General features: G+C 55.3%; 4 protein-coding genes across 11 annotated transcripts; 3 read left to right on the forward strand and 1 right to left on the reverse strand.

Annotated features, from left to right (window-relative positions):
• Nucleotides 1-19,764: 19,764 nt before the first annotated feature.
• On the reverse strand, nt 19,765-36,078 carry INSRR (insulin receptor related receptor). The gene is made up of 22 exons (XM_082615237.1): nt 35,600-36,078; nt 31,461-32,012; nt 29,584-29,887; nt 29,347-29,489; nt 29,007-29,151; nt 27,955-28,169; nt 27,543-27,669; nt 25,931-26,169; nt 25,551-25,718; nt 25,263-25,458; nt 25,033-25,074; nt 24,735-24,955; nt 24,357-24,493; nt 24,112-24,274; nt 23,760-23,865; nt 23,029-23,081; nt 22,616-22,845; nt 22,026-22,136; nt 21,735-21,894; nt 21,305-21,434; nt 21,038-21,172; nt 19,765-20,777 (listed from the first exon to the last, which is right to left on the reverse strand). The coding sequence occupies exons 1-22, from the start codon at nt 35,682-35,684 to the stop codon at nt 20,534-20,536; spliced, it is 3,906 nt and encodes a 1,301-aa protein (XP_082471363.1). The 5' UTR covers nt 35,685-36,078; the 3' UTR covers nt 19,765-20,533.
• Nucleotides 36,079-37,971: 1,893 nt separating this feature from the next.
• NTRK1 (neurotrophic receptor tyrosine kinase 1) lies at nt 37,972-56,953 on the forward strand (the record flags this gene model as incomplete). 2 transcript variants are annotated; one of them, XM_082615235.1, is made up of 17 exons in its annotated part: nt 37,972-38,198; nt 41,355-41,429; nt 41,705-41,776; nt 43,638-43,706; nt 44,430-44,575; nt 44,825-44,967; nt 47,291-47,423; nt 49,609-49,935; nt 50,373-50,390; nt 50,560-50,612; nt 50,892-50,994; nt 51,484-51,630; nt 51,958-52,088; nt 52,288-52,460; nt 54,741-54,981; nt 55,340-55,498; nt 56,768-56,953. In XM_082615235.1, the coding sequence occupies 17 exons, from the start codon at nt 37,987-37,989 to the stop codon at nt 56,951-56,953; spliced, it is 2,388 nt and encodes a 795-aa protein (XP_082471361.1). The 2 variants fall into 2 exon arrangements, with proteins under 2 accessions (XP_082471361.1, XP_082471362.1); XM_082615236.1 differs by lacking the exon at nt 50,373-50,390 and having other exon boundaries at nt 37,987-38,198.
• A 12,409-nt stretch (nt 56,954-69,362) lies between these two features.
• On the forward strand, nt 69,363-90,314 carry PEAR1 (platelet endothelial aggregation receptor 1). Of its 6 annotated transcripts, none has more exons than XM_082614193.1 (25): nt 69,363-69,499; nt 76,622-76,673; nt 77,276-77,406; nt 79,027-79,202; nt 79,881-79,985; nt 80,340-80,440; nt 81,217-81,309; nt 81,594-81,837; nt 82,622-82,742; nt 82,941-83,077; nt 83,171-83,383; nt 83,667-83,841; nt 83,928-84,048; nt 84,796-84,959; nt 85,052-85,154; nt 85,284-85,430; nt 85,644-85,769; nt 86,693-86,821; nt 86,938-87,066; nt 87,272-87,484; nt 87,721-87,809; nt 87,921-88,059; nt 88,233-88,307; nt 88,411-88,659; nt 89,142-90,314. In XM_082614193.1, exons 4-25 carry the CDS (start codon nt 79,102-79,104, stop codon nt 89,291-89,293), a joined length of 3,126 nt encoding a protein of 1,041 aa, XP_082470319.1. In that variant the 5' UTR covers nt 69,363-69,499; nt 76,622-76,673; nt 77,276-77,406; nt 79,027-79,101; the 3' UTR covers nt 89,294-90,314. The 6 variants fall into 6 exon arrangements, with proteins under 6 accessions (XP_082470319.1, XP_082470321.1, XP_082470322.1 ...); XM_082614195.1 differs by having other exon boundaries at nt 88,233-88,301; XM_082614196.1 differs by having other exon boundaries at nt 82,971-83,077.
• Nucleotides 90,315-91,323: 1,009 nt separating this feature from the next.
• Nucleotides 91,324-103,433, forward strand: LRRC71 (leucine rich repeat containing 71). Of its 2 annotated transcripts, none has more exons than XM_082615238.1 (15): nt 91,324-91,601; nt 95,130-95,279; nt 95,610-95,735; nt 95,837-95,912; nt 96,134-96,211; nt 98,327-98,395; nt 98,623-98,782; nt 98,868-98,951; nt 99,042-99,131; nt 99,809-99,955; nt 100,137-100,230; nt 100,582-100,670; nt 102,380-102,494; nt 102,857-102,978; nt 103,233-103,433. In XM_082615238.1, the coding sequence occupies exons 1-15, from the start codon at nt 91,439-91,441 to the stop codon at nt 103,350-103,352; spliced, it is 1,683 nt and encodes a 560-aa protein (XP_082471364.1). In that variant the 5' UTR covers nt 91,324-91,438; the 3' UTR covers nt 103,353-103,433. The 2 variants fall into 2 exon arrangements, with proteins under 2 accessions (XP_082471364.1, XP_082471365.1); XM_082615239.1 differs by having other exon boundaries at nt 102,383-102,494.
• The last annotated feature ends 369 nt before the right edge of the window (nt 103,434-103,802 follow it).

The following is a 103,802-nucleotide window of genomic DNA, read 5'->3' on the forward strand; positions in this document are numbered from 1 at the left end:
ACTTGCCAACAGGTACTTACAGAAGGTTGTGGTGAGTTAGTGGTGTGGGCTGGTGCTACGGGAGCCCCCACCTCAGAGGCTCCTAATCTAGCTGTGTGTGCAGTGCGTGCCTGCGTGTACAGGGGGTTGGGATGTCAGAAGAGGGGATTGAGCTGAGCTGTGGAGGATGAGCAGGGTTGAGGAAGGTAGGGGAAAGGTGTTTCTAGAAGAGGAATGAGCATGTGCAACTGCATGGAAAAAGGAAATAGGGTGGAGCAGGGGATATGTGACTGGAGCGGAAGCTGGCTTGGGGGCTGCCAGCAGTGGATTATGCAGCTGGTGGGGCCAGGGCCAGAGTACACACTGCCTTGCACCCAGGAAGGACTTTGGAGTCCCGACAGCCTGGAGAGCTCCTTCCCCAGCAGCTCTGAGAGGGAAAGACTTCCCCCAGGAGTCACGGCTGGCCCAGCCACACCCATACCCCAAAGACTTGCCTCCCCCTGAGCTGCCTGAGCCCTCTTCCCTTCCTTAAAAACGGTTGCCTTAGCCTTGACCCCAGCCCCCAGAGATGGGATCGAGACTAAGGCATGATGAATGATCTCCCTCACTATGCTCTGCACTGAAAGCAGAGTGGGCTCAGCAGACGTCAACTAGGGAGCAAGATGCCCCTGTCCTCTTCTTGAAGCCCTCCTCCCATGTTGGTGTGTGATTCTCTTGAACACCTCTCCTTCATATGGTTCAGAAGTGGAACATCAGTTAGTATAGGCTAGGTTATGCTGAGGTGACAAAGAACACCAAAATCTCAGCAGCTTAACACAACAAAAGTTTGTTTCTTACCTATGCAAGTTACACTGAAGAGCTGGGCATCTCTTCAGGGCAGCTGTTGCCCAGGTGGTGGCTCAGCCTCCCAGGTTGCCTAAACATTATGGTGCTGCCATATCTACACACCCTCCCACAGTCACTGTGGCAGGGGAAGAGGAGTATAGAGAGTTATCCACTCTTTCCTAAATGCTCTCCCCATCTCTGGGAGTGAAACATGCTCCTTCCGCTAACACATTATTAGCCAAAGCAGGTGGCTTGCAGGATCTCAGTTCCCTGACCAGGGATTGAACCCAAGCCACAGCAGTGAAAGCCTGGAATCCTAATCACTAGGCCACCAGGGAACTCCCAGGGATGTGTATTCTTCCACATGCCCAGATGGGGAGGAGCAACGGCTACACTGATGAACCCAATCATGTCTCCTGTAGTGAGGAAGCATCCCAGCTCAGGATTTAGTCTTGAGGACAAGCTTAGCAAGTGTCTTAGTAGAGCTCAATGCAAGACTCAAAATTTGACACTTTATTTGGGAGGTACAAGCTCAGGGTGGTGAGGATGAGGAGAAGAGAAGTGAAGCAAAAAAAAAAGTAAAATAATATTACTGCATTGGTTATCACTTCAAAATGAGCTGAAAAGAGAAAATCCTTTCTTTTTTTTTTTTTTTTTTTTTTTGCAGTACGCGGGCCTCTCACTGTTGTGGCCTCTCCCGTTGCGGAGCACAGGCTCTGGATGAGCAGGCTCAGCGGCCATGGCTCACGGGCCCAGCCGCTCCGTGGCATGTGGGATCTTTCCGGACCGGGGCACGAACCCGTGTCCCCTGCATCGGCAGGCGGACTCTCAACCACTGCGCCATCAGGAAAGCCTGAAACATCCAGTTTCTTGACAGGCATTTTCACTTGAGGACTTTCTCCAGACAGGGTGCAAGCTGAAACCACAGCTTGGAGTAACCCACAGAGGGGAGAAAGGAGGAAGAACTTATCTTCCCAGCTCCCTCATACTTCCCACTTCCCATTGATCAAGATGGTCCCACAGGAACCACCTTAGAGATTGCATCCCCTGTACCTTGGTATCCACTCACGAAGCCAGATCTCATGGTCCTTGGTGTGGTGTCTGATATTAATCAGAAATGGAGAGGTGACTCAGAGAGATAGGTTTAACAGATGATGTGTGAAGACTGTGCATTCCTAGGATTCATCTTGGACTCTAGCCAGCTCAGGTCCCAAAAAAGGGCTCTGAAAAAAGTGGAAGTGGTTTGGGAGGCAGCCAGCCAAGGAGTCAATGAAAAGAATCTAAGGAGGTGTACAAGTTTTGTGCCCAAAACAGTCCACCCCTTGTGCCTTCTCATCATATACAGATCTTATACTACAAGACAGGGCTGACATTTGTTCTGTACAAACAGAAACATCCTTACTCTCCAAGAAGGGAGCTACACTCAGTCACACAACCCCCTTCAAGGTGGAGGTCAAGGGTGTCTTTCTAAAAGACTGTGGCAAGAGGATAAGTGAGAAAAGCTGCAATCCTTGTAGTTGTAACTGATCCAGAGGCTCTGATTGATAGTCATCATCTCCCTCCTCTGTCACTCATGCTAGATGCCCCCACCTTTAGTTAGCATTTCATCTGGTCTGGGTTGTTTTTCTGGTGGGGTGATCCAGAACTTCATTCCCCCAAGGTATAGACCCCTAGTTGCCCTGCCCTTATTGGTTGTTGTAGCTGCCCATTAACAGTCATCGCCAGGCATGGAAGTACTAAGAGATGTCCCAGACATTCTCTGACCAATTGGCCAAGCTATTTGCCACTCCCTAGTAGTCCATGCCCATCCTTACTCTGGACCATCTTTCCGTAGGTGCAAAGAGGGTGACTGATGTATGCTGCAGCTCTGGGAGGATTTCCCTTTAGCACTGTCTTTCAGGGACACCCTGAGTGAGACCATACTGCTAGTGCCAACATGTCATCCTGGCACATCTATCAGTTGGTTATAGGGAATCCCTGTGAGGTCACAGATATGGTTGAAGAAGAAGCAGTAGCAATAGAGGCAGGAGATTGGCAGTCTGGGCCACCTGCTCATGCAATTTACTTTTGAATTCTGGATCAGTTCAAGACTGGTACAGATGTATCATGCCCACCACAGAATGAGTTACTTGCTTTGCCTGTCCAACTTCAGGACTTGTGGATCAGATAGCCTTCAGTTTTTTTTTTTGTTTGTTTGTTTTTTGCGGTACGCGGGCCTCTCACTGTTGTGGCCTCTCCCGTTGCGGAGCACAGGCTCCGGACGCGCAGGCTCAGCGGCCATGGCTCACGGGCCCAGCCGCCCTGCGGCACGTGGGATCCTCCCGGACCGGGGCACGAACCCGTGTCCCCTGCATCAGCAGGCGGACTCTCAACCACTGCGCCACCAGGGAAGCCCAACATTCAGTTTTATGATGGGCAGCTCATGTTGAATGGTCACTTGGTGCCCATTGGTCAGGCACTCAGTCTCTATTAGGGCCCAATATCGAACTAGGAGCTGTTTTTCAGATGTAATTCTTTGTCAGAGAGGGCATAACCTTGTTCCAGAATCCCAGGGTATGTGCTGCAGTTCCCCATCAGAGCTTGCCAGACTCCACACAGCATCCTTATCCATCACAACAGGGATTTCTAGCACCGCTGAACGTGCTGGATCCAAGGCCCAAGAGGCGGGGCAGCTTGTTTACAGCCTGGACCTGCTGCAGGGGGCTGTCTTGCTCTGGGACTCACTTAAAACTGCCAGCCTTCTGGATCACCTCACAACTAGTTTGAGGTGATATTCTCAAGTGCAGCACACCTAGCCTCCAAATCTAAAGAGTCCAAATAAATGATGTGTCTCTTTCTTAGTGCTGGAAAGTTTAAGGAGCAACATCTTGTCCTTTATAGCAAGTTCCAGACCAGGGCTTTTGGAAAGGAGGTGACAATGGAGGGAATCTGAGGAATCTGTCCAGCATAGCAAATATACAAATACACAAATATCTTTCTTTACTTTTTCATTCCTACCATTTGCATTCAGGGAACAAAAGTGTGTGTGTGTGTGTGTGTGTGTGTGTGTACCATCCTACCCTGTGTTCATACTTTACCAACGGCCCACCATTACCTTGTATAATCAGTTATCACTTGATAAATAACTGCCAAGGGCAGGCTTTGCCTTATTTGAGGGTTACCTGGCATCATTTTACAGGTGAGAAAACTGAGGTCAAGGTCAAGAGTCTTAGCTTCAGTCACACAATGAGAACATTAGTCTTAACCTGGGGCTTCTAACTTGGGACCTCTAGGTATGGGGGTGGGGAGGGAGATTAGAGCCACCAAGTCTTGAGTGTTTGCCATTAGCAAGCACCGTGCTAAGTGCGTTACAGGCATGGACTCTTATACCCTTATACAGACCCATGAAGGAGATGCTCTGATTATCATCCCCACTTCTGAGACTTAAGAAGGTCGAGGGACTTGCCCAAGGTCACACAGTCAGGAAGTGGGCATTAGAACCAGGTGGTCTGGCTTCAGATATTGGGATCAGATCTGATTAACTACTAGCCAATACAGGTGGCAAGAAGTTAGGGACAAAACCCCATATGGATGGGTGGGCCCTGCTTCACTGCTTTCCCACTGAATGATTTCATGTTAAAGATACCTGAGAAGACAGGGCTTCCCTGGTGGCGCAGTGGTTGAGAGTCTGCCTGCCGATGCAGGGGACACGGGTTCGTGCCCCGGTCTGGGAAGATCCCACATGCCGTGGAGCGGCTGGGCCCGTGAGCCATGGCTGCTGAGCTGGCACGTCCAGAGCCTGTGCTCCACAACGGGAGAGGCCACAACAGTGAGAGGCCCGCGTACCGCAAAAAAAAAAAAAAAAAGATACCTGAGAAGAGTAGAAAAGGTGCAGACTTTTCAAGACTTTAACTATCACCAGAACAAAAAGCCCTCTAAGGAATATGCCTGTGAAGACCAAAATGTTCAATCTGTAAAAAATCAGAATCCAGGAAACTTTTCTAACCACAGGTCATAACTGTACCCTTTTAGTAAACTATGCTTTGCTGCAATTTCAACTCACAACATGGACTCATTTGCAAAACCATAGTATCTTTGAATGTAGTTTTTCATCCAGCAGAATGTGCTTTGCTGACATCACAAGCGATCATGACACACTTCCACAATGCTATGGAAAGGAGCAGTGATATTTCAGATTTCACATAATGCCTTTTCTCTGAACAGCTCTAGGCATTTACAGGACCAAAGGCATTACTTTATAGTTACTCTTGCTCTATCTATTTAGTCAACAAGTATTCTCTGCCTACAGAATACCAAACATGCTAGGGGCTAGGCATGCAAAAGTAAATAAAAACTCAACAACCTGTTCTTTTGGAGTTCACATCTGGGTGAAGAGAAGTGCCCACGGCATATTAACCTTTTAGTGCCTCTTACTTCTTATTGAAAACCATTAGGTAACAAAAGAAGCACACTATAAGTGAGGGACTGTGAACTGAAATGTTTACCCTTAGCCCTCCCCTCAACAGCCCCTTTTCCCCGTGGATCTGCATGTGTCTGGCTGCGTTTCTAAATCATAGCTTTATTTTAGAATTAGTACATGAATTTGTAATGAGCCAGGCCTAGTAAAGTTGTTCCTTGTTCTTATGAAGGTATGAAAAAAACTTCCTCTATAAAGTAATATACATAATAACTATATTTACAATTTTTTGGAAAATTATAAGGCCTTTTGCAAATGTAATATTAGTATTGACACTGATAAATTAGATCAATTTCTTACTTTTTAATAGTAAAAGAGCTCAAAGAGCATCCGATTTCCTCGAGTCAACAATGAATCAGATAGAGAAGATCAAGACGGCCAAGTAGAAGGACATGGAGCTCACCTCCCCCTACAAACACATCAAAACTACATCTTTATGTGGAACAGAATACTAGCTGAAAACTGGCAGAAGATCTCTTATAGAACTAGAGCCACAAGAAAGATCCCCATGTAACTGAGTAGGAGAAGAGGAAAAAAAAAAAAAAGGAAACAATGAATCAATGGCAGAAGAGATAGGTTTCCGAGTTTCTTTTCGTTCTTTTCCACTCCAAGGTGAAAATCTTCTCTTATTTACGTTGAATTCCCAGTACCTGGAAAAATGCTAGCATGTCAGAGATAGTCAACATATATTACCATGTTGAGAACATTTTTAAAAGGAGAAAAGAAAGCTTTTAGAGAATTAAAGACAGCCCTTCTGCACATGAAAAGATGCTCAACATCACTAATTATTAGAAAAATACAAATCAAAACTACAGTGAGGTACCGCCTCACACCGCTCAGAATGGCCATCATTAAAAAGTCTACAAATGGGCTTCCCTGGTGGCGCAGTGGTTGAGAATCCGCCTGCCAATGCAGGGGACACGCGTTCGAGCCCTGGTCTGGGAAGATCCCACATGCCACGGAGCAACTAAGCCCATGCGCCACAACTACTGAGCCTGTGCTCTAGAGCCCATAAGCCACAACTACTGAGCCCATGTGCCACAACTACGGAAGCCCAGGTGCCTACAGCCCGTGCTCCACAATGAGAGAAGCCACTGCAATGAGAAGCCCACGCACTGCAACAAAGAGTAGCCCCCACTCTCCACAACTAGAGAAAGCCTGCGCGCAGCAACGAACACCCAACACAGCCAAAAATAAATAAATAAAATAAATAAATTTTAAAAATGTCTACAAATAACAAATGCTGGAAGAGGTGTGGAGGAAAGAGAGCGTCCTATACTGTTGGTGGGAATGTATATTGGTGCAGCCACTATGGAAAACAGTATGGAGGTTCCTTAAAAAACTAAAAATTGAGTTACCATATGATCCAGCAATTCCACTCCTGGGTATAAACCTGAAGAATGTGAAAAGATACATGCACTCCAATGTTCATGGTAGCATTATTTACAATAGCCAAGACATGGAAGCAACCTAAATGTCCATTGATGGATGAATGGATAAAGAAGATGTGGTACATATATACAATGGAATATTACTCAGCCATAAAAAGAATGAAAGAATGCCATTTGCAGCAACATGGATGGACCTAGAGATACTAATTGAAGTAAGTCAGAAAGACAAAGACAAATACCATATGATATCACTTATATGTGGAATCTAAAATATGATACAGGGGCTTCCCTGGTGGCGCAGTGGTTAAGAATCCGCCTGCCAATGCAGGGGGCACAGGTTCAAGCCCTGGTCCAGGAAGATCCCACATGCCACATAGCAACTAAGCCTGTGTGCCACAACTACTGAGCCCACATGCCACAATTACCGAAGCCCAGGCACCTAGAGCCCATGTGCCGCAATAAGAGAAGCCACAGCAGTGAGAAGCCGGTGCACCGCAATGAAGGGTAGCCCCTGCTCGCTGCAACTAGAGAAAGCCCGCGCACTGCAACGAAGGCCCAACGCAGCCAAAAATAAATAAATAAATAAATAAATATATAAAAAATAAAATAAAATATTATACAAATGAATATATTGACAATACAGAAACAGACTCATAGACATAGAAAACAAACTTATGGTTACCAAAGGGGAAAGGGTGGGGGAGGGATAAATTAGGGCTTTAGGATTAACAGATACACACGACTATATATAAAATAGATAAATAACAAGGTCCTACAGTAGCACAGAGAACTGTATTCAATATACTGTAATAAACTATAATGGAAAATAATATGAAAAAGAATATATATGTGTATATATTTTTTGTGTATATATATTCTTAAGAATATATATGTATAATGAATATATATGTGTATATATATGTATAATGAATATATATGTGTGTATATGTGTATATATATATAATGAATATATATTTGTATATATATATATATATGTATAATGAATCACTTTGCTGTACACCAGAAACTAACACAACATTGTAAATCAACTCTACTTCAATTTAAAAAACAAGCCCCTACAAGCAGAGGTGGCTCCATGTTGGCACCTCCCCATCTCCTCATGCTGTGCAATGGTCCCCTCCACAGACCACTCTTCTGCAGTTCCATATGTGTCTCCTTGCACACAGTTGCAGGACAGCCTCTGTCACGGTGAAGACTTCTTCCCCATGCACACTTGTGCCTGCCGTGGGCACCTGCGTGGATGAGAATGTCAGAGGCAGAGAAGACTCTAGGGCTGTGGAAAGAGAATAGAAGTTGGGTCTGTTTGAACTCCTGCTCCACCGCCTACCGGCCCTGTGACCTCGGGCAAATCCTGCAGGCCCCCTGAGCCTCAGTTGCCTCACATATAAAATGGGGATAACCCAGACTAAGCTGTTGTATGTAGAAAATATGCTGTGACTCATGCAATGCTTCGTCAATTGGAAAAGTCTGCTGTGTTTCTGTATCATTATTTTATTTATTATATCAATAGAGTAATAAGAAATGGAGATCCATCCAGTTGGCCAGTTCAACAGAGATGAACCTCCCAGGATGTGTCAGGCAGCCTAGGCATTGGGAATGCAGCAGCAAAGATGTGCATGGCCCTTGCCCTCTGGGAGCCTGCGTTCTGGGGAAGGGAGAGGAAAAGAAATGGGTAACAAATCAGAAAGATAATTTCAGATCGTGATACGAGTAATAAGATGATACTGCAGGATGTTAGATGTAGAGTAGACGCTGCTTTGGGAGGCCACTCCTGAGGAGGTGACAGACACTGTAACCCACTGACCAGGTGAGAAGGAGCCAGCCCTTCAAGGTCTGGGGAAAGTGTCCCAAACAGGGGGGACAAGAGTACAAAGACCCAGAGCACTGTGACAGTCACAGGGCCAGGCACCCAAAGCAGCTGCCTGCCTGTGGGATGCTGACCTTTCCTGAGAGCCGCCCGCAGTTGGGGCCAGTGTGGCTCCCTCGCAGGCCTTTCCCACGCCAGCCACGCCAGCCACAGCAGCACTGGCTCAGTTACAACCTCCCGTAATAGCGTTTCCTTGGGAAGTAGGGAGGGCTGGCCCAGGCCTGGGGCAGGGCAGAGCAGGCCTGAAAGGTGTTGGGGAAGATGGAAACAAAGACAAAAGGCAGAAAGGAGGGGGGTGGAGGTGCTGCAGTGGTCTCTCCAGCCCAGATCTGGTCTGTCTGGTCTGTCTACCCAGCCCAGATTCTGCAGAGATTCTGCAGAGAATTCCAGAATCCTGGTCACCCCCGTCTTGGGATTCTGTCTTTTGGACAGGGAGGACCCTGGGATGGACTCTCTCTCTCCACCCCCTGAGTAGGAGGACACCATGAGGATGAGCACTGCTTGGTATTAAGTATCTACTCGCCACCCTCCCCTCCTATCAGTTGTCTCCTTTCCAAGAGAGAGAAGACTCGAACAGCAGAGCCTCAAGTCTGACTATCAGTACTCAAACACCTGATTGCCATCTTCTCCAAACGTGCCGTTTAATTGATCACCAAGTTGGGGGTGTGGGCGGGGAGGTGGCAGGCTTGGTGAAGCTCCACCAAACGCCACGACTCTGCTCTGGCTGCTCTGTGTGCACAGCAACCACCACACCCCACCTCCCCCCACCGCACCCGCCTGCTTCTGGAAACCATACCCACTGCTTTGATACACTGTGTGATAACTGCAGTGGAAGTACTTTTCACCTTTAAAATGGAATAACTCACTCTCTTTGTCTGGAGGCCTGGGCCCAGGCCAGCAGCCTTGGCAAGGAATTAATTCTCTTAGACCCAGGTACAGCGGATCCCTACCATAAATGCAGACCGGGTTCCTGTCCTGTCGCCAAAATCTTGCGTGTGCCTCAGCATTTTGTCAGGTAGGTGCGCTTGGAAGAGCTCTAGCACCTTGAAGCTGTGACTGTCTCTCACCCTTATTTGTATTTTCATCCCCCTCCACCCTTGTGCCAAGGTCAACCTGGGCAAGTTGCTTGATCTCTCCAAGCTTTGGTTGCCTGGTCTGGAATGTGGGAGAACACCTCTCTGGAAGGGCAGTTGTGGGATTCCGTCAGCAAATGGGTGCTGAGCCCAGCAGAGGGTCTGTCTGATCTGCAGGAGGAGCTCAGGAATTGTTTTCTCTTCTTTCCTATAAGTTCCTAGAAATGTGATGGGGACGTTTAACCACTGTCTCCTCAGGGCCAGGGCAGAGGGTCAGACCTCAGGTCTTCCCTCTGGCTGGGCTTGTAGCAGCTGGGTCTGGTCCCTCCCCTCTGTCCTGTGAGCTGCCGGGCTGCTAACGGGAAGGACTCAAGAGCACATGTGAGATGGCTTGTCTGCTGGTGTTCCCTTCCCAGAACGCTTTCCCTGAGTTTCTGAATGTATTAGTATGCTCGAGCTGCCATAACAAAACCCACAGATTGGGTGGCATAAACAACAGAAATTTATTATCTCATAGTTCTGGAGGCTGGAAGTCCAAGATCAAGATGCCAGCAGGGTTGGTTTCTGGTGGGGTCTCTCTTCCTGGCTCACTCTGTCCTGACATGGCCTCTCCTCTGTACTCACGTGGGGAAGAGGGGTATATCTCTGGTGTGTCTTCCTCTTCTTTTTTCTTTTTTTTCTTGCGGTACGCGGGCCTCTCAGTGTCATGGTCTCTCCCGTTGCGGAGCACAGGCTCCGGATGCACAGGCTCAGCGGCCATGGCTCACGGGCCCAGCCGCTCTGCGGCATGTGGGATCCTCCCAGACCGGGGCACGAACCCATGTCTCCTGCATCGGCAGGCAGACTCTCAACCACTGCACCACCAGGGAAGCCCGTCTTCCTCTTCTTATAAGGACACTAGTTCTATCAGATTAGGGCCTCACCCTAATGACCTCTTTTGACCTTAATGACTTCTTTCATGGCCCCATCTTCAAATATAGTCACATTGGGAACAGGGCCTCAACATATGAATTTTGAGGGGGCAAAATTCAGTCCATACACCAAATGTCAAACCTGTCCTCTTACCTCAAGGAGCTCAAGTTCTAAGGTAGCTAGGACCACAGAGGAGAAGCGGTCATGCCCAGAGCCATGTGCATCCTCCAGGACTTGAGAGGAGAGAGCTCTCTTCTGGCTGGGGTGATGGAGGAAGGAGTCTCAGAGGAGAGTGCAATGTGGGGGCATCTGGGCTGGGCCTTGATAAGAAGTTTTGGGCAGAGCGGTAGTCCCAGGCCCAGGGGAAGTCTGGGCAAAGACTTGGGGCCATGTGAAGAGCATGCCGGGTCAGATCAGTTTGCCGTCCCCACTTCTCTTCTGCTTCTCTCCCCTGCTGTGGGTACTTTGGGAATGTGTGTGCTGCCAGAAGTTTCCTCAGGCTGAATTTGCTGTTAGAGTGAATTGCAACATGGCAAAGGAAAGGGCTGGCTGGGCGGCAGTGACAGGAGTGCAGCGGAAGGAATCCTGCAGCAGCTTGAGCCCCTGTGCCAGCTGGCTGGCCTCTCATCCAGATGGTGCAGGGTTAGAGCTGTCAGTGCCTGGAGGGGGCGGAGAGGGATTGCAAGGACCGCGGGACCCTGGGAGTCTGGAGAGACTGCGGAGAGGGTTCTTGGTGATTGAGAGTCAGGTTCCAGGACTGCTTGGAGGTACTGGGGAAGGGAGAGTGGTGGAGAAGTGTAGAGGATCCTGGCAATCTCTAGGGACTCCAGACCACCACAGGAAGCTCCAGATGTGCTGAGGTGCCTGTGAAGCTGGGGGCACCAAAGGCACCAAGGGCATTGTGGGTCAGCACAGGAAGATGTTCAAGGGAGTTTGGGATCTCGTAGACTCTGGGGGGTGGAACTTGAGGTCTAGGGCAGCTGGGGAGATTTAGGGTTCCCACTCTCTCTCCTCTAGCATGTCCAGCGTGTAGACTTTGTGACTGGGAAAGAGTCATGGCAGTCAGGCCTGCAGACTTCCTGGTGCAGCCCTTGGGGCTGAGGCCCTCATAGGTGGCCTGGACCTCACCCACGACCACCTGAAGGAGAACACAGGTAGCCCTGCAGATGTCTGGGTTCAGGCATTGTGCTGTGAGGGGTGCAGTGGACTTTCCATTTGACAGAGGCCAGGAGCAGTAAATTACCAATAACTTGCTCAAGCAAACTAGTAAGTATGTTTAACTAAGATTCAGTTCAGGTCTGGCTCCAAAGGCAGTATTTTTTTCTTCTCTGCACTCCCTGCCCTTGGCTGGTTTGTTATCATGAATTCATGGAACATCTATTAAAAACCTATTATGTACTGGAGTGTGTGATAGTTTCAAGGGCTACAAAGATAAATAAGACTCGAGGGCAGGGGAGATACATAGGTAAACAAACCCAGATAATTCAGAGTGACAGGAGCTAAACTAGAAGCCTGTGGTTCAGGGGGCGTGTAGGAAGGAGTGGTCCATGCTGCCCAGGATAATGCTGTGAAGGGGGAGCGAAGTCAAGAAGGCTTCAGTGGGACTTCCCTGGTGGTGCAGTGGTTGAGAGTCCGCCTGCCGATGCAGGGGACATGGGTTCGTGCCCCAGTCCGGGAGGATCCCACATGCCGCGGAGCGGCTGGGCCTGTGAGCCATGGCCGCTGAGCCTGCGCGTCCGGAGCCTGTGCTCTGCAACGGGAGAGGCCACAACAGTGAGAGGCCCGCGTACCACAAAAAAAAAAAAAAAAAAAAGAAGGCTTCAGAGAGGAGGTGGTAGTTGAGAGAGCTGGTTTAAAGGGTGAGCAGATGATCCTCAGGATGTACGGGAAGGGGAGGGTGGAGAGAGTGGAGGAAGTTCTGGGTTGAAGGAGCAAAGTGAGTGAAGGTGTGGAGACTTAGAGCTACGGTGCCATCTGGGGGTGGCATGGGTGTGAGGGGCAGACAGCTTGAGAGGTCAGCCTGCTTGGGAGCTTTGCCTTTGCTGGTTGGCACCGGGGAGCTATTGAGGAGCTTTCAGCAGGGAAGTGATGAGATCTGAGTTTCAGTTACAGTGCTCTCAGAGCCCTGGGTCTTGCATGGCTCCATGGGACTGTCGTGGTGCACTGCAGTGATCTGTCTGCATGCCTTCTTGCCCAGGAGACAGTGCGCTCTGCAATGGTAGGGCCTGGCTTTTGTCCATCTTTGTGGCTCCTTCACCCATGGCAGGAATTACTGTAAGCAGGGGTTTAGCACATACAACATGCTCAAGGAGGTTTGGCGCTGCAGCCAGACCATTGTACAGTCTGCCATCCCTGCCCATAAGGACTTATGCCCATCCCTCTCTGGAGCCCTCTTAGCCCAGTGTGGGACACCTTGTAGAAAACAGGATAGAGTGGAAAAATTGTGGACTTTCAATCCCAGCTTTGCCATTTATTAGTTGCAGAACTTTGGGCAAGTTATTTCACTTCCTGAAGGCACGGTTCCCTCATCTGTACAATGTCAGTGATAGAATGAAGCTCACAAGATTCTTCTTTTTTTTTTTTGCGGTACGCGGGCCTCTCACTGTTGTGGCCTCTCCCGTTGCAGAGCACAGGCTCCGGACGCGCAGGCTCAGCGGCCATGGCTCACGGGCCCAGCCGCTCCGCGGCACGTGGGACCCTCCTGGACCGGGGCACGAACCCGTGTCCCCTGCATCGGCAGGCAGACTCTCAAGCACTGCGCCACCAAGGAATCCCCAGATTATTCTTAAAAAAAATTTTTTTTATTTAGGCCGTGCCAGGTCTTAGTTGTGGCATTCGGACATCTTCGTTGTGACATGAAGACTCTTAGTTGTGTCATGCATACGGGATCTAGCTCCCCGACCATGGATTGAACCCAGCCCCCTGCACTGGGAGTGAGGAGTCTTATACATTGGACCACCAGGGAAGTCCCCACTTTATTCTTTATGTTCGAATGTATGTCAAGTGTAGATATGTAGAAGGTGCTCAGTACATTTGAGGTCCAATAATCATAATAAACAATGACCCTCATGGGTGCTGGTCACTTTCCTATTGTCTCTCAGCTCTAACCCTCCCCTCTATACTCTGCTCTGTGAGGCTGGGGCTGACTCTGCAAACCATATTTTGCAGAGCGTATTTTGCCAGTGGGCTCTTATTAAGTTCTGCCAACAGGGAGGTTGCCTACAGGGAGAGAGGGGAGGACTTGCTTCTTCTGGTTGCTTCCTTTCAACGTTGCTCCAGCACCAGCTGGGCAGCACTACCTCCTCCAAGATCTGGATCCCACCTCTAGGGTATCCCTTCCCTGAGGTTCTAGACTCTGACAACCTCAAACTTACCTGCTTGTTTTCCCAACCTAGGGGTGGGAGCTTCCTCTTGCTGGTTTTCTCTGTGTTACTTAGTGTTCCCTCTTTGCTTTTCAGCCCTCCCACACCAGTAAAGCCAACCCCTTATATTCAATACTCTCTGTGGAAATACCTAGCGTGGTTTCTATTTTCCTAAGGGGCGTCCTGACACTAACATCATGGCTATATAAGGCAGCAGGTACTCAGTGCCCTGTGGATGGTGCAGAGTTCAGAAACGGCCTCAGAGGGAGCCCCAGAGACCAAAGATGAGGCAGGGGGTGGGGCAGATGTGGAGGCAATTCCCAGTAGAGCACAGGTCAGGTGATGGGCAGCATGGTGCAAGCTGGTGGATAGGGAAGAGTCTAGACTGATTAGAACATGAGGTTTGTTTTGGGGTGGGGCAGATCATGATGCTGGAAAGGCAAGTTGCAGCTAGAAGTGGAAGGCTTACATGCCAGGGAAGATGCAATTTAGAGATAAAGAAGGGACTGAAGGACAGAGAGGACAAATCAGTTTACTCTCAGCCCTTGAGGGCTGGTAGAAGGGGCTGGACCTCCAGGAACTGGTTATGTGATCTTAGGCAAGTCATTTGGCCTCTCAGATCACTGATGCCATCCTCTCTAAGTGGATTTTCCATACACTTTGGAAACAGAAAGCGCTTTGCCAGCATAAGGAATTATCGATATTAGATACTATTCTAAGTAGCTCTGGGGGAGGGGCTCATAGGAGGGAGGAGGGTGTTTTCAGGCTGGGAAAAAGACAAGGTGAAGAATGTGGCGGGAGGCCTCCAAGGGTGTGATGGTCCATACTCAGATTGGGAGGCAGAGGGTGGGGGAAGGGATAAAAAAGGAAGCCACGTTTGGGTGTTGGCGTGGTACGTGGGTAAGGCTGAGGAATGAGCGGGGGTGGGAACCTAGGTTGCCACAGGCCCTGGAAGCCACTATAGGTGGAGGCTGATCCTGCAGGGCTGGTTGGGGAAGGTGGTCCCAAGGACTCTGCAAGCAGAGGACTGTGGGCCTCCCTGTGGGTGGGCTCAGAGTTGCTGGGGATCTCTGTCTGCTTTTCTCTACCTCCCCCCTGTTTTATATCTTTCCAGCCGGAAACATCGTGGGGTTACAAAAACATGCTGCCAATTCTAAATTCACGCAAACCGACTTTGGCCCAGCCTAGAGCATAGAGGAAAAAAGTGTTCATGGAGAATATGTATTTGTCAGACCCCAAGGTAACCAACCAGGCGGACAGAGGGCAGAGCCAGGGCCCCGGCCGACTCTGACCTCACCCTTCCTGAGCCCAGGACTTCGACCAACTGGGAGGAAGTCTCATTCCTTTCAAAGCAAACTGCTTGTTTTTCACAACATAAATAATGTATGTTCTTTAAAAACATAAAGAGAAAAGACAGATAAGCAAAAAGAAGATATGAATCATCCACAACCCCATCTCCCAGATGTATATTTACACTTTCAGATACTTCTCTGGGTTTGTACATGTAAATGCAAAAAATGGCATTTATATTATTTGCAACCTGCTCTTTTCACTCTGCAGTTCATCATGGCCATCTTTCCATGGCACTAAATGTACTTCTGCAGCATCTTTTTAAATGATGTCACAATTAGATAACAACAACTATAATTTGTACAGTACTCTACAGCTTACAAAGCACTTGGTGTCCATTATCTTATTTCAGCCCTTGGCCTTCTCTCATGGAGGTCTCTCCTTTAGGTAATTCTGCTGCCAAAAGAGGCCACCCCTACCTCCTTTGCCCCCTGCCCCCCGACCCTGTTCCCCGGAAGTCTTTCTATAGCTCCACCTCCATTCTTCCTGCTTCAGCAGCAGTCAGTTTCTACTCCAATTGCCATTTGGAGAGATGCATGCTGGCTAGACCCCTCTCCTCCATCTCTGCTTCTTCCTGCCTGACCCAGCTGTCAACCTCTGTCCTTTGGTCCACATGCTCGCCTTTCTCTGCCTCCTAGAGAGGAAGGAGCCTCTGTCTCATTTGCTTAAGAATCCTTCTGCATAGTCTCAGAATGTGGTCCCCACTGCCACCCTAGCCATCCTTCCCCTCTCTCCCCCTGCACCTCTGCCCACTTTCCCTCTCCGGTCCAATTCTGCTTGAGGACCAGCTTGACACAACCTGAGAGGGTGGGAACCTGCGTGACCCTCTGCTCCCTCAGGATGTGACCCCTCTTCATCTCCAGATACAACCAAGCACAAAGTTTCCCTGTTGTTGCTCATGAGTGGGGGTGGGTGGGGGCCAGACCCACAGAGAGCCAAGGGGCAGGCTGGGGTGTCCTCAGAGCCTCCAGTGCATGTGTGAAGAGGGGTTCTGAACTCCTGTCTCCCTGCCTCTCTGGGTCTCCTCTCTCACACCCCCTTCCTCTGCCTGTTTCTCCCGCCTCACTACCTCCCCAGCATCCCCATCCTTTCCTGTCCTCCCTCGGCCTGACATCTGACAATGTCCCTGGTGCTTGAGAGCTGCAGCCACTGGGGGCGGGGAGAGAGACAGGAGGGAATGTCTTGTGCCCCTCCTTCTTTGTCCTAGGATTTCAGTTGACATCTTTATCCTGGGAGTGCCTCCCTCTGCCCACCCCGACCCTGACCGGCGGCCCCATCTCTCCTCTCTCCCCTCTGTGGTGGAAGTGAAGATGGGAAGAGGAGCTCCTGGCCTGCTCAGTCCAAGATGCCAAACTCTTCAGATGTCCTGCCTTCCCAGGGACCTGATGAGGAAGCTGGGCTGGAGTATCTACTCAGCCAGCTACCATCCTGGGCAGGGGGCTACCTCTCCTGGCTCTGGAGAAGAGCAAGTGCCCCTGAGTTTGGGCGATCCAGATATTCGGGCCCAGGAGGCACTCCACCCCTCACCACACCCACCCTGAACGCCTGCCCCATGGCCCTTAGGCCTCCTTTCCACAGCGAGGACATCAAAACTCTTAGCTGTGTGGCCCTTTTGAGACCCTTCCTTCAGCCAGGCATCACGGGTACCTGAGCACTTGATCTCAAGCTCCTGATCATGTGCCCAGGGGCTCACAAAATGCCCTCCCTTCTGGCTCCATCCCAACCCCACCAGCCTGGATTCCTGAGCTGGCACATTCAGCTTCACTTCCCTCACTCTCTCCAGGGACAGATAGTGTCCACTCACTAGTAGTGCCTTTAGATGAGTGACCCAGAGGGGCTCCTGCTCATGGAAGGCAGCCAGAAGAAGCCCCAGGTGTTCAGGCCCTCTGACTCCTGGGCAAAGATCAGGAGTGGGTAGGAGGTGCCAGCACACTGCCCATCGGCCTCACAGGGATGAGAGGACCCCCAAACTCTCCTTTGTGCCCCTGGAGGTGGGCATTGCTGGCCTGAGGAGTTGGGCATTGAAGCTTCATGCTGGAAGGAGGAAGACCCTCGCTGTGGGGTAATGGCTGTGACTAACATCTCCCTTGTTCTTCACCTCAGCTAAGGTTGGAGAAGAAGACAAACAACTCCTGGACCAGGGGAGGGGCTTCCACAGCGTTGTTGACACTAGGCCAAGGGGAAGGTCCAAGTTTCTACTGCAGGTTTGCCCCCTGGCTGGGCATCTAAGACCTGGTGCCCTGCCATCCAAGCTCCCTGGGACTCGGAGGGAGTATGAGGCTGTGGGGCTGACACAGGAGCAGCATGCTGACCTCTCCTGTCTTCGTACCTGGCTCTTCCTCCTACGTGACGATAGCCAGGAACCACCCTGGCTGCAGCCTTCTGTTCTCTACCCAGAGCCTAGAGGAAGAGGAACTGTGAACACCCCTATTTGTCCTGCCTCAACCAAGGCCTGGTCCAGTGGCACAGCTCACCTGACCCCGGACCACTTGACCTCGAACCCTCCTGCCCCAGGCCTTTGGGCCTCTCACTATGGAGGAGTCCAATCTCTTCCTCACAAAGATGCACCAGTTGCTCCTGAGCTGGGAGGGGGTGGGACATGAGACCTAGAGCCTCCAGCATCCCTTTGCCCAGGCGGGGGACTTGACAAGAGGGCACAAGAACAGTTCCAAGGGGGTAGATGTTAAACATGTAATTCTTTTATGCTAACCTGTCTCCACACCATCTCCTACCCTTCCAAGCCAGCTGCAGGTTATTTTTTCTGGACTTCTGTCTGAATCGGGGTGGTGGGGGGGAGGAGGAAATCAAGAAAATTGTTTCTGGACTCTCTATTTTAGTCACTGCCTTCATCTTTCTGCCTCTGTGGTAGGTGTCCATCACTCTCCTTCCCCGGGCCAACCTATTGTCTGTATTTAGCTGTCTCTGAGAGAGGACACTTCTTCCCTCCACAAAGCTTCCCTGTATAGTTGGGAAGTCCCTTCTGAAGTCTAACCACCATCTTTCTTGCTACCTTATTACATCTACTTTTTTTTCTTTAATTTTATTGGAGTATAGTTGATTTATAATGTACATCCTCTTCTTTTCTAGGACATAGATGGCAGTAGAGTTTGTCTTCCAGCATCCCTACATCTTTCTCCAAAACGTTCTTTTGGGGCAGCCACCACCTGCTCATCTTTGGAGGTGAAGCACAGGCAGTGTTTTTCTGAAGTCCTCTTTTCTTCAACTCCCAATCCCTTCTTTAAGCCCTTCCACATCCACATGCCCAGCGCTTCCTGAGCACACAATGTCCCATCCTGTGGAGGTTAGGGGACATGGGTGGTGGGGAGAGGGCTTGACCCCAGTGCTGCCCTCTGGGCTTGTACAAGTGCAGGTGTGCCTGTCTGCTGTGCGAGTGTGTGGGTCTCAGATCCAGGGCTTATGTGTGGAGTCTCTCCTCCCTTGTACTCGCTGGTGGCCTGAGACCAGCCACTCAGGGAGCAGAGAACAACCTTCCCTACTCTTTTTTCCCCAAGCTGTGGTTCCGCCAGCAACCATTAGGGGTCACTGTTGCCTTAGCCAGCAATGACAGGCAGGGACAGGGAAGGGCAGGGGTGCGTGCGGTGGGACACGTGGACCCTAACAGGATAGTATCTGAGTTGTGGTTATCATAAAGACGGCCTCGCACAGACTCATGCACACTCCGCTCATGCCTTAAGGAGCTGTGGTTTTCAGGACAGGTGCTGGAGTGAGCAAGCACACTTAGAAGTATAAACCTCCGCAGGACCTCTGTGTGTGGCATGGGAGCTCTGGCCCTGAGAACCTGGATGCAGGAAATGCTGATACAGGATGTGAAAAAGCCTTGAGCCAGGCCCAGCCCCTTCTGCTACTACCCCCTTCACCAAGGTTTTAAGTCGTTCATCTGCAGCTCCTCCCCTTCGAATGCCCTGACGGCACTGGCATAAGAGCCTGGAAACAGACTCCCATGTGCTCCTTTAACCTGCCTCCGGGGCATCTCTGCTCCTGGGATGGAATAACAGTAGGGAGCCAGACACACAGACTCTGCTCTGATGTGTGTCCCCTGCCTTGCCTGGGGGGCATCCAGCACGGACTGGTGATGTCATCAGTACCCCTCCCCCACCCCAAGTTCTGCCCACTTCAAGTCTGTCTTGTGATACCCCAGGAAATGTCTGCCCAGTGGAAATAGGGAGGGGTGAGGTGTGGGGGACGGGTTGGTGAGGCTGGGGGCCAGATACGAAGGTTCCCCTTCCGGGCTCAACCACTTCTGGCCACCTGAGCCGCAGATAATAGCAGGATGGTCCTGCTTCACTGCCATGGCAACCCTGGCTGCTCAGTCCTCATGGAGGTGGTGTTTGACAGCAGTGTATTTATCCTATATCACTGCCTCAGGGTCACCACCTCAAGTCCCCAAGGAGGGAGGGAGGAAGTTCATCCAGTGTTAACACCATATAGATGGAGAGATAATGGGCTGCCCAGGACCAGGGTATAAACAGACCTCGGCCTTTATTGTGCCTTCTCCAGTCTTCCCATGAGAGGCAGGGGTGGGGGGCAGAAGTGAGGGCAGGGAGGAAGCAAGGCTATTAAAGCCTTAATAATCCAAGGGTAGGAGGGGGATTGAGGTGGAAAGGACTGGGAGAAGGGGTGAATCTGCACCAAGGGAACGCCTTGGAGAAGAGGAAGGGGGAGCACCAAGCTTGGGGTCTTTGGATATGGCAAACGAGAGGAAGGGGGGTGAGGGCAGGCCTCCAGGCCAGGCTGGGAACCCACTCGCCCGGGTCCCTGGGTTCTCCCCACAACCCCTGCGGAATGGGGCAGAGGGGAGGAGGTGAGAGGAGCAGTCACATGGATGCCCAAACCCAGCCTCCCAAACACACACAGAGAGGGTTCCAGGCCCGATTCTGGCTGCTCATCTGGTTTCAAAGGTGCTCATGGCCCCAGATGCCCACAGGAGCTCTGAAGCCGAGGGTGGGGTTCCCCAGACCCTGCCTCTGGGGCGGGCAGGCCTCTCTTCCTAGTCTGACTAGGCTCTCTCACTCAGAGGGCAGGATGTGTTGTCCACGGTCTAACCTCTACTTCTGTTGTGGCCTTCATTACTTTTTCATGGAGGATCAGATTCCTGAGAAAATCTGTCCTGCCATGGCTCTGCTCTGCCCTCCCCGTCACCCCCGATCTGTCCTGCTCCTGCTCTCCGTGCCCCCCTCGGCCACCCCCTGCCCTGTCTCAGCATCTCATGGCTGCAAAGGTCAGGTCCCTTCCTCTCTGCCCATGGGAGGCCAACCAGCCAGGGAATGGGGTGCCCCTCAGTGCACTGGACCCCCATTTTGGGGGCTGAAGTCTGAGGAAGCCCCTTGAGGGGTTGGCGGGGAGTCGGGCTCTGCATCTGTGGGCAGCAGGGAAGCCCGGGCCCCCCGGCACTCTGGGCTGTAATAGAAGGAAAGGAGGCGGAAGGAGGGCCGCAGCTCTTCCTGTATGCTGTCCAGGATGTGGGTAAAAGTTGGGCGCAGGCGCGGGTTCTGCTGCCAGCAGCGGTGCATCAGCTCCTGCCTGGTGGAGGTTGGGGGGCAGTGTCAGAGGGGTGCACACATCCTGCCTCCTGCACTGAGAGGGTCAATCAGTGTGATTGTAGGGGGTGTCATGGGGGATTATGTCTGCGAGGGTCACAGGGGAGTAAATGGGGGTTGTACTGGGGATTTTGAGTTGGAGGGCTCAGAGCTGGGAATCAGTGCAAGTAAAGGCATCAGAGGAGGTGGGCCAGACTCACGGGGGTGGGACAGGTATAGGCAGGGCAGACTGGGGTGACTCACAGCTGAACGGGACAGCTCTCCAGCTCCTCTAGGACCCCGCCATCCATGACGAACTTGAGCACCTGCTCATTGGATAGGCCCTGGTAGGGTTGTTCAGCCAGGGTCACAATCTCCCAGAGCACCACGCCAAAGGACCTGGAGGACGCAGAGGAGGGCCTGAGCCCAGCACCCTTAATGCAGCTCAGCGCACCCTAAGGAGTGCACCCAGGCCTCTCCCAAGGCCCTGCCTCCACACCCCCTGAACCCTCTGCTCCAGCCAGGCCCCACCAGACATCCGAGTGGGTGGTGAAGATTCCATCTTTGAGGGACTCAGGGGCCATCCAGCGCACAGGCAGCAGCCCCTTCCCGCCCTTGCGGTAATAGTCTGTCTCATACACATCTCGAGTCATCCCGAAGTCTGGAAAGTGAGGGTAGACGGGGTGTGGGGCAGCAGAGCCATTCACCAGCTCCTGCCCCAGGAGTACCTCTCCCAACCCTCTCCACCTCCACAGTCTCCAAGAATCCTGGAATGTGAGGGCTCAAAGGACCTCAGAGATCATCCCATCCAAATCCCACTGCCCTTGGACGAGGAGACTGAGATCCAGGGTCGGGGGGCTATCAGGGATAGAGCTGTGGGACAGGCCTGGGTCTCCTCAAGCCTCGCTTAGGGGGAGTCACTCTACCCAGGCTGCCCTCACCCGCCTGGCCCCCTCTGTACCCCCGATCTTGACGGTGAAGTCCTGGGACACCATGCAGTTTCGGGCCGCCAGGTCTCGGTGCACAAACTTGTTGGCAGCGAGGTAGGCCATGCCATCCGCGATCTCACCAGCCATCTGGATCATATCTCCCAGTGCTGGCCGAGGGAGCCCAGGGTTGTTCTAGAGCCAAGAGAGGGGGATAGTGAAGTAGGAACTTGAGGCTGGACTCCTGCCCGATGATTACCCCTACAACTGTGCCCAAGTCCTCTCTAACTCCCCAGCCCCTCACCCAGGATCTTCCTGGTCCCTACCTCTGCCTCAGGCCGCAAAGATCGAAGATGGCTCTTGAGGTCCCCTCGGGTCATTAACTCCATGATGACCAGAGTTGGCTGGCCCTGAGACACCACACCCAGGAGACGTACCTGGGATGGACAAAGAGCCTGGTTGCAGGTCTACCCAGCCCCCTTGATCTTTCTGGACAAAACCTTGTTCTGTTGTCACAACTGACCCAGACACCAACCCACCTAACCCCAACCATGACCATAACCCTAATCTTGACCTAGCAATGACCCTGACGCTAACCCATGATCTTCGTCGATCTGACTATCATCCCAGTCTTCATGCTTGAATCAACTCTGACCATGATCCTGATAATGATGTGAACATTCAGTATTGACTTCCACCATGACTGACTTCAGCCCTAGCCACGATCCTACCTTGGCCCTATGATGACCCTGTTTCGACTCTAACCCCAGCCATGAGCTTTACCCCAATTAGGATCCTAACCACAGGCCCAGCCCTGAACTTGATGGTGCCCTGAAATCATCTCTGATCTTTTCCCTCTTACCACATGAACTTCACCCTAATTTTGACCCTGACAATGCCCTTGAGCCTCCCTTACCACATGGTGACACTTGAATGCCTTCATGACAGAGGCTTCCTTGAGGAACTCAATGCGTTCTCGTGGGCTGGCCAGCTCATTCACGGTCTTCAGGGCCACGGGCGTGAGCTCCTCTCCAACCTCAAGTCCTTGTGCCAGCCCCTCGTATACCATCCCAAAAGAGCCCTGGCCCAGTTCCCGGATTATGGAGATCTGCTCCCGAGGCACCTCCCACTCATCAGGGATGTACACTGAGAGGAAGTGGGAGTCACAAGGCAAGGATACTGCTCTCTGCCACACCTCCACCCACTTCTCTTCTCTTCTGAAGTGCTCGGGTCCCAAGGCTGCCTTCTCCAAGATGGTCTGGAAGTCTGCCTCTTCTCCCCTCCTGTCTCCCTTTCCCACACCACCCGTCCAGCCACCCCCAGACCTACTATGAGAGGCACTGAAGTACTCCGGATTCACAGAGGTATACAGCGTGCTGTTTCTGCAATGGGAGGTGAGAGGGTCAGGCTGGAAGGGTCCTCGGGAAGGAAGAAGCAATGTCAGAGGACAAGGAAGAGGGACATTACAAGGAGGAAGGAAGTTACTGATCATACCCCTAGCTCTGATCAGGGTGACCCCTGAGGAACACCAAGCACTTTCCAAGCTAGTCTTGGTCCTAGTCCTGGGATCTGGGATCTGACAGGCTGGGAAAAGGGAGGACAGAAGTAGAGAAGCTGCTGTCTGTTCAGCTAGTCCTCAGAACCCAGCTAATCAAAGTCCTGCCCTTAGTTCCCTCTCATATCCAGCCCTAGAGGGATCTGACTTCAAGAATCTCAGGATCCCAGGACACATCCTGAGGTCTCCTGCTTCTCCCCCTGCTATGATAGGACCAGTTTCATTAGTTCTCAGGCTAAGAGTATGGGGACCAACAGACCCCGTATGCCCAGACGGAGGGGTTTCCCAGGATTTGGGACTTTCACTACCAATATCAGGAAAGTCCCAGGCAAACGTGGACAAGTTGGTCCCCCAAACTGAAAGGTATGTCTCTTTCCTCCATGCCGCCCCCAGGGGAAGAGTTACTGCTTCTAAGGAATTCCTTTCTGCTGCCTCTGATTGCACTGACCTTATGACGAGGGCTCAGGGAAGAGGGGGGTTGGGAACGAATGGGACTTGTCATCACCTCTTCTTGCTGTAGAAGAAACCGAGGGCAGCAAGAATGATGAACAGCATGAGCCCCACGGGGGTGACAGTGAGAAGGACGTGCAGCCCCCCGGAGTCTTCCTCCTCTGGTGGCCAGAAGGCAGCAGAGGGTTGGGTCAAAGATGGAGAAGTCAGAAAAAAAGAAAAAAACAACAATAATTTAAAAAGGTGGAGAAGTCAGAGGGTAGAGGACACTTTTCTTTCCACAATGGGAGGTGAGGATGGGGGAGGGATGGGGTGGAGGGGCCTGTGGTTTCCACAATGGGAGATGTGGCTGGGGACCCAGGTGGGGCTGTTTGGGAGTACAGGTCTGGGACAGCGGCTCTGCGTACCTGGGCCAGGGATGTAGAAAGCGACACCGTCTGTCCAGGAGCCATTGCCAGCCAGTGAGGTTGCCCGAACTCTGGCAGAGTAGTTTCCAGGAGGCAGCAGGGCCAGGTGGACGCCCCCAAACTTGGCATATCGCAGGCGGGACACACACAGCACTGTGGCCTCCTGAGGGCAACACAGAATAGCTGGCTGGGAAGAGGATGGAGGCACAAACGGGCTAGGTTAGGCTGTCTCCTGGGGTACCTACCTCTCCCAAGCGGCGGTACTTGATTTCGTACTTGAGAATGAGTCCGTTGGGGTCTGGTGGCTCAAGCCAGCGTAGGAGAACACTGCTCTTGCTGGCTGCCTCCCAGGCCACCTTCCCCGGGATGCCGTCAGCCTCTCCTGCGGGAGAGGGCATCAGGCAGCCCGGCCACAAGTATTTCCTCTCACCTTCATGTTCAAACCCAAGGGCGCTAAACTGGGAGGTTTGAGGAAACGCTGGGATTATGGGGACTGGGAAGGTTGAGCAAACTGCGGCCCTGAGGTTGGCGGGAGGTCAAACTGGCTAGTTGGAGCACTAAGTGGATGGGGTCCTTGGGGTCGGTGTGCGGGCGGGGTAGAGCTGGGGGGGGGTGTCACCTACTGTGGGGCATGGTACGCGCAAAGACGAAGGTGGCAGCGCTGCAGCCCACAGTGTGCGCCGCGTGGTTGCAGGCATGGATGTCGATCCGGTACTCTGTGAAGTGGCGCAGGCCCCTCAGCACCGCTCGCTCCCGGGGCACTTTGTCCTCCTGGATCTCGAAATCCGAGCTGTTCCCCCCAAGCCGGAGGGCCCCGGCTGCCCGGCGGTGCCTCCCTGAGTCCCTAGGGAGGGCTCAAGTCAGAGCCAGGCCCTGGTCCCGGGAGCCACGCCTCTCGGCCCCTGCTCCGCTCCCGCTCACCTTTGAGGGCTCTTATTGATGGACGTCACCTTCCAAGGGGATCTGGGGAGATCGGGGGATCGGGGGTGGGTGGGCCCTGTCAGGCCCGCCTGGAAGGCGCCCCAGTGCCCTCTGCAACGGCGGACCGCCTCCCAACCCCACCCAAAACCCAGGCCCCGCCCCCCCCCACCTCCCCGCAGACCCTGCTCATCAGCACCCTGGCCTCCCGGCTCTCTCCTGCCGAGACGCACTTGGGGATGGTGATGGCGTTGTGTAGAAAGTTTTCAAACTTCTTCTGGAAGGAGGCCTCCTGTGCCTCCAGCGGTGGCAGGACCTGCCCAGGAGGTGGGTGCTGGCAAGGGCAGCAGCCAGGCTCCCGGTCGGCCTCGAGCTCCCCGTCTTCGCGGTCGAAGCGGGGGTCGTTGTTGCTGGTGGGCAGCCGCAAGCCTGGTGCGGCGGCGGCGAAGGAAGGAGTTAGACTGGCAGCGCCCGCGGCCCGACACCCCACCCCCTCCGGTCCGCGCCTCCTCCCTGCGCACCGCGGTGGCAGTAGTCATTGAGGTAGAGGTCGCTGTCCTCTGCCAGGCGTTGCCACAGCACCAGGTAGTAGGTGATGTTTCCGTTGCGCTGGGTCGGTGGCTTCCAGCGCACCAGCAGGTGGGAGGAGGAATTGGACGTGGAGATGACGTCCTGGGGCACTGTGGGTGCTGGGGGTGTGAGTAGGGTACAACTGAGGGGCTGCAGATCCCCCTTTCAAATACTGTCTGGTTATGGGTCCCTCTCTCTGAGGTCCAGGCTCCAGCCTCTATAGGCCCGGTGTTCAGTGACCCAGCTTCTCTATTTCTGGTGCTTGGGTTCCCCCATTCTCACTAGGACCCAGGCATTTAGTTCCCAACCCCCGTCAAAGGCTTCAGTCTACCTGCAGGTAAGGTTCGAAGGTAGATGATGGGGCTTTGGGCTCCTTGGTGGGGGCTGTCCTCTGCAGTGGTCAGCGTGATGGCCCGCACAAACACTGCATACTGTGTCCAGGGCTTGAGTGGGGCTAGGGTCACACCTGGCTCCTGGGTGCGGCTTAGGGGCAGTTCCACGTCCAGTAGGTTCCAGCTCTGGGCCCCACAGGCATCTGGACCTACATGCTCTGTGGCATTCTGGAATGGGCTGAACACCCCATTGCTAGAGATGAGGGGCAGCTCAGCCCCAACCCCAGTTTCTAGCATCCCCCTCCTCTCTGAATCACTCCAAGACTGTCATTGTCATGCTTCTTCCAGTATGAGGGCATTCAGAAGCAGGTGTGGGTCTGCCCTTTGGGGCAGGTGCCTTGTGGGCATGACACATTCACTGAGTGGGTCTGCTCAGAGCTGGAATTGAGCCAGGATCCCCAGTATATCTCTAAGGGAGCACAGCCATAGCCACACTGCAAGGCAGATGCTAGGGGAGTTTCCTGAAAGACCTCAAGATTCTCTGCCCTTTGAGTCCAAAGGCAGTGGTGTATAGTCCTGCAGAACGTGAGCTGTACAGCCAGTGGGTAGGGGTGGGAGGCTGGGGCTTTACACTGCAGTCCATGTTAGCATTCCTTAACGTGTGGTCCATGGCCCAGAAGATTCAGCATTACCTGAATGCTGATGCTTGTTAGAAATGCAGATTTATGGGCCCTGCCCAGGACTAATGGAATCAGAATCTATGGGAGCGGGGCCCAGGAATCTGTATTTAACAAACTCTCCGGCTCCTCGTGCTAGAGTCCTTCATCTTCCACTGAGGCCTAGGAGAGCCTTGGCCCTGTGAGCAGGCCTCCCACCATTAGTTTTTCTCCCTTCCTCCCAGGCCAGGCCCCGTGCTAGTGGGCAACTAAGATCTCTCCATTTTAATTCACAGGAAATGATTCCAAACCAGGTGGCTCCCATCTTCAATCTACCACAGAGGGCTAGTACTCCTCACTCCTGCCCTCCCAGCTGCCTTCCCAAATCCATCTCTCTCCTCTAAAGAGTTCTGTTTGTGATCCCTAGCCATGCTTTTGGAGAAGTTCTTCCTGTGGTCTAACCACTATCCATCCTGCTATGGTCAGTACATTCTCTCCAAAGAAAAGAGCAGCTGGTCCTTGGTTGTCCCTGCTCCCTCCCTTCCTCAGGCTTTAATGAAATGCTGGCAAAGATATGCATAAAACTGACCAAATTTGTGGGTACTTCCCAAACCGCTGCTGGGGCAGGAGCATGTGGTCGGTACAAAACATTAGCATAGTGAATTGAAGTTTAATTATCCGGGCCTTCCCAGCAGGGCGCCTCTCCTGGGCTTTCAGAAATCCTGATTGTCCTCTCCTCATCACTGGTTAAGGTGAAACTGAGGCACGAAGGGATGAAGAAGGTGAGAGGAGAGAGCCAGACGTGGGCCCTACGAGGGAGTGCGACTCTGGGGTCCTGGCTTGCTGGCTCTCCACAGCCCCCCGGGGCTCTGCCCTCAACTGCCTTCAGTCGTGAACAAATTGACGTGGTCGGGCTCTGACCCCGGCCCACTCTGGCCCCGCCCCCGCCACTCACGACTCTTTGTAGTACACGATGAAGCTGAGTAGGTCGCGAGCCTCCAGCGGCTCGAAGCGCTCCCAGCGCAGCAAGATACGGTCGGCCTCCGTCACGTTGGACACGAAGCGCAGGGTGCGTGTCTGGCCTGTTCGGGGTGAAGGGCGAACACTTGCTCTTGACCGACCGTGTTGCGAGCACCTGCTTGAGCCGCCTACTCCCAACCCCCACCCTGACGCCGCAGCATCCCACCCCCAACGTGGCCTCTGAAGAGAAATTATCACATTGTCCCCTTCAAGCGTCCCCTTCCACCCGGGAGCATGTCTGGTGTATTTCAGTGTGTGTGAAAGTCAGCATGTGCGCGCGTTTGGGTGTTCCTTGGGGTCACATCTCTCACTGCCAGGGTGCCAGGGGTTGGGGTATTGGGCCTCACAGGCAGATCGGTCTCCGTTGGTGCGGGGGTTGATCTCTGCCTTGTTTTGCCGTCCCTTCGTGCCAGTCACCTCCTCCAAGCGGTAGATGTGTTCCAAGCAGAGGCGTGGGTTGAAGGCGAAGTATATTTTGCCCACGGGAATGGTGAGCCCCGCAGCCACCCAGGAGCCCAGCTGCTGCAGGTTCTGGTTGTCCAGCACGTACAGAGTGTAGTTCCTGGGGGAGGCCAGGGAACCTTGCTTTGCACGGCCAGTGGGGGCAAGGGGTGAGGAAGTGGGTGTCTTATGGGTTCTTCCTGAAGGGGCTGCACTGGGGGCACAGGGAAGGAGCAGCACACAGCAGCCCACCCACACCAGTACATACGGGGCATTCGTACACACCCACTCGGTGCCACTGACCAGAAATGTGAGGTCCGGCAAGTCACCCACACTCTGTGTTTTCCTCATCAGTGAAATGGGGTCAACTGTTTTTCTGCCTCCCTCCTTCCCTCATCTCACATTAACTGAGCACCTGCTATGTGCCAGGCTCGGTCCTGGCTTTGGGGACACAGGGAGGAGTGGGACTCAGCCTGGGACTATGCCTCTCCAGCTGGAGCGGGGGCACCACCACTTGGCTGGATAGTAATTTAAAACATTATTTTGAAAAATCCTGGCTACATTAAGGGTAGGCCTCGACTGGTAAAGGTAGGAATGGGTTTCAAACCCAGGCCGTCTTGCTCTGCAGCTAAGAGGATCAGATGGTAACAATTATAGCCAATACATATAGAGTTATATGTAACTATAATTTTATGTAGTAATATATACTTTGTTTCAGGCTCTGTTTTAAGTGCTTTATACATAACAACTTAAGTAATATTCACAACAGCCCTAAGAAATAAGTAGAGTTACATTAACCCCATTTCACAGATGAGAAAGTTGAGGACCAGAGAAGTTAAGTAACCTACCCAGAGTCACACAGCTAGTAAGTAGCAGAGCTGGTTCCCATACTCTTCACCACAGTTTTGGGAGTGTTGGGGAGGAGATGAGATAGAGGGAACTATTTCTGACCCCTTACCCATCCACCATGGTGTCCCCCCGGATTAGTTTGAGGTTCTTGAAAAAGCCTAGGGACACGAGGGCAAAGGAGTGCTTGATTTTGAGGAAGCCAGTGATGGTCTCTACCAGTCCCAGGCTGTGCTGCAGCTCCAGCTCCAGGTTATCTGGGAATGGGGAAGACAGGGCTGGAGCAGGGGCAAGGAAAGTGATGGTTCCATTGGGAGGGGGGAGCTGAATGGGGGCCAAGGGAAGGGGGCCCTCAGGGCTGGGACCCAGGATGGTGGAAAGTGGTGCTTTAGCTGGATCATTGTAAGGGGTGTGGCCAGGAGGAGAGGTATGGTCCTGAGGAAGGCACTAACAGCCTTGACGAAGATTGAGGATGAGGCTCCCTTCCACGTGGGTGCAGCCCACCAGATCCTGTGCTGCCTGGACAGAGTCGATGGTCTTGGTGCCCACCTTGCACTCTTTGGGGCATAGCCCCTCGCATTTGTGGCAGAATATGCTAGTAGGGGCAAGCAGAGGATGTGGCATGAGCCCTGGACCAGTGTGGGCCTCCTCACTGCTCCAAGGGTGCCCCCCGCCCACCCGACACTCACCTGCTGTCATTACGGGTGAAGCCTGGAGGGCATTGGGCCAGGCAACTACCCTGGTGGATGCCAAAGGTGGAGGCGCGTCCAGGCACAGAGCGCAGGCTGGCACAGTGCTCGGCCGTGACGCAGCGCCAGGACTCATGCTGGTAGGTGCCTGGAGGGCACGCCCTGTGGCAGGCACCCTGGAAGTAGAGGTGGCGGCAGGCAACACAGGCATGGGGGTCTTCTGGCCGGCTGCAGCCTCCCAGGCATTCAGTGTGGCAGCACTCACCCCTAACTGTGCAGGCCAGCCCACGGGGACAGGGGCACACTGTGGGCAGAGGGCTGCATTAGACCTCACCCACGCCTCCTTGGTCCTGGCTCCACCCCCTCCTCCTGGGCTAACTCTCTTAGTCTGCACCCAAACCCCTCCAGCTCAGATGACACTGGTTGCCGACTCTGTTTTCCGCAGACAAGGGCTCTTGAAGATAGGGACCGTGGCCCCTCTCTGTGACCCCTCACCTCCCACAGTGCCTAGTCAGGGGTGTCAGAACTCAGGACCAAGCAGTGACCTTGTCTATCAGGGCTGCTGCTCCCCAGCCTGCTGTCCTGTCTAGGCCTAGTGCCCAGATCATTGCCAGGCATGGGGCCAAGGTGAACAAGTCAACTTCTCCTGAGGATTGAGGTCCAGGGCAAGGTGGGTCTGGGAGTGTGTAGAAGGAGGGGCCATCCCTGGTCATTTGACCCATGCCCCTGCCCATACTTCCTCCCTCCTTCAGCACTCTGCCCTGGGTGGGAGGTGGCCCCAAGCAGATGTGGATGGGTTTGGGGCTGGGTGCCAATGGCCTGGCTACTCTGCACAGCGGCAGCTGGATGTCTGTGGGAGCGATGCGTGTGGCAAGGGTCAGCCAGGGTGTGTTGACACTATACAGAGAGAGGACATGCAGCAGCTGTGTTTACAGCCAACAGGGAGATATTGGGGAGGTGGGGCCCAGTGGATACAGCAGGGATCTGGTTACTCTTCTGCCCTCACGCTGAGGCATTGGGGTGAGGGGAGCTGACCTCCAGGAGCTGCGTGGAAAGAGCCCCAGCTTGGGGACCCCAGATCTGCTCCCAGTCTCTGAAGGTCTCCTTTCCCTCCCCTATAACTTTCACTTCCTCCTCCCACCATCCCCTCCTTATTCCACTCCTCCTTTTCTCCACTCTTTCCTTCTGTTTCCCCTCCATGCACCTCACCTCCTAAAGAAGATCCCACTTCACGTTATTTGTCCTCACCTGCCCTGTCATTCATCTGTCACCTCCTCCTTTCTCCTTCCACCCAGCTCCCAACCTTCCCATTTCAATACTGCCAGCCTGTGCTGTGGCCATTTTTATCAGAAGCATAGAACTGTTAACATGGCCCAGGCACTGCTCCAATGTTTTACAGAGTAGCTCATTCTTCATCACAATGCTCTGATCGTTTTAGGAAAGTGAGGCACAGATAAGCTAAATCAACATAGCTGGTAAGTACTAGAGCTGAGATTCAAACACAGGCCAGTCGGCTTTGCTCTTGTCCACGGCCCCATACTGCTTCTTGTGCAGCTGCCTTGTATCCATTCATGCCACCCTTCCCCTCCTCACCATGTCCAACTTATACCTATCTTTTACTGTCTCTCCATAAGTACCTGATGCTGTCTTGTGCCCACCCCTTGACTGCCTTATGCTACATCAGTTGTTTAACTTTTCTGAGCCTCAGTTTCCTCATCTGCAAAACTGGAATAGCAACAGCACCTCCCTCATAGGATGAGTGAGGATTAAAATAAATAGTGTCGGCAAAGTACTTACCCATACCATCTTATGGCCAGCCAGCCCCATTTGACCCTGCCCCCTCTGTGCCCCCTAGTCGTGTTCGTGCCAGTGCCCACCTCTCTGGCAGTGGCTGGAGGTCCAGCACCTGTAGTCGGTGTGCCCGCTGAAGGTGGTCCTGGCACAGGGCTCGCCAGTGGCGCCCAGCACGCCAGGGCACACGTTGGCACACTCCTCGCCCAGCTTGTTGCCCACAATGTGGTTGGCGCCAGGTGAAGGCTGCAGCAGGCCCCAGTCAATGGTGGAGAGGTGGCAGAGCTCCTGGTTCTTCTCCACGCGCACGGCCCCACTCAGCACGGCCCCCAGCGCTGGCAGCCCCACGTCCCGCAGGTGCGGCATCTCAAAGATGACCAGCGCGTAGCCCAGGAAGAGGCGGGCACCGCGGATGACTGCTAGGTTGGGGAAGAGGTCACGCAGGCTTTCCAGGCCATAGACACGGAAGAGCAGCAGGTAGTCGGTGACCTGAGTGAGGCGTGGGAAGCTGAGACCACGGAAGTCCTCGCCGGTGGCTGTGAACATGAGCAGGATCTGCAGGTGGCCCTCCACCACGCTGCAGTTTTCCAGCCGACGCAGCTCTGCCACCTCTGAGCGGATGTCCAGGCTGGGGCACACTGTGGGTACAAGTGCAGGTAGCCCTCAGTACCGTTTGGGCCAAGCACCCCCTGCGTGACCTCCTCCCTGGGCCTCAGAGGCCTCATTGGCAGCTTGGAGGATCCCCACCAGATGAGCCAACATGGACAAAAGTGAGCTCCTGAACTTCCCTCCCAAACTCACGTCCCCTTCTCAATTGATTGCAACTTCATTCTTGCAGTCAGACTCCAAAGCTAAAGCCTCTATGATTCCTTTCCTTCTCTAACCCCTATACTCTGTGGGCTCTACCTTTAAAATGTATCCAGAGCCACCTGAACTGCTTTCACCATCATCTTCTCCTGGCTTTACAGTAATAGCTTCCTAAATAGTCTCCTCACCTCCACCCTGTCCCCTCTTTCTTCTACCCTCCACTCTATAGCCAGAGTGGAAACACAACGCACAATTTGGATCACTTTCCTCCACTGCTCAAAACTCCCCAATGGCTTTCATCTCGCTGATGAAAAGCCAAAGTCCTTACCGCAGCCTAGAGGGCCCCTGCAACTCTCAAACTTCACCCACTTTCTCTCTCTTCTTCAGACACACTGGCCACGTTGCTGTTCCTCAAGCAATCTAGCCAAGCTTCTGCCTTGGGGTCTTTGCACTTTCTGTTCCCTCTGGCTAGAACACTCTTCCTTCTCAATGGCTCCCTCACCTCTTTTAAGTCTTTGCTCAGATGTCACCTTCTCAATGAGGACTTCTCTGACCATCCTATTTAATATGGTAACACTCCCTACTCCCTTTCCTACTTTTTTTTTTTTAATAAATAAATTTTTTTATTTATGGCTGTGTTGGGTCTTTGCTGCTGCGCGGGCTTTCTCTAGTTGTGGTGAGTGGGGGTTTCTCTTCTGGCGGTGCATGGGCTTCTCATTGTGATGGCTTCTCTTGTTGTGGAGCATGAGCTCTAGGCACGTGGACTTCAGGAGTTGTGTCACATGGGCTCAACAGTTATGGCTCGCGGGCTCTAGAGCGCAGGCTCAGTAGTTGTGGCGCACGGGCTTAGTTGCTCTACGCCATGTGGGATCCTCCCGGACTAGGGCTCGAACCCGTGTCCCCTGCATTGGCAGGCAGACTCTTAACCACTGCGCCACCAGGGAAGTCCCACTCCCCCTCCTAATTAATTTTTCTCCAAATGCTTAACACTGGCTAATATACAATTTACTTATTTATTTTGTTTATTGTAAGCTCCAGAAGGGCAGGGATCATTGTGTAATTCATTGGTGTATCCTTGGTGCCTGGTATAGTGCCTGGCACGAAATTGGTGCTCAATAAATATTTGATGAAGGAATGAAGGAATGAAATCTGTGACTGGGCAGCAGTAGTCTGAGCTTCAGACACTCCACTTCTCTCCCAGGCCTGAGAAAGCTAGATGCCTGGTGCCTGCATCTGTTTACTCTTGAAGGGACATTCCGTGGTTCCCATTGCCAAAAGTTCAAGTTTAACTTACTCAGCCTGACATTCCAGGGTGTTGATAAACTGGGCCCCGCTAATACCTCCAGCCTCAGAAGAGTTCCTTGGCCTGCCAACACCCTCAGTTCTTGTCCTGAAAGCCTCAGGTCAAGCCCCCACCTTCCCTGACCCTCTGAGTTAATCACTTCAGGCTCAGCTGCACTTAGTCCAGCACCCACAGAACACCTGGGGTATTGCCCCAACATTGCTTTCTGTCTGTCTGTCACCCCCTCCAAGGAGGGAGGCTGCTGAGGGTGGGACCCTTGTTAGTCAACATCCCCACATGGTGCCCAGTTCAGGGCAGGAACCACTGGGCACTTCAGGGATTGTGGGTTGAATCGATGGACATCTGGAGCCCAAGTCCACTCCTCCCTGGGGGACCTGGGTGTGTCTGGCTTCTTTGGATCGCAGGGCCCCAGCCCCCCTTTTCTTTCTTTCCCCAAGGCACATAGGACCATTCTCGTAATGGGCTGGATACCTGGTCCCTGCCCTCACTTCTCCCAAGGATACCTTCCATGGTCCCCACTCGGGAAGATTCAGGTCTGAATCCTTCAGCTTGCCATTCAAGTCCTGCTAACCTCTCCAGCCTCCACTCCCTCCCTTCCTACCCAGCCCTCAAGCAACAAGACAGCCATCGTACATACCCAGGCCCATCTCCTGATGGTGAAAAGGGGGTGGCCAGGCTAGGCTGGCTCCCTGGGGCTTACTCCACACCTTCTCCCTGTTGTCATTAATGGTCCCTGTGCCTGGCTCTACCCAGCAACTGTGTGTGTGTGTATGTGTGTGTGTGTGTGTCTGAGCACATGCAGGTACACATGCACACACACAGAGAGGGAGAATGAGAAAACACTTCTAGTCCCTCCAGGCAAAGGCCAATCAGGCTCTGCAGGCAGATGGGGGGTTCTCTCAGGAGCCCACATGCCACTTCCCATCATGCCCCAGCCTCTCTAGGGCTCCCCTGATGGGAGTCATTTGGAAAAACAAATCTACGACCTTCACAGGTTAACCCCTGCCTGCCTCCCCTCAGGACACGGTGGTGTGCAGAGTTGCACTGGGAACAGGACATCTGGGTCCCCTGACCAAACACCGCCCTCCCTCGCCCCGCTGCCCCCAGGGCCGTGCTCCTGTCCTGACAACTGTGCTCCTGGCTGGCACTTGTTATGCCCTGTCCTGGCACAGCAGTGGAGGAGGGGAGGGGTGGAGGAGGGGAGGGGTGCGGGGGTGGGGCTATGCCTTGCAGGCAGTGCCTCTGTGACTAGCACTCTTCAGGGGACCCCCTGCCTCAACCCATTTACATCACTCCTCTATCTCTGCAGGAAGGGGAGACTCTGCTCTGCCCCTGGAAGTCCCAGTCTGAGGGCATCACGGGACCCTTCAGGCAGGCACAGAGAACTGGATTCCTGAGTTTCCTCAGTCTGGAAGGGAGTGGTGGGTGTGGGGAAAGGGACATCTCTTCATCCTGCCTTGGAATCTTCCACTCTCAGCACTTTTTCCTCTCCCTGCCAAGCCCCCAGCACCCTCATGAGGGCCACTTCGTCTACATGGTCCCAACCCCCAAAACCTTACACATGGGAAGTGTTTAGCCTCGGGACTAATTAAAAGAAGCTCCCTACCCCAGCGGATGGGCCCTCAAAGTGGGGGACATGGGACAGAACCTGGAGGCAGGAGCTCAGGACCCCAGTCTAGCTTGATCTCTCAATTCTCTGAGCTTCAGTTTCCTGTCTGCACAATGGGTTCAGTTACTTAATGGTGCCTAGTTTTCAGCTCCCCTTCCCATCCTGGCGCCTTTCCCATTCAGTGGCTCTAGAAAAGACCTCTAAGACTAATCCCCTCATTTTGATCCTCATTCAGGCTTTACTGGGATCACTGTTTCATAAGCAGGAATGGAGGACATCTATTCATCCCTGTTTCAGGGTCCTTCTCATTTCCCAGGGAACTGAGAGGAAAACACCCACCTCTGGGAAACTAAATGCTCTTCCTGGTGGGAAGTCCTTCTGAGACCTAACCCCAGTCTTCATGTCGAAGGAAGTAAATAGATGTGTTCTGGCTGGAAGCTCAGTGTTTGGCCTCCCAGTCTGCTGGAAGGGAGATGGGGCTCCAGGAGACAGTGCTGGGGACTCACCCTCGCGAGTGTCCAGGCTAAATCCCAAGGAGAGGAGGATCACAAGCAGGCAGGCTACCCATGGCCACAGACTGGGCACTGCCATTGTCTTAGTCCTGCCTTGTGTCCAGTCCTGGCTCTTCTCCAGATGGCTCCAGGGAGGAGAAGGACCTGACAGGCCCTAAGGGACACAGAGATGCAAGCTTCAGAGGGAAGGGGAAGGGAAGGGGCAGAGCGACAAAGAATCCCCCACAGAGATGGCAGGAGACAGAAAAAAATGATGAGACACAGAGACACAGACGGTGACAGGCCGCTGGAGCCGGAGACTCAGCGTGACAACCGAGACAGAGAGATGAGGACAGAGATGCAGACAGCAACGGGAAGAGACTCAGAGAGGCTTCCAGGGAAAGAAAGTCACACAGGGTGCAGAGCAAAAGGCAGCGCAAGAGGCCGGTCAACCCCGAGGGCGGAGCAGAAGCCCGGGGAACAGGCAGAGGAGAGTAGCGGGGGTCCCGGGGAGCGCGGGACTCGCCGGGGACAGTCTCCCCGGGTCCCTCTGGGCGCGCTCGGCTCCCCAGCGCCAGCTGGCCGCGCTGCCGCAGTATCTCCCTGGGTGGCACGCAGGGGCCGCGCCCAGCTCCCGCCTCCCCGCCCCAGACCGAACGGATTGGTTTGCTGGGACCTCTCGGTTCTCTCCGCCCCTCCTGCCAAGCCAAAATATTTAGCCTGACAACTCAGGGGTGGACAGGTCTGTTGGGGAAATAAGGCCAAAGTACAGGGGGATGGTGGGCCAAGAACAGAGCTCCCCCCAGCCCCGCTGCGGCTGAGGTGGGTCCCCCCTCCCTCGCCCCTGCGGACTTCTCCCAATTGGGGCTGCACTGCCGGCCGAGCGGCGGCGAGCGACCGGGCTCCTCGGGGAGGGGTGGTTCTAAGTTCGGCCACCTGCTGCCTTGACACCTGCGGGGTAACTGCTGGCAGCAGCGACCCGGTGAGCTTGAAACCCGGCGGGAGTGCGACCTGTCTCCGGAATAGTCAAGTCCTTCGCTTCTTTGAGCCCCTGGCAACCTCCTTAGGAGCCTGTCACTTCTGCTTTCGGGCGCAAGGCTCTGTCCTAGTTAAGTCCCTTGGTTCCAACCAAAATCCTCGTGGAGAGGGCAATGACCCCGTGGGGCCCCGCTTCTGTCTGGTCACCTTCCTGAATTCAGGCTACTTGGTCGGTCGGTCTGTCTCTGTCTCGGGAAATTAGGGGACAGTCTGTGCTGGGGCCCTGATGGAGAAAACTCTCCTCTCGGAAGGCTTCCTTTGCGGGTTCCTTGGGCCCTTGTCTGCCCTACCCTTCTCCAAAAGTCCCTCCTCCAGAACCCCTCTTCCTTCCCCTTTCCCCGGCTTGAGGCCCGCGGGGTGAAGGGGCTGGGACCTGTCCTCTGACTGCTGCTGGGGACCCGGAGCTTTCCGGGTGCGCGGCCTCCTTGGACCGACGGGTCCCCAGCTCCGCCCGCGGGCGGCTCCCGCGTCCGAGGAGCTAAGAGAGCTATTAATTTCTCCGCGCAGAAATCGATGCTCTTGTCAGAACGGCGATCGATGCCAGCCCAGCCCAGCTTGGCCCTGCCCAGCCTGGGGGCCAGTGCCGGCTGGCTCGGGTCAATGGCTGATGCTGGGTCGCCAGGCGCCGCGCAGTGGGGGCTGCAGACTGCGCCCCCACCCACCCAACCTAGGCGGAGCTCACACCTTTGCGCGCGGGCTTCCAGTGCCACCCTGTGGCCTCTCCTGGAAATCGGCGTCTCGGCTCCCGGGGCTCCATTCTCCGGCTGTTTGGGGGCAACACCTTCCCTTTCTGTCTCTTCTGTTTTCCTTCCCCAGGTCTTGCGTTTGGTCATTTGGGGATACCTTCCCATTCCTTTCTAGGCTTTAGAGAGTGTTTCCCCTAATTTATCCCAAGTGACATGCACAGTCCCTCAGGCACGCGTCCCGTGCGGAGTGAGATCTGAGGCCGGGGGCTGGCTAGGATGACCTGGACGGCAAGCTTTCCCAAAGCTCAGTCATCTCCCCTCCCCCCTAAATATAGCTTCTTTAGGCTGGAAGAAATAATGTATCAACTTCCCAGTTCCCCTACTCCCAGCAGACACCTCCGAGGAGTTCTGCGGCTGCCCTTCCGCGTCTCCTGGAGCTGGGGGGATCTTGGGGGAGTAGGCTGCCAGGGTGGGGGCAGAGTTGGGGACTTAGAAGAGGAGGGGGAGGGGTTGGAGTCAGAGGGGGCGGAGCGAGGCCGGGCGGGGGCCGCTGGCTCCGCCCTTTCCTGGCGGCTGGGTCTTTAACACTGCCCAGCGCACATGTCGCGGGAAGCCAGGCAGCCGCCGCTGGAAGCGCACAGACGGCTGCCCGGCCGGGGCGAGGCGGGCGCCGCCGCGATGCTGCGAGGCGGACGGCGCGGGCAACTCGGCGGGCACTGCCGGGCTACGGGGCCGGGCAGCCTGCTGGCCTGGCTGATGCTGGCATCTGCGGGCGCTGCACCCTGCCCCGATGTCTGCTGCCCCCACGGCCCTTCGGGGCTGCGCTGCACCCGGCCTGGGGCCCTGGATAGCCTCCGCCACCTGCCAGGCGCCGAGAACCTGACGGAGCTGTGAGTGTCTGACGGGCGAGGGGGCGCAGGGACAGGCGGGTATAGCAGTGCCCCGTGGGCACGGGCTCGCCGCTTGCTTGCTGGATCAGGTGGGGCGGGCGCGGCGGGAGGCTGATACCGTGCAGCCCGCGGCTGTGCCTCGGCTTTCCTCCGCTGCCCTGGCAGCCTCCGCAGTTACTGCCTGGAAGTTGGGCTCAGGGCAGCTGCGGTGCCAGCTTCGAGGAGAGGAAAGGGGGCTCTCTGTGGACCAAATCTGAGAGAGCCCAGCCTTCTAGAAACCGCTTTCTAGAGCTCAGCCAGGAGTCCACCCTCTGCCCTATGCAGGGGGTGGTTATCTGCAGAGACATCCCCCCGCCCCCCCAGTTTGGCATCCTCACCATTTCCCCTTTCCAGGGAGAAATCAGCCCCCTCCCCCTTCCTTGTCATGACCAGGCAACACCAATTCTCTCTGGAATTGGGAATTGAACTGGAATAGGTGGGAGGCGCTGAGGAGCCATAGCTTGGTTGTTGAGCTCTCTTCTTCCCGCTTCCACCATCTCTTGTCCACACCACCTCTTTATTTGGATGTGGGAAATGAGAGCCCCACCTGGCTTCCCTCTCCCCACCCCATCTCCCTCACCACCCTTGTCTCCCTACTTTGGGCAGGGAGTCAGGGGCCTTGCTGAGAGACTCTCCTCCCTTCGGGACCGGAAACTAAGAGGAATCTCCAGCACTTGCAGTACTCTGACATCCTGCAGTAATTGGTTACAAAATACTCAAGTACTTTTTAGCAGTGGGTGAAACCTATGGGAGTATTCTGTACTTACTGGCCTAGAGGTACTCAAGTATCGCATGGTGGTGGCTGGAAAATACTTGAGTATTCTATGTGGCTGGCGGGGCCAGCAAGACTTCTAGAAGAAGAAAGGAAGTGCTAGAATATTCTCCTCCTGTGGCCTGGGGTTAGCGAATGGGCAAGGAACCCTGGCCTCATGTGTGACAGGCTGGAAGGTATCCGAGGCAGGGGCCATCGATGTCTGGAAGTGACTTGAGCAGCCTGCGATAATTTGCACTGAGTTACTTGAGTATCTTGTGGTAATTAACAGGAAGGTACTTGATCTCTCTCCCTAATGGCCCTAGGGAGATGAGGAGGCAAGATGGCCTTGTCTTGGTCTGGACCTAGGTTTCTGCATGATGGAAGGGGGCCTGAGGTCCAGACTGCCACCCCCAGTCCCGTCCATTCATCACTCTGGGCCTTCAAAGCAGGGCCCAGGCTCCTGAATGCTCCCCATCAGCGCTCTCTTTTTCTGATTCCCTTCCAAGCCCCTAGTAGGTCCAGCTGGGGGAGTGGGGGGTGGGAAGTGTGGACAGGTTGGGGCTGGGGGGGTGGGAGGCATGCAGGGTGGTGAGCTGAGCTGTCCCTCTGGGTGGGGTGGCAGTCTAACCCCTGCCTCCGCCTGCAAGGTCCCCTCCTCCTTCCTCACCCGGCAGAGCTAACGAGGAGATAATGGACTCGAATAGACAGATTGATTATGAATCCAAACGAATGAGGCAGCTTTGAGCACGCTGCCTGACAGTTTGCACACACCCAGCCACACTACGTTCTCACCCCCTCCCGGGGTCCCTATAGCTCTAGGTCCTTTGGGCAGGGGCTGGTGGGGGGTTGGCAGGACAGGGACCTACTCTCTCTCAGAGTCACTGGAGTTTTACTCCTGAGACCTCAGGGGACTGAGGACCTGATGCCTGGCTGTCCTGCAGGGGCCAAGTCTGGGAAGGGCTGGCGGGGAGGGGTCATTCAGGCTGGTCCTGGTTCCCACAATTGAGGAAAGTACATGGTAGAGGGGGAGAGTTCTGAGAACAGGCAGTGAGTCAGGGGCCCCTGTGTGTGGGGGAGGCAGGCCTGACGTGCCACTGCAGGGCAGCTGACTTCTCAGGAACTCCCTGGCATGCCAGATCCAGAAGCTGGACAGGGCCTGGGGCGTCAGAAATCCCCCACCCCTGCATGTCTGCTTTTACTTCTTTCTTTCTCTTCTTCCCATCTTGCTTTCTCTGGCTCTCTGTGCTCTCTGTCCCTCTGTCTCCCTTTTCTTATCTGTCTCTCTCCTTGTCTGTCTGTCTCTGTCTCGCTGCCAGTCTCCTCCTGTCAGTCCTTCCTCCTAGGTGTCCCTGTTTTGCTATCTCTTTGTTTTTCTGCATCCTGCTCCCCACCCTCCGCCTTCCCATTGCCCTCTCGCTGTGAAACACAGCCACTCGGTGCCTCTCCACTGTCCCCAACTCTGACTCCCTCCTCTCATTGCCCCTCTCCTCCTCCCTGGATCCCTCCTGGGGCAGGGAGGGGCTCAAGGGGTCCCTGACTGACAGCCTCTATGCCTGTCACTCGCTTTGCTGAAAGATGGGGGGGCGATGGAGGGGTTGCTTCTTGAATGTGGGGAGGGACCAGCTATGAGGGGGAGAAGGTGGGGTGTGTGCGTGTGTGTCTGTGCGTGTGCGCGTGCACAGCAGTATGGGTGAGCCCAGACGGTGGCCCCTGAGCGGTGTGTTTGGGAGCGCATATTTACATGGCCACAGGGCTTCCTTTGTGCTGGGTGGGGCAGTGGCAGGGATGAGCGTAGGCCCTTTGTGGAAGCGAGCGTTTCAGCGTGACCCCCTATTGTTGAGCGTGTGCAGGAGAGGCTCTGTGTTTAAAAGCAGAACGCCAAGCTGCAAATGGACTTGTGTGTGTTTATGAGTGTGAGTATGCCCACACATTCTCACATGTGTGTGTGTGTGCGCATGAGAGTTGTGCAGCTATGTTTGTCCCCATAGGAGAGCGTGAGCATGCACATGGGCACACCTGGGGGTTCACGCATGCATGTGTGGACGTGTGTGAGGAGATGTGTCTCTGTGCATATGTTTACACATCTGTGTGTGTGCATGCTTGAGTGTGTGAGAGTGTGCATGTGTGGTGGTGTGAAGATGCATGCATGGGACGGTATGGCTGTGTGAGGTAGTGGATCTCCATGCATATGAGGATGCATGTGTGTGGGCATGCCTGTGCATGTGTACGCGTGTAAACAGGTTTTTGTGTGACCGGGTGCATGTGTGCACACATGCATGTGATTGGGAGGGAGGGAGGTGGGTGGGTGTGGGAACTCGAGTGTGGGCCTGGGCCCCTGTGACTCCCATCCCCTCTCCCCACAGCTACATCGAGAACCAGCAGCATCTGTGGCAGCTGAAGCTCAGTGACCTGAGGGGCCTGGGGGAGCTGAGAAACCTGTGAGGGGCTCCACACAGGGCCTGGGGGACCAGAGGGTCAGGGAGGGCTCAAGGGGCCTGGGAGGGGCGTGGGAGGTCCTGAGAGGCTGAGGATGGAGGGGCTGGCTGCTCAGTGAGCTCAGTGGTCTCAGGGGTCCAGGGTGGCTGAGAAAGCTTTGAGGAGGGTGGGGAGGGGTCCAGGGCTCAGCACGGGGGACCGGAGGGCTGGCATGGGCAGAGAGTGTGACCCAGGGTGGCTACGACTCTTGGTGTTGATCCTGCTGCACCCTCCCCAGCACCATCGTGAAGAGTGGTCTCCGTTTCGTGGCGCCAGATGCCTTCCATTTCACTCCTCGTCTCCGTCGCCTGTGAGTGGCCAGGGCTGGGCAGAGGGGGGTGAGAAGACACCTAGGCTTGGGTGGCTAATAGGCTTGGCCCTCCCCAGGGAACTGTTCTGAGGAAGGCCCCAGCCTGGCCGGGGAAGTCATTCCACCCGTTCTCCTGGGGCCTTCTTCTCATCCACTTCAGGGATGGCGGTGCCCTCAGCTCCCACCCCTGCTAGCTGAAGGTCCTTCTTGCTGTCTCACTTCCATGCTTCATGCTACAGGGACACTTCTCATAGGTGCCTGCCTCAGTTTTATTCCCAGGGCTCAGATATACAGCAGTCCAAAGGGAGCAAGGATCGGGAACAGGGCCCTGGGTTCTGGCCGGGACTCTATCCCCCACCTGCTCCCTGGCCCCTGGGATAGCCTGGGAGCTGGGGGATCAGATCTGCCACTCAGGTGTACTCCCCTGGGAGTCACAGCCACCCCTTCCGTAGAGGAGGGGGAGGGGCAGGGGTGGGCAGGAGACACCTCCAAAGGAGAGACCCTTGGAGTCCCTGGCAGCCCCTCTGAGGGTAGGAGTTCAGCTCCTCCCCTCACCACTGGCAGGTGGAGAGATGGGAAGTGTGGTGGGAACCTGCCGTTCAGAGTTGTGCTGGGTACTCTAAACTCTCTGTGCGTCCGTGACTTAGCAACAATGACAGACAAAATGAGGTGATGTTACCCTCACTGACTGTGTACTAGGGCTTCAGTTAAAAATGCGTACTCAGTGACACCTCACGATACTTAGGTCAGTGGATCTTCACAATCAACCTGGTGAGAAAGGTAGTGTCATCTCAATTTTTTTTTTTTTTTTTTTTTTTGCGGTAGCGGGCCTCTCGCTGTTGTGGCCTCTCCCGCTGCGGAGCACAGGCTCCGGATGCTCAGGCTCGGCGGCCATGGCTCACGGGCCCAGCTGCTCCGCGGCATGTGGGATCTTCCCGGACCAGGGCACGAACCCGCATCCCCTGCATTGGCAGGCGGACTCTCAACCACTGCGCCACCAGGGAAGCCCTGTCATCTCCATTTTCTAGATGAGAATTCTGAGAATCAGACGTGTTCAGTTTCTGGGCTGAGGTCATGCAGGTGTAAGTGGCAGGACAGAGGCACACTCGGTTCTGTCTAGCGCTAAGGCGGGTAGTCTTGGGGATCCCCCTGTGGTGGCCACTCTCCATCTCAGCCTCCACAACCTGAAAGACAGCTAGGCAAGGGGAGGGGTCAGGGCAGGCCCCTCAGAGGCAGAGGGTCCCCGGAGTGGCAGCCTGGTGCAGGGCGCAGAGTCCTGGAGCTGGCCCCTCACCCAACTCCCTTTCTCCATCTCTACAGCTAGGGGGCTGGGGGCCTGGGGTCCCTTGCAGCCAACTTTCCTTAGTCCCTGAGGAGGGGAAAGAAGGAGGAGTAGGGAGGGAAGCCGGGGAAGGACTCTGAGATCCTCGGCACGGCGTCCGGCAGGCAGCAAGGGAGTGTGGAGGCCCCGTGCTCCCCCTCCTCCTCTGGCCCCGTCCTGGGCTCTGTGGGCAGGCAGCACAGATGGAGCCCCTGCCCCCAGCTGGGGCCTCAGCACTTTGCCAGCTGGGGCCAAGGCTTGGGGAGGGGCAGCGGCTGTTCCCTCAGACCACCCCGCCTCCCTGGGGTCTGGGGAGGGGGTTCAGTGCGGTTAACCCTTGTTGTCCCAGGGAGAAGAGCGGGACTCAGAGAGCCCAGCCGGTGCCCCCTCTCCAGTGACTCGCGGGCTAGTTGTAGTTGCTGGGGCTGGGGTTGGGGAAGCCAGATGTCAGCTTCCTCCTGGCTCCTCCCCTCCCTCACACTGGGTCGGAGCGAGGTCGCTCGCTCACAGGGTCTGTCTGCTCTGTCTCAACTCCCGCAGGGATCTGTCCTTCAATGCTCTGGAGTCTCTCTCCTGGAAAACCGTCCAGGGCCTCTCCCTACAGGAACTGTGAGTGTGGGGACTTCCAGGGGCAAGAGCAGCAAGTGTGTGTGTGTGTGTGTGTGTGTGCCCTCGGGCACTTGAACCTCTGTGTGAAGATATGTGTCGCTGTGTCTGTGTGGAACTTTGGGGGGGGGTGTTCTCTCTGGGGACCGTGTGTTTGGCTGTCCACATGCATGCTTGTGAACCCCCCCCATCGAAGCAGAAGCTTCAGGCCCACCCATTGACGTGTGATTGCCCTGGGCACATTTGGGGTGGGGGGTGGAGAGCTGGCCTGGACAACTGATTGTGTGTGTGCTTGGGGGGCTGGGGGCTGGCATGGTTCTCGGGGCCTGTGCACACGGGTACATCCGCCCACAGTGTTCATGGGATGGGTGGGACGGCAGTGGTCCATGTGTGTTTGGTGGGCGCCTAAGGCCTCTGGGTCACCCCAGAAGGCTGTGCCCTTCTCTCCTTGTCACCCTACTTGGAGCCCTCACCTGGCTTTTCACCCTGGGGAGCCCAGGTGAGGGAATTCCACGTAGCCCACAGCTGGCTGTCTTTGACTTTCGGCATTCTATTTCTTTCAGCAGTGTCTTGTGAGGGGGGTCCATGAGAGGAACTTCTCCCGTGTCCCCACTCCTTCACCTCTAGACAGTCCACCCTGCTGTCTAACTGCACTCCCTCTTGCTGTAGTACTTCCTTCACATCTGCCATTCCCCTGACTCTCTTGGTGTCCCCCACACCCACCAGAGTCCTGTCGGGGAACCCCCTGCACTGTACCTGTGCCCTGCTCTGGCTGCAGCGCTGGGAGGAGGAGGGGCTGGGCGGAGTGCGGGAACAGAAGCTACAGTGTCCCGGGCAGGGGCCCCTCGCCCTCATGTCCAACACCAGCTGCGGTATGTGCTGGAGGTGATGTGAGGGGCTGGGAAAGAGCACCGTGCTTGGGGAGAGGGCACTGGGCAGGGCTCAGGGGGTGAGCCCTGAAGAGGGACTGGGAAACGGGCATTGGCAAGAGCTGGGGGAAGCTGAAGGTTGGGGGGCAGGGGCAGGGTCTCTGAGGAGGGTGGGAGAAGGAGCACCACCCTTGGGCGGGGCTCGGAGGCTGCTCCCAGCTCTAACGCCCCTCGGGCATCCTGGGCCACCAGGTGTGCCCACGCTGAAGGTCCAGATGCCCAATGCCTCCGTGGACGTGGGGGACGACGTGTTGCTGCAGTGCCAGGTGGAGGGGCAGGGCCTGGAGCAGGCTGGCTGGATCCTCACGGAGCTGGAGGAGTCAGCCACGGTGATGGTGAGAAGCCCTCCACCGCCCGTGCCCCCATGGCCCCCTCCTGATTCGAGGCCTGCACAGAGCACAGGAGACAAAGACAGGGAAAGAGAGACAACAAATAAGAAGCACATAAAGGGTGAGGGATGGACAGAGATGGTTTAGACCCCTGGGACTAAGGCTTGTGTTGCTGGGCAGCCGCAGGCATGCACTTGCCCTCAGGCCAGGCCCTGGCCCAGCAAGGACCCCAGGCTCCACCGATCCGCCAAAACTTAGGTCCCCACTCTGAGATCACGGTGCTGGCCACAAGAGAGAGGGTCACAGAGCCCTCACATGTTGGAGCTGAGCAGGGGAACCCAACAGACCAACTCTCCCATCCACCTCCTTTCTAGATAAGGAAACTGAGAACCAGGGACAGGGTGCAATATTTGTGGTGCTGCACCCAGGCCAGTTCTTGGGGGCCTTTCGGTCATTTTCTGGAGATTCTGGAAGCAACATCCTCTTGAGTGTGTGATGAGCATATTAATAAAGAAGGCACAGGTCTGGTTCCAGCTCTCTCACTAATTAATTCTTGGAGTGACTTTTGGAAAAATCCCTCAGCCTGCCTGCATTTTGGTTTTCTTATCTGTCAGCTGAGGAGGTAGATATGATGGCCTTCTGATGTCCTGCCTGCCTCTGGGCACTCTCTGGCCTCTATATCTCTTATCCAGATTGGTCTTTGGGCATCTTCCCAGGTCTTGCCCTTTGTCCTCAGGCTGGCGACGGGCAGCTGAGAGTAGCTGTAGTTGACTCAGGAGGCCTCATGGACAAGGTCAGCAGGGGCTGACGTTGGACTGTGCCCACCCTGAAAGCTGGCCCCTCATGGATGGACACAGAGGGTCCAGTCCCTGGAAGGAGCTGGGTCAGTGAAAGCAGGGGTGTGGTGTTCAGTTTGGAGGCCCTCGCTTTGGGAGTGGAGTCAACCCCAGAATTGCTGGTGGCCCCTGGAACAATATTGAAGGAGGAACCACTGGACCCCTGAGCAGGGGGTCCAGACATGGTGGAGGGACCACAAGCCACTGAGTGGTTTCTCCTCTCCCAGAGATCAAATCCACTGAGAGTGAGTAATGGAAAAGGGGACAAGACAGAAGCAAGAGGCTGGGCATGACCATCTGTGGAGAGACCTTTGATAAGCTATCTGTTTTGGGAAGCTGCAGGTTTTTGCTTTTCTCTTTGGGAGCTTTACATGTTTGCTACCACTTCTGTTTTCTGGAGACTTCCTATAGAAAAGCCATAGCCTAACTGGGTTAAGTGGAGGGGAGGGGAGGCTGGTCCCCCTCAGGAGTGTGAAGGGTGGCAGAGCAGCTCAAAGGGAAGAGTTCATGGGACCCCATACCCCAGGGTGACTTGGAGGAGATGGGACAGCTGAGAGAATCTTAGGGCAGGGCTTCCCCTTGGGGTGGCTGGAACCCAGGCCTTGCATAAGAGGCTGCAGAGCTCTTCTGGAATCTTTGAACTCACATATTCCAGTGGAAGCCCAGAAAAACTTCACCTTTCGTGGTATTTATTCAAGGGATTCCACATTTACAAAATTTCCAGATAAATCAGATTTGTCCACTACTTCATCTATTTTCATCATTTTATGAAACTAGCTTTCTAAAATGTCAAAAGATCATTTTGTTTACCTCTTCAGCTTACAAAATAAGAAAATCTTGGTTTAGCAAGATTAAGAATTGTCTTAAGGCCATATAACGTCCATGGTGTCTTAGGAAGAGAATCTGAATCTGATTCAGTCTTTTGATGATGATTCAGAACCAAGTCACTTAGCTTCTCTCTAACTTCACTCTCTTTTTCCATCTGCCAAAGGTAGTCATCATGATTCTACCGTTGCTTCTAACTGCTGCCCTGTTACCAGCACCATCTCTTTGTTTCTGATCTTCCTTGGGCTGAGACTAAGTTTCTTAGAACTATGTGTAAAACAAGAATGAGTAGGTGGTGAGGTCCTAGCTGGTTTTCCAATTAGTTGTGCATATGTAGTACTTGGGATTTGTGACATCTATTTAGCTGTTTAGATGGGTGGTTTTATGGCTTGGGGTACTTTGTGCCTATTTTGAGGTTATTGGTTGTGTTCTAGATTTTTCAGATCATTAAACAAATGATCCAGGAGAATCTGCAAACAAGCTCTAAAGGAGGGCCATTCTCTGCTATATTCTCTCCCACACCTTTTTCCTTCCCCTCCCACCCAGCCTTTCTCCCTTTTCCATCTGGGCCAGAGGGGGTCCCCAAAGACATCAGCTCCAGCTGCCCTGCCTCCAATCCCAAGCTAGCTAAAGCTTTTCTTGATTTTCCCCTTTCTTCTCTGACCCAGCAATCTGGGAGTCTGCCGTCCTTGGGACTGACCCTGGCCAATGTCACCAGTGATCTCAATAGGAAGAACGTGACGTGCTGGGCGGAGAATGACGTGGGCCGGGCTGAAGTCTCCGTCCAGGTCAACGTCTCCTGTGAGTCCCAATGACTGCCCCTGTGCCCACCCCCATCCCTTCTTCCCTGAAAAGAGCATGTGAGCGTGGGGGGCTGCAGGAAAGGAGTGGGATGTGTGTGTCCACAGCTGCTCCCTCCCAGCTGTTTCCAGATTCCCATGAAAACCTGATCCTTTGAGGGAAGTCCTGGGGGCTCGTCAAGGCCAGAGGGATGGAGATAGATTTATTTTTGGCCCCTGCCCAAGTCTTGCTACCTGAAGCCCTCAACACCAGCTGCCTGCCCGTTCTCACTGCTCTGCTGTATTTCTTCATGTCCGTTCCTCCTTAGAACTTTTGCCCTACATCCTAGTTTTATTTTTTAAATTTTTAATTAATTAATTATTGATTGATTAATTAATTAATTAATGGCTGCATTGGGCCTTAGTTGCGGCACTCGGGATCTTTCATTGCGGTGGGCGGGCTCTTCATTGCAGCGTGCTGGCTTCTCTCTAGTTGTGGCCCGGGTTTAGTTGCCCCTCAGCATGCGGGGATCTTAGTTCCCCCATCAGGGATCGAACCTGTGACCTCTGCATTGGAAGGCGGATTCTTAACCACTGGACCACCAGGGAAGTCCCTACATCCTAGTTTTAAAAGAAGAAATTCCCCACCTAAGTTCCCTTTAGGCTTACTGCCTAACTTCCCTAGGTCTGCCACAAATTATTTAAAATCTTCTATGTTATATAAATTTTTCTTCTTGTGAAACATAACATACATAGATATGTACATAAAACGTATACACCTTAAACAGTAATTATTCTTACCAGCAGTTCAGAAGAGACTCTCTTCCTCTCCCCATTCAGAACCCCATCCTTCTCCTCCACCCCATCCTGACTTTTATGATAATCATTTCCTTGCTTTAAAAAATAATTTTAGGGCTTCCCTGGTGGCACAGTGGTTGGGAGTCTGCCTGCCGATGCAGGGGACACGGGTTCATGCCCCGGTCCAGGAGGATCCCATGTGCCGCGGAGCGGCTGGGCCTGTGGGCCGTGGCTGCTGGGCCTGCGCGTCCGGAGCCTGTGCTCCGCGACGGGAGAGGCCACAGCAGTGAGAGGCCCACGTACTGCAAAAAAAAAAAAAAAATAATAATAATAATTTTACACACGTATGCTTCTCTATCAATATGGTTGAGTTTTGTCTGTTCTTGTACATTGTATAAATGGAATCATACCTCGTATTATTTTGTGTCTAGTTTCTTCTGCTCAACATTTTTTTTTAAAGATTTATTATTTATTTTATTTATTTTGGCTGCGTCGGGTCTTAGTTGCGGGATCTTAACAGGATCTTTGTTGAGGTATGAGGGATCTTTCGTTGACGTGCGTGGGTTTTCTGTTTCTAGTTGTGGCACGCAGGCTCCAGAGTGCCTGGGCTCTGTAGTTTGTGGCACGTGGGCTCTCTTGTTGACGTACGCTCAGTAGTTGTGGTGCATGGGCTTAGTTGCCCTGCAGCATATGGAATCTTAGCTCCCTGAGCAGGGATTGAACCTGCGTCGCCTGCATTGTAAGGCAGATTCTTTACCACTGGCCCACCAGGGAAGTCCCTCAACATTATTTTTGTAAGATTCGTCCACGTTAATGGGAGTAACTATTAGTTCATTCAGTTCACTGCTGAGTAGTATTCCATTGCATGAGTGCTGGCTGGAATTCCAGTATCAGTTGTGAGTGTGTATGTAGGTATATATATATTTTCTATTATTGAGGGGCTTTTGCTTCTTTCAGGTTGGGTCTATTTCAAACCCATAACTTTTTTCAAAAGGTTTTAAACTGTATATATATATATTTTTTAATATATATTTGTTTGATGTTTAGGCCCCCTTCCTGATCTTTTTAGGCTTGATTACACTTAATTTTTCTAGATCCCTCATCCAAAAGACTCCATGTCTAATTTCCATAAGCCGGTACCCTACTTCTCTAGGACTGTTACTTATTTTCTTTAAAGCCACCACTTAAGCTGTTTAAGCTTGAGTTTTATATGCCTGCTGCCTGATTTATTTCAGATTTACTGTCAGCTTTCTTCAAAACGTCTCTCCTTATGAATCTCTTGGGGCCTGCTGACCAGTTTCTCTTAGGCCTACCCCCTGATTTCCAGCTATACACTCCCACCCCCGCCTAGGATTGGTCAGGTCTGTAGCTGCTTCCAGACTCTCTGTGCCCCCCGCTCTGGCCCACAGTCCCCGCCAGTGTGCACCTGCAGCCAGCCCTGGAGCAGCATCACTGGTGCATCCCCTTCTCAGTGGACGGGCAGCCCACGCCCTCTCTGCGCTGGCTCTTCAATGGCTCTGTGCTCAACGAGACCAGCTTCATCTTCACCGAGTTCCTGGAGCTGGCAGCCAATGAGACCGTGCGACACGGCTGCCTGCGCCTCAACCAGCCCACCCACGTCAACAATGGCAACTACACGCTGCTGGCTACCAACCCCTTGGGCCAGGCCGCCGCCTCCGTCATGGCCGCCTTCATGGACAACCCTTTCGAGTTCAACCCTGAGGACCCCATCCCCGGTGTGAGGGCCACCCTGAACCCTGCCCCCTCTCCCTGGGTTCCACCTGGGTACAGATCCAGGTGTCCAGGGATGCCTGGCCCACTTCCTGCTGTGATCCTGACCTCAGAAGTTGGGGTGCCTGGTCTTGGACAGAAAGGAGCCTGGGGTTCTGGTGTCCAGCTCTGTGCTGTCCTCCTTTGCCCCTGCCTCCCCCAAACTCCAGGAGTCCTGAACCCCTGAGCTCTTCCATTCACTTGGGCTGGCTGAAGAGAGAGCCACGCACCAGGGCATCCCTGGCCCAGCTGGAAAAGGGCCAAGTGCATCTTCTCCCTTGAGGTCCAGCAGCTCCACCTCCCCATCCCAGCCCCACCCAAGAAGGGATGAGTCCCAGAGGGGGAAGGGGACGCACTGCTCTTTTCCCCATCTGATTGCTTTCTCTCCTCCCTCCTGCTGCAGTCTCCTTCTCGCCAGTGGGTGAGTAGCCCAGGCTGGAGGGCAGGTTCTGTCTGGTCCCTGGAGCTGCGGCTGGGGCAGGGGGTACAGTTAACCTGATCCTTAGGGGGTCAGCTGGGGCCAGGGTGGGGAGTCGGTAGAGGAGACAGTGTGTGCCAAAGCCTATCCTTCCTGCCCTGTGTCCCCATAGACAGCAACAGCACATCCGGAGACCCAGTGGAGAAGGATGAAACACCTTTTGGGGTGAGCGTGGGAAGTGGAAGCTTGTCCAGGACTTTAGGATCAGGAGGCCGGGCTAGAGGCTCATCTGCATGTCATTTCTGGTCAGAGCACAGAGATCAGTAGAATCTGGCCTGAGCTTAATCAGCCTCCTTCACAGCCGTGACTTGGGGGCCCCAGGGGAGGAGGAGGAAGGTCTGGGGGCCTGGCTCTGGGCATCTATGCAGGATGGAGAAACAGTTTGCTATGGGGGAGCTCTGAGAGTGCAGACAACCCCCAAATCTGACCACCCCACACCCTCAGGTCTCCATGGCCGTGGGTCTGGCTGTTTTTGCCTGCCTCTTCCTTTCTACGACATTTCTTGTGCTCAACAAATGTGGACGGAGGAACAAGTTTGGGATCAACCGTGAGTTGGGGAGCTGCAGAATGGCTGTCTGTCAGTCTGTCCATCTGGCTTTGTTTTCTGCTGGGTCTTCCCCACTCTGTCCACTGTGTGAGGGCCTGTGCACACGTGGAGTTCTACAGAGTGTGTGTTTGGGGTATACGAGGACTGGCTATGGGGCTTGTGAATATGAGTGTGTCGGTGCTGGAGCTGGGGTAGTTTCAGAGGTAGCATCTGCTAATTGGTGGCTGGATTGTAGTCAAACACTAAGTGGGTCTGGGAGGTCTGGGCTCTGCGGGGGGGCAGTGGGGGGTTCTCTGGTGGCCCATGGGGCCTGGGGTTGGACAGGAGCCAGACAGAGAATGGCCTTAGTGCCTCCCCTTCCTCCTGCCTGCTGTCTTGCTTCCTAGCTCTTCTGTTCCTCCCGTGCAAGTTATGACACCCGCAGCCTGACAGGAGCTAGAGTGTGTGCCTGGGCTGTGACCCTTCCATGTGACTGTGTCTCCTCCCCAGGCCCCACCGTGCTGGCTCCAGAGGATGGACTGGCCATGTCCCTGCATTTCATGACATTGGGTGGCAGCTCCTTGTCTCCCAGCGAGGGCAAAAGCTCTGGGCTCCAAGGCCACATCATTGAGAACCCACAGTACTTCAGTGATGCCTGTGAGGGGCTGGGTCAAGGGTGCGGGCGAGCCTGTGTGTGTGTGTGTGTTTGTACGTGTGTGTGTGCATGTGTAGGAGCCCCTGTGTGTCATTGCCTTTGCCCACCCCAGGCCTGAACAAGCCTTCCCTCCCACCCCGCTGCCACCCATGTCCACATCATGTCATGGGGCTTGGTGAAGGTGTGAAGGCTCACTTTCAGTGTCCATCCTTCCCTTTGCCTGGCACACCCTGTGCAGAGCACAGCCCTGCTGGACAGTCCTGTCCTTGGCCCTGTCCCATCCTTCCCAAGACTGGGGCTCTTGTCTGACCCTGCAAGCCCCCCCACAGGTGTTCGTCACATCAAGCGCAGAGATATTGTGCTCAAGTGGGAGCTGGGCGAGGGCGCCTTTGGGAAGGTCTTCCTAGCTGAGTGCCACAACCTGCTGCCTGAGCAGGACAAGATGCTAGTGGCCGTCAAGGTAAGACCTTGGCCATGTGATATTGCCGGCCCGGGCCCCCCCCCCAGAGCACCATCATTCCAGGATGGGGTGCTCAGGCTGCTGGGTGGGAGGCTGAGGTCTGGCATGGTTCATGACTTGGGGGTGGATGGGTCACCTTGGACGTGGGGAGGTCAAGGCTGGGCCCTCACCCAGGCCTGTCCCTGCCCCTGCCATCCAGGCGCTGAAGGAGGTGTCTGAGAGCGCCCGGCAGGACTTCCAGCGGGAGGCCGAGCTGCTCACCATGCTGCAGCACCAGCACATCGTGCGCTTCTTTGGCGTCTGCACCGAGGGCCGCCCGCTGCTCATGGTCTTTGAGTACATGAGGCACGGTGACCTCAACCGCTTCCTCCGGTATGAGGGCCTGGCCCTGGCGCTGGCCCCTGGCCCGTCGTCCCTTCCCTACAAGCACATCCCTGCTTGTCTGCTGAACTGCCGGGGGTGGGACACCAAGAAGGAGCAGGAAGGCCCTGTCCGCAAGGCAGATGTGAGGCAAATGTGTGAATGTGAGGAGACTCCATGCGGAGGACAGAGCGGCAATGTCAGGGAGGTTGCCTTAGCAGAAGTCACGAGCTGAATCTTCAGGATGGGTGGGCTTTGCAGAGAGTGTGTGCACTTGCGTGTGGCACACAGAAGCCAGGCCTGTAGGAGGTGGCCGTTTTGATAACTACGATAACAGCAATAACAGACATTTATCAGGCACTTTCCACGCTCCAGGCACTATGCTCTATATTTTATAATTCATTCTAATTATGACTGTCTGTGCTTATACATATATGTCTGTATAATAATATAAATGTATATTGATTTTTCATAGTCTCCTAGCATATATGGCAATTTATACTTGAAGAAAGTTACCAAAAATTCATTTCTTTGGCTTTGGACACAACAACTCTGATATGTTAACTAATTTGTACTGATAATTTTAATAACTTCAAGAAATGTACCCATTTCTCAGATGAGGCTTAGAGAGGTTAAGTGACTTGCTCAAGGGCACACAGGTAACAAATGGTCCAGGGAGATGTGACCCCAGGCGGAGCCCTGCTCTCAACCCCTGACTGTGATGGTCACTTATTCCCTTCGTCGAGTCCTCCTCTGATGAGGTGGACCCCCTGTGAGGTTGGGGCAGTGTGAAGGCAGGGAAAGGGCCAGGGTTTGGAATCAACTGTGACTTATTATCTGAGACTACTTTGCCAAGTAGATTTCCTCTCTGGCCTCAGTTTCCCTACCAGTAAGAGGGACAACGGGGGACTGTGGTTCTGGATGAGTGTGTTTGTACAGCTGATGGTAGTGATTTGGTCTCCAAACATTCCTTTGGGAGTGACAGGTCATTCATGTAGCCAGGTCGCAAAATTCAGCTGGGAGAGACCCCAGAGTATGAGCTTATCTTGAGCATGGGGAGGAGCCTGTGGAGGATGTGGAGCGGGAAGGAGGTGAGGGCAGACCTGAGGTTAAATGTGGAGGTGAATTGGCTCAGAGGAACCCAAGTCAAGAGGAGGCCAAAGAGGAGCCCTTCCCCTTACTCACCAGATGCGGTGTGGGCTCTGTGCTAGGGACCGGATGCAAGCCAGGATCCATCTGGGGTCCAGGATGGAAGAAAAGCAGCTTTATATAGTGGACAGAGCACGGGGAAACCAAAGGAGGGAAACATGAAATCTCCTAGATGAGTCTGGAAGACTTCCCCTAGGAGGGGCCTATTTCTATTTCTCCTCGCCTCTGGGCCTCTACCTCTGCCTGGTACACTGGGTCTCCTTCCCAGCCCCTTCACCCACCCCTGTCCCCGACCCCTTCAAGTGGCTTACCCACCTCCCTTCCCAAGGGCTTGAGTATCAGTTTAGATGTCTCTTCTTCCAGGAAGCCTTCCCTGACTTCTTCCATCCCTACCCTGAGTGCCCATCAGGTGCCCCCCACACTGCACTGCTGTAACCTGTTTATCTGCATCCTACCCTCCACTGTAGCTCTGGTGCTTGGCACATTGGAGATGTTACCTGGAATAAGTGAAGAAATAAATTGTTGAGGAGAAAGTTGGCCAGTAGGAAAGGGCAGTACTGACAAAACCATCAGCTCAGACAGCTTCAGAAGAAGGAACATTTGGAGAATGGAGATGAATGATCAGGGACTGGTCTAGAGGGATGGCTGTGGGGAGGAGGAGGGCATCCTGGAAACCTTTGGAAGGAAGGCTGGATACCGAGGGCAAAGGTGAGAGAGGCAGGAATCAAGGACTACCAGATTTCAGGCTCACAGCCTGGGTGGGGGATGTTCCCTTCATTGAGGCAGGGGCAGGCCTGGGGGACGATGCTGAGCATCTTCGCAAGAGCTGAGTCGGAGGTGTACCCGGGCAAGAGATGTAGGGGCCAGTGGGCAGCTCCAGTGGGCTTGGAGTTCAAGGGGGCTGCCTGAGAAGAAGGCATTAATGTGGAAAGTGTGGGCACCAGTGGAAGCTCTAGAGGTGGGGCACACCAGCCGGCCCCCATCCCGGTCCCTCCAGACAGCTGCCTCCCCTGTTCTTTCCTTCCTCCATTCCCTGAGTCCCTTCCCCGACCCCCCAACCCCCAGCTCCCTGGGCTCCCTTCTCTCAGGCTCCTGGGGGTTCTCTCCTCCCAGCCTATCCTTCTCCCTCACTCTTTCTCGAAGGTCCCACGGGCCTGATGCCAAGCTGTTGGCTGGCGGGGAGGACGTGGCTCCAGGGCCTCTGGGCCTGGGGCAGCTGCTGGCCGTGGCTAGCCAGGTTGCCGCGGGGATGGTGTATCTGGCGGGTCTGCACTTCGTGCATCGGGACCTGGCCACGCGCAACTGTCTGGTGGGTCAGGGACTAGTGGTCAAGATCGGCGATTTCGGCATGAGCAGGGATATCTACAGCACCGACTATTACCGCGTAAGTCTTTCACCCCGACCCCTCCCACAGCATCCAAACTGTAGACACGCTAATGCCGAGTCCCCCTCTGGTGCCTGCCCTTGCTGGGCATGCCTTCCTCTTCCTCAGGCAGTGTGGTGTCTGAGACTCTCTAGCTCTGATTTTTAACCCTCCTCCTACCCCCTCGGCCCCCAGTGGAGGAGGGTCTGTCTCCACTATCACGGAGGGAAACGGCACCATCGGTTTTTCCCTTTTAGCCCTGGGCGGGTGAGCCACTTCTATTTATTTTTAATGACGGGACTGGGGGCGGGTCCGCGTCAGGAGAGGCCGTCCGCGGAGGGCGCCCGCAGGAAATGACGCAGCGCCCGCACGCCGGCAGGTGGGAGGCCGCACCATGCTGCCTATCCGCTGGATGCCACCTGAGAGCATCCTCTACCGCAAGTTCACCACCGAGAGCGACGTGTGGAGCTTCGGCGTGGTGCTCTGGGAGATCTTCACCTATGGCAAGCAACCCTGGTACCAGCTCTCCAACACAGAGGTCAGCCCCGCTCCATGGGTCATTCCCTGCCGGCCACCCTTTCCCCGCTCCTTCGGGTCGCTTTTTCAGGAAATTCTGTCCCCTTCTGCCCCTCATCCCACTGCCGGCAGGCCGGGCACCCATCCAGCACGACACTGCTAACACTGCTCTCTCCACCCCAACCCTGTTCTTTTCTCACATTCTTCCTTCTCCTATTCTAACTGGCTCCTGGGGGAACCTCAAAGCACTTATAAATGGAGCCCAGACCTCCATCCCTAGCTGCATTTTATAGACCTAGTAGGCATCATCAGGGTGAAAGGGAGAGGCATGGAAAGAGGAACACAGCACGAGAGGGCCTGATGCTGCAGCAGGAAAGCTGGAGGTTAGACTGTGAGAAGGACGGTCCTACACCTCCCCTTGCGCTCCTGGCTGGACACAGGTGTTCCCTCTCCCAGAGCAGCTCCCCCCACCCCCTCCTTGGCTCGCAGCTGTCAGTTTCCATTTCTCCTCCTAATGCAGTCTGCTCCCTGAAGGCTGGTGGCGTGGGAGAGAGGGTTATAGATTTTAATTTTCTCAAGCAGTGAGAGAAGGAATGGAATTGGTGCCGCCCATAACCCAAGCCCTCTAATGGTGAGGGAGGGAAGAAGGGGGGAAGAGACTCCAGGCCCTTCAAGCATCTCCCTGCCACAGTCTCTCCTTCTTTGGATCCCTTAGCTGCTCTTGCAGTCCTTCCTGTAGTTTAACTTTGATCTTTCCTGCTGCAGTTTTCTTTTAAGAGCAGCTAGGTCCCCACAGAGTGGCACCTACAGAAGAGAAAAAAAGTGGGGTTGCCCTCCACCTTAAAATGCAAGCCAGCCACTTTTCAAGGCCTTTACCTGCAACCCTGCTCTGTTTTCTTTTTGCCCTCTGGAGCCGAGAGATGGAGAACCCTTCCCTTCATCCATGCAGCCCTCAACACTAAACTGATGGATTTGGCAAATGCCTTGGCCCCTCCCCTTCCTTAGCCCACCTGGCAAGTCTTCCTAGGGTCTGATTCCAGCCCTTCGGGATACAATTCTACCCCAGCCCAACCCTCCCAGGGTCTCTCTAACTTTAATCCTTCCACTGCTCAGTGTCAGAGTAGAAAGGAATCTCGGGATTCACTGCATCCTTTCAGATTATCACGAGGCCCAGACATATCGTATGACCTGCCTTGGGAGCTTCAATGAGGCAGAGGCAGTGCTGGGTCTGGCCTCACTCTCCTGCCCCCAGCCCAGTGTGCCCTCTTCTCTCTCCCTCTGGTGGCCCCAGGCGATCGAGTGCATCACGCAGGGACGTGAGCTGGAGCGGCCGCGTGCCTGCCCACCGGAGGTCTACGCCATTATGCGAGGCTGCTGGCAGCGGGAGCCCCAACAACGCCACAGCATCAAGGATGTGCACACCCGGCTGCAAGCCCTTGCCCAGGCGCCTCCTGTCTACCTGGATGTCTTGGGCTAGGAGGCTGGCCCAGGGGCTGGGGCTGGGTAGCCGGAATACTGCAGCCTGCCCTCAGCGACCCCCATGGCTCCCAGCAGCCCCAGGGTGATCTCAAAGCATCTAACTCACCCTCAGCATGCGGGAGGGGACAGGTGGGGTCTGAGAGCGGAGGATGTTCCTGCTTCTCTAGGCAGGGTTCCACCATAGCAATTATATTTATTATCCCTTGGCTGTGTCTCTTGCCAATTCTTGGGATGATGTCGTTCTGGGAGGGGGTTATTGGGACTCAGGTAGGGGGATGACTCTCTGGGACCCTCCCCCTCTCTGCTTAACCTCAGCCACCTACCCCTGCTGCATGCAGCTGTCACCTCCACCTCGTAGTTGTGGTTTGCCTCCCAGTCCCATGGTCATCCTGTCCGCCTGGTGGTGAGGCAGCCTCAGGTCAAGCCTCCCGGACCTTCAGACCCTAATTGCCTATCTCTGTATTTCATTCAGGAAGGCTGCAGTAGGAGGGATTGAAGGTAGATGTGGAGGTGGACAGGATGGAAGCATTGGTGGGGTGAGTGTTCCTTGTATTGGTGTGCCCAGAACAGAGCAAGCACACAATACAACAAAAGGTTGAGAAAGAAAAGGGGACGGCTTGCGTATGTGGGCGCATGTATGCATGAGAGCGCACGTGCGCGTGCATGCACACGTGTGTGTGTGTGTGTGTTTGTGTACATGTGGCAGGTACAGGCAAGGAGTAGGATAAAGGAATGGTTGAGGGAAGCAGGACCCCTTGTTCCTTCCCCTCTGTCACTCTTCTTGGCTCTAAGTTCTTTGAGATCCATACCTGGAGGCCAGGAATTGAGCAAGGTGGCTATTTCCTAAGGACCAAGCCATCTCCCCATTCCATTCTGCCCGAGGGAGGAGGTAAGCTCTCCCTTCCCCTCTGTCCCTTGGAACACCACTGGCCCGAGGCCACCACTGGCCCGAGGCTTCTGTCAGCTCCGAGGCTGGGTGAGGTCCCCCATCCCAGAACCTGGGCCCTGCCCCCATCTTCCTCACCCTGGAGCCAGGGAGGAGCAATTTCCTCCCACCCTCAGCCCCATCACTTCCAATCACCTGCCCAGCTCCTGCAATAACCCACGCTCCCCATGGCTCCTCAGGGCTAATGGCGTGGCTGTCTCATGTCCCTGGGTGCCCAGCTCTCCCCACCCGGTGATTCAATCTGGGTCTTATCACCCCTAGGCCTAGCCCGATGGTGTCTGCCTCTTGTCCAGGCTGGTTAGTGCTAATGGAGGTCTGATCTAGGGCTGCGGGCTGATTGATGCGGGGGTCTGGTCCTTGAGGGCCAAGTTCAAAGGCCCTCCTCTCATGCCCTGGGCTGAGTGGGGCTGATGCTGCGCCACCCCCGGGAGGGAGGGCTTCAGCAGAAGTGATTGGGAGGAGAGGAGGTTGGAACGTGCTGGGAGAGGTAGGGTCAGGGGATCAAATCCAATAGGTGAACCCAGAGACAGTGCAAAGAGAGAGACAATGCAGACACAGAGAGGGACAGGACCTAAAGATGTGGAGACAGGCTGAGAGACTGTCGAGAGGGTGCAAACAGAGAAGGAGAAAGAGACACACAGACGGACGGACACAGATGAAGAGAGAGAGGTGCAGATGAGTGACGTAAACAGACACAGGTGGGACAAGCAGCTGAATCAGAGTGTCCTGCAGAATAGCATGGCCTCCTTGGAGGGTACCTTCTATCTCACCCACACTCCCATCCTCCCCACCTCCTCAGGCCCCTTGAGCCTGTCTTCAGGGCCGAGGAGGGAAGTGGTACACACTTCCAGCCTTGGAGACTCTGTGGGTAGAGGCGTAGGGGGCCTGGGGTTTGGCCTACATTGTGCATCACTGAAGCAGAGGGGATGGAGGTCAGGTGGCCGAAGGGACCCGCCAGGGCATGTGGAACGTTACCAAGGTCAAGAGCATCAGGGTGTCAGAGGCTCTTAAAACCACAGCTGGAGGTATTGCTGGAAAAGCTGGACAGGTGAGGTGAGGGGTTCTGGGAACAAGGTTAGGACAGGGAAAGGAAAATGCTGGGAGACTGTGGGAGAGGGAATTGGATAACTTTCATCGATCTGGGAACAGGAGCTTAAGCCAGTGACTTTGATTCCTTCAGGCAATCGGGGCCTGGGGCCTTGTCCTGGGTGGTAAGGAGGGAGCTTGCACCCACTTTGCCAGCTTCATGGCCTAAGAGCCCCCGTAGTCCGTTCCCTTCGTTGATGGGCACGTAGATGAGCACATTGACAGGCACACCAGCCTACCCTACACATCCAGGCGTGCACATGCAAACGTGTACACACATGGCACCTCCCCCCTCCCCGACTCATAACTGTTGGATCCCATTGTCTTTAATGGTGCTCCTCCTCACGCCACTGTGACACATGCCCCATCCCTGTTAATTACCTCCTGGCTGTGCCAAGTCCATTAACTGCCACGCCCACCCCTGCCACACACACACCAGGGGCTAAGCACCAGCTGAGATGAACGCCTGCAGGGGGATCAATGGAATGGGGCCCTGAGGACCCCATGGGGAGCTGGGACAGGGACAACCACCTGAGGCTGTGGGGATCAGACATCTGAGTCCCCCAGACCTGGTGTAGTTCCCCCACTACCCCTCCCTCTCAGAGATAGCTGTCTCGGTTGGGAGACACAGGCTCAGATGAGGTGGTGGATACTGCAGGAACACCCAACATTGAGGAAAGAACCCAGAACTCCCCTGTCTAAGGAAGCTTCTGTCAGCATCTCCACAGGGCTCTGGAGAGAAGGAATCAGTGATGCAGAAGCCAGTGTGGCTCCCCAGGGGCCCCCAGCAGGGGGGATGGGCTCTCTACAGAACCCAAGGGTCCAAGCCTTCCAAGGCTGACCCCCTCAGCCTTCCTAACCAGCCTCTGCCTCTTTCCTGTCTGCTCCCTTGGGGGCTGGATTCCCGACAGGAGGGCGGAGCATCTGTTCAGGTTTCCAGGAACAGTGCAGGCAGAGTGCTGGGGCAGCCTGGGTGGAGAATGTCCTGTCCTGTGTCCCCTTGAACCACCAAGCTAAAGAGAGATCCTAGAGAAATTCCAGACTCCATAGGCCCTGGACTCTCTAAGTACCAGCTGGAGAAAGCCTGTTTTGCCCAATTCCTTACGTGGCCTTAGGCTGTCCAATGAGAGAGGGGCTGACAGTCCTGGGAGGAGCCAGGACCCAGAAACCCCAACTTTCAGTCTACAGCCAGGCTGAACCACCCGAGGAGAGTGAGGACTCCACAGCTCCAAGCATCAGTCCCCTCCCAGATTCTCTCTGTCCATCCCCGCCCCCGTCCCCGCCCCCCACCAGCTCTGACAGACTCCAGTGCTAAGATGGAACGTTTGAGTAGCTCTGGCTCTGGGGCAGTGGGGAGAGAGACCTGGAGCCAGGAGATGGAGAAAAGACAGGGCCAGAGCTGCCAGAAGAGCCCACTAAGGGGCAAAGACAAGGAGAGAGGGGGCAGCCCGGAGCAGTGCAGAGAAACAAGAGGTGCGTGCATAGGGCATGGAGAAAAAAGCAGAGAGCCCCAGCTTCGGCCCAGAGCCCTGGGGCAGCGTGTTTTACGCTGAGCCCTTGGACCAAGAGGCTCTTTAACACCCCCTCCTACTTAGCTGGGTCCCTTCCTCTTTTTCCAGGGCTTGGTTCCCTGGAGATCAAGCTTCTAGACTCTGCAGCCAGAGTGCCTGGTTCTGTACCTACCAGCTCTGTGATGCTGAGCAATTTACACAGCCTTTCTGTGCCTTAGTGTCCTCCTCTACAAAATGCAGATAATAATAGCACTAATCTCCTAGGGTCACTATGAGATTTAAACAAGTCTCACGTGTAAAGCTTTTCCAATGAGGCCTGGCCTGTGGTAGGTGCTATATAAATGTTTGCTGCTTTCATTCCTCTCTTTCCCGCACTTCCTCCTCCTTTTCCACCTCCTTCTCTCTATCCTATGACAGGCTTTGAGCACCCCAGTCCCAGGCCTGGCCCTGGTCTTTGGGGTGGGATAGGCCAGGCTGGCAGGAAGAATATTTTGGGGGGATAGTGCTCACAGAAGAGAAGCTCTTGTCCCCTGATCCAAACCACCCCCTCCAGCTGCACCAGCTTCAGAGAGGTCTAGCCTGGCTGTGAAGTGTGTGAGGGAGGAGAGGGCTTCTCTCGCCCTCTGAAACCCCATGGGCTGTTGGTCTCTGGGGATGCCCCCAATGGGCCCTGGTGGAGGATGGGCCCTGGGTCTGCAGGGATGGCAGGGCCAAAGCGGCCCCCACTCACCGTCCCATCAACTCCTGTCCCTCAACTCTCTGACGTCCCCCAGTGGGAATTCCCCTCCCGGCTCACCTCCTCTGGGAAGCCCTCAGGGATTACTCGGACCTTGGTGCCCCTGTAGGGTGCTTCTAAGGTCACAAATCCTCCCAGACTCTGAGTCAGGTCTCCAGTGTATACATCCAGGAGTGGAAAACATGCTTCTGAGGCTTTCTACCCTTTAACCCTGTGGCCTCCCACTCCTGAGTGTCAGGAAGTCTTTCTTGCTGTCTACCCTCCTGTTTCCCACCTGGATCTGAAGGGGTTACTCAGCTCCAGGCCTGCCCACTGCAGGTCCCAGATGCCTGGGGCCTGTGGTCAGAGCTAATGTAGGAGAGAGTTGGAGGACAAGAGGGGATAAAGTTATTAGCATCTTCATCTTTGAGGGATATCGATTGTCGGGTCTCCAGGCTCGCTTGGTCTTATAATGGGGCTCACGGAGGGGTGTCGGGAGGGGCTCAGAAAAAATCTCATGAAGCCTCCCCACCCCTTATCCTTAAGTGGGAGCTGGGCTGCCTGGGTTTTCTCAAAGGAAGACATGCGGAGACACAATGTGGGGGACAAGGGCTGAGATGGACGCAGAGGGGCTGAGAGGGGAGTTAGGGCTTGGTGCCCTGGGCAGGGAGCAGACTGTGGGGTGAGAGCTGGCGTAGACGTGGGCTTGGTTTCAGTTCACTGCCCTTTGCTTTAAGGTGTGTGTGTGTGTGAGTGTGTGAGAGAGAGAGAGAGAGAGAGAGAGAGAGAGAGAGGGAGGGAGAGGGAGAAAAGGCAGGGATCCCTCCTCCTGAGGCTCATACACATTCAGCTGAGGCAAAGCCTCCTCCATTGACAGGTGAATGTTCTGTGATACGTTACCTGCCCCTCTCCAAGCAGCTGACTGAGTGTTTCTGGTGTGATTCTGTGTGTGGTGGTGGGCAGTCCCTCCCAGTGGAGTGGGTCGCCCCCTTCCCACCCCCAGGGTGACTTTGGTCCCAGTGCGTCAGGTTTTGTGTTCGTGTTTGAGTCCCCGTGTGCTGGTTTGTGTAAACTGGGCTCTCTGCCTGCATCTGTGCAAAGCCTTGCTCCTGACGAAATCACCAGGGATGTAGGCAGGGGAAGGGGCCGAGGGATCTGACTGCCCACCTCGTCCAGGGGGCCCCTCTTCCAGCCAGAGGTTTTTTTTAGCTCCAGGCTGACCATCTGCAGGGGCGGGGATGGAACTTAGATGGCAGAGAGGCTCCAAGGGGTGAGAGCCTCAGAGAGGGAGATGTGGTGCTCTTGGGGACAGAAGGGCACAATCTCCCTCCCTCCCTTCTGTCCCTCCCTCCGGATTCCTCTCTTCTCTTTTCCTTCGGAAGCAGGGAGGAGGAGGGCGGGAGTGGCTTCTTGGGCAGGGGGTCAGACTGTTCCTTTTGCCCCGGAGGAGCTGGCTTCCCCTCTGCTGGGCTGGGAGAGGAGGTAATTAATGGCAGGGAGGCCGGGGCGGGGGGGGGGCATGTTCAGGGCTAATGTTGGTATTAATCAGCAGCCGGTCCCCAGTGAGGGATAGGATTCAGCTGGGGCACTCTGTGTGTGTGTGTTGGGAAGTGGGGGGCTATGGAGCACCAGGGGTTCCTGGCTCATCCTGTCAGCCTCCCTTCCTCCCCAAAGTGCCCCCCCTCCCTTGCCCTTGTTTTTCTGGAAGTCCATCCTGCTATCTGTCCTCCAACCTCCTGCTGAGGGAGGGCCAAGATCCCTCCTCAAGTCCAAGTCTGCCCCTGGATGTGGGGGGGAAGGCCACCCCCCATGCCCAAACCCTTCACTAGCTCTTATTGCGGGCAGGAGGGCACATTAGGTGATTCCCGAGGCTGTCAGCCCTGCTAATTGCCTCTCAACCTTCCCTTCATCACCACGGCGGCCCCCCCATGAACTCCATTAGCCCCCCTCCCCGATAGCCCCTAAATCAGCCCCAATTATTCACAGGAGGGGGGGCTGGGCTGAGCTGTGATTACAGCTAGAGTGGAGGGGGTGAGGGACAGGACTTGAGTGCCAGGCAGACTGGTGGGCAGGCCGGAGGCAGGGCTGGGAGGGGGAGAGTAGGGCGTGGGGACCTTTGGGCAGATTCAGGGCAGAGACCACCCACGGAGGGACCTGGGAGCCTGAAATAGGGAGGAAAGTTCAGGTTGGAAGGTGGGCAATGGGCAGGGTGTGTGTGTGTCATAGCTTGTATTTCAGTGCGCCCACCCCCCCTTAACACCCAGGAAGGTGAGGGAGAGGCTCAGCTGGGCACACACCCTGTCAGTGGGTCGTCCTCACCACTGTCATCAGCATCCTTGCCAAGCATTTAGGACATGCTTGGTTGGAGAGGCAGAGAGAGCAGCAAGAACTTGCTATCCTTTCTCCTTCTGGGCTTTCCTGAGAGGACCTCAGGGATCCTTTCGGCTCCCGTGGGCTGCGTGGGGCAGAGGCTGAGCTACCCGCTCCGTCCCTGTGTCTGTGTGTTCTGGAGCGCACCTCTGTGCAGCTGTGGCTGAGACAGGGAGTGGCCTGCGACGTGTGTGCTGACGTCCAGCCTCCTGAGGTGAGTTGTGTGTCCAGGAGACATTGAGACCAGCCCCGTGTCCCACTCAGCCCCTCTTTTGAAGCTGGATCGGGGAGCCCTCTCCAACCTTTCCAGTTCCTTCAAGACCTCAGCAATCCCTTGCCATCCTGGAGGGAAGAGGCACCCGCTCCCTCTGTGGGCACGTGCTACTGTGCTCTGAGATCACTCACTCCTCGGCACATCCAAGCCATCAGGTTGCTCCCTGGATCAGTGCCGTGGCCTCCTCCCCAGTCTCCCTACTTCCACCCGTGCTCTCTACAGCCTATTCTCAACACAACAGTCATTCCTTTAAAACCTGAGTTGAATCATGTCCCTCCTCTGTCCCATAACCTCTAGTGGCTCCCTGTCTCATGCAGAACAAAATCCAACAGCCTTATCACAGCCTACAAGGCCCTGCAGATTTGACCCCCATTGCACCTCTGTCCTTGACATCTCCCACCATGCTCCCGGCTGCTCACTCAGTTCCAGTCTCCTAGCTAGTCTGTGAACATGACATATGCTCTGGCCCCAGGGCCTTTGTACTTGCTCTTCCTCTGCCTGGAATGACCTTCCCTCAGAAATCTGTGTGGCTCCCTCCTTCACCTCATTTAGGGCTTCACCTGGAGGATATCTTTTCAGTGAGGCCTTCCCTCTCCAAAAACAGCACCCTCAGCCCTCCCTATCACTCTTCCTGTTTTGTTTTTCTCTATTTTTTTTTTGTTTGTTAGAGCACTGTTTTCATTGCCCATCGGTAATTTGGTTTTATTCTATAGCTAATTACAGGAACAATCCCATTAGAGAAAAGCATTGAAAACTCTTGTGTAGTTAGGACTAAAGGTGATAGCTGAAAAAGGCTCACTGAGGGATATTTCAAAGTGTATAGTGATTTTATAACAGAGTTTGTGTTGAGTGAACGATAACCACTTGCTCTGGAGAATTCCAATATGGTAATATGAATATTCCTTCAAGGTATAAGGCGAGGAGAGAGATTCGTACAAGTCATTATTCATTGCAATGGGCAATGAATGTTGTCTACATGTTTTTCTCTAGTTTTTATGATAACACATCATCTAATGCGTCATGATTTTACTGATTTCATTTATCACCTCTTCACCAGCACTACTACTAGAATGAAAGCTGCTTTTTTTTTTGTTTTTTGCGGTTCGCGGGCCTCTCACTGCTGTGGCCTCTCCCGTTGCGGAGCACAGGCTCCGGACACGCAGGCTCAGCGGCCATGGCTCACGGGCCCAGCTGCTCCGCGGCATGTGGGATCTTCCCAGACTGGGGCACGAACCTGTGTCCCCTGCATCGGCAGGCGGACTCTCAACCACTGCGCCACCAGGGAAGCCTGAAAGCTTCATGTTTTTACCTTTCATATTTAGGCAGAGATTTTTGCCTATTTTGTTCATATCTCTAGCCCTTATTCATGAATCAATGAAGGAATAATTGACTCTTTCCCCGATCAGCATTTGAGCTCTTTGAGGGAGGAAACTTTTATTTCTTCCCTAGATAATTTAAATGTGAAGGTCTTAAAAGTGTGCCTAGGGGACTTCCCTGGTGATGCAGTGGTTAAGACTCTGTGCTCCAATGCAGGGGGCTCGGGTTCGATCCCTGGTCAGGGAACTAGATCCTATATGCATGCTGCAACTAAGAGTTCGCACATCACAACTAAGGAGCCCTCCTGCCGCAACTAAGACCCGGTGCAACCAAATAAATAAATAAATATTAAAATTTAAAAAAAGTGTGCCTAGTAATCAGTAGGGTTTGTTTAATAAAAGTTAGTAGTTGCCATCAACATCATCATGATGTCATTTCCTCTGTATCCCAGGTGCCAGTATCAGGCCACCCAAGTTGGCTGTTCTCTTGCTCTCTGTACATCCCCCGCTTGACCAGTCCCTGCTTCACCTACACCCTAGTCCGATGACTGACCTTGTAGAGCCTAATCAGCAAATGCCTACATACTTGCTCCCGGCCCCAGCTAGTGATTGCTCTAATCTTTAGATCAGAGCTATCTTCATTATGGTAGTTTATCAAAAGGGGGAGCCCCTCCGCTGGTTACTCTGGCAACTGATGAGCCAACCTGACATCAATTCCCTCTATAACTGGAACCTCCCTACCCCACCCCCACCCCCTGCCCCGTGTCGCTCCAAGATCTTGCTTCAGATGTGTAAGATCCCCCATCTATTAAACCATTAATGTCTCTATCAGTGACTCCAGGTTCTTTCTTTGGTCTTGAGGCTGGGCAATTACAGGGCTTGCAGGCCTGCGGATGCAGCCCAATACCAGATAAACACAAAACAGGTGCTACTGAACAAAAGGATGAATGAGGACCTTAGGCCCCCTTGTACCTTCCAGGGAGGCAACAGGGGAACTTCCATCCTTCTAGCTATAGGGCTGGGCCCAGGAGGCAGAGTTAAGGCCCAGAGACCCTGGAAGAGCATTGCACAGGGTGGCAGCTGTTTACTCTAACGATTATTGTGCACTTACTTTGTGCCAGGCTCTGAGATCACAAAGATGATTTTGACCTGGCCCCAGTCCTTGAAGAAATGAGAGTAAAGAGAGAGGGGCGAGTTAAACCTTCACATGCAGGGGTGGGATGGGGAGGGAGAGGCAGAAGCTGGAAAGGCTCCCAGAGAAAGGAAAGTTGAGCTGAATGTGAAAGGATGAGAACAAGTGACCCAGGTGAAGGAGAGAGGAGAGCATGTTCTTCCTCTCTGGTCCTCAGTCTCTCCATTTACCCCTCGAAAGTGCTGGATCAGACAACTTTCAAGGCTCCTCTGGCCTCCGACATGCTGCAACTCTATGATCTTTGGCCTCTGGACCCTGGATCTGTGCTCTGGTTTCTACTGCCCCCTGTTGGAAATTTTTGGTAACACTGGAGTCAGGAAAAGCAACACCCAACCTTGCCTTCTCCTTTCCTTCCTTCCCCAAAGTGAGCAGCACCATCCAATCTGTGTCTTCCCTTCACCTTCCACCTCTCAAAGCAGCAAACTAAACAACACTTGCTGGTATGTCAAATAGAGAATATTCTCAACACATTTTAAAAAATAAATTTAAATAATGGTTATTTTTTTAAATAAATTAATTTATTTATTTTTGGCTGCGCTGGATCCCCATTGCTACATGCACGGGCTTTCTCTAGTTGCAGCCAGCGGGAGCTACTTTTCCTTGCGGTGCGTTGGCTTCTCTATTGCGGAGCATGTGCTCTAGGCACGTGGGCTTCAGTAGTTATGGCACATGGGCTTAGTTGCTCCGCAGCATGTGGGATCTTCCCGGACCAGGGCTCAAACCTGTGTCCCTTGCATTTGGCAGGCAGATTCTTAACCACTGCGCCACCAGGGAAGTCCCTCAACACATATTTTTGACAAAGGTCTTGAAGCCAGAATACATGAAGAATTCATAACTGTTATAACCCAGCAATCCCACTTATTTTTTTAAAAAAGAATATTTATTTGGCTGCGCCAGGTCCTATGTGCCGCACGCAGGATCTTCAGTTGCGTCATGCGAACTCTTAGTTGTGGCATGTGGGATCTACTTCCTTGATCAGGGATGGAACCAAGGCCCCCTGCATTGGGAGGGCGGAGGCTTATCCACTGCACCACCAGGGAAGTCCCCCCACTTCTAAGTAGAACTGGAAAAAACTCAATGCCCATCTACTCAAGTAAACACAAATTGTAATATATCCATACAATGGAATACCACTCGGTGATAAGCAAGGAATGAAAGCGTTATGGTAAATGAAAGGAGCCAGACGTAAACGAGTACATATTGTATAAGTCCATTTATACGAAATTCTAGAACAAAAAATCTACAGTGACAGCAGATCAGAGATTTCATAGGGCTGGGGTTCGGGAGTGAGGATGGAGTAGCGGGTGGGGCGTTAACTGCAAAGGGGCACAAGAGAAGTTTGGGGAGAGGAAAATGTTTAAAAAAATTTTTTTTAATTGGGTGGTGGTTACACAGATGAACACATTTGTCAAAACTCATCAAACTTGGGGGAAGTTCCCTGGTGGTCTAGTGGTTAGGCCTTGGCGCTTTCACTGCCCTGGCCCGGGTTCAATCCCTGGTCAGGGAACTAAGATCCCACAATACCATGGCATGCCAAAAACAAACAAACAAAAAACAAAACTGCATCAAATGAGGACATCGAACTAAGTGAACAAGCCAGACACATACTGTAAGGACAAATATTGTGTGATTCCAGTTATGTGAAGTACCTAGAGTAGTCAAATTCATGGAGGTAGAGAGTAGAATAGAGGGGTTGGGGGAGGAGGAATGGGGAGTTATAGTTTAATGGGTACAGAGTTTCACTTGGGGATGATGAAAAAGTTATGGAAATGGATCGTGGTGGTGGTTGAACAATATGAATGTACCTTATGCCACTGAACTGTACACTTAAAAATGGTTAAAATGGTAAAATTTATATTATTTATATTTTATTATAATAAAAAATGTAAAAGACCCGTTTCGAACTGTACACTTTTAAGTGGGTACATTTTTACATTTATGTCAATTATACCTCAATAAAGTTGAATTGTAAAAGGCGCCAAAGAGGAACGTACCTGTCTTACTCTTCCTGAACTATTGTAGATTTCTCTGTCCTGGGCGGTGGTTTGTAGAGGGAGCCCTGTAATCAGACGGACCACAGACCTTGGTTCAAATCCCTCTTTTGCCGCTTACGGATGTCCTAATTACACGAACAATGTCATGTAAATAGAACCTATCTCGAGTTAAGGATTGAAAGAAGCAGCACCTAAAGGGCTAACGATGATGAAAGCAAATGTTAGTTGTTATGAAAATTGCCTCTGTCTCCTCAGAGACTGAAAAGGGAAGGGTGCCCCAAGAAAGGTGGGGTACAGGTTGTCGGCCTCCGGAGTGACGCCTTCTCCCAGGTCCGGTGCGCGGGCTGTGGGGAGGCGGACGCTGGCCGCGAGGTGGCGCCCGGCTCGGGTTGGCTCCGCGCGGAGGCTGCGGCGCGAGGTGCACAGAAGCGCCCGGGCCCTGGACCAAGGGGGCGGGCAGAGGCGGAGACTCCGTCGAACACTGCTTCCCTGGATCACACCCTCCCTCAGGGTGCTTTCGGGCGGCCAGAGAAGCGGAGAGGGCTTTTCCCGGTGCTCCTCTCCCAGTCTGGGGTGCTGTCGGTCGGTCCCCGGGTTGTATCTTTAATAAGGTAACGGTTGTTGGGCCTCAGTGGGAAGGTGCCTGACGTAGACGATCTCACTGATTCCCCTCCACCACCCCACTTTGCAGATAAGAAAGCTGAGGCCGGAGAGGCGGAGTACCCCAAGGCCGCACAGCTGGTGAAGAGTCGAGGAGTTTCCCAGGCCCGGGGCCCCTGCTCTTCTCCCCTGCTCATCACCTCTCTGCGCCCGATCCAGGCTGTCGGGTCGGCCCCGCCGCTCGGCCTCAGTGGTCCCACCCCTACACAGCCTCCCTCCCGGGCATTCTGGATCTCCCCTCCCCCGGCTCCCGGTTTCCTTGTCAAAACTTCCTGCCTTGGCGAGGGCCTGAGTTCCCACCCCCTTCCTGCCCCCCGCCCCTCCGCGCCCCTCCCCGCCCAGCGATCCACAACTTTCGGCCTCCCCGCCGCTCTCGCAGTCAGCCTGGGGCTCCACGCAGGGACCCCCGTCCTGTCCTCCTCCAGGCCCACCCCGGCGGTCCCCACCCCAGGCGGACGGCGAGATAGGGTCCAGAGGCAGGTGAGTGAACCGCGCGCCCCTGGTCCCGCGACCACCCTGCACTGGGGGACCTCGGGGTGGGGGGGAAAAGAGAGACCGACAGAGAGACCTGAAGGGGATGGGGCAGTGGAGAGGGGCCAAAGGGGATTGGGGGTTTCCATCCATAACGAAACAGCATGTAAATGACATGCAAATGAAGCTGTTTCCTAGCCCCTTGTATGGGACTTTGTGTGTCCAGCGGCTGCCACCACCCCACTGGCCCCCTTTCAGGGCTGGAGAGAGAAGCCCTCTACTTGGCTGAAGGGATGTGTAGTGTTAAGAGCACCCGCACTGGAGTTAAGGCTGCCCAGGTTCGAATCTCGACTCTTCCTTCTCCTTACTATCTGTAGGATCTTGGTCAAGAGACTTCACCTCTGTGTCTCAGTCTCTCATTTCTAAAAGGGGAATAATAAGATATAGTGCCTCCCTTATTGGGTTGCTGTGAGGCTAAGATGAGCATAAACATGTCTCCTGCTTAGAACCGTGCCTGCTCAGTGTTTATTACAGTGTTGGCCCTCTTCCCACCAGGAGACACGTTTGAGGAGGATGGAGGGAAGGGGCCCAGGTTTATAGGTCCCTGGGGCTCATCGTTTTGCCGGTTTGAGGACTAAGAAGTTGGCCAAAGGTCTCAGGCATGTGGATCCCCAGAAAGCCCCATGGGCTGGTGTGTGTGAGGGGTAGTGAGGGTGGGGGGCCCCGGAGCCCAGGCCCCAGCAAGGCCATCCCTCACCCCCACCCCATCTCCAGCCTCCAGTAGTGAACTTTCAGCTGTCTTGCTCTGGACTTTTATGAGTGGCCTCTCCCGAGCTTGGGCTGTGACCCTAGTCCCCAGGGATGGGAACAGTTTGTGCTGGTCCGAGTTTCCCAGGCTCCCAGGCTCAGCCAGACCTCGGCTCCAGGCAGGATTGGGCAAGGGGTCAGCTCTCAACCCTGGCCTAAGCTGGGCCTGGGGGTCGGGGAGCTGTCTGAGTCCCGCCCCATCCCAATCCATGATACAGGCCCTCTGTGTGGGCACACAGGAGCCAGGGTGTGGGACAGCTCTCCTCTCTCCCGCTCTCTGTGCCCTGCTTCTGCCTCTTCCACTTCTGAGGTCTCCCAAAGTCTACCCGCTAAACTTGCCATTGCAGTTGGGGCTACCCTCCCTGCCACCTAGGAGCTGGGTTAGCCAGGCTCCCCTCTGTCTTCCTCTCTTCAACGGAAGGTGAAGCCGAGGGTTGGCATCTGTTTCTACACTACCCCCCACCTCCGCCTTCCATCCCCTATCAGACTTTCCCAGAAGAGGAAACTAGCTCTGCAGGCAGTCCCATCCACAGTTAGGAAACCTGGATAGAGATAGAAGTCGCTGGGCTGCTGTCTGCCTCCCCCCACCAACACATTCTGCTGGAGAGGGGACCTGGGCCAGGCAGGGCCTCCACCACAGTGCTCAGAGCTTCTCCTTTGAGTAGTCTTGGAAACCTTGAAAGAGAGCCCTCCCGGGATGCAAGAGGGGCCCTAGGGCCCATCCTAGCTCTGGGGAGGGTGTCCGAACCAGTCCTGGGGGAGGTACCATAGAGGCTTCTCTGTGGGGGAGAAGCCAGCAGGAGAAGCAAGAGAAGACAGGGGAGGAGAGAGGGAAAGACAAAGACAGAGATATTGAGAGACAGACAGATACCAACAGACAAGGAAAACACAGGCAGAGGCATAGAGACTTCTGGATACAACAAGGCCCAGAGGGAAGCGAGAGGCATATTTGGAAAAACAAGAGCAGAGACTGAGAGAAAGAACAAGAAGGTGGTAGAGGAGGTAAAACAGGAGGAAGTCCGAAGACCAAAGAGAAATCACAGGGGTAGAAGGACTAAAAGGGGCAGCACAAGCCTTTGGAGCTTGATGGACCTGGTCCAAATCCCCACCCTGCCTTTGGTTGGCTGTGTGACCTTGGGCAAATTACTTAACCTCTTTGGGATTTTCTTTTTCTCTTCCTTCCTTCTTCCTTCCTTCCTTTCTTTTCTTTCTTTCTTTTTCTTTCTTCCTCCCTCCCTCCCTCCCTCTCTCTCTCCCTTTCTTTCTTGCTTGCTTGCTTTCTTGCTTTCTTTCTTTCTTTCTGCATGGCTTGTGGAATCTTAGTTCCCCTACCAGGGATTGAACCTGGGCCCTCGCAGTAAAAGCGCTGAGTCCTAACCACTGGACCGCTGGGGAACTCCCTGGGATTTCTTCATCTACGTAACAGGTGGCATAATAGCACCTACTTTCTAGGACTGCTGAGAGGATGAAAAGAAAGGATCCAGCTCACAATATACATTTAACAAGGGGTGGGAATTGGTGTTAGAGCACCCACACATGGCCAGATGGAGGTCTCCAGAAACAGCACCGGGTGGGTGCTGGGCCATGGAGCCTCGTGAGTCCCCTTTCCTGCCTGTGCCTCCTACCCCACCCCACATAGTGGCATCTGAGGCCTACTCCGTCTGTGTAGGAGGTGGTGTGTGGATGGGCAGTGAGGGGCGTAGTCCCTGGGCCAGAGGTTCGGGATTAGGGCTCAGGCCCTGCGTGCGGGCACACTCCCTCCTCTCCAGGTGACTCAGTGCCCTGCACTCCCATGCACTCAGCCCAGAGGAACTTGGAGGCCAGCCCTGAGGAATTCCTGCCCGAGGTCAGGAGAGCAGGTCTGGAGACGCCTTTTACTTTGTAATGTTGGGAAGTTCTTTCTGAACTCCACCTTCCATCGAATTACCAGTGTTGTGTCTTGAGGGCCCTAGAAGGAAGGTCGTGCTGTCTGGTGAGCCGGGGACAAGCCACAGCCTCCAAACATCTCTCCCTGTCCCGCTTCCCACAAAGTAAGGCTGGGCTTACTCAAGTCAGAAAGGATTTAGAGTTTATCAGTCCATCCACTCCACACGATGTTTAATTACTGCCCACTGGGTGCCAGGCACCCTAGATGCGTGTGTGTAGGTGCTGGCCAGTGCTGGGGACACAGTGGTCGGGTAGGCAGAGAAGTGCCCTGACCCCATGGTGCTCCATTCCAGTGGGGAAGACAGACCTTAATAAAAATATAATGACCACGGGATGGGAACCTTGAGGGAACACCTGGGGGGCAAGCAGCCCACTAATAGAGCCTGGGACAAGAATGGAAGTGGAGGCTGTCCCAGCCTGGTAGGGAAACCAGACTCACAAGCTGGCAGTCACAAGATGGGGTACATTACCTCATCCATCCATCAGACTTGAGGTGTTCCGGGGCCTGTGAACTCCTGGCTTGACCTGGGTTAGTCCCACCTGCCCCCAGAGGAGGGACACTGGTGCCTTCGGCTAGAGTTTGGGGAAGTGTTGGGTCTCGGGGGAATGGTCTATGTCCAGTATGGAGCCGGCCCCAGGGAAGAACTGGGGTCCTTTGGGCCACAGGGGTCCGTGGTGAGTGTGCTAAGAGCCTGGAGGAAGGTCCAAGGAAAGGGAGGAACAGGTGAGGTGCGGAGCCACTGAGGGGCTTCCTGGAGGAGACTGGCCTAGAAGGATGGGTAGGACCTGGGCATTCCAGGGGTGGCCTGGGCAGAGGTGGCCGTGCGGTGAGAGGCATGTCCAGTGTGATGGGAGCAGAGGCTGGCCACCTGGGCCCTGGGCGCCCTTTCCTGCAGTGTGGGGAGCCACAGAGGCATTAGAGGGAGGCAGTGGCCAGAGCAGAGCTGCGCTTTCCGACAGTATCTGGGGGTGGCAATCAGCAGGGGGAGCTGCTCCCTGGCCTGTGTCACCCCAGGGGTTACCTCCCACCCCCCACTGCTTTGTTCTTTGAAGCAGGTTCTAATCCTGCTGTTGCCTCTGCCGACCAGTTGGCCCTTGGGCAAGTCCTTTTACCTGAGACCCTCCATGGTCTCTCCTGTGAAATGGAGAGGGGTAACAATCACTCCACCTGTGGGTGGTGGTGAGGGTCCGGACTGGCTCTAGCTTCCGGTAGGCACGTGCTGAATGTTTGGTGAATCAGAATCCCTGCAGTTTCTCTATTTCCTGATGAGTAAACAGGTCGGGCTGAGGACCCTCTAGCTTCTGTTTCCTGAGCCACAGAGAACACAAGGCCGGCCCCTCACCCCTGCTCCCTCCCCGCCCAGCCTCTGGAGCACATGCAGGCTTCCTGTCCCTCCATCCGGCAGACATGCCTGGCGTGCCGAAGGCCTGGCTTGGCTGGATGTAGGAGGGGCTCTCTGTGTGTGCGTGTACAAGCGTGTACACGGGTGTTCTGAGTGGCACGTGGAGCAGAGAAGTCTAGGCTGCTGGCGGAGCTGGGTTAGAGGGCATCTCTGTATGGGGAGGGAAGGGAGTCTTTGGACTCAGGATCACACTGCTGAGTGGGAAGGACTAAGTGATCCTGTCTCCATGGCAAAGAGAGGTTAGGAAAGGGCACAGAGAACAGACACAGACACAGGGGAGATCCTGAAAGACAAGAGAGCTACAGGGCGAGGCAACCTTGGCACCAAGCTAAGACACAGGGCTCGACTGGTGGATCGTGGCTGGAGTTCAGCCTACACTCCATACCTGAAGGTGGATTCCCTAGTGCAGTGAACGTACTGCACAACTGTACGTGGTAGCCTTGATATAGAAAAGGAAGGAGAGAGGCAGAAGAGACCAAGAAACTGATGGAGGAAGAAAAAAAGACAGAAAGCAGAGAGTTTCTGATGAAGAGCAAGACAAAAGGCAAAAAGAAAGAGGCAGAGAGCCTAGAACTTGGAGGATTCTGTTTTTGCATCAACACATGTCCACTGAGCAGCCTCTGGTCTGAGGCTCAGTTCCAGGATGGTCATTGGAACCAACATTTCCAACCCCCATTGAACCCTGGGAGATATGGGGTGTTATTCTCCCATTTTACAGATGAGGAAATGGAGGTTCACAGGGCTCAAGTGACATGCTTGAGGTCGTACAGCTTTTAAGTACTAGAAACTTTGGCCTCCAAGATGGGAAGGCGGGGAGAGAGAGAGAGACAGAGAGGAGGCACCAGTGGAAACAAGCAAGAAGCTGGAGTTGGTGCTCAGGCTGAGGGCTGGGGGGAAGTAGAATCCAGGCGTCCTGCCTCATCAACCGCCTTTGGCTTGAAGACGTACCTGGCGGGCAGCCCATCGTTCTGGGGGATCAGGTTCTCTGGGGAGCCTAGTCCCCTCCCCTCCCCACTTCCTTTCTCTCTGTCAGCATCTAAGGCCCTATTCCCATTCCCGGATCATCCTGGGGGTTCTTCAGGAAAAAAAAAAGAAAGAAACAGCTTTTCCTGGAATTAATACTCAAAGAGTATGACAGTGCCAAGGGGAGTGGAGAAGGGGTGTGATAGGTGCAGGAGGACTGGGGCTGAGGTTGCCATCATGGAGACTGCAATTGTTCATTGAGCTTCTTATGTAGCTCTCTAAACGCTTATCTGTATCAACTCATTTATTACTCTGCAGAACAATCCTACAAAGGGAAGTACCATTATCGTCTCCGTTTTAGAGATGAGGGAACTGAGAGATGGGATTCGAACACAGTTTTGAATGGGGGGGTGGGAGGGGATGCAGAGCTCAGAGGGTATCCTTTGCTGTACCACCTCCCAGAGAAGAGCAGCTAGAAGGGAGCTGGTGGGGAAGTGCCTCTTGCTGTCTCACTTCCATCAGCCCCACTCTTGCTCTCTGCCTTCTACAGACATGGATCATCTCCTGTCCACTAGGAACCCTACTCCCCTCCCAGAGGCCCCAGACTCATTCCCCTCCTCCTAGCAGGGTTAGGATTGGAGTACAGTGAGGGTAGAGGGACTCCCCACCAGAGGAATCAGGCTGAACAGGAGAAGAGCAGGGGAGGCGAGCTGGGTTGGGCCCTGTGTGGGCTTGGAGGCCAAGAGGGCAGGGATACTGGGGGCTTTCGAAGGCGGGACTGGGGACTGCGGCGGGGGGGAGGGGTCCTGGCCAGGCGCCCAGCTGCTTTGCATCTCGAGGTGGAGGAGAGAGAAGTGTCAGCTCATTCTTGACTGTAAACACATCCCGGTTCCCACGCCTCTGATCGCGTTCTTGCGGCAGCCCCCAGCCTGGTCCCCTTCTCCTGTCCAGCTCCCTGCCAGGCTCCCCCTGGCCATAACCAAGGCTGTTAAAAAGAGATGTAAAGCCCCTGGGATTCCCGCCTGGGCTCGGGAGAGCCTGGAACCGCAGGGATGGATCTGCCAGTCTGGGTTTGGATCCCAGCTCTGATATTACTGGCTGTGTGGCCCTGGGCAGGGAACTTACCCTCTCCTTGCCTGTTTCCTCATCAGTAAAATGAATAATAATACCTACCACAGTGGGTTGACATAAGCTTTACACGAAATGATCTGTATAAATTGCTCAGCACTCTGCCCGTGCCAACACAGTAAACAACATATGGGGTCACATTAGTTTTCCATTTGTGAGGGAAGGTGTGTGGGTCCCTCAATCCACAGGTGCCATGGAGGAAGGGGGCTGAGTAGGGGAAAGGCAGGGGGCATCTGTATGGGAAGAGGGAGAAGGGAACCTACAGTGGGGGCCCCTGGGGTCAGATGGGGAGCCAGTAGTTGTCTGATTTAAACCCCTTGAAGGGGCACGTGTAATCACATAGCCCCAGTTCTGCTGGGACTGGAGGGGCTGGGGAAGGGTGGGCCAGGGTTTCAGGTTCCCTAGCCCCTCAGGGGCAAAGGCTCAGATGGGAAGAAGCCTAGGGAGCCAGGCTGGAGCTCTGGGCTCCTGATCTGGCCTGTGTTCTCTCCTCAGGGTCTGGGGCTGGTGAGGTCAAACCCTGCCCCTCCCTGCCAGGATCCCCATCTCATCTCTCCCCTCCCTGCGGACCACCCACTGATCCGCATCCACTGAAGCCCCATCCTGGCTTCCAGCCCCTTCCACTGACCAGCTGAGATCTTCTCTGCTCTCCAGTCCTACCCTGAGGCCCTTGGGAAAACAGAATCTCCCCACCCCTCTAGTTATTAGAATCAACCCCCTGGGATTAGGGTCAGGCCCCCCGCATGCTCCCCTGCCCATCTCGAGGCCCCTCTCAGAGTCCCCCGGGTGAATCATTTCCTCCAGAAGTTGGTTAAGAGGAGGTGGCTGGTGGGAGGGGGCTGCTGTAGATGAGAGGAAGGACAGCCCCTCCCCTTTGCGCCTCATCAGGGCCTTCCTGCTGCAGGTCTTGTCCATGTCACCGCAGCGTCGAGCTCCGGGGACAGATCCAGGCCCAGGTAAGCATGGGGGTCCCTGCGTGGCTGGAGATGAGGCTCGCCCAGGGACAAGGGTGATGACCCTGTATCCAGACAGATTGAGCTCCAATTGGAGGACAGGACCCCCATGCCAGGGGCACAGTGGGGGCTACAGGAAGAGGGGAGTGTGGACCAAACTGGGGGATGAAGAGGGGGAGATGCGTGGGGGGCTCAGGGTCCTGTCCATGGGCTTGCTGCCATGCACACTCGAAGGAGAAGTGGGGAGAAGGTCAGCTGGGATCAGACAGGGTGGGCCTGGGAAGGTGACCGGAGCAGGGTTGGGGTGAAGGGCAGAGCCTGGGGATGTTGGGAGAGGGAGCCAGCTGTTGGGGAGGGAGATGGCGGTTGTGTGGGTGGAAGGGCCAAACTATGGGGGTCGTTGGAAGGGCACTCCTGACTGTGGCCTGGCTCCCTGAGGCCAGGCTGCGTCCCTCCCCACCGACTCCCCACCCTCCCTCACATCCTACCTTCCAAGTTCAGGGTGGTGGGAGGATAGAGCCACCCCGTGCTCCGCCCATGATCATGCTGCCTGCTGCCCTCCCCACATACACACATTCTAGCCAGGTTCTGTTTCCTGTTTTCAGGCTCCGTATCATGAGCACCGGGATCCCCCAGGACACTCTCTGGGCTCCTCAGGCCCTGGGGCCCAAGGGCCCTGTCGCCCTGCCCCTGGCTCACCTGAGTTTCTCAGGCCCCAGGATGCCATAGAGGCCTGGTGAGTTACCTGGGGACTGAGGATGGATGGGAGGGACACAAAAAAGACTACAGGTGGAGATCTGCCCTGGGGGAGCTGTGATGGGGCCACTAACCAGAGTCATGGGCAGGCCTTGCTGCTCTGCAAGACAGGAGGGGGGTGGTGGGTAGAAATTTGTGGTGGGTGGGAGGGAGCCTGGGGAGGAGAGGTGGGCCAGCCCAGCCGCTGAGAGGGTGGGGAGCAGGCTGGAGGGTTTCCTGGTGGGGCAGAACGCAGCAGTGGGGCGCAGTTAGGTTAGGGACCATCCCTCTGAGTGCTGCCCTGATGGGAGCTGAGAGCGGCCCTTGGGGACCCTGGGAGTGTGTGGGTGGAGGGCCTGGGGTGGGTCCCGGAGGCAGGCATTCCAGAGATACTCAGCGGGGTAAGGGGCCAGCTACCACGACCTTTCTCTCTTCTCGGGGAAAATTATAAGCAGATGTGGGCGCCTCAGGAAGGCGTAGAGGAGGGAGCCCGGGCAAGTTAACAGAGAATCTGAGACTGGCGGGGCGGGGACGGCGGGTGCTCAAGGGCCTCTGCTGCTCCTGAGCTCAGGAGCAGAACAGACTCCTCTGAGGTCCTGACCTGCTTCCCACCCACTGGGCGAGGCCAGGGGTGGAGGAGAGGGGGAGCAGCCCATTTCCAGATGGCTGGTGGGTGGTCACAGGGAGGTGGCGGCTTCTCCTTAAGTCTGAGGCCAGGCTGGGGACTCCCTGGGTGATAGCGCCTAGAGCTGGGTGCAGAGGTATGCTGGCAAGGCTTTAGCAAGCGGCTTCGGTGGGGGGATGGGTGGGTGGGGGTGGCCCTGATCTGTGGTGTTTGCTGATTTCCATGGTGCCGATTTCCACCCCCGTGCTTGGTTTCAAGCTACTACTGTGACAGCACTGAACAAGGAGTTGGGAAGAGAACTCATGATTGGCTCTCAGAAGTCAGTATGGGCCGTGCCAGCGCACCAGTGGTGGGGAGGGGCCTCCTTCAAGGTCACCTGGACCTAGCCCTACTCCCACCCCATAAAGCAGGAAGCCCCTAACAGCATCAGGGTGGTTTTGGCCTCTGCCTGCCTACATCCAGTGATGGGGAGCTCACCACCCGAGGTCGCTGATTCCATCACAGAACTGCTTTGACCATTGGAAAGTTCTTCCTCTAACTGAGCCCAAGTTGGCTTCCCTTATAACTTCCCTTCGTTGGCTCCAATTTCACACCTTGGTATAATATCAAAGTGCCCTGGGTAGGGGCTGTGCTGGGGATTGGGAATTCAGGCACAGGTCCCTGCCTCTAGAGGTCATGGTCAGGGAACAGGCACTAGAACAGTGGCGTGTGGGTGAATGGTGCTGGGGGTCCCGGAAGGGATGGGTGGGGGCAGTCCGCCAGTGTGGATTGGGAAGCAGGGCAGGGAAAGAGGGGTGACACTGGGCTAGACCTTGAAAGGTGAGTGCTTAAAGTGAAGAATCGGGGGGAGGACGTCCAGACAGAGGAAACCGTGTGAGAAAGTCTCAGAGGCATGGCAGTGCTCCACCTGGTCAGGAATAAGACCTGGAGCCTGGGAAGCATGGGCCAGAGGACCAGAGCCTCATCTCTTCTGCCACCCCTGCTTGGTCTCTGCAGAGACTTGGTCCTCCAGGTTTGTGGCTGCAGTGCCCCTCACCTGCTCCACACCTGGCCCTGTCACAGGCCTCAGCAATGTCACCACCTCTGCGGGCCCTCTTTTTCCTGGCCCTGGGCCTGGGGCTGGCTGGAACCCTCAACCCCAAGGACCCCAACACCTGCAGCTTCTGGGAAAGGTGAGAGAGGGCCCCTGCTGTGCCTTGAGGGCTGGAAGCCCCCAGCTCCCCATTCTCCCCACTGGGGCGCCTCTTTCCAGTTCCCTCCCTCGCCTCCTTCCCTTTCTCCAGCCCTCACCTCCCTCCTATTTCTGCTTCTACTGTCTCTGCTCCCCTAGATGGGATGCCTCTGATTCCAGCCCCATCTTGATCTTGTCTCAGTCTCCATCTCAGCTGTGACCCTGTCCTTTCTTTGTCCCCATCCCTTGGTCCCTGTGCGAGGCTAGCTGCAGGACAGAGCACAGGGTAGGAGCCATTCACTATGGGACAAGCAGAGGGGCTGGCCCAGGGAGAGCCCAGGGGACAGGGCTGGGCAACAAGGCCCAGGGCAAGATTTGGCCAGAAGTGCTTCAACCCATCTCCATCAGCTGGGCCCAGAAGTCAGTTCTAGCTCAATTTCCCCATATAGGGAGAAGGAGGTGGCGGGGAATGGAAGGCTGGAATGGAATATTCCCAGGAATATTCCAACTCTGGGAGGATCCCTCCAGATTGAAGCGGGACAGATGGGGGGTCCATCCTAGGCTCGAGGGAGCAAGCCTGAATATTCCCCACTGTGGCCAAGCCCTCGCACCCCCGCTCTGCTCTGCCAGCTCAGGCCTCTCCCTGCCCTGGGCCCCGACTCCGTTCCCTGTCTTGCAGCTTCACCACCACAACCAAGGAGTCGCGCTCCCGCCCCTTCAGCCTGCTCCCCTCGGAGCCCTGTGACCGGCCCTGGGAGAGCCCGAACACCTGCCCCCAGCCCACGTGAGTGCCCGTCCCCTTCCATCGGCAGATGGGCGCCAGAGGAGCTGCCTCGGCCCCGGCCTTGCCGCTCTGCACCCCCATTCTTTTCTCAGAACCTTTAGAGTTCAGAGGAAGCGTCTGGCCTCAGGGCACTCAAGGCATGTTGTGTGTGGGGTATGTGTGTTTGGGGTGTGCGGATGTGGTGTATTGTGTGCATGTGTATGGCTGGATGGGAGGCAAGGAGGGAATGTTCTATGCTACCCCAGCTCAGAGTGCTGGGCAGTGGCCCAGGCCTCCCCCAGTGCCGCACTATAGAAGGCTGGAAGCCGGGGCCTCGGCAGGGAGGACTGAGGGCCACCTCTGGGTCTCCCCCAGGGTTGTCTACAGGACCGTGTACCGCCAGGTGGTGAAGACAGAGCACCGAATACGCCTGCAGTGCTGTCGGGGCTTCTATGAGAGCAGCGGAGCCTGTGTCCGTGAGTCCTGGGTGGGGCGGTGGAATGAGTGGAGCCTGGGTCACCTAGTCCTTCCCTGCCCTCACCAGGGTGGGGCTACTCCTCTGCCCTCCGCTGGCCCTGTTGTCTCTAGGGACAAAGCTGCCACTTTATACCTCTGTCTCTAGCTGTCCCTACGTCTCTCCCACTCTCTCTCTCCATGTCCCTCAGCAGTCTCTGGCTCTGCATCTGTCTCTGGGCTGCCTGTATCTCTCTGTCACCGTGTCTCAGGACTCCGTGTCTGGCTCTCTCTCTGACTCTTCCTGTCCCTGTTTCTCTGTTGCTATCTGTCTCGACCTGTTGCCATCCAGTCTCTCCTGTCCCCTGCCCCCAGCACCCTGAAACCCCCAGAGCAGAGCCCGCTCTGTCTCTCCCCTTCTCTCAGCCTTGGACCATCACCAGCCCCTACAGAGACCCCTGCCCAGCCTGAGCCCCTAGCCCAGCCCCTACCCTCTCTCTGGACAGCATCCATGTCTAGTCCCTACGTGAGGAACCCTGCCTGCCCATTTCCCAACAAGGTGCTTCCAGAATTTCACAGAAAGGAGCTCGGGAGTCCAGAATCCTGAGGTCTTGACAAGCTCTGACCTGAGTTGCTTTACTCTCAAGTCTTTTTGCATCTTAGAGGCAGAACTGCTGCTTGGCGAACTCCAGGTCCCTGGTGTGGGAGGAAGCTGGGGTTAGGCTTCAGAGAATAAAAGGTGGGTACGGCAGGGGTGGAAGCATCTTCTCACACACACCCCACCCCATCTCTGCCCCAGCGCTTTGTGCTCAGGAGTGTGTTCATGGCCGCTGCATGGCACCCAATCAGTGCCAATGTGTGCAAGACTGGCGGGGCGACGACTGCTCCAGTGGTAAGTGGCTGGTGACGGCAGGGCATGACCCCTTGTGCCTCCAGGGATGCAGAACCCTTGGGCACACCCTCCCTACCAGGACACAGGTGCTTAGGCCCCCAGAGCGATCACCCAGCAGAGTCCCACTGCAGCCAGCAGCCTTTTCTGGAGGTGTGGTATAGGGGGAGGGGCCAAAGCCGGACATGGGGGCATGTGTGGGGGCCAGGACACAGAGACGGGGACTAACTGGAGGCTGGGGAGGGGCAAGACCCCTGGTGACCCCATTCTGCCCTCCCGTCCCACAGCTTGTGCCCCGGGAGTTTGGGGGCCACAGTGTGACAAGCCCTGCAACTGCGGCAACAGCAGCTCCTGTGACCCCAAGAGTGGGGCATGTTCCTGTCCCTCTGGGCTGCAGCCTCCACACTGCTTTCGGCCCTGCTCCCCTGGCCGCTATGGCCCTGCCTGCCAGTTCAGCTGCCAGTGCCATGGGGCACCCTGTGACCCCCAGACCGGAGCCTGCCTCTGCCCCCCAGAGAGAACTGGGCCCAGGTGTGTAACAGCAGGAACACACACTAACGGGATTGCAGCCACAGGATGCACGGGCATACGTGGGGACACAAGGGGACTCAGCATCCCAAACGTGGGGATGGAGTCAAGAGGCCCAGATCCTGGTCCCAGCTTTGCTGCTCGCTGGTTGAGCAACCTTGAGCAAATCACTGACTCTTCACGTGTTTGTTTCCGGCCTGTAAAATGGGAGCAGTATTGTCCACCTAGAAGGGTTGCTGTGAAGATAACATGAACTAGCGTGTGAGCGAAAGCACGTCCCAAATTGGGGCTGAGATAGGGACGCAGAGAACCCTACTGCAAGGCAGGGTGCAGGGAGAGCTGGGGAGTCACAGGAGGGAGAATGTGCATCTAGCTGGAGATCAAAGATCCAGCTTCATGGAGGAGCTCTGGCGTTGAGCCCTCAGGACAGAAAACCATGGCAGGCAGACGTGTTGCCCCCAGAGGGACGAGCATGAGCAAAGGTAGAGGTGGAGCAGGGGGTGCGTGGAGAGCAGACACGCCACCCATGGCTCTTCGCTCTACCCCTCCTGATGCGGCTGGGTGTCCCTGCCATTTCCAGTCCTGGAAACGTTTGTTTTTTGATCCCTGCAGTACCCAAGAGGGAAGGGATGGGGGTGAGATTCGAAGGGTGGGTGTGACTCACTGAGCCCTGGAGTCGGGCCTTCCTCCTGGGGAGGGCCTGTTTGTGGTTGACCAGCCCTTGGGGGCAAAGGGGGAAGCAGGTACTGCTTGTTTCCATACTGACCTCACCCCCTCTGCCCAACAGCTGTGAGGTGTCCTGTTCACAGGACGGTGTTGGCTTCTCCTGCCCCAGCACCCCTCCTTGCCAAAACGGGGGTGTCTTCCAGGCCTCTCGGGGCTCCTGCAGCTGCCCACCTGGATGGATGGTATGAAGGGTGGGACCTGTGGGTATGAATTCTGTGGGCGGTTCTCTATAGGGCTCCCAGGAGGATGTGTGTGAGGGGGGTAGGCTGTGTGGGCCCTGGAGAGGTTTGAGGGTTTGGGGTGTAGGGGTATTGACGGGTCCTGTGGCCATGGGGAGGGGGCTGGGCTCCTGGGGCTCTGTCGACCTCTCAACCCCACAGGGCACCATCTGTTCCCTGCCCTGCCCCGAGGGCTCCTATGGACCCAACTGCTCCCAGGAATGTCGCTGTCACAACGGAGGCCTCTGCGACCGGTTCACCGGGCAGTGTCGCTGCGCTCCGGGATACACAGGGGACCGGTGAGTGGTGTTGGCCTGGGGTGGGAGTGGCCTGGGGTGGGCCGGGGGCGGCGGCGGGCGGCGTGGCCAGGCTCACTCCCGAGAGGCGCCCAGGTGCCGTGAGGAGTGCCCCGTGGGCCGCTTCGGGCAGGACTGTGCTGAGACTTGCGACTGCGCCACGGGCGCCCGCTGCTTCCCGGCCAACGGCGCGTGTCTGTGCGAACACGGCTTCACTGGGGACCGCTGCGCCGAACGTCTCTGCCCCGACGGCCTCTATGGCCTCAGCTGCCAGATGCCCTGCACCTGCGACCCGGAACACAGTCTCAAGTAGGCCGCGGGCACTGTGGTCAAGGGGTCTGGAGGCCAGTGGGAGAGGCCTTCGGTGCTGAAGCCACCGGAGTCACAAAAAGGACCTAGGGCGGGGCAGATCTCACAGAAGGGAAAGGGAGGGGCCTCGGGGACGGGGAGAGACCTCTCTCGGAACAGCACCGAGCCTCCCCGATGTCCCCCTCAATTCGGCGATGCTCGGCTCCCACCACGCGGAGGGGGCGGGGAAGTCGACCTGCGGACCCGGGCTCAGACCGCGCCGCGCCCCCGCCTCCGCCCGCAGCTGCCACCCGATGAGCGGGGAGTGCTCTTGCCTGCCGGGCTGGGCGGGCCTCCACTGCAACGAGAGCTGCCCGCAGGACACGCACGGGCCCGGCTGCCAGGAGCACTGCCTCTGCCTTCACGGCGGCGTCTGCCAGCCCGACAGCGGCCTCTGCCGGTGCGCGCCCGGCTACACGGTGAGGCGCGCCCCGCCGCGAGGGAGGTGCCGGAGAGGCCCAGGAGCCCGCCCGCTCCTCTCACTGGTGCTCCCGCCTGCTCTCAGGGCCCGCACTGCGCTAGCCTCTGTCCCCCTGACACCTATGGAGTCAACTGCTCCGCACGCTGCTCCTGCGAAAATGCCATCGCCTGCTCGCCCATCGACGGCGCCTGCGTCTGCAAGGAAGGTAACGGGTTGGGGTCTCCCGGAAGGGGATTTGGGGGCGGGGCCATGCGAAGAAGGGAGAGTCCAAGGGTAGGGGCAGGCCAAGGGTAGGGGAGAGGCTGCAGGGTAAGGGCGGAGGCACTGGTCAGCAGCTGGACTGCTGGGAAAGTAGCCAGGCTACTTCCTTCCTGGAATATTCGCTTTGCTTTTTTTCAACCACAAAAATCCCAATTGTCCTTAAAGGCCCAGGCTAGAGGTACCTCTCTGCAGAACATTCCTCATCCTCAGACATACAGAATCACAGAATGGCAGCTCCAGCAAGGGCCTCGGAGATCTACCAGGGGTGGCACGTTGGCAACCTTTAGACTAGATTCGGACACAGATACGTTTTGTTTGACTAGCTCTCTATCACATTTAACAAAAGTCCAGTCTCCAGTCCCCACTCCTCCCTATTGTCTTACACATGATCTGGAGAACTCATTTAGTTACCTGTTGGGGCCTCTGTAAGCATTTGGGTTTGCTGCCACCCCCCTTCATTTTGCAGAAGAGGCAACCAAGACCCTGAAGGTGGTGGTGCATCCCCAGCGGTCTTTCAGCCTTCTGTCCAACATCCAACAGTTTCTATGCTTGTCTCCTATGCGGCCATGGGCATCCCCCCCCCCCACAGCCCCAGCTCATAGTGCAGAGCCTGGCAGAGCCAATGCCCAGTGTGTGCTTGCTCAGGAGGGGAGCCAGGTCCCCATGCCTACTTGCAAGTCCCCTCTTCCAGGTTGGCAGCATGGTAACTGCTCCATGCCCTGCCCGCCTGGAACCTGGGGCTTCGGTTGCAATGCCAGCTGCCAGTGTGCCCACGAGGCAGCCTGCAGCCCCCAAACTGGAGCCTGTACCTGTACCCCTGGGTGGCACGGGACCCACTGCCAGCTCCCCTGCCTGGTAAGTGCACAACAGTCTGCCTGCCGGGGGGAGGAAAGGGCACAGCACCCCCCAGCTGACTGGCCTATCCTGCCCTCCACTCCCTCTCCAAGAAAGGGATGTTTGGTGAAGGCTGTGCCAGTCGCTGTGACTGTGACCATTCTGATGGCTGCGACCCCGTTCACGGACACTGCCAGTGCCAGGCTGGCTGGACAGGTGAGCGTTCTAGGTGTCCAGGCCCCAGGCTTACTGTGGAGTTGGGGGACGTATCCCACAGGACATGTGTTCAGAAGAAACCCTACAGAAGGGGGGCCACAGGCCAGGCTCATCCTACCCCTCTCACAGGTACCCGCTGCCACCTGCCCTGCCCTGAGGGCTTCTGGGGAGCCAACTGTAGCAACACCTGCACCTGCAAGAACGGAGGCACCTGCATCCCTGAGAATGGCAATTGTGTGTGTGCACCTGGATTCCGAGGCCCCTCCTGCCAGAGATGTGAGGCTCCCTCCCCTCCCCCTGCCTGCCAGCAGTAATGTGCAGTGCAGTGTCAGATGCCTGAAGCTCCCACTCTACCCCTCTTGGTCTCTTGTGCTGACTCCAATCTTTGGGCCGGTTGCTGCAGTGGGAAGGAGGGAGGGAGAGAGTGGGGTCACGGGCTGACTGAGGGTTGGCCCCTGCCCCTGGTCACCACGAGCCCCTTTCCCCCAGCCTGTCAGCCCGGCCGCTACGGCAAACGCTGTGTGCCCTGCAAGTGTGCTAACCACTCCTCCTGCCACCCTTCGAATGGGACCTGCTACTGCATGGCTGGCTGGACAGGCCCTGACTGCTCCCAACGTATGTGGTGGCTCATGTGTCTGAGCATGTGTGCCTGCTGAGGGGGTGGGCTGAGGACCAGAGGCTTCCGTTCCCCTGCTCCTGGGTATAAAAGCCTCTGAACCCACCTTGATTCAGCCATTTATATAAACACTATAAACAAATATTTATTGGGCATCACCTACATGCTGGGTATCGTTCTAGGTGCTTAGGATGCAGCAATGAACAGACCAGGGAAGAAAATTCCCTGCCCTTCTGCATGGAAGGCCTGAGAAAAGCAGTGTTTGTACGGGGGCGGGGAAAATCATAAGCTCAGTTTTGGACATGTTCTTTTTTTCTTTTGGATTGCCAATTTATTTATTTATACATGGCCTCTTTCCCACATAAATATAAGAAGGACATCATGGAAAAGATTAGTCCAGAAAACCGAGTCAAACAAATTTTGAAAAGGGGAAATGAGAAGCAGTTACTATGAAAAAGATGGGCAGGGTAGAGGGAAGTAATCTTGGACAAGAGTTTTTCCATAGAATTCAGTAACTACTATTAGATTTTTTGCTAGTGTCAGATACACAAAAATTATACCTTGAATAGTGTAGACACTTATTTCTCTCTTATGTTAAAAAAAAAAGTCTAGAGCTAAGCAATATAGGATAGTTTGGAAGCCTTTGGTTGTCTGGCCCTGGTCACGTTATTCTGAAAGTCTATCAGGTAGGCAAGTGCAGAAGTTAAGCAGGCAGCTGGGCACGTGGGTCTGGAGTTCAGGCAAGACACAGGGCTGAGGATAAGCATTTGTGAGTCATCAGTGTGTAGATACGGTTCAAAGCCTTGGTGCCCCTGGGGAGACCAAAGCTGAGCTGAAGAGTTCAGCGATGCTGGGGACTGAGAATTCACTCAGGAGGGGCTGGTCCTGCCCCCCAGACAGGCTCCAACTTTGTCTCCTGCAGCGTGCCCTCTAGGACACTGGGGGGCCAACTGTGCCCAGCTCTGCCAGTGTCGCCATGGTGGGACCTGCCACCCCCAGCATGGGAGTTGTTTCTGCCCCCCAGGCCGGACCGGACATCTCTGCTTGGAAGGTACCAGCAGAAGGGGAACTCCATGCCCCTGCCTCCAAGTCAGCCCTAGCCTGAGGAGGGGACTGCTGTTCCCTGGCCCCTCTGATCCCCGCCTGCCTCCTCGGCTCTCTAAACAGGCTGCTCTCCAGGGGTGTTCGGTGCCAATTGTTCCCAACCATGCCAGTGTGGTCCCGGAGAGAGGTGCCATCCAGAGACTGGGGCCTGTGTGTGTCCCCCAGGGCACAGTGGTGCCCCCTGCAGGATTGGTGAGTTCTCATCTAGCCCCCTCCCTACCCCCACCCCGCCCCGCACTGTCCCCAGGGAACCAGGACACAGGTACATGCCCAGGTCTCTGCTAGGTGGTACCCTTGTATCACCCTGCCCCCCTACTGGGGGCTCTCTCATGCATGCATCCCAAGCTCACCAGTAGGGCCAAGACACTGTCCTGAGTGACCACCCCATCCCCCACAGGAAGCCAGGAGCCGTTCACCATGATGCCTACCTCTCCAGTGGCCTATCACTCACTCGGGGCAGTGATTGGCATTGCAGTGCTGGGATCCCTGGTGGTGGCCCTGGTGGCGCTGTTCATTGGCTACCGCCATTGGCAAAAAGGCAAAGAACACCAGCACCTGGCAGTGGCCTACAGCAGCGGGCGACTGGACGGCTCTGAGTACGTCATGCCAGGTGAGCTGGCCTGGGGGCAGGGACACACATGAGTGGCTGGCTCTTAGGTACAGGGCAGATGGGGTGCGGGGCTCCTGCATCCCTCCCTGGACCTTGTAGATGGGAAGCGGGGAGTTGGAGAGAGTGAAAGAGGTCAGAGCGGCTGATTATGGATCTCCTGGAACAGAATGAATGTCTTGGGCCCAGGCTTGTCTCTGACCGGGCAGGTCACCCTGCAACTGTGTCTGTTTGTGCAGATGTCCCTCCGAGCTACAGTCACTACTACTCCAACCCCAGCTACCACACCCTGTCACAGTGCTCACCTAACCCCCCGCCCCCTAACAAGGTCAGTGTTGGGGGCGGGGATGCACTGTGGATGCCCTGTGGGCACAGCCCGGTTCTCGGGAAAGCTCCAGCCCTGCACGTGGCTCTCCCTGTCCCACCCCTCCCCTGCCAGGTTCCAGGCAGTCAGCTCTTTGCCAGCCTCCAGGCCCCTGAGCGGCCAGGTGGAGCCCACGGGCATGATAACAACCACGCCACACTGCCTGCTGACTGGAAGCGGCGCCGGGACCCCCCTCCAGGGCCTCTGGACAGGGGTAGGAGCCTGGGGGCCAAGGCCTCTGGTGAGGGTGGATGTGCACAGCCCAGCGTCCTGCTCCATCTGAGTGTGTGTGTTTGTGGAAGGGGATTCTGGGCCCCAGTTCTAGAGGAGGTGGGACCTTGGGCAGGGGACCAGGGGCCTGATTGCAGGTTGCTTTCTCTTCCTCAGGTAACAGCCGCCTGGACCGAAGCTACAGCTGTAGCTACAGCAACAGGAATGGCCCAGGCCCCTTCTACGGTAAAGGTGAGGGCAGGGCAGGGCGGGGCGGGGGAGCGAGGGAGGGAGCTGCGCTGGGGTTTAGGGGCCAGTGCCTCCACCGAGCCTGACTTCTTTCCCCTATCTTTAGGGCCCATCTCTGAAGAGGGGCTGGGGGCCAGCGTGGCTTCCCTGAGCAGTGAGAACCCCTACGCCACCATCCGGGACCTGCCCAGCCTGCTAGGGAGCCCCCGAGAGAGCAGCTACATGGAAATGAAAGGCCCTCCCTCAGGGTCCCCCCCCAGGCAGCCGCCTCAGCTCCGGGACAGCCAGAGGCGGCGACACCCCCAGCCAGAGAGAGACAGTGGCACCTATGAGCAGCCCAGCCCCCTGACCCATGGTGAGCCTTCCTTCTCCACTGGGGCAGAGAGAACAGGGACAAGGGAGGTGGGAAACGAGAAGGGACAGAGGGCGAGGATGCGCAGTGGGTGTGAAGTGGCAGCAAGAGCAAGGCCTTTGGGGTCAGACTTGGGCTCAAACCAGGCATGATGTTTGGGAAGTCACACTGCCTCTTAGAGCCTGTAGGTGGCGGTACCTCCCTCACAGGGCTGAGGATTTGAAATGGTGGTTTTACAGCACCTGAGTTGTAGACTTGATATCCAGAAAAGCTGGGAACAAGGCAGGTGACAGAGCATCTTCCTATCCTGTGAGGTGGGCAGGTCGAGATGGCCTCCCCCACTGGCAGCTGAGGAGCTGCACAAACTGGCCTATAGCCAGGCACTACGCATCCGTCTTCCGGCAGAAGAGGCTGGAGAGGGGAGGAGAGTGGTGGGAAGGGGGAGGAGCCACCTGCTTCTCATCTTCATCCCTCTCTGTCTCCAGACCGAGACTCTGTGGGTTCCCAGCTCCCTCTGCCTCCAGGCCTGCCTCCTGGCCACTATGACTCACCCAAGAACAGCCACATCCCTGGACACTATGACTTGCCTCCAGTACGGCATCCCCCGTCACCCCCACTTCGGCGCCAGGACCGTTGAGGAGCCAAGATGGTGTGCAGAGGTCAGCACACCGGTTCTTTGCTGCTCAAGGCTGAGGACAGAGCCCGCTGTACCCTGCCAGGAGCAGGGAGAGGGCTGGCCGGCCATGAACACGAACATGTTTAATAGAGGAAGTGAATGCAGAGGAGATGGGAGCCTGGCTCCCAGGTTCTACCATGGGAAACACTGGTCAGCAGGAAACCTGTGTTCCTTTTCCCCAACCCATTGCTCCCCAAGGCCCCCAGGGCCCTGTATACATAAACTGGTGGGTTGAATGTTGCTGGATAACTCTGATTTCAGATTGCTGTAAGAAGTGTATATTGGGTAACTTTTCTGTGCACTCCCGGGCTAGGCTCTGTGTGTGCGTGCACGCGTGTTTTCAGAGGGTTACCAGGCACTGATCCTGTCCTGGGGCACTCACTATATAGTGGAGAGGCAGCCCAAACCCAGTTAACTCTAGAAATAGCGTTACTGGCCTCCCTGCATTCATTTGGTACTTCCGCCAACCAACTGCTTCAAAATACAAGCTGGTTAGGTCACCCCTGCCTGAAAGTCTCCGTGGGTGCCCCATGGCCCTTGGGCTACAGTCAAAATTGTCCAAAGCCTTAAAGGCTTTGCTGGCCTGGCCTGCCTGTCTCTTCAGCCTCACTCTCAACTGTGTTCCCTGTCACTCTGCTCCAGTCACACTGGCCTCTACGTCCTCCTGTCATCTACATGTCTTCCTACTACAGGGACTTGGCACATCTGGAATGCTCTCCCTCCCCCACTCACCTGTTAACTCCTGCTTGTCCTTCACACCCCGCGTTCTCTTTCACAGCACTGATTACTGATGTGTTCATGCACCTTACCTGCAGAAGGCCTACAGGGTGCCAGGCACCTCTGTAATGTGTTGCTTTTTAGTGTGATTATTTGATTAATCTCTGCCTCCCCCACCAGACTCTTAAGTTCCCTGAAAGCAGGAATCCTGTGTTTATGTTCAACACTGGCTCCCCTTGGCACATGGTAGGCACTCAATAAATGTTCCCCCAAAGGCTGAGTGGCTGAGTGAGTTAAAAGTACCAGTGGTAAGTGCTGGCAAGTGCTAAGATAGCTGGGCAAACTGGTGCTCTGAGAGCTGAAAGACTGCATAGGTCAGAGTCTTCCCCAAAGGGTAGCGTTTCTACAGGGGAACAGCACAAAAGCTCAATGGTGGGAAGGTCTGGGAGTGGCGGTGGGGGAGGGGAACAGACTGGAGTGGGGAGGCTGGAGCCCGGAAAGCAGAGGGGAGAGAGTATACTCTGATAGGGGTCCAGTAGGGTCTAGGCTACCTGAGGACTTTGAATCCAAGATTTCTTGGAAGCGTGACCCGCCTTCTAAACTCGTTAGCGGATCAACTAAGTTCCCAGACCTCCAGGAGGCTACATAGATGGGGTCGAGATTACAAACCCAGAGCCACGCCAAATCGTTAACTCGGTGGGTCTCTCTGGGCCTTTTCCATCAGGAGTCCTCTCCTTACAGGGTAGGAGGGCCGACCCCAGAGAGTGGACCTGTCTCCACCCGGACTCTGCTTCCCTAGATTCCTCCGACTGCCGCTCTCTCTAATCCCGGCTTTCCCCGGTTCCGTTTCCCGGGTGACTTTGGACAGCTCCTTGCCTGCCCCCTAGCCCCGCCTCTCCGTCCTGGTCTCGCTTTAGCCCAGCCCCCTCCACTCCGGTCCAGTCCGGTATCCACTCTTCTCCCTCCACCACGGCTCCGCCCAGGTCCTTCTCCCTTCGCACAGGGTCCGCGGCGTCCGGCCCTCCAGGGCTCCAGGGCTCCTCTACCCCTGTGACCCAGGGCTGCCCAGGCTCCGCCCTGGCCCCGCCCCTCTCGGCTGCCCTAGTTCCGCGGCTCCGCCCTCCGGGCTCCTCCCGCCCCCTGATGACTCTGTGGTGCCCCCTGTCGGCCTCGCGTGCGCTCTGTGGTTGCCCCTTGCCCTCGGGCCCGCCCACCTCGCTCGGTTGTCTTGGAGAGGGACGCTGAGGCGACGCCGCGGCAGGCGGGTCCCGCCTGTGGACGCGGAATAGAGACCCTTGATTCGGCCACCTCCAGGGCGAGCCCCACAGAATCCCGTCCTGCCTCCTTGCCCCCGTGAGTGTCCCCAGAGTCGCTGCGGACGGCACCAGCATGTCGGGCGAGGCGAGCGCACCACCGGTGGCCTCACCCAGGGCCCCGCGTTCCGGGATCCAGAAGTCATCCGGTGCAGTGACCAGGAAGGGGGACCGCGGGGCCAAGGAGAAGCCGACGACCGTCCTGCCGCCGGTGGGGGAGGAGGAACCCAAAAACCCTGGTACGCTGGTGGCGGGGTTGGGGGAATCAGGCCTCTAGGGTTCTCCGCGCGCTCCCACCAGCCACTCGTCGCTCGGGTTAGCCAGATTGGATGGGGCGTCTTCGTTGTGCCAGGCAATGGCGGGCGAGACAGACGAGCCAGTAAATAATAACAGAATTTTGGGCGCTGAGGAGCGCTGTGTGGAAAAGGGCTCCACCAGCTGAAGTCCAATATGTGAATGTAACTAGCTCCTGGCACATGGTATGGGTGTTATAAGTGGTCACCGTTATGAGGTGTGCACGTGTTATTAGGCACGTTTCTTCTCTGTAGTATGGAGTCCTGCCCTGCCTATTACTGGGAGGCACAATAGAGTTGATGGTGAGAAAGTATTTTATAAACTGCAGATTCACTTGTTCACTCAACAAATGTACACTGTGCACCCAGCCAAAGCGCCCTGCTCCATCCTGGGATATGAATCACAGTTTACGTCCCAGCACAGTTCCTGAAACTCAGCTTGGCAGATGTTTGAATTGAACTTGATCTTAAAGAAGCCACACTCTGGTTTGGGATGCTGACAAATACAATAAGATGTGCTAATTTGTATCCGAGAAGAAGGTCCAGGGAATGATGGAAAGACACAGGGGCACTGCCAGGAGGTGACTTTGAGTTTAGTTTTATAGATATTCATTCATTTATTCAACAATTACTTTTTGGATGCCTGCTCTGTGGTCAGGTCCAATAGAAAGAGAACGAGATGGACACAGTCCAGCTGGAATGGAATTTACATTCTCTAGGAAAACAAAACCATTGGAAAAGTATGCGTATGAGTGTGGCTCTTTATGTTGCAAGTGATAGAACCCCAACCCAAATTAATTATCCACAAAGGGGAATTGATTGGAAGGCTTCTTGATTCAAATCTACCAGCTTTGCCTTCAAAGAGGGACAGGAACTTGCTGTCTCTGGACTCAAGGAAAAACAACTTGGGAAAAGACTGATTGTCAGACATTGGTCAGGTGCCATCTCCTTGGGGAGGAAGCTATGGGAGCTGGAGAAAGAGCATTTTCCAGAAGGAGAGAGAAGACAGGATAGAATCTCTTACAGATATGAACCTAGTTACCTTCACACACACACACACACACACACACACATACATACACACACACACACACACTCACACCACTCTGGCTGCTGTGTGGCAAATGGAGTGGCAGAGGGAGAGAATGAAGGCAGGCAGCTGAGTTACGAGGCATTTCAATAGCCCAGGTGAGGGACAGTGGTAGTTGGACTCGGGTAGTGAGGGAGATGGGTTAGGCTCCTTGGCAAAGTACTTCCGAGGTAGAAAAAGAGTTGGTGAAGTAGTGGATGGGGTGGAAAGTGCGGAAGGTAGCAAGAATGATTCCATGTTTCTGTACTGGGCATGGGGTGGGTTAAGGTGCCATTCATGGAGACAGGCAGGCCTGAAGGAAGAGCACGTAAGAGATCTCCAAGGGGTGATGTCGGCTGAGCAGCTGCATGGAAGCGTGTGGAGGGGTGAGAAGATGTCAGGGCTGGAGATGTGAATTGGGGAGCTGCTGAGGTTTGGGTGCATTTAAGTCCTGGGAATGAAAGAGATTCCCCTGGGGAGGGGGGAGTGGAACCGGAGACAGGAAAGGGCTCAGGACCCAGCCTCAGTGATCTCAGAGGAGAAGGAGCTCCCCCCAGGCAGGGGGAGCCAGAGGGGTCGGAGAGAAAGGGAGTGATAACAGGACAGGGCCACAGGGTCACAGCGGCTTTAGCAGCTGCTATCGTGTGTTGTGGCAGGGCTCAAATGGGGTAGCGAGTGAAGGCAGTTGTAGGAACGTTGATAGATTGAGAGGACATCGCATCTGGTGGTTTCTATTTCTCAAGGAGCTACGAGGCAAGGTCATAACGAGTGTGAGGAGGGAGTGTGGGAGGGGAGGAGAGCAGGAGCAAGGCCCTTTCGGAGCTGTGCTGCCCACTAGGTCACTGCTAGCTACAGCCCAGTGGTGGAACACTTCCATCATCCCATTACGTCCTGTCGGGCAGTGTTGGTTTAGAGCAGCGGTTCTCCCTGGACCATCTTTGGCATCATCTGTGAGCTGGTTAGAAATGCAAATTCAAAGACTCTACCCAGCCTATGGAATCAGAATTTGGGGGGATGGGGCCCAGCAAACTGCTTTAACAGGCTTTCCTACTGATTCTTACAGAAAGATGTTAAAGTTTGAGAACCTCTGTTTGGGGTAAGATGGTGTGAGTGAAGCAAGGAAGGACTGAGGGCCTCTCCCAGCAGAGGGAAGAGTCCGGGAAAGCAGGCAGTGTGCAGGAGTCAGCTGTACAAGGGGCTCCCCTAGCCTTCCAATGCCTCCTCTCATCGGCCTCGTCCATTCTGCTAATGTCTCTCCGGTGTCTGTGTTCCCCCTGACGTCTGGGTGCCTGTGTCTCTCACCCTTTTGCCACGAGAACCCTCAAACCTCTCTGCATCTTGCCCCACAGTGCTGAGCACACATCCTGCCAGCCCCCCTGCACCCTCCCGGCAGGCTCCCTGCTGTTGGCTGCAGGGGTTCTGTCGGGGGCACAGTCCCTGCAGCGCCCGCTGCCTGTGGGGCTCCAGGCTGTCCTGCACTTGGAAGAGCAGGCTGGCACCAAGGCCACCCTTCTGCCTCCGGTTTCTCGCCTTTGCCAGGGACACCCCTTCCCGTCTCAAGGAACCACTTCTTGTTGGGATGCCCATGCGGGAGCAGGAAAGAGCAGGGGTCTTTGGGGACTCAGGCACCTCAGGTTTGCATAGCCCTCAGGATGGGAAGTGGTGGGCATCTGTCTGAATTAATAAAACTCTTGAATGAGTTAAGATTTCCAAAGCATATATAGAACAGTGTGGGACAGGAGTAAGTGCTATATCAATGTTTGCTAAATAAATAAAAGCCTACCACCCTGCTGGGCCTCGGTCTACCCGAGTGCGGGCGTGGGGATGGGGGTGGGAGCCGGGGGGAGGTGGAGAGGTCCTTCTGCTTTCCTTCCTTTGCTCACATCAGGCCTGGGCCTTCTTTCTCCGTGTGACCCTGGGCAGTCCCCGCAAGGAAGGAACGTGGGAGGAGGCTGGGCTGGGGAGGCGGAGGCCCCCCAGGGAGCGGAGAGCCGGAGTGGAAGCGGCCTTGACCCACGGGGTGGGTGGACGAGCCGGCACATAAAAGAGGCGCCCTCATTGTCTACATTCCACGCCCTTTAGTCCCCTTCCTCCCAGGTCTTGATTTCCCACTGTTTCCTCTCAAGTGTTTTCAGTGTCGGTCTCTACAACGCATCTTACATTTTAAAAATGTCTGTGAGGACGTCTGCCTCGATGGAGGGGCCACTGCCCGCCCAGAGGCCCGAAACCCCGCGCGGACGAGCGTGGGAACGCGGCGCAGTGCGCTGATCCCTGGCGGCTGGGGCGCAGGGCTGGGTGGGACGTCTTTTGGTCTCTGCTGCCCTCTGTTGGCAGCCTTGGGCTACAGGCGGCGGGCGTGGCGCGGCGCTGCGCTTCCCCTCCCGCTCTCGTCCCCGCCCCCACAGAGGAGTACCAGGGCACCGGCGTCCTCGAGGTGGACTTCGCTGAGCTCTGCACGCGGTGCGGCTATACGGACTTCCCCAAAGTGGTCACCCGGCCCCGCCCGCACCCGGCCTTCGTCCCCTCCGCCTCTACGTCGGAAAAGCCCACCGTAGGTGAGTGACAGTGGAGACCCCGGGGTGTCTGCCAGGCCTACCGCGTCCATCCCCCATCGCACGGCGGGTCGAATGGCGGGGACGCAGGGCAATGTGTGTGTGAGTGAGCGGGGTGGATTCAAGGGGGCTGGTGGGGAGGTGGGGGCGGTCTTCCGTTGTCCTTTCCAAACCCTCGCAGATGCGGGTCTGGCGGAGTCCTCCAATCCCGCGGCTCCGTGGGAGCCCTCCCGGCCTCTCCGGCTCCCGTAGGCCGGCCGGGGCGTGGGGCCCGGGGGCGGTGACTCTGCCCCCTCCCTCCTCCCCCGGCTCCTCCGCACCCCTGCCTTCTAGACGAACAGCGGCTGTCCCGGTCCTGCAGTCTCAACAGCCTGGAGAGCAAATACGTGTTCTTCCGGCCCACCATCCAGGTGGAGCTGGAGCCCGAGGACAAGTCCGTGAAGGAAATCTACATCCGCGGTGAGGTCCGCCCCCCACCCCCACCCCCCGGTCCCTGTCACCAGCCGTCCACCACTGCACCCCTCCGGGCCTGAGGCGCCTTCCTCCTTTCCCTTCCGCAGGTTGGAAGGTTGAGGAGCGGATCCTGGGTATCTTCTCTAAGTGTCTGATCTCCCTCAGCCAGCTTCAGGCCATCAAGTGAGGGGACATGGGGGTGGGGGAGGGGCAGGAGGCCAGTGTTAGAGACGGGCCACCAGTGGTCTGGGAGAAAGAACTGAAGGGGCACGGAAGGCCCCCCCTGGGGACTGTGCGGAAGGTGATAAGGAAGAATGTGGCTGGGGTGTCAGGGTGGCTGTAGAGGACAAGGTGGGAAGGAGGTGGTGCTCCAGCTGCGTTTCTGTGCTTCCCCCCATCTCCAGCTTGTGGAAGGTGGGGCTGACTGATAAGACCCTGACCACCTTTATCGCCCTCCTGCCTCTCTGCTCATCCACGCTCAGGTCAGCAGAGGGGAATAGGCAAGGGGGAGGCTACCTGGGTAGCCTGGCTGGCTGGGTGGTCAGAAGTGAGCAGTTTGGGGACGGGGGTGACAAGTTCCAGCTCCTGTGGCCTGGGCTGGCATCCTTGTGGAAAGAGGGTGCTGCTAGTGTCTGTTGGGTTTTGAAGCTCCCATCTGACAAGCAGTGGGGTCCCCTTTTCTGCCTACACTGGTGCCTAAAGAACCTACCTTTGGGGCCTTATCCCCTCTCCTCTCCATCAGTCCCACCACTACCCGCTCTCTCCCTGGAGGTTCCTCACTGCCTGGTGTCTGGCACTGTACTAGGGACTGGTTCTTATCCTACAGGAACTGGCAGTCCAGTGAGGGAGGGAGAAGGGCATAGGAGTGGATACTGCAGGGCGCTGTGGGGACTGTAGTGGTGGAAGAATGGTTCATGAGAGACATGGAAGGCTGCCTGGAGGAGGTGGTGCTAAGCTGAGCCTTGAAGGAGTAATAGGAGGGGGTCCCGCAGGGAACTGGGAAAGGGCATTCTTGTATAGGAGGGAGCCAGAGCAAGGTGTGTAGTAGTATAACTACAGGGGTGGTTGCTGTATAAAGGACACAGCTGATTTGGCTGCCCTTTGTTGAAGCTCCACCAGCGCCCTTGACTTCTCCTGCTTCACAGAACCCACCGTCACTGGCTTGCCTCCTCACTTGTCTTTCTCCTGTAGATGGGATGGATGCTTCTTGAGGGCAGGGATTTTGTCTCCTTCAGCTGGAGGTCCTTGGGTGCTCTTTGTCTTGAACACCACAAAACACATATTGTATTCCATCGTGGGAATTAGAAACAATTTAGCCAGCAGGAGAATAACTATAGAATTCATCTTAATATGTAAAAATGAGTCAGATCAACATGACAAAAATAATGAAAAATAAATGCAATCAAGTTTAGATGCTAGATGAGCCAGGCTGAAAGGTTGGGCAAATATCATGAGAGAAACTTTTTTAAAAAATTAATTAATTAATTAATTAATTAATTAATTTTTGGCTGCGTTGGGTCTTCGTTGCTGCGTGCGGGCTTCTCATTGCTGTGGCTTCTCTTGTTGCAGAGCGTGGGCTCTAGGAACATGGGCTCCTGTAGTTGTGGCATGCGGGCTCAGTAGTTGTGGTGCATGGGCTTAGTTGCTCCATGGCATGTGGGACCTTCCCGGACCAGGGCTTGAACCCATGTCCCCTGCACTGGCAGGCAGATTCTTAACCACTGTGCCACCAGGGAAGTCCCCAGAGAAACTTTTTTTAATAGAGAATTTTCCAGCCATTAGTTTCATTTTTTTCTTGTGACTTGGAAAAACACCTCCATTTTCTCAGTACTGTTGGAGAAGCCACTGCCTTGTGGAGGGGTCATGTATTGGGTACCTATTGCTGTGTAACCAGTTACTTCAAAACGTAGTGGCTTAAAACAAGAAACATTTATTATCTCACAGTTTCTGTGAGATAAGTCCGGGTGTAGGTTAGCTGGCCCCTCTGGCTCAGCGTCTCGGTGAGGTTGCCGTAAGGCTGTTGGCTGGGGCTGGAGCATCTGCCGCCAGGCTCACTTATGTGGCAGCTGATTGGCCACAGCGCCTCCACTCGGGAGCCTTTCCACAGGTCATCTGGGTGCCCTCACCACTTGGCAGCTGGTGCCAGGGTTGGAAGCCACAGCCTTTTTGTAACCCTAAACTTGGAAGTGACAGCCCATCGCTTTTGCCATATGCCATTCATTAGAAGTGAGTCACTAGGTCCAGCCACACTCAAGGGGAGAGGATTACACTGGGGCACGGATACCAGGAAGTGGGGATCACTGGGGTCATCTTAGAGGCCCCCTTACCACAGAGAATTATCAAAATGTGACCCAGAGACATGAAGTGAGCAAATGCTCACTAACTCTGGGGAGTAACCCCTTCACATGGCACACTTCTGGATTTCTAGTCTGGAGAACTGTCACATATAATTTCCTGTATCAGGGAGTTGGGCGGGGGGTTGCATCCTTTGCCTCTGTTTCCAAGCTGCTTCCCAGAGCCCCACCCTTCCTCTTTGTCCCCTTCCCTCGTCTGGCCTCAGTGGTGCCTCCTGGGTCTCAGATTTCCCCCACCCTCAGGAAGGTGTCTCTGGAGGGGAACCCGCTGCCGGAGCAGTCCTATCACAAGCTCATGGCAGTGGACAGCACGTGAGACTCCTTTCCCTCACCCCCTTTCTCTGGGCCTGCCCCCCATTCCAAGTCACCCTTAGTTCCCACGCTCCCTTGCCCCTCCAGCACCTCCCCAAGCACCCTCAATTCCTGCCTCTCCACCCTCAGATTGAACGGCCCTCCTCATGCCCCCGTTTTCCGAGGTTCTGGGGAACGCCCAGGACCCCGTGTTTCCTGTGACCCGCGTTCTCCCTCCTGCTGCCCAGGATCGCGCACTTGTCTCTGCGGAACAACAATATCGACGACCACGGGGCGCAGCTCCTAGGCCAGGCTCTGTCCACGCTGCACAGCTGCAACCGGACCCTGGTCTCCCTCAACCTGGGCTTCAACCACATCGGTGACGAGGGCGCGGGCTACATCGCAGACGTGCGTGCGAGGCTGGCAGGGGCCCCCCGCGCGAGCTGTGGCGGCCCGGGGCTAGCCGGTTCACTGCCCCTCCCTGCCCCCTCAGGGCCTCCGGCTCAACCGCTCCCTGCTCTGGCTGTCCCTGGCCCACAACCGCATCCAGGACAAGGGCGCCCTGAAGCTGGCCGAGGTGGGTGTGCGGGCTGAGCGGGGCCGGGGAGCGACCCCCACATCCTCCTGCTCCCCGGGCGGCTGAGCGCGAGGTGCCTCCCCGCCGCAGGTCCTGCGCCCCTTCGAGCTAACGCACACCGAGGTGGTGGAGCGCCGGCGCCTCCTGCTGGAGAAAGGTTCGCAGGAGCGCTCGCGATCGGTGAGGAGCGCTCGGAGCCTGAGACCTGAGCCCTTGGAACCGCTTCCCAGGTTGGCTGCTTTCAGCCAGCTGGCCGAGTCTTAACCCGTCCTCTCTCCCTGTGTCGTGACCGTTTTTCTCTCCGACCTCTGCACAGATCTAACAAACGTTTGGGTTCTTACTGCAGAACCACTCTGCGGGCGGTAGAGTGTATTGGTTAGGATGACTAGATTTAGACCGCAGGGACTTGGAATCTGGCTCTTCCACAAAACCGCTTGGGACCTTGGGCATGTGACTTAACCTCTCGGGCCTCAGTTTCCTCACCTGTAAAATGGGGATAACTGTACCTAGCTCATAGGATTGTTGACAGGATTAAATGAGTTAATTCATCTAATGCACTTGGAACAGTGCCTGGCACTTAGTTAAAAAAATGTCAGCTACTATTTTCTCCCTCAGTATGAGTCTGAATGCCACCTCCCCCCACCCCCAGCTCATCCCTGGGTCTCTCTGCCATTTCTTCCCAACAGCACCTGCCCCAGAAGGGTCCCGAACAAATTATGTTAGCATTTAGGCAGGGAGAATGGGGTAGGGGTGCTGCCAGTCCGACTGCCACCCAGGCATGAGGCTTCCCTTCACTCCTCACTGGGGAAGGGGCGCCGGATTCTTCCTCCTCCATCCCCTCCTATTTGTGAGCACAGCCTTCCACCTCTCGACATGGGGACGACTCCAAAACAGAGCGTGAGAAGAATCAGCTGATGGGGGTCAGCAGTTTTGCAATGGTGGAGAAAGACAAGACGCAGACAACGAAGACCCCTAAGGGTCTGGGCAAGAAAAAGAAGTCCGGGGTAGGTGTGCTGTGGGCAGCAGAGCCCTGGGCGCTGCAGGAACGGGGGAGGAAGCTTCCTTGATTTGCGGGTGGGGCGGAGGGAGGAAGCCCTTTGAAAGTCTACCTCTGGCCCCTCCCACACCTGCTCCCCATCTGCCAGGGAGGTAGGACTCTCATCTCTCTTCTTATATCCTCCACAGGAAGTGGTGAAGAAAGAGGAGAAGTCAGGGTCTGGGCAGTCACCCACACAAGGAACCCCTAAGAAAGAAGACTCCACAAAGGCAGGCAAGGGGAGTAAGTGCTAGCACCCCTCTGCGGCGCCCACTTGGTGTGGAGGAAGGAGGAGCACGGGGAGGGATGCGGGAGGCCTGCGCTGAGCTAGACTTCTCACCTTGATGTCGGAAGCCCCAACCGGCCCCATCCACAGCACTCCACACTGTTTCTCCTGGGCTGAACCCGTGTGGCCCTGCCCTCGGAGAAGAAACCCACCTACCTAGCTGGGGGTCCCCCCTCCAGCTCTATTTCTGTTGTACCCAAACCCAGAGTTTGAGGAGTCCCCTTCCTCACCCCAGTCCATTCTCTCTGGGGAAACTGAGTGGTATCAGAGGTCTGCACTGTGTATTCTGGCTCCTCTTCCCACTCCAGAGGTAACCATCCCTGAGCAGAAACTAAGCAAGGGAAAAGGGACCAAGACTGGGAGCAAAGAGAAGCGCAGCATCCTCCTGGAGTCAGAGGTAGGCTGCAGGAGAAGCGGGGTGGGGGACACGTCCCTGGGGTCCAGTCCCCCAGCCTTCCTGGGATGGAGTCTCCAGCCCTGTACTGTGGCAGCAGCCACTTCAACTCACATTGTGTCCTTAGTCCTGGCCCCCTCCCTAATCCAACCTGGGCTTGCAGGGGGTAACAGAGCTCAGTGCCCCCTCCCCTTCTACCTTTACTTGCTTATTAGGAGCCCACACTTTTGATCCTCTGCCTCAACTCAGTCTGCTTCCCAAAAGGCCATTTGTTCCTCACCACCACACCCATGGTTGCTTGTACAGTTGCCCAGGGAACGAAGCACATTCTCCTTTGCCCCTGCCAACAGCTCCCCAGGAGGGCAGGGTCTTTTCCTAGTCGTGGTACTACCCCCACCCTGTGCACAGCTACTTGAGACCCTCTCTCCTTTGCTCCTGGAGCCTCCCTTTTCTATTTAAACTTGGACCAACTTGTTCCTTGCTTTGGAAACCTTCTTGGACTGCTGACTCTGTAGCTCCCACCCCTCCGCAGTGGAGTCAGCTAACCCTAACGCTAACCCGAGGGCTATCTGTCCTTACACAGGCGTACCTTGTTGTATTGTGCTTTGCAGATTTTTTTTTTTTATACAAACTGAAGGTTTGTGGCAACCCTGCGTCGAGCAAGTCCGTTGGTGCCATTTTTTTCCAACAGCATTTGCTCACTTCATGTCTCTGGGTCACATTTTGATAATTCTCTCAATATTTCAAGCTTTTTCAGTATTATTATATTTGTCATGGTGATCTGTGATCAGTGATCTTTGATGTTACTACTATGATTCCCCGAAGGCTCAGATGATGGTTAGCATTTTTTTAGCAGTTAAGTATTTTAAAATTGAGGTATATACACTGTTTCTTTAGACCTAATGCTATTGCACACTTAGACTGCAATATAGTGTAAACGTAACTTTTACACATACTGGGAAACCAAAAGAATGTGTGTGACTCGCTTTATTGCGGCTGTATGGAACCGAACCCACAATATCTCTGAGGGTATGCCTGTGTTCTGTCATCAAAAGACCTCCCCACCTTGGCAGGGAACAGCGCCTCCACTTTTAGGAGTCTTCTCTGGCACCCAGGATAAGATCTTACAAAAGAGAAAAGTCAGGTGGAGAAAGCGGGCGAGGGTTGCTTCTCAGTGCGTTTTCTGCCCCTGCCCCAGGCTTGATCCAGGCTGCTGTTTCTCCCCAGGACTGTTGCATTTTCCTCTCATCCTGCCTTTAGCGTCATCTCCCTCCAGTCCATCGCGCTCATTGCTCTCCCTGTTAGGAATTACTTAGTGAATGCCAACACACTATTTCATGCCTTTGCACCTGCTGCCACTTCCCCCCTGATCTTTATCTGACAGGGGCCACATACTATTCAGATGTCAGCTCACAGGCCACCTCCTCCAGGACACATGCCGAGACCCGCTAGCTGTGCCTCCTCTGTGCCCCCGGAGTACTGAGCTTCCCTCTGTCAGCTCTGACAGCATACTGCATTACTCTCTCTCTCTCTCTGGCTCCCCTCCACAAAGCTGCTTCTTGAGGGTATGGGCTCATTTATCTTTGTATCCCCAGCACCTGGGACAAAGCCTGGACTGTAGCTGGCCCTCAAAGCATGTATGTTGAATGAATGAATGAATGGCCTGTTGACCAGCTCCCCTCTCCTCTGCTGCAATCAGTATTCTGCCTTAGCAGCTGGTTGGGGAAGCTACTGAGATGGTCAACCCTCTTCTGGAGCCCGTGGAGCACCGAGATGGGAAAGTTTTCATGCCTGGGAACAGGGTCCTTTTGCATCTCAACCTTCTCCGTACGTTTGCCAACCCCCCCACGCCCCGCCTTCCTGCCACAAGGCTAGCTGGGCCCCATGCGGTCACAAGGGTGTCCCCGCCCTGGCTCCACGGAGCAGAACCTGGTTCTCCAGTGGTTGGGCATCATGATGGTGAAGGCCCTCTGGCACGGGGCTTTGGGGTGGGGGTGAGGGAGGTCAGACAAAGGAGGCATCAGAGAAGTAGAGCTGCAGTGAAATTAGTCCTAGGTAAGTGAGCTGGGGAGCTGGGGGAGCAGGGGCTTAGTTTTGGAGGAAGAGGGTCGCAGAGGGTGTCCCGTGAGGGTGTAGGCAAGAAGGAGGTTGGCAGTGTCGGAGGCCACGTCGTCTGCTCCTTCCACCAGGAAACCGCATCACAGAGGTGGGGCTAGAGGCCTTCCTCACCGCAGTGCAGTACCAGGCACAGTTCTCCAAGTCCAAGAGTGCGTCCAAGGGCCCCGTGGGGCTGCTGTGGCTGTCCCTGGCGGTGAGTCCCCAGGGACTGCAGCTGCTGCAGGCAGCTTGTCTCCCCATTTCCAAGACAGACCTGTAGTTTCCCTCATTCTTTTTTATCACAACACAGCCTTCATCTCTCTTGCTGTGAGATAGGCAGTCACACTCCTTTGCCTTTTCTCTATGTCCCCCAGCCCCTAACCCACCCTGTCCCAGGAAATGTTTTTCTCCCAGATGATTAACCTTCATTGCTTTTGTTAGCTATCAGCCTTCCTTTTCTTCCTTCAGAAAAACTGCTTCTCCCCACAATGTCCTGCGTACACCACGATCCAAGAGCTGATGCTGCCAAGGGACCCTGTCAGTAAAGCCGAGCACAAAGAGGAGGCGGCTGTGGCTTCCTCCACCTAGTCCCCTCCCACCTTCTACCCAGAGATTCTGGGCCACAGAAGCATCTCCTTTCCATGTGTGGGTTGGACCTCCCACGGGAGAGCTCAGATCATTAACAAAGTCTATTGCTATACTTTTTTCCTTGAGGCTGTCTGAAAACTTTGTCCCAGAACTACTGGGAATATTTGGACTTTGCGCCTGTTAACAGCGTGTTGACATGGCCAGAAATGGCCGAATAGCTTTATGGTTCTGCTGGGGGTGATCTCAGCCCCTCTGGTGGTGGCCGACCAGGGGTGTTGCTCTCCTGCCTCCTCAGGACCTAGTTCTTGCTAGCCCAGACCAGAGTCACTACCTGTACCACCCGTCCCTGTTCCCTGGAGGACATGTGATACACAAGGGTTTGCATTGCCTCTGGTCTCAGAGGCAGAAGGGAAAGACTTGGGATAGTAACCAACACGCACAAGCTGAGTG

The sequence above is a fragment of the Mesoplodon mirus genome, assembly GCF_964341445.2.
Source record: "Mesoplodon mirus genome assembly, chromosome: 3".
Taxonomy (NCBI): domain Eukaryota; kingdom Metazoa; phylum Chordata; class Mammalia; order Artiodactyla; family Ziphiidae; genus Mesoplodon; species Mesoplodon mirus.

Excerpts from the sequence above, each read along its gene's own strand:
- INSRR (XM_082615237.1), bottom strand. The coding sequence starts at position 35,684 with ATGGCAGTGCCCAGTCTGTGGCCATGGGTAGCCTGCCTGCTTGTGATC. Across the intron at positions 27,670-27,954 it reads CAACGGAGACCGATCTGCCT|GCCAGACACGCACCCTGCGC; the intron begins GTGAGGCCCAAT and ends CACCCCGAACAG. Across the intron at positions 22,137-22,615 it reads CATTCAAGTGTCACCATGTG|GTACGTCTCCTGGGTGTGGT; the intron begins GTAAGGGAGGCT and ends TGTCCATCCCAG.
- PEAR1 (XM_082614193.1), top strand. The coding sequence starts at position 79,102 with ATGTCACCACCTCTGCGGGCCCTCTTTTTCCTGGCCCTGGGCCTGGGG. Across the intron at positions 88,060-88,232 it reads TCCAGGGCCTCTGGACAGGG|GTAACAGCCGCCTGGACCGA; the intron begins GTAGGAGCCTGG and ends TCTCTTCCTCAG. Across the intron at positions 88,660-89,141 it reads GCCCAGCCCCCTGACCCATG|ACCGAGACTCTGTGGGTTCC; the intron begins GTGAGCCTTCCT and ends CTCTGTCTCCAG.
- LRRC71 (XM_082615238.1), top strand. The coding sequence starts at position 91,439 with ATGTCGGGCGAGGCGAGCGCACCACCGGTGGCCTCACCCAGGGCCCCG. Across the intron at positions 95,736-95,836 it reads GAAGGAAATCTACATCCGCG|GTTGGAAGGTTGAGGAGCGG; the intron begins GTGAGGTCCGCC and ends TCCCTTCCGCAG. Across the intron at positions 95,913-96,133 it reads AGCCAGCTTCAGGCCATCAA|CTTGTGGAAGGTGGGGCTGA; the intron begins GTGAGGGGACAT and ends CCCCATCTCCAG.